The 144,179-nt window shown below is 39.7% G+C and overlaps 1 protein-coding gene across 2 annotated transcripts; it reads right to left on the reverse strand.

The window, feature by feature from the left end:
- On the reverse strand, positions 295-81,869 carry STK38L (serine/threonine kinase 38 like). 2 transcript variants are annotated; one of them, XM_018048378.1, is made up of 15 exons: positions 81,757-81,869; positions 76,197-76,272; positions 27,040-27,184; positions 22,834-22,885; positions 17,472-17,594; positions 17,155-17,238; positions 12,426-12,549; positions 10,716-10,870; positions 10,255-10,357; positions 10,008-10,069; positions 7,539-7,656; positions 6,955-7,078; positions 5,458-5,553; positions 3,223-3,314; positions 295-3,118 (listed from the first exon to the last, which is right to left on the reverse strand). In XM_018048378.1, the coding sequence occupies exons 3-15, from the start codon at positions 27,171-27,173 to the stop codon at positions 2,991-2,993; spliced, it is 1,395 nt and encodes a 464-aa protein (XP_017903867.1). In that variant the 5' UTR covers positions 27,174-27,184; positions 76,197-76,272; positions 81,757-81,869; the 3' UTR covers positions 295-2,990. The 2 variants fall into 2 exon arrangements, with proteins under 2 accessions (XP_017903867.1, XP_017903868.1); XM_018048379.1 differs by lacking the exon at positions 76,197-76,272 and having other exon boundaries at positions 2,786-3,118; positions 81,757-81,840.

Genomic DNA, 144,179 nt, shown 5'->3' on the forward strand with positions numbered 1-144,179 from the left:
ACTTAAAAATATTGTAAGATTTACAGATCTACACAAAGATAACAGGTGTTTTAAAAAACAGAAAACTATATTATCACAGAAATAAATGAAACCCTATCTTAACCCTAAGCAACCAGTTTTGAATATTCCATACTTGTTATCTTCCATTCAACTAATAGCTTATTAAATCAGATATATATTCCATTCAGTAAAGGTTGATAAGAAATTTCCTATTCTCAGATAGCATTATGCTTCAATAAATTTAAACATTTAAAGCCATGTTAATATGAAAAGCATAAAAGAAAAAAACATAACTTGCTTTAATACAAAGGTTTTTTAATAAAAAAAGTCAGTCTACATTAAATCAGGAAATCAACAAATCTGAATTATACAAGCTTTCTATATACTTAGAAAAACCAAAAACACACAGTTTATAACAAAACTCTTTAATTCAAAATAGTCTAATTTAAAGAAAATGTCATTATGCTCTGTTGATTAGATAGGGTTTTGTCACTTAAATTAAATGGTTCACCTGAAATATGGGAAGTATATAATAGAGAAAATTCAAGCTCAAGGGTACTTTGCAAGTTATCTAATTTGCTTTATGAATCAAATTCTTAGCTTCCAAAGGGCAGACACAGTCTTTAATTGCTTTTAGATAGGCACTTAAGAAATGCTTTTGATGAGGAGGAAACCCCAAAGATTATGAATCACTCAACTCCAGGGAAAAATGAGTATCTTAACAAGGTAAACTTTTCATAACTGCCCTTCTGCTGCCAAGAAACCATAACTATCCCCAAGTTCTTCCTATTAATAAGAATGAAGGAAACGGAACCTAAAATGCTCTATTCTTATTCAGTTAAAAGGTAAACTTAGTAATTCAGCTGCTTTGTATCAATCTCTCTCTCTCCCTTGAATTAATGAAATTTTTCAATACTAGAATAGTTACCATAGTGGAACCAGAGTATGTTGCAATTTCCTTGTATCTTACCCATTCACACTAGCAAAACATCCTTTTTAAAAAAAACAGTGGGGAAGGGGGGAATGAGAAAAATCTCATAAAACTAAATGTAAGTTAGAGAGCTTTTAAAATTAGAGGCAGTTGTAATTAGAAAAACCAGAGCTAGGCAAAAGGAGATAGCCCCCAAATTTTAATAGTTCTCTCTCCTAAATACTTGGTCACATGTTCCAGATAAGAAAAATGGAGATGAACTATTAGGTGAACGCATAATAAGTATCAAATAAATACTAGGAGGGAAACGGGAGGGAGGAAGGAAGGAAGGTGGAGGGACAGAAAGGAAAGAAAGGGAAGAAAGGGAAGGGGAGAACAGGGCAGGAAGAAAAAAAGAACAGAATGGCCTTACTGAAACACCATGGAGCTCCCTAGCAAGCAGGAACATTTATAAAAGCTTTTGTAGTTCTGCATAATGGTCCTATGCAATTCTTCCCCACTAGAAGAACATCTATACAAATAAATTATCGTTTTAGATTCTGATCACAGATCATTCGTAACAGTAATAACTGTTGTTATCTAAAAAAGAAATTCTACTAGTTAACAGTTAAGACAAACATTAGGCCATTCTTTGATAAATTAATACTCCTCCACTATTACTGATGAAGCCAAAACCTCAGAGAGTCATTTTTAAATGAAAATGTTGAGCTGGAAAAGACTATCACATTCTTGGGGGAATATCCAAAGAATCTGCTGCTGACATCACCTCCCCCATCCTCTAATCACAAGACCCCTGGCCTGCATTTATTTCCTTAATTTCGTTTACAGTAACCACAGTGATGGAGCTAAACATGAACAGTAGTGCCCTTGAATGAGCTAGCCTCCATCAAAGATCTGAAGACAGCATTCCCGCGGGACAGTAAAATCCCCCATAGTTGTGAACATCCACTCTGTTCAGGATCTTTGGTACATTTGGAGTATAAGAAAATAATGGCACAATAATACAAGTACTATCAAAGGAAAATTTTTCATCAAAACAAATAAAAGTTAACCAGCCATGATATGTAACAACTTTCTAGAAAACCAAAGTAAATAGCTCTTTGTTCTCTACAAGTTCATTTACATGATCAGAAGTTTGACGTTTAAAAAAATAGTTTAATAAAAATACACTAGTAGTTCTACAAGCAGCCTTCATGGTCATTTCTTCAATTCAACTCACCATAATCAAATTAAAATAATGCCATGTCCTCTTATTAAAAAAGAAGTCCTCTTGTCACAAGAAAAGCAACTTTACATTTTATATGATACAGTACATCTCCCTATGAGTATACAGAATACATGTATAAAGGTCATCAGTATTTCTGAATGCAAAGTAAATATATTAGTGGAGTGCTTGAGTGAAGCTGTTCAACTTCCTCCTTATTCAAAACTTGTTACTCCCTACTGTGGAGTTTGTGTAATAACATGATGGTAAACTTTATTTTTTAAATAACCCAGTGTATTTCCTTTTTAAAATGCCTTAAAACCATTCCAGAAATTGTCTTCATATATATTCTATAGATGTCCAAACCAATAGGGCAAGTGTTCTAATACCAGCTATGGAAGATGGCTTTTATTGATTATCTAGACCCATAAGGTGTGCAGTAAAACAGCCAATACTGCAGTGTTACCTACAGGTTAGCCTATGTTGCTTTAAATGATATGTGTTTCTCCTGAATTGATTAGAGGTGTTACAGTACAAAGCCACGGCACACACAGGCGGAATGGACCTTAATACGCGTGTAGGCAGTGCAGTTAGAAAGGGATGTACATTTCTTTTATTCCAGTACCTTCATATAATAAAGTTACCCAAAATAATATTAAAAAAAGAAAAAAGCCAGCTGGCACTGCCAACCAATTCCTGTAGTAGTCTTCGAAATCCTAATCCTGTAGAATTTCCTCTTGTAGTCAGAAGCACCACCGTCGTCAGGAGTATTACAGTGTATTGTTACCTACGCCAAGCAAGCCTGGTGATGCGGCTACCTGAGTTCTCTTGGTTGTGAGTCAACATGATCTTCGTTCATAATTTCCCAGCCTTCATGTAGGTGGGGATAGAGCCACGCTGAGTCAACCCTTCAAACCTTTTATAGGTATAATTGAGAAAAACCCAGTCTTTGGATTTGTAGTCCGGTTCCGTGGTGTTTGGCACTGGAAAGATAGAAAAATTAACCAAGACCAAAGGAATTTCATTAATGAAATATGTTATCACTTTCATAGACTTTTAAATGTGGTTAACTGTGAGACTGTCTTACCTGGTTGTAAAATATCAGATTCAGGAAAGTCATCGAAATTTGATGTATCGTCAATGCTTTTGATTTCTATAGGGATTGCTGCTGGCCTTTCCCTGTAAAATAGTATTGAGTAACCATGGTTAAGTTTTCTTAAATTCAGTTTTCCAAAGCTTAATTCTACTTGCAAATTCTGCATGCTGTTCTATAGATATTAGAAGAGCCAAGGAAATTTATTATGGATCTGAAATTTCTGAAGTTAAGTGGATTTCATAGCTGAGTAGAATTTTCTTATTAAAACATTATCATTTACTTGGAATTTTTATTTCTTTATACCAAGACTTTTTCATGCTGTTTCTTTTTTTAAAGAGGAAAAACAACAGTTAATGAAAGGGAAAGGAGAACAGAGAATTTTATTTAAAAAATTTAATCATTCTATAAAGTACCCTAAACATTGTTGGGATCAGAATCCAACCTAATTAATTTAGGAACAGAATTCTTCTAGTAGAAGATCTACCACTTCATAAGTCAAGTCATTTGGGAAAATAAGAGGCTCAAACGATGAAGGGACTACATGTTTGTGATGAAATCTGAACCCAATAACTTCTCAGTCATATAAATTTTAAGGGAACTGGGGGCATTAGGTTAAAAAAATAATAAGTCACGAAAATGTTTTTTTTTATCATGCTAAAACTAGTTTAGGAAATTCATCAGTTTTTATTGCTTCTATTTTTTCAGCAAGTACTTATTGATCTATTAGGTGATAAGTATACAAAATTGTGTATATATTTTAACCTATTTACACTTAATGTACTAATTTAATAAATTTATATTAGTTTAGTGTAAAAAAATATAAACTCTGGTGCCCTAATGACCTTAGACATTGTGACTCTTCCCGCATATAAAACCAGGAGACTGGACTGGTAGTCTGTAAGCGTTCTTTCAGCTGTGACAGGGGGAATCATGTGACAGTTCTGCTCAATGAGATGGCACATGGACAGTAAAATGCAGCGCAGCAGTTTACAGTCAGGACTCTGGAATCACACCGCCTGGGTTCAGTTCCAGCCAGATCACTTACTAGGTGAGGCACTAGTAAGGCAAATTACTTCTCTGTGACTTAGTTTTCTCATCTGTAAAATGGGGATAATAATAATACCAATTGTACAAGGCTTATTATGAGGATAAGATGAGCAATGTACATAAAGTACTTACAACAGTGCTGGACATACAGTTAACAGTCCCCCCAAATATACCTACTGCAGAATCAGGAAGAGTGTCTAGCACATTGTAGGGGCTCCCGTGAGGGGACACTTAGTTGTCTTAAGTGGAAAGGGGGGCTGGCGAGCCTAGGCGAGGCAGGACTGAGGGCAGGGAGGCCAGAGAGGTGAAGAGCATTTTCGTCAGAATGAAGAGCAAATGACAATGCCCTAGGGTGGGAGGAATGGGGCAGGAACCACACAAGATGCAGCTTCTACAGATGATGTAAGAACCATATCCCAAGATCCTGAAAAGCAGGGAAGGACCCTTAGAATCACTCTCTAAGTACAAAGAGAAGGAAGGAAATGGCACAATCAGATTTTTTTCTGAACTGTTGCTGTGTTGGGGAGAGACCAGAACTGCTGAAGACAGTATGGCCACAAAACGAATAAAGGCCAATGCTCACAACAAACAACTCTAAGCCGGTTCTTAGAAGTTACCTGCATTATTTAACTTCTCTCACAATGCGGGAGACCTGGGTTCGATCCCTGGGTTGGGAAGATATCCTGGAGAAGGGAAAGGTTACCCACTCCAGTATTCTGGCCTGGAGAATTCCATGGACTGTATAGTACATGGGTTTGCAAAGAGTTGGACACGACTGAGCAACTTTCACTTTCACAGTGTTTATAAGAGGGACTGTATGTTCTTCAAAACTAATAAAGGAGACATAGTATAGAATATGAGAGGACAAAAACAGTTATATAGTGTTAAATGTAATTACATCTTTGTTGTGCTTCATCATGTAACTTCGCATATCAAAATCTCAACAGGGGCACAGTAATGTGTTTGTTTCTTAAAGTGGATGTTACATAAAATGAGTCATTTATCTATAGCCACTACAGTCTTACTCATTTATACAATTCAGAAAACACTAACTTATCACAGGACCACAATGTTACCTCTAGTATTTAATCTATCAGAATCAGAGATAAATTAATCACCAAATCTAGTAGAAAGTTTTCACTCACACGGCCTTATCCCACTCTAAGCCTGTAAACATACCTGATGTGCCCCCAGTCGACACCTTCAAAAAAAGGATGACTTTTTATTTCTTCTACTCCACTATTCCCAATTCTATTTTCAGAATCAATACAAAACCTAGAAAATGGAAACAGAGAAATTATAATATGCAGACTACATCTCAAGTACTCTGCATTATTTCAAACACTTCATCTTTTTTTCTGTTTACTGACGTTAACTCTATTGTGAGAAATGTGAGGAAAAATAGAAATCATCTATAACTTCACTATTCAGATATAACGATTATAAACAGTTTGAGGCCACATTCTTCCAGTCTTTTACTATAATTTCAAAAATATGGTGTTGATAAGGAGTTTCCATTATTATTTTTTTTCCACTTAATATACTGAGAACATTTCCCAAAGTCATTTAACTATTTTTCTATACATTTTTTTCCTAAAGTTTACACATGGAAACACTACAATTTATTTAGCTAGTCCACCATTGCCAGACACTTAGATGATTTTCAATTTTTCATTACTAAAAACAGTATCAAGACAACATAATATACCCTAAATCTTTATACACATCTGATTATCTGTATATGCAAAATTCTTGGAAGTAGAATTGCTGGGTCAAAGGTCAAAGACAGTTTGAAGATTTTTTTTTTTAAATAGGTTGCTACCAACTGGCTGTTCCCACAGACTGTCCCAATTCATATTCCTTCTAGGAATCCACAATAGAACCTAAACACTTCATCTTAGTTGAGAAAAAGAATGGAATCTTTTGCTTAGAAAAGGTTTCATACATAGACTTCTTTTTTAATTGGGGGCTAATTACTTTACAATATTGTGGTGGCTTTTGCCATACATTCACATGAATTAGCCACGGGTGTACATGTGTTCCCTATCCTGAACCCCCCTCCCACCTCCCTCCACATCCCATCCCTCAGGGTCATCCCAGTGCACCAGCCCTGAGCACCCTGTCTCATGCATCGAACCTGGACTGGTGATCTGTTTCACATATGATAATATACGTGTTTCAATGCTATTCTCTCAAATCATCCCACCCTCACCTTCTCCCACTGAGTCCAAAAGTCTGTTCTTTACATCTGTGTTCTTTTATCTGTGTCTCGCATATAGGGTCATCATTACTATCTTTCTAAATTTCATATATATGCATTAATATACTGTTGTTGGTGTTTTTCTTACATAGATTTTGTGATATGAACTGCTACTAAGAATTTATTTTCCCTTTCTCTTTAGGGGATAAAGTCATTGTAATCCAACAGGAATGACCTCTGAAATAATATAAGACTTCTTCCCTCTTCTTAACTCTTTTTTTTTTTTCCCCTGAATATTACCTTTCAAGAATCTGCATTAAAAAAAACCAAAATGCCTTTTCTTTACCAAGTCCTTTGACTGTATAGATCAGTGATAATCTTTTTCTTCCCACAAAACTGAAATAAGCAATTTAATCTTTTAGGTCCCTGTGAGGCCTTAAGATACCATAACCTCTTTAAGAGATTTAACTACTAACCTAAGAATTAAGTCCTTGGCTTTCTCAGATATAGGCACCTCTGGAGGAAATACCAGAGTTTCTTTCCAGTTCATCACTTTCCTGTATGTTTCTTGAGGTGTTTCAGAGCAGAAAGGTGGATATCCTAAGTATCACAGGAAATAAGGTTTCATTAGCCTTTATGATCAAATTTGCTGCACCTAATACCTACATGTCACAAAAAAACAAAATAGCCCTGAGCACTCTACTTAACAATAAAAAAACACCACCATTCATCCATTTACAATAAAATGGCTTATAAAGTCCATTTACAATAAAATGGCTTATAAAGTAAACAAAATAAAGGATTTAAAGCATTGCCCCTCTTTCACCTACAAGGTCAAGCAGATACAATTTAGATACCTGGGAATTCTGGTTAAATGCCTCCTTCCTGACACAGGATCCCTAGAGAGCTCACTGATATTTTTCATTGTGTATTTAACATTGGGGGATGCCAGAAATCAGCTTAAAGAGTTCAGATATTTTAGCCCATAATATCTACAGTATGTTCAATAAGTGGTGCTCTGATTTACATGGAATGTACATAAATGAGTAATAAAACATACCTATTAGCATTTCATACATAATTACTCCCAAAGACCACCAGTCACACAATTTGTTGTAACCAGTCTGCATGAATACTTCTGGAGCAATGTAATCTGGTGTCCCAACTGTTGAATATGCCTGCAAAGGAACAGCTTGTCAAACCAGTGTCCTCTATATATATATATATTTTTTTTTTTTTTGAAAGATCTGAGTATGGCTCACTACTAGAAAAACTAAAATATACAGAAGCTAATTTTGAATCTAATATGTGTTTTGCATGTTTATTATGTATAAGGCTTAGTGAAAGGCATGGAGTCAGATAATATGTTAAGACATGATTTCTGTTCCTAAAGAGCTCAACTAAGTTATTTATGTATTCAGTCCTAAATCCATTCCAAAAAAGAATAAAAAGGATGTGTTCAGTCGGCCTGGCTTCTCCACTCTATACTTGCTCTCAGGCAAGTTATTCAGCCTTTTTGAGCTTCAACTTCTGCTTACATAAAACTGGACTAATAATTCCTGCCCTCACAGAGTAGGTATGAGGATGAAACAAGCAAAGGAATGTGTCTGTATACCACAGCGTCCCATATAAAGGTCAGTTATTTTCATTATAAACTCATTTCCAGGGTACTGCTTATCTATTAGAAAGCAATACAGTTTTTCATTCTTAGTTCATATAAAATCTTACAAAAACTTTCTTTAAGGCAGCAATTTTCTATTACAGGTAGTACTCTAGGGGCCATTTGAAAATGTGTAACAGCAGATTTTGACATTTCTATGATCTGGGGAAGGACATGATTGGCATTTAGCAGCAGGGGATATAAGCTCTAAAGGAATTTCCTGCCCCAAACACCAAGGTCCCGTCTGTTTCATCACTGGAAAATACTGATGTGAGTCATGATGATAGTCACAAGAATAGTAAAACCTGCACATGAGTAATGATTGTGAATACTCTGTAATTAGGGGGTACAAAATTTCCACCATAGTTTTAGGCAGTATTCATATTTCCCTTTAAAAGTAGGAAATACTGCAATTCTTTCCTCAATCATAAAATCTGATCTAAAAGTGACACACTTAAAAGCAGAAATAATATTCTGTCATTAATGCATAGCTCAAAACATTTAAAAAATATTTTTGAAAACTTTAAAACACCAAAGTGTTTTACAGGCACAAAAAGTTTACTTGGACTAATGAGAGAATGAGCTCAATGATGCAAAGGTCATTTTATTTGCTTTGAGAGGGTACCAGACTCTTGCCTTTCAGTCTGTTTACCTTCCTGAAGGACTGCTGAGTAAGTTTCCCTTCATCACTTGGCAGAATTTAACAAATATTTATAGATATCTGTCGATACGTACCAGGCATTGTATAAGAAGTTAGGAAATTAAAGTCAAAAGGCACATTCATAACCTTGACAATGTTCACAGGATAAAAGGAAAGAGGAAAAGGGACAAATGATTCTAATATTTGCTAAGTAATGGAAGAGAAAGCTTGTAGGGTTAAAAACAGACAGTGCTGTTGGGCATTAAAGGAGTCATTACGTTTATTTGCGGTAAAGTCTGCTTTTCAATTCTATTTTATTGTAACACTGTTAACACGACAACAAACTTTATGTTTACTTTATCTATAAAGTTCTTAGAAACAACAATAACCTTACTTATGCTGACTGATATTTGTTGTATCAGGACAGGTGGGGAAAATGGAAACATGAGTATCACTCAGCATTTACCTCAATTTATACTCATCTCCCAGGCGGTGCTAGAAGTAAAGAAACCCGCCTGCCAATGCAAGTAGACAGAAAAGACACAGGTTCGATCCCTGGGTTGGGAAGATCCCCTGGAGGAGGGCATGGCAACCCACTCCAGTACTGGAGAGTCCCATGGACAGAGCAGCCTGGCAGGCTACATACAGTCTACATGGTCGCAGAGCCAGACAAGACTGAAGTGACTTAGCACGCTCGCACAACTCATCTCGGTGAGTTTCATAAAAAGTGCTAGTATTGGTAAACAGACAAATACATAATCAGAGATATGCTTGATAAAATACTCTGAAGTGAAATCATAAAATATAAAAGTGGCATTTTCCGTTATAGGAATGGAAATGTTACAGAAAAATTAAGAAAACTATACGATCTCAGAGGGCTTTCCTGGTGGCTCAGAGGTTAAAGCGTCTGCCTGGAATGCGGGAGACCCAGGCTCAATCCCTGGGTTGGGAAGATCCCCTGGAGAAGGAAATGGCACCCCACTCCAGTACCCTTGCCTGGAGAATCCCATGGAGGGAGGAGCCTGGTGGGCTACTGTCCATGGGGTCGCAAAGAGTCGGACACGACTGAGCGACTTTACTTACTTACTTACTATACGATCTCAGAACAAGCTCTATCACTGCTAGGAAGTAAGAACTAATTATTGTGAAGCTCTAAATAATAAAACAAATACCAAATGAGATTTTAGGGCCAGGGCCCAAAATTCTTTCTTCCAAATGTGGCTACTTACCAGTTGTCTCCTATTCTTCTTCCACGTTTCTGCTTTCCTCTTTGAGTTCATGTTCTGGAATGCTAATTTCAATGAGACAGAATTTTAATTATGAGGGAGAAACTCTTACCAAAAAACAAATTCACATATATGCATTGAAAACACACCAGTTTAAGGGTTGAGGAGAAGGAGAAGCTTCAGTTCTCAACAGTCCTGGATTAAACCAGCTGGACTACTTTAACTCGAAAAAAAAAAAAATCCAACTTACAGAAGTCACTTGGTGGATTGTGGGTAAGATTTCTGTAGAATTCAGTCCTATGAGCCTTCTTTAATCCCGTGCACAAACCAAAATCAGATAATTTTACGTGACCCTAAGGAAAAAAAGGAAAAACTTCATAAAATCATTAGAGACAAAAGGCTTACTTAAAACTCTTCTTTTAAATGCAATCATAAAAATTCTTAGCTTAGAACTCCTACAGGTGAAATGCAAAATTATCAATATTTGATGTTGATTATTTTAAGAAGGAGAAAATGGAAAATGATAAAAAGACAGCTAATTTTCCCTTGATGTCATTTCACTTCAAGGGCTCTCCCCTACTGTACCAGTTTATGAAATAATGTAGGTTAGCAGTCATATAAATTGCAGTTGCCCATTTCCAATCACAAAATCACCTCTGTTACAGTATAAAACAATCAGTGACCTAGTAATTCACCAGTTTATTCACATGCCTTGGCATCTAACAAAAGGTTGTCTGGTTTAATATCCCGATGGATGAAACCCAACTGGTGGATCGCATCTATTGCCAGAACAGTCTCTGAAATGTAGAACTGTGTTTCCTCTTCTGTCAAAGTATCCTTCTTCATTAGCAATGTCATCATGTCACCTAAGTAAAGGAGAGTAAGTACCCTGTATTAGTAACGTCTCAAAAGGGGGAATGTTTTGTAAAAGATGTCTTTGTAATATATAACATAAGCCTCATTTCTGCATTTTATGATCCACCCAGAGTACTTCTAACCATCTCTAGGGACAAATAAAAAAAAGTCTCATTAAGGAGAAGTTTCATGACATGTAATGGTTTTAAGGTAGAAAATATGTGAAATCAAATCACAGCAGAACTGATCATGATATAGTATCTGTCATTCAACATCCAGAAATAAGTTGCTGAGGAAAAGATATCAAACCGGGAAAATGAATGCATGTAAGCAGATCTGGAAATGGGATATATCCTTTCAAATTCAAGTTTCAAAAGCACTCAGCACTCTTTGGGCCAACAAAGATAGGTCATTATTCCACCAAGAGGGTCACTTCCAGACATTCTTGTTCCCAGGAAATTTTGCTCTTTTACAAGGGACAAAGAAGAAACACTGGTAAATTTACAACTCAAAATTGACAACTGTTAATATTTTTCATGGTGCTTCAAGTCTTTAAAAAAAAAATACCATGCAAATTCTTCATCCTCTGTTTCCATTCCATTCCCCTTCCCCTTTTTGTTGAGTTGCCATTATCATGGATTTGCTTTGGTGTGTATTCTTCCAGCTTATTTTTGAAATGTTTTCAGATGTATACGTATTAATCTACGAATTTAGAGTCTTTTTATGGTTTTTAAAATTACATAAGTGATATCAACTGTACATATAATTCCACAGCTTGCTTTATCTCTCTTAATTTCTGAGATCTTACTGTTGAAACAAAGACAGCTCCTGACTTTTAACTACTGTAAAATATTTAATGACATAATTATGCCATGTTTTACTTATCCATTCTTCTACTGATGGACAGTTACCTTGCATCTAGGGTTTCACTCTTATGACACTGCTGCCATGAGGCCTCTTGTGCACACGTGGGGAAGAATCCCTCACTGTAGCACACACACCTTTTTAACTTTCCTGGCATCTCTGACCTGCTCTCCCCAAGAGTCAGAGATTCCTCTACACAGATGAGAGGCCAGGTTTCCCCCACAGCCTCATCAGACTATTAATGTTTCTACCAATCAGATGGTTGAGTGTGAAATGGAATCTCATTCTTGTTTTAACTTGCATTTCCCTGAATATGAGTAAAGCTGAACATTTTCCTACTTTTTATAGACCAACTAGAGTTCTGTTCCTTACACTGCCTATCATTCGCCCACTGGGTTGTCTGTCTTCTTTGGTGACTTGTTCTGAACTCTAGACTTGCAAAGATCTAAAAAATTATATACAGTAAACAGAATAATAATATTTAAAATGTGCCAGCTTTATCATTTCTTCAAAACAATCTGATTTGCGGTTCAAATTAGTATTATTGTGGGAGGAATGATTAGAAAATTATGACTGTGTAAAACCTCAGAGCCAGAGGTATAAAATATCCCTAGCTTACTGATTTATATAATCAATAAAATCATAGTTAGATATAAAGATGTGCTTGCGTTGGCCTGTCATTGCTACTATGTTTGCTTTTACCTCCAGGGAGAAATTCCATGATTAGATAAAGGTTCCTCTTGTCTTGAAAACTGTAAAACATCTTCACCACCCAGGCACCATCTGCTTCTACCAAAATATCTCTTTCTGCTCGGATATGGGCCACCTGGATGAATGTATTTTGAAAAAATAATTGTAAGACGTTACACATTTTTCAAGCTTACTTCTTAACAATTACCATATTCTCATTAAATATGAAGAAGTTCAGGAAACAGTTTATTTTAGCTGATATCTTTAGGTCTGAAGAGGTGGGATCACAAAGGGAAGCTGAGAGTTTTCAGATAGAAAAATGATTAGTCTAAGGATTTTCTAACCAGAATCTTCACCTAACCAAGGATCTTGGCTTCGTCAAATAAATTTAGGGTCCTGGTCTGACTTTTATTAAAAGTTAAATAGTTAGCAATGCCCTATGATTGGTATAACAAAGTCAGGGTGCTCAACAAACTATTTTTAATTGTTACCAGTCCAACAAAGGGCCTAACTTGGCCTTTAACTACTAGGTTGTTTTAAGAAGTTGAAACATTTATAATAATTTTATATTATTTTGTTATAATAAACCTTTGTAATATCCAAAAACATGATCTACAGCAAATTCTTATATAACTTTTTGGGATTTTGCTACTGACTTTTGTCAGACACATAATTACTACAGTTACTATTAAATGAACATTTTGGAGACTGAAAAACTTTATGAACTGAGTGATTTATGGGGTTGGTACAGTTAATTTTCAGATGTTTTCCCACTGATACATCTATACATTCTTTCTTCAAATTTAATTAACAACAGAATATTTGATTTTATGCTTTTGCTATTTTCATTGTGCACCATTATGAACTCTGGCCTAAAGCACATGAGGATACAGATTTTGTAAACCTTTTCTTGATAACAAAATATGATCTGCTTAAAATAACTGAGATTACTGTATCACAGTCTGATACAGTAAACGCTCTAAGATCAAAATCAAAGCACAAGAATAAACATTAAAAACCTGTTTTCTGGCATCAAAAAACTTAAAATTTCTTTGGACCTGTTTCATAGAATGAAAAATTATATTGAAATTCCTACCTACCACCTTTTACAAAAAGCATTTTGAGATGGTAAAGGAAAAACAAACTCTGGTGCTGCCTCTGGTGTTGTCAAGATAACGACATCATTAACTTGGCTTGATTAATCATTTTTAAGTACCTTAAAGCCAGATTACAGGCACGTTTTCAAAATGGACCTAGGTTTCTATAGTAGAGGAAGTGTCATGCACAGCAATCTGGAACCACAACAGTGGGGAGATATGTTAGTCGCTTCAGTCGTGTCCAACTCTTTGCAACCCCAAGGACGGTAGCCTGCCAGGCTCTTCTGTTCATGGAATTCTCCAGGCAAGAATACTGGAGTGGGTTGGCATTTCCTTCTCCAGGGGAGGGATCTTCCCAAGCCAGGGATTGAACCTGGGTTTCACGCATTGCGGGCTGATGCTTTACTCTCTGAGCCACCAGGAAAGTGGGGAGATAAGTTGCTATTTAATTTTGCAGAGTCGTTAGCATTCAAGTAAATGTGATAAAAACTTAAAATAATAATATATTAGAATTAAGTGGGAAAAACATTTTCTAAAATGAAATTCAGTGGTGACAAAAGCAGATTAATTTATATAGGGGAAAAAAACAACCCCAAACTGCAAAACAGACTTGATGTTGGACTACTGTGAAGATTCTTCTGCAAAAATTCTAGACCAGGGCTGTCCAACAGAAATAAATGCAAACCACGCATGTCACTTTAAGTTTTCTAGTAGCCACACAAAAGATAAAAAGAAATGGGTGGAATTATTTTTAACAATACAGTTTTTGTAACCCCTATATATCCAAATGTTATCATTTGAGCATGTAATCAACAGAAAAATTATTGAGCTACTTATTTATACTCTTTTTTTGAGGGAGGGGGGACACCAAGCCTTCAAAATTTGGTAGGGCATTTTCCTTTGCACAGCATATCTCGGTTCAGACTAGCTACACTCAAGTGCCCAGCAGCCACATGTGGCCAGTTACCTAAAGACTATGGGCTGGAACTCACTTCTGCCTTTAGTCTTTCCTCTAAAACTCAATCCAGGACTAATCCCATATGGCTTAGTTAGAAGTTTCCCGTTTATCTCCTAATCTTGGAGGCTCTACATCTTGACCCAGATGTTTATTTCCATTGTTATCTGTAATTCTCGAACACATCTCAATATCTGACCTCCCTTGCCTTCTAACCTTTTCCTTGTAGATCAGCCTGTGTTCAACAAAACCCCTGCCACCGCATCTCTGGACGTTCCTGTCACGTTCTCATCCTGAAAGCAGGCTGTCTGCAGAGAGTCCTGTCTTCCTGGAGAGTGAGTGGTCAGGAATGACCTGCTTTCCCCATCTTTTCTACATTAGAAAATGACACCATCAAGCATCCCATTCCCAGGTACAACTCTGGGAATTATCCTTGATTCGTCCCTCTTTTCTCACGATCCTTGCCCCTCCTCTCCCTCCCAATATAGAGTATGGCTCAGAAAATCCTGCTGGCTCTTCCATGAGATCATACACTTCATCTGCGACTTTTCTTCCACTTTACTGTCGTAACCCTGTCCTATTGTCCAGGGCTTCCCAGGTGGTGCTAGGGGTAAAGAACCTGCCTGCCAACGCAGTAGACATAAGAGACTCAGGTTCCATCCCTGGATTGGGAAGATCACTTGGAGGGAATGCAACCCACTCCCATATTCTTGCCTGGAGAATCCCATGGACAGAGGAACCTGGTGGGCCACAGTCCATAGGGTTACAGAGTCGGACACAACTGAAGCAACTGAGCGTGCACGCACTGTTGTGTAAGTCACAGTCACATCCTGGCTGCCACTGCTACACAGTCTCCCAAGTGTTCTCCCTGTGCCAACTCTTGTTTGTCCTGCCTGCAAGCCATCTTTGTCAAGCATCCAACAGACACATCAATTCTCGTTTAAGCAAAACAGTGTCTTCCCACTGCATCTGGAGTGGGACCCACACACCATTTCTCAACCATCAAAGCTCTGTGTGATCTGCTCCCCGCCTCCCTCTCCCACTTCATCTCCCACCACTCCTCCCCTCCTTGAATTCTAGCCACAGTGGCTTCTTTCCATCTCTAAACAGACCAAGATTCTTTTTGTTGCAGAGACTCTGGATCTTCGTTCTACCTGATCATAGGTCTCACTCTTTCTCGTCAATATTCTCTTTGCAGAGAACCTTCCCTCATCTAATTCTTTCTCCTAAAGCCAGGTCATCTGCATCACTTTACCCTTTTGTAAAATTTGTCTTCATAGTACTCAGCAGACAAGACTATTTCAAACAGCTGTCTCCTCATTTTCCCTACAACTGTCAGTGAACAAGATTCAGGTTTCGCCTGTTAATCACTGTATTCCCAGAATCTAGAATAGTATCTGACACATTGTAGGCACCTAATAAATACTTGTTGAATGAATGGAACAGAAATAAAGTGAAATAATGCAGTGAAAATTCAATTGGGCCGTATTTAAATGAAAAATCAGGATCGTACTGTTATGATAACAAAGTTAGTTTAGGTGGGACTAACAGTGCAGTTCAGCTTTAGGTCCAGGGAGGCACCATCTCCCTCTGCATCCTCACACTGTTGAGTCTTTCACTAGCACATATACTCACTCAGGGTTCTAACAATGTCTACTCAGGTGGATGCATAAATTAATGGAACAACAACAATCCATGTCTTCAGATTCTTGGTCACCCCAAAATTCCACCAAGTCACAGGAAAGAGGGAGAGAGCTCAGGAGTACAATTGGAGGGGTTACAGATCTTGAGTGTTAGAGTTAGTCGTTCAGTCGTCTCTGACTCTGTAACCCATGGATTGTAGCCCGCCAGGCTCCTCTGTCCATGGAATTCTCCAGGCAAGAATACAGGACTGGGTAGCCATTCCCTTCTCCAGGGGATCTTCCTAACTCAGGGATCAAACCTAGGTCTCCTGAATTGCAGGCACATCTTTTACCATCCAAGCCACAAGAGGGGCCCTTTACAGATTTTGAAATATGTGTAATAAAATCAGCAGATTCTTAGGAGACTGGTTTGCTTATTTGATAGATAACAGGGACTGAGGGTGCTGAGAACTGTCCTTTACTTTTACTGAAGTCAGAGAAGAAGGTATTTTGCTGTGAAATGAAGGTTTGTGTCCTCTCTGAAAATTCCTATGGTGATGCACTAAACCCCACTATGACTGGATTTGGAGACGGGGTCCTCTAAGGAGGTAGGTTTAGTGACGTCATAAGCAGGAGGGGTTAGTGTTCTTATAAGAAGAGACTCCAGGGAGTCACTCTCTGCCCTCTGCACATACCAAGGAAAGGCTATGTAGGCACTTGGTGAGAAGGCTGCTGTGTGCAAGCCAGGAACAGAGGTCTCACCAGAAGTGAAACCCCGCCTTGCTCCTGGACTTTCAGCCTCCAGAGCTATGAGAAAAGAAATTTCTGTTGTTTAAGTCACCCAGTCTGTGGTATTTTGTTATGACAGCTTGAACACACAAGCTAGATTATGAATTTGGAAGAAATTTTAACCAGAGAGAAACAATGAAACAGGCTACCAAAAAATCTATAATCAATTAAGCAGTAAGATGTGTAGCTTTCTCTTTCTTAAAATCCCAGTTTTAACACTTACTCTAACACCTCGCCAGTGGATGTTCCTTTGGTTACCTGTGCTAAAGAACTCTTACCTGCTCTTTTTCAAGCATATCAGCTTTTCTCAATATCTTCATTGCATAGATATGGCCTGTATCTTTCTTCTGGACCAGCCGCACCTTGAATGTAAAAATTATAGCACAAATTTCTGTCACTGCTATTTATTTAGGGGTGAAAGGTAGGCTCCTTTAAAGAAAGCAGTGCTGTAGTTTGCTGTTGCCGGTTATTTTAGAAATTCTATTAAAATTACAGTACTTTAATACACATTTTAACCCATTACACTACTTACATATGAAGCTACTATCTTAAGATACATATTTTCAATAACAGCGACTTTAAAAAAGAAGCACACCTCTCCGAACGCTCCTCTTCCTATAACTTTCAGAGACTCAAAGTCATCCAGGCCAAGTCTGGTCCGCTTGAGCCGTAAAAACTCTGTCTCCTTGCGAGCATGCTGTGATCGGCGTAACTTTTTCTATTAAAAAAGAACATTTTAGGAAGATGATTTTTAAAATCAGATTGTTTCAAAGGAAGCCTATAGTATTAAAAGAAGTGACATATTAAAATGAAGGTAACATATCTTAAATATTATATACTGGTGCTACAATTTATTTACCAAAGGTGAACATTCATTGAGCATCTAAAAAATAAAATAATTTTTAAAATCATTTAAAAATTTTTAACAATTGATAAATCTTTATTCTTGAGAAAGACTCTGTTAAATATTTCATCTTAACAAGTCCACATATTCTTTCATCTATATATTAACTTAATTCAAAAACAAAAATTAAACTTTAGGAAACGCTAGTAGCATTCTTTATTTTTCTTTTGGCCGCATCGTGCAGCATGCGGGATCTTAATTCCACAAACCAGGAATCAAACCCGTGCCCCCTGCATTGGAAAGCAGATTCTTAACTGCTGGACCACTGGGGAAGTCCCATAATTTCTGATATTCATTTTTTGCTGTTAACAAATCTACTAGGGAATTGTGTCAACTCCCTAATTTCCAAGGCTGCTCTCTAACAGCAGCTGAGACTTCAGACACTGAAATAACACAGCAGCAGTATTTCCATACAGACTTATTGATGGTAGAATTTATTCTTGGGCAGATTTTTTAAATAAAGTGCTTGAGACTTGGCATATAACTTCTTAAAAATATGAAACTGCAACAACAACAAAATAATTACACAAAGAATCCTTTAAAATATCCAAGTCAATAATTTCACAATTCATTATACAAAGATTATAAAAAATACTATTAAAGAAAAATTATGAACTACCTGAAGCTTACACTAGGAATGGGCATTTATTTAATTGTTCTAAACCTTGCTTTTCCTTCCCCTCATGAAACAAAATTCTGCTTTTTGACATAGAATTATGTCAAATTAGCTCAACCTAGTAGAGGTCACATAAGACTCTTGAGAGTCCCTTGGACAGCAAGGAGATCAAACTAATCAATCCTAAAGGACATCAACCCTGAATGTTCATTGGAAGGACAAATGCTGAAGCTGAAGCTCCAATACTTTGGCCACCTGATGTGAAGAGCTGACTCACTGGTAAAGACCCTGATGCTGGGAAAGATTGAGGGGAGGAGGAAAAGGGGACAGCACAGGATGAGATGGCTGGATGGCATCACCGACTTGGACATGAACCTGAGCAAACTCCAGGAGATAGTGAAGGACAGGGAAGACCTGGCGTGCTGTAGTCCATGGGGTTGCAAAGAGCTGGACACAACTTAGCAACAGAACAACAACATAGTAGAGGTCACACAGAATGGGTAACAAACAAAATCAGTGAAAAAATCAAGCCCCAGTTCATCTTCAACTGAACCCTATCAAACATGCAGAGAAAGAAACAAGTCAAAATGACTGAAACGGTTCAGCAGCACTGTTCCTAAATGTAGTTCAAGATATAACCACTGAATAAACCCTTCCTACCCCTGTGTGCAACTGTTTCCAAATTGGTAAAGTGAATTATTAATCAGAAATATGCAAGGATGCATCATCAACACAATGGAATTTTGATACTTCTAACAAAGTCTACAAAGATAAAATCAGGAAATTATGTCTTCAATCTAAACACCTTTAAAACAGCTAAATGAAGTCACACCAGTGGTGAAAATAGTGAAGACTTTCTTTGTTTAAAAATGCCTTTTGAATCAATAATGTTGAAAAATGAATTATTAGTAAAACAAAAGGATAGCTCAGAAGGAACTTGTTACAAATTCTGACTCTAATTTAAAAAGGCCACACGGTGGCACTATAACACCATTTTTCAAAGAAGCAAAAGCTCCTTTTAAAAATTACATGCATGATTAAATATAAGAATTCTGAAAGGCAGGCTGGATTTCTGGTTTTATGGGTTTAACAATGTACAATTGGATGAAGATTCAGAAACTTGTCTAAGCTGAATGGAAAAGACCACATCACAATTTCATAAATTATGCTCAAAGTCGACAGACAAGAGAGGCAGTCAAAGAACATAATGCTTATCACTATTTGACAGGTTGTGTAGTGTAGTAAGTAAACAACATTTATGTAGTCAGGAGACGGCTTTTAAATGGTGAAAGGGAGATCATAATGTATGGACTATACAATCCTATGAAGAAGGGAAATCACCTATGACACTGTCATAGTACTTGAAAAACAAAAAAACCTATCAAATATCAAATATCAAAGTCCACGTTGTAGTCCAAAGAGAGTTGAAACAAGTTCACATTTCTTAAAAAACTGATGAAAAAAGCATGCTGATATATCTGCTCACAACTTGTGTAAATCAAGTCATCTTGGAAAGCAAGTAACGTTGTAATCATATTTTTGGTAATCATATTCTTTCCTCTCGAAGACAACAGAAATCTACGGGCAGGCTTAACATTTCAAGGCTCTCTTGCAGCTTAAACTTGTGCAGTTTGGTTTTCCCTTACAGTAAAGAGTATTCCATGTTAGACAGTATTTAAAAGGAGATGAAACTAGAAATACACCATTTTTTTTTCTCCATTCCTCTTCAAATGGGCGTTCCTCAAACGCTCATTTTGCAGGGTGCTCAATTTTTGTAGAAGACAGTGTACACAGAAGTTTTAAGCTATGGAATACTTCAGGTAACAACTTCATCTCTTATAAATGCTTCTCATGGCCACATTATATACGGTTTAGTTTTCACAACTAACTTTCATAAACTATTTCACAAGTTAGTTTCTATTACAGAATGCATTAAGGATGAATTTATTTTTATAAAACAATTTTACTTTGAAAAGATCCACCCCACATAAAGATAGTTTCAGCACACTACATTCTTTCAGAGATTGTGTCCATTTGTGACCGTCTAGGGCTTAGAAAGGGGCCCAAGAAGGAGCATTTGTGGAATTCTAATATCTTCACTGAAAATTTTGGATGTTTTATACATGGCTATTTTAGGCCACTGAGAACTTTTAGGGGTAAAATCATCTCACATTTTCTGTGAGTTATTTAAAGAGAATTAAAGGGAACAGTTCTAGACGTACTTAGCACCTCCTGGTGTGGATGAGAGGCTATACTCAATGCTTACATGCATCTGATTTGGCCCCTAAGTTGTTTTTAAATCATTCTAATAACTTGCCAATATTTTAAAAAGGCAAATGATTTCATACAAGTCCAGATTTCCAGCTTCTCTTGAAAAGCAGAACTTGGCTTCACTGGGCCAACAGGATAGCCCTGAAACCAGGCCACCTCCATCCACCCCAGTGCCAGTCATGGGAAACTGGTATAATCAGGCTGGTGGTCTTGTTTTCTTTCAGCAAAGTGAAAAGTGGTATTCTTTATTAAAAGACAAACTGTGAGGCGAAAATCTTTAGAACAAGGCAAAAAAAAAAAAAAATCTATTTCTTCGTGGAAATAAAAAAAAGGTGAATTAAATATGCAAAATATATTAGATCAAAAGACTAAATGTCCCTAGGAAACCAATGTGACCAGCTTCTCTTGTTTATGATACTTGCTTGGCCTTTGGACATCTGCTTTCATATAGTTCTGCACATATTCATTACTTTGAATGCACCTCTTAACAATCATGTAAATTCTACCTAGTTCTTTAAGATTCAAATCAACTGTTAATTCTTCTGTGAAACGTTTTCTGATCCCCTGAACTAGGAAAAAAACCCTCCATATTTTCAAAGTTTGCCACATTCTACCATGTGTACCTATTTGTACATGTACACACAGGTAATCTCTCCTCTAATCTATAAACTCTTTAGGGAGAGATCCACTGTCCATTTGTTCATTTATTTACCAAATATTTATCCCAGCCCTCTGCCAGCCCGGATCATGTAATGCTGAATAGACGTCACGGAGTTTCTACCCTGGGAAGATGGTTTTAAGGCTGCCTCAGGGACAAGAATAGTGTACTATCCCAGTGGACGTGTTGTCTAGAAAGAGACAGAAACATCTTGAAGAATAGTGGAACTGAGGCAGGCAGAAGGAAGAGTTCCAAGCAGCAGAGATGCACAGAAGAAAGCCTACAGGCAGGAGTAAGGAAATGAAAATAATTCAGTCCCACTGGGCAGCCTGGCGATGGGGATAAGGTGAGAGAAAGGGAAGCAAAAGCCAAATTATAAAGGGACTTGTATATCCACTCACATTGAAGAGCTGGCCTTATCCTGAGAGAACATGGGAGCCAGTGAAGGGTATTAAACAGGAGTGACTTGGTCAGATCTGGTTTTTGACAGGTAACCCTGGCTGCAGTGTATAGGAAAACGGGGGTTGGGAACACGGCTGAGAACGCAAGACAGACTAGCTGGGGGCAGTGAGTCTTCAGGTGAAACACACGGTCATTTACACGACTGGGTTCCTGGCACCACACTAGTGAACCAGGAGGTTTTAAGAAACATGCAGGAAAATTTTAAAGAAGATTTGGCAATTAACTGATTCTTCTTGGAGCCCTCTTTTCTTATTCCTCAGACCTAGAATACTGTAGATACTGTTCTCTGAATATGTGTTATTAGAATTTAAAGAAAAAGCTTCCCCCTTTCAAAGATTTCCATCATAGCAACACAGTAAGAAGACCACATTCAAATATTAAACCCACACTATCTAAATTATAAGATCATGTGTGCATTCTAAGTCACTTCAGTCATGTCCAGCTCTTTGTGACCCCATGGACTGTAACCCATCAGGTTCCTCTACCCATGGGCTTCTCCAGGCAAGAATACTGGAGTGGGTTGCCATTCCCTTCTCCAGGGGATCTTCCTGATCCAGGTATCGAGCCCGTGTTCTCTTATGTCTCCTGCATTGGCAGGAGGAATCTTTACCACTAGCGCTAATACTTGAAAAAGCCACTGGGGTAGCTTTTGTACAGTTATTATAGTTTTCCCCTTTTTATTGAGAGATAATTGACATATAATATTGTGTAAGTTTAAGGTATACAATGTGGTAATTTTTCCCCCCACCTTTTGGCCATGCCATGTGATCCACAGGATCTTAGTTCCTCAAAGAGGGATCAAACCCAGATACCCAGCAGTGGAAGAATGGGGTCCTAATCACCAGGGAATTTCCTACAATGTGATGACTTGATACAAGTGAATATATAGTGTGAAATGTGGACCACAATAAAGTTAGTTAACACATCCATCATGTCACATAACTAAATGCTATTTTTTTTTTTTTTTGTAGTGAGAACATTTACTAAAAAGCGACTTTCAGGTATATAACAGAGGCATTAGTCATAGTAATTACAGCTTACATTACCTCTTCATCTGCTAATCCTTCTTCTTCCATAGCCACTTCTAATTTCTTCTGCCTTTTTAGAAGAAAAAATAATTTAAATTTAAATGTGTTCCTAAGTATTTCCATTTAAGAAATGTACATTTATTTTTTCAAGTTTATACTTCAGATTGCTATGCTAAAAAACAAATATTTCAAGTTGAATCAAAATAATCACTAAAAAGATTATAAATATTTCTTTTTCAAAATATAAGCCCAGTCCAGATTTAGCTGTCTTATACTAGCCGAATGAGTAATTTACTTCTAAAGCTGCCTAAATGAATTGTTAGCAAAGGTGACTCATGTTCTAACGTGGAAAACTCTGTTGTCTAATGTTCAAACCTCCAAAATCATTAACATTTATCAGTGCTTATACTAGATGTATAAAAAGGTAACTATAGTGACTAAAAGTAAAAATTTTTAAGGTGGATATTTCTAGGCTTCCCTGTGCTTGAACTTTGGTTTTAACACTTATTAGTTAAAGCTTGTCTACATCCTTCACTTCACCTCTAAACTTGATTTTCCTAATTAATCAAGGAAAGATGTTCAGTGCAATTAAGTATATTTGAGTCTACTATAATTCTTGGGAAATTGGAAAGTGATATATGTACATTAAAATAATAACCCATTAACTACTAGAATATTTGCATTGCTAGGTATAGCCAAGTTCAGTTCTTCAATATTTTTAAATGTACCCTTGAAGTTACTTAAGCTACAGAGGGAGTGGGGGGGGGGTGAGGGGATGTGTGGTGTTGATCAGTACAGATCAAATAACTGGTAACCAGACAGAAAGCTGGAGTATCCACTTTGCAACTCATTTCCAAGTGACTATTAGTATTGCTTTTTTTTTTCCCCTAATGATAAACCTGGGAGAGCTTTTCCTAATTAGTTTTGCAGCATACTAGAAAAAGACTAACTTTCAAAGATTTATCCATAAGGGTTGAGGATTGAAACCATGATGTTTATGACAATATACCCCAAGGGAAGCTCTTTCCTAAACCACTGTTAAGATCCTTTTTATTTCTTATGGAAAATTCATAACAAAACTATCTGAAGCCTGTTCATAAGTCAGCTGTTCATAAGAATATTCTCCACTTACTTCCTCAATTCTAGTAATAAGCACCTACCTTGGTGCTAATCACACTGATTTTTATCTTTTGTTTACACATGATTGCCCAAGGCCAACCCTTTGAATGGACTAAGTTCCTGATACTGGACTCTGTGTCTGCCATCATGCCCCTCTAGACACCAGAGCTGCTTGGTGAATGATCTGAGTTTTCTTCTCTGCAAGAAGAATCCAGAGAGTCAGAGGACCATTATCACCGGAGGGACTATCAATATACAAACAACTTTATTCTTCTGTCAAATCTCTATACTCGCCTTCTAAAGCCAACAACTCAGTAACTTATCCTTCCTTCTGGGAAGAGATGCAAAAACTTTCATCTGTTTCCATACCTAAATGAGAAGACCCACAGGTTTCTCTTGTCCCTTCTTCAAACACAGTTTCCTCCTGAAATGATCTTAAGGTTTGTACTGATTGGTACTTTTTTTGGCTTATGCATTTATTCAATTAATTAAGCCTAAAAAATCCATCACATGTTCCTTAAAGTACAAGCTTTTAGAAAACAGAAGCTATTTAATTTGACTTCCATGGCACTTACCATGTTTTTAAAAAAAAAACTAATTTTTATATCTATTTTCTTTTGTTTAAAACTTCCTGGTGGCTCAGATGGTAAAGCGTCTGCCTACAATGTGGAGGACCCGGGTTCAGTCCCTAGGTCAGGAAGATCTGGAGAAGGAACTGGCAACCCACTCCAGTATTCTTGTTTGGAAAATCCCATGGATGGAGGAGCCTGTGGGCTACAGTCCATGGGGTCGCAAAGAGTCAGACATGACTGAGTGACTTCACTTTCTTTCACTTTCTTCTTTTGTTTGGGAACAGAAGGCAAAACTGAGTTACTTTAAGGCTCCAGCAATAAAAGACAATAATGAACCTTTAAAATTCTCATGAATTTTAAGCCAGCATTGACTTCTTTCTCTCACATACCTTATCTGGGTAGCTACCATGTTTTCCCCATCTTTCTCACTGAAAAAGATGGTAACTTAAGCGATCATTGAAAAAATATAGGACTTTCCTTCCTTGGTTCTCTTTTACTTCATTCAGTCTCCCTTGATGATCTGATCACTTTCAGACTTCCATTATATTTACAATTACAGTAATTTCTTGTATGTTTTATTTCTAACTTATGGTGTGGTTTCTACTTGTACTTACTTTTAGGTATTTCAGTTTTTCTTTTTCCCTTGCTTTCTTATGAACTTATTTTTCCCCTAGCTCTTTTTTTCCTTCTATTAATTTGAAAGTTACAAACTAATTTTATTCTTTTAGTGGCCACCCTAGAAATTATAACAAGCATGCTTAATTTGTCAAAGCTTGAAATTAATCAATCTTTACTCCTCTCTATGTTGTATCCCTATCCTTAGGACACACTGATCTCTAAGAACAATTTAATTCCACTTCCCTCCACTTCCACTTCTACTGTAGAAAAATACTTTAGTTCTATTCTTTAAAATACCTAAGATAGTATCATTATTGTTGAAGTTTTCTTATACAGTCCATTTTGGCTGAGATTTATCTACATATTTACATTTAGATCCTCTGAGTGTGCTCACCTGCCTTCTGCCTAAGTTGAATCTTTTGGAATTTCTGCTGATGGTGAACTCAGTTTAACTCACCTCTGTTCCATTCCCTTTCCTTTTTTCCTCTAGGAATTTTGATCAAAGACACATTTACTATCCTCACTAGTCTCTACCTTTCTTAGCTCTCTTTTATACTTCCTTTCTCTAAGCTGACTTCTGAATAGTCACTTGAGTTTCACTTTCCAGTTCTGTACTCTCCCCAGCCATGTCTAATCTGTAGTTGCTGCTGCTGCTGCTAAGTCACTTCAGTCGTGTCCGACTCTGTGCGACCCCATAGATGGCAGCCCACCAGGCTCCCCCATCCCTGGGATTCTCCAGGAAAGAACACTGGAGTGGGTTGCCATTTCCTTCTCCAATGCATGAAAGTGAAAAGTGAAAGTGAAGTCGCTCAGTTGCAGACCCACCCAAAATTACATCCAAAACCAGATTCTTCCCCTGGAGTTCTATTTCACTAAGTTTCACCACTCTCTGTTTGCCCAGGTGTGGAATTCCAGAGCCAGCATTGACTTCTTTCTCTCATATTCCTTACCTGCGTAGCTGCCATGTTTCTCCCATCTTTCTCACTGCGTTCTTCCTTACTAGTGCTGTCATAACCCTAAGGCTAGCCTACTTTCCACTGGCTGGGACTACATCCTTTCCTGTTTCCAGTTTCTCCTCCCACAATCCATTCTGTACAACACAACTAAAGTGGTCTTCCAGAGAAGCACCTGTGATCATTTAGATCTTCTGTTCAAAATTTTTCAAAGCTCTTTACTACCATGAGACTAGCTTTGATCTGAAGTGTCCACGGCTCGCAGGAAATGGTAAAAATCTAGCTGGAGCTAACTTGGACAATGCCTGACCTGGTAAGGTCCTTTCTTCTGTCTCCAGTATCCTCCCTCCAGCTTGTTAGCCTCTGCCTTCTCCCTTTCATGCATACTGAACAGTACTCTTCCTTAGGAGCTCTGTTCAAATGCCACCAGCCTTGATGAAGCCTTCCCAGCTGCCTTTGTCAAAAACAACCTCTCCTTCCTTCACCCTTCTCAAGGGGCACACTTTTCACCCTTTCATATAATATTCATGTGCATTATCTTCCTTACTGTAAGTTTTCTGAAGGCAAAATAACGTCATTAAAAAAAAAAATTCTCTCATTCCCCCTGATATACACACAACACTACAAATGTTTCTGGATTAAAAGCAGTCATTCATTAATTAGCTCTCTAAAAGAAAGTTTTTTAAAAAAGAAAATATAAAGATATACCATAATCTCACGGTCAGAAACATTTTGTTTAAAACATCAATTAACAAGAGATATACATATATTGGTGCCAGGACAAGACACTATTCTGTGAAGGTAAAACAAATAACCAAGTACACAGTCATTATGGGAAACTTAAAAGCAGCATTCAAGGATCCACAATATTTATATTATTAACGGACAACATGTTTCCATCCCACTTGCAACATAATAGCTTATTTAACTACACAAAAAATTTTGACCAGCCTTTACTATACCTGGTTTCTCTCTCTTCATGCTGTAAAATCAGGTTGCTGTAAAAATTCTCCAATGTGAGCTTGGCGACAGTCACTCTTTCCCGGGTGTGGTTGCTCATAGGAAAGGTGGTTGTAGACCCTGCCGTCATTGCCATAGTAACAGAAACTAGAAAGACACAGAGACACAAATTATTTCATAGGAAAAGAAAACTTTCTATCTCTTTTAACAAACTCTAGAAATGGCCTGATTTCTACTAGGCAACAACACTGTACCCTAACAGTTAAGACACTGGAGTCTTTCACATTATAAGTAAAATAATATAATAAAGAAATACAGTATTTAGTAAATATAGCAAAGAAAGATAAAGATACACCATTCCCAAAGCAACAGAAATGAAGTCTGTGCTGGCAGATGTAAACCACACTAAAGAAGCACCAGTAGCAGTCCACACACACCATGAGCACATTCACATACATGCTCACCAGTCACTCAAAACAGGGTTCCATCAATTTTGTGGTTGTCTCACTGATTACTAAATAAAATTCACAAGATTTTGCTAATACTTATGACCCAATAAACACACATCTCCAAAAGAGTTAACAAAGTTTAGTTAAACAGAAAGAAGTAGTTTCTGCCATATAAATTGTATGAATCAAGTCATGTTATATCAAATATGCACACAAACATCTGTCAGAGCAATTCTTATGGGTATTATGTTTTAGGGAAAAACTACTTTTAGAAGCAAACCCCTTTGGCCACGTTGCACAGCATGTGGGATCTTAATCCCCTGACTTGTGCCCCCTGCACTGGAAGTGCAGGCTTAACCAAGGATGCCCCAGAAACAAGCCCCTCTGAATGGAGTCCATGGATGCCCTATTTCATCCTGAATCCTAAGTCATTCCAAATAGTGTTGGGACAGTCTAGTACACTACTCTAGACTGGTAGGTCCACTTCATTTTCTGATGAAACTCAAATGCCTGTAGGAACCAGGCAGGAAACAAAAACATATGAATCAAGTCAGGTGACAACAGGGAAGGTCTGTGGTCTTTCCTGGACAATGTTTGCTTACTTTAAAGTCATTCAGGTGCCAACTTTTAAAAACCATTGAGCCAGCCAAGCAAAGTACTGGTTTAAAGAAGATGATGTGATGACTTCCCTGGAGTTCCAGTGGTTAAGACTCCATGCTTCCACTGCAAGGGGCACAGATTTGGTCCCTGGTTGGGGAACTAAGATCCCACATGCTGTGTGGCGTGGCCAAAAACCAAACAACAACAACAACAAACCAAGAAGAAGAAGATAAGGTAGACAATTAGACAAGATAAGGAATGTTAAGACTGAACTCTGGTGGCTGCTATAGGTGGGCACTGACCCTAGAGACTTGCTCACCATAGTCCACATCTGGACCCCACCGCCCCCCCCAAAAAAACCCAAAACAAAAACCCTAGAATGGTTCCATACATTAAAGAAGCTTTTGCTAATCTAGATGGGAGATCATTACAGACCATACGAGAGAAGATCCAGATTGCCAGGGTAACTATCCAACGTTGCATTAATAGCTAAAAGTGTTCTCCCAAATCTGACACCTATCCCCAACACCAACCTCTCGTTAACTAACTACATCAAAACACAGAGCCCTAGATATAGACCTGAACTGAACTTCACTCCAAGGATCTCATTCTTCACGTGAAACAAGTCATACACGGGTTGAAAGTAAACAATTAGGCAAACTCTTAGTTCCGCTGTTGTCTTAGTGAGTTTATACCTCAATCTACTGCTTGAACCTCATTATGTCTAAAATTGCACTTATTATTCTAACATCATAAACTTGTTTCTCTGCTAGCTGCTCTAAATCTTTTTATAACAAGAAGCTGATCACATTACTTGTTTAAAATTGTTCATGGCATGTACAGCAAGTCAAATGAGCTCAGCAAGATAAATAAGGACAACTCATACACAGACTGCTGATATCTATCAGAAACTTTATGAGAGTTTATTCATAAATTCCCCCTTTTTGCCTGAGGCTTTAAGACCATGGCACTCCCAAGCATTTCTTCCTCACAACAGCCCGGTAAAGAAAGGAACTGAAACTTGGAAAAGTCAGCTGGTGAGCTTCGGAGTCCCACCCCACCTATCTCCAATCTGCCTTTCTGGGCTTATCTGCTGCCCTTCCGCACCACTCACTTGGCCTTTTCATGCCTCCAAGCCCCGGCATGACCTATTCCTGAACCAGTTCTGTCCTACGCTCTATCTGCAGGGCTACTGCTGATCCGTCACAGCCCAGTGTGACAGAAGCCTTATTGTGGTGACTTCTCTAAGGTTCCCTGCCAGGAGAGACATCAATTTACCAGAAGACACCAAATGGCATTATTTCAAGTGTGCTCTCTGCTGCGTGTAACAAATACCCCAGGTACAAGCACTGATCACGTCATCTGCCTATCCCACTAAACTCGGAGCACTTCTGGGCAAGAACTTGCCCTGATTCGTTCTTGAGCGTTCACCTTGATAGCACTGTATTGGACTCAGAGTAGGTATTACTCAATGAAATGAGTCCACTTATCAAATGGGGGATGGGGTGAAAGGAGAGTTGAAAAAATTAGCAAAACTTGCCTATAAAGGGTGGCAACTGTGGAAAAAGAAACTTACTGAACCTTGGAGTCAGATATTTGGAGATCTAATCCAGGTTCTGCTGCTAAACAATCACATGAAAGTGAAAGTGAAGTTGCTCAGTTGTGTCCAACTCTTTGTGACCCCATGGACTGTAGCCTATCAGGCTCCTCTGTCCATGGGATTTTCCCGGCAAGTATACTGGAGTGGGCTGCCATTTCCTTCTCCAGGGGATCTTCCCAACCCAGGGATTGAACCCAGGTCTCCTGCATTGCAGGCAGATGCTTTACCATCTGAGCCACCAGGATCCTATTCAAATCACCACAATGCTCTGAACTCAGGTCACTTTCTCCTCAGATCCAGGAATTACAGTACTTGCTCGGCTAGCTCACAGACCTAGTTTAAGGCCATCTGAGATAAGACAACACAGAAATTATACAAATGTAAGATATTATTTTAGGCACTTAGTTTACTTTAAATGTGCTTTAATAATAGTGAGCATTATTTTTGAAACAATAATAAAATGAGCTCAAGAATTATCCTGGCCAAATGCTTTCTGAGCACTAGGCTTGGAATGGTTTCCCAGGTGCCTCAGTGATAAATAATCCACTTTCCATGGAGGACAAGTAGATTCAATCCCTGGGTAGGAGAGATCCTCTGCAGGAGGAAATGGCAACCCACTCCAGTATTCCTGCCTGGAAAATGCTATGGACAGACCAGTCTGGCAGGCTGCAGTCCACAGGGTTGAAGAGTCGGACACGACTGAACACGATGACGAAGCTTGGAATGCTATCTAAGGCAATGCTGCCCCGTTATCTTTGGAGATCTCAGAAAACTGGGTTCATGGTCTATGTTTCAGGATCAGATGCAGAAAGGTCAAAGAAAGGAAAAGAGGAGATGGGATAGTACAGAGCAAACATCCCCAGTCATGTTTGCTAATTGGCACTTGGGGACTGGTAAGGAAGAGGGGAGCTGGGAGGTTGGCTAGAAGTGGAAGAAGTCAAATAAATTTAGGAAGTCTAGATTATACAAAGTTTTTTACTGTATGACTTACCATTACACTGTATCGTTAATGGAATAATATGTATCCTAAATCCTCAAAAAGGCAATAGGTTGACATTTGCGGCAGTATTCGAGGAAACCCCCTTTAGGCATATAAATTTTAAGTTTATAGACAGTTATTTTCAAACACTGGTTTAAAAAAGTGCCTGTTACTTTTTTTAATATTTGCTGGGGGGCAGGGGGAGGGGGACTTAGAAACTTCAACAAAGAAAAATATCTAGAAATTTTAAGAGTGCTTTCTGATTTGTCCAGAATACCTGTAGCTGACAAGAGAATTTTCAAATTGGTTTGCCTGTTGGCAGGAGGAAAAAAGGTCAAGACTCAACTATAGTTATCCAGGGTTTATACTTTCCTTTCAAAGAGTGAATGGTGAAAAAAACTAATAAATAAAACCTTTTATAATGACCCTTGAAAAAGCACAAAGAAACAACGCATCAGTAATGCTCCCAGGTGGCTCGGAGGTAAAAAGTCTGCCTGTCAGTGCAGGAGATACGGCAGATGTGGGTTTGATCCCTGGGTTGGGAAGATTTCCTGGAGGAGGAAATGGCAACCCACTCCAGTGTTCTTGCCTGGGATATCTCATGGACAGAAGAGGCTGGTGGAGCTACAGTCCATGGGGTCACAAAGAGGTGGACATGACTTAGTGACTAAACACCACAAATGCTTTTAGAATTCAGAAAGAAGGATATATGATGAACTCAGGGTGTGGCAGCTGACAGGCTGCCAAAGGGCCTCGCAAAACAGGCTGCTCTGCTCTGTCTGCCAAGGAGCAGGGTCTGGCCTTTAGCTGCCAGTGTTCCAGGGCAATCAGATTATGGAAGCTACCTAATCCTCACAAAGTTCAAAAGAGACTGATAAGCAGGACATAATGGCAGTTCACAGATTTACACAGTAAGAAACTGAGGAACAAGAAACAGATAACTTGCATGTTTTGGCAAACGCACTCTGTTTCTGTAGGCAAGTTAGATGTAAAGACTTGAGAAGGCTGGTGAGCACGGCATCAAAACAGAGAATTGTTTATTCAATTCGACTGTTTAATGGCACAAGGAGAAAGTGGAATCTTAAAAAAAAAAAAAAAAAGATTGACCACTATCTTGCCCAGGACACCTCTACCCATTCAAAGTGGCAGGAGGAGATGGCCAATATTAACCCCTATTGCTGACAGGGCTTTCCCAGATGATGCAAAATTAGGGGGCTAGGAGTGGGCAGAAATATTACTGAGCAAAATTTGGGGGGGAAATTTCTGTGAAACATAACGAAGTTGGGGTACTAAAAACAACTCCAAACCACAGAAAGTGTTTGCATTAGCAGTGCAGAAAAAATGTGAGATAGTTTGAGATAAAGATTTATGAACCTGAAGTCTTTATGAAAGAGGGGTAAACAAAAAGAAGAGAAGGATTCTTCCATAGAAAGATGAAATGAACTTATAACTCCAAAATCCAGAAGGGATATAAAGCGATGAAAAGAGACTTCCAAACACTATATAATTTAACCATGATCACCATGGTTTTTCCATTCAAATTATACATACATGCAAGTGTATGCCTTGTTTAAAAACCTAATCAGAGCAAAACCTATGTCTGTTCATCTCTGTAACAAAATTACAGCACCTGGCAAAGTGCTGAGCACACAGTCTGCATTCTATAAATGATGGTGAGTAACCAAACTCAAAATTAATGGATTTTAAATTGTATATGTCTCATATCTAACAATTTCCTTTGGATTAAAAACTACAGTAGCATTTGGTATTATATTAACCTTCAGAGAGACAAATACTACTTGAGAGAGTCAACTACAGAAAAACCCCGAACTCTCTCCCTTAGTCTGGATTAAATAATCTCTTTTAGAGATTGGCTTAAAAAACAAAATAAAACAAAAATTATTACTCTCTAACCAGAAACAAATAGTGAGTGAGTGAGTGAAGTCGCTCAGTCGTGTCCAACTCTTTGCGACCCCATGGACTGTAGCCTACCAGGCTTCTCTGTCCATGGGATTTTCCAGGCAAGTGTACTGGAGTGGGTTGCCACTTCCTTCTCCAGGAGATATTCCCAACCCAGGGATCGAACCCAGGTCTCCTGCATTGTAGACAGACGCTTTACCATCTGAGCCACCAGGGAAGTCCGAAACAAATAGACTTTATAATATTAAAATTAAGCAAAACTAAGAACAGAAGGGACCAAATTATTACAAAGAATGATCTGGATAACTGGCACTTGTTATACTGCAAATATATTCCTCTAATGGATTTCATACTGCTCTTTGTCTTTTATTTACTAAAGCCCTTTCTTCAGCCAGAAAAAGAACAGGATATAATTTGCAAGTCTAGAATTCCTGCACTGATAAAAACAACAGTAGGTGTCCTTGAATTTCCTGTTCATGTGTTTTGTCCAGACTCTCCTATTCATTAATGGAGAAGCTACCAATGGCAGTTCAGCATTCTTTCGTTTATCAAGCCTGAGGAAAGGAGATAACAAATCTGGCACTGGGGCCATCTATAAATAGATGTAGTGTCTCCAAGCATTCACCATCACACTTCTAGAATAGAAAAACAGAGCTGCTTTACCTGACCAGTACGATTTAACCAATGACTTCACCTTAACTTTCCCCAACTACATTTCAGAGGACAGAGCATCATTAATGCCTTGGAGAATAAACATTTTCCTAGATTCATCATTAGCTGCAACCTAGAATCCCAACAGGTCCTCAGGCTGGACACTGCCCTCTGGGTCCCCAACAGAGCAGCCACAGCTTCTTTCCTCTCTGAGGTACCATCTGAAGAACAAGATATTCACTGTCAGGTGAGAGTTCAAGTGCCAATACTAACCTTTATAGTCATATTATTCCCAACCAACATTTTCTGCAGATACACACAATGTGCCAGCACTGCCAAAGCACTGAGAATACGAAGACTGATAAACACAGTCCCTGCTCTTATGGAGTTCATAGTCCTAGGGTGACACAAGGAAAACTCAAGGAAAAGTATAGACTGAGGTTTAAGAGAGGAGATGCCTCAACTGACTCTCATTGGTGATGATCAAAGAGTCCACAAGTCAGATGGCCAGGGCAGAAGGGGAAGAGGCTGAAAGGGCTTGAAATCAACTGACACACTGAAGTGTAGAGAACGGCTTGAGTACATCTGGTGAAATAGCCAAAGATGAAGGTGCAAAGTCAGTCAGGAATCATAAAATACTTTTCTGGCCATGTTAAAAAATTATCCTGAGTATAAACGGGAGTTGCCTAAGGCCTTTAATTAAGTGAAAAGCAATAAAGAACAGTGCTTGAGCACTTACCCAAGTACCATGAACTCTTCCAAAAATGTTACTTGTTTTAATGTTTTTGATCCTGCTAACCTCCCCTACAATTCTATCTGATTGGGACTTCAGATAGATTATGCTAGCATAGGGAGGATGTAAGAAGGCTGAGTAGACTAGACTGGAGGAGTGTAAATCAGCCTGGAGGACTCAATAAAAGGTCAGGGGTAGCAAAACTGAGGGCCTACAAACATATTTTGTGTAACTTGTACTATGGTTCAGAAATCAGAAGATTTCACATAAAAATCCAGATTTCTGGCTCCTCTCGAAAAAATCCAATCTGTCAAGTTCGAGCCCACAATCCTGCCTGCAAATGGACGGCAAGGACAGAAGCAGTGGGTCCCTGAAAACCCCACTTCCTGCCAGAGTTCACCAACTTCCTTCCTCAGGCCCAGCCTCCTTCACTCCTTGTACTACCTACCTGCCTGCTTCCAGTAAGCATCTGAGATTACAATCCTTGGTTTAGGGCAGAATAATAAGGGCCCAATTTAACACAGTAGGAGAAGAGATTAAAAGAAGGGCTCAGATACTCAGCTGAAAATAATGAAATCTGTAATTCAATTTCCGATTTGGATGACTGGGTAAATCTTGATATCATTAATAAGAACAGGAAGTACATAAGAAATGCTAACTTGGTGGGGAAAGAAAATAAGCTCAAGGCTGATCCTGAGTTATTTCACCAGACACAGGATCCACGGCTCTAAAATGGATAGACACCAGGCCTGCCTTATAGAACTGATGTGAAGCTCCAATGATGGCAAAGCCCAGTGATGAAGGCCCACATTGCTAGGTCTGAATTTTGGCCCAGACACTTACTACGTACATCACTTCAGGCAAATTACTTAAACTTTCTGTGCTTCAGTTTACTGTTGACTAAAATAAAGATTATGGTGGCCAACTTATATAGTACCTGCTTATCATGTTAATGTAGGACTTACAAGAATCACAAAAGTTAATATTTGTAAAGGACTTAGAACAGTGCCTAGTAAAGAGAAACGTCATGTAAGTGTTTGATACCTCCATAATAAATGAGAAAATCTTTTAAATACATGTGGCTCATATTAAATACACAAAACAAAAATGATCAATTTTCTTCCCTTCTTTACCCAGTCCTCCTGCTCATTCCTCCTGTTTTGAGTAACTGTCCTGGTAAGTTAATTTGTAAATTTATTCTCTAGTGGATATTCTCTATGTCTTCTAGTCTTAAAACCTACTTGATTTGAAAGTTTAGAGTGCTTTTAGTGGTGAGAGAAAGGTATCAAAAAGTACTTATCAGTTTTCTAAACAGAAAGACTTGAAGAAAAAAAAAAAAAGACAATTTTTGGTAGAAGTCTCACTAGATGTTAGTGAAGATCTGGGAATGTGGCTATGACAGGAGGAAGTGTTCCAGAGAACTTCTCATCCCTCTCACAAGATGGAGTCATTCCCATGAGGCAAGAGACATTCAGTCTACCTAAAATCCATTTACTCTGCCTAGTGTCAAGAGCTTTTGCTTTTAATTAGTTAACGTGATGCTCTCCATCTGTGGAGAGAGAACTGGCTCTGTTTACTAGTCCAGCAGATCGAATTTATACACAGTTGTCCTTGCTTTCTGTGTGTCAGAAGCCTGGTGGTAATGGCGCAGCGGTGCTAAAGTCAACATTATCATTTTTATTTTTAAAACCGTTTATAAAAAGGTACCTTTTCCTGGTGACCAAAATACAGTTCAAAGGTTGAGCTCCCCAAAGCTTATTTGGCTATAGTAATACTGTTAACAGCAGACTACTTAAGAATGTTAATCCAAACTCCCTCTGTACATAGTTTTTCTTTTAACTTGAAATGAGAAGGGAAAGTGTTGTTTGAAGCAAATGTAATCCAAGAAGCTGAATTAAATAAACTAAGTTAAATTTGCCAAAGTAGTGGTAATTTTGTCTAAAACCTGGCCTGTTTACAGTTCTTACGGTTTAGGTAATGTAGTAACCCATTTTTCTCAAAAGTATTCAGAAAGAAGTCAACCACTCTTAAATACAGTTATATAATTCAATTATTCTATTGCTATAGCTCTGTCTGGTAATCCATCAGATCTTGCCTGCAAAGGATAGATGCTTACCTGAATCTACCAAGGTACAGTTAACTTAAAAAAATAAACTTCCTCATCTGAAATGCCAGACAACTCCAAATACTGATAATTTAGCACCACAATGGAGAAGAAAACAAGCTTAGAGAGTAGAGGTCACCCTAATTTTTTTTTAAATCAAGTTCTATTAATTGGTATAAGAACGTTCTCTAAGCCTGTTTGTTTTGTAAACAGACTGTTTTGTAAAAAAATAAGTTCATTTATATCATTTTTTAAAAAAGATTCCACATATAAGCAATTTCATATGGTATTTGTCTTTCTCTGGCTGACTTCACTTACAGACTTCTAGTTTCAAGATGAATAAGTCCTGGGGATATAATTCACAGCATGGAGACTAAGTTAACAATATTATACTGCTATTTGAAAGTTGAAAGTATCTGAAAGTACTGTATATTTGAAAGCTGCTAAGAGTAGACTTTGGGAGAAGGCGATGGCACCCCACTCCAGTGCTCATGCCTGGAAAATCCCATGGACGGAGGAGCCTGGTGGGCTGCAGTCCATGGGGTCGCTAAGAGTCGGGCACGACTGAGTGACTTCACTTTCACTTTTCACTTTCCTACATTGGAGAAGGAAATGGCAACCCACTCCAGTGTTCTTGCCTGGAGAATCCCAGGGACGGGGGAGCCTGGTGGGCTGCCGTCTATGGGGTCACAGAGAGTCGGATACGACTGAAGCGACTTAGCAGCAAGAGTAGACTTTAAAAGTTCTCACTAGACACACAAAAAATTTTAACTATATGAAGTGATGGATGTTAACTATTATGATAATCACTTCAGAATGTGATACATATATCAAATCATTACACTATACATCTTAAAGTTACACAAGAGAAGTTCTTGGATAGTGAGAGAGAGAGTGAGGCACGACAGTGATCTGGAGATTTGGGGCTCCCAGATTTAAGCTGTGGCTCTGAATTGAGACATGGAGGAGTAACATGAACGAAGACAATGAATGCATTCAAAGAACTAGCCCTCCTTTGGCCTTGTCAGTCATGCTTCTGTATACTTCTAATATCCAGCAACATGAGTTTTCTATGTTTTTTGCTTCTGTTATAAAGAGTATGGGTCAGTGAAAAGAAGACAAATTATTTTCTAAATAGAGTTCAACTGAAGGTTTAAAATTTACTCCTTAAGGGGTTAATTTTAAAGATAGACATTTAGAAATGGAAAAATAATCCTGTTTACAAAAGTAGCAAAGAGGAGGAGGAGAACAACATTCATAAAATACCTAGAATAACCTTGATCCAGAAAAAAAAGTGTTGGCTTTTTGATGAAGAAATCTCATCACAGATTGTGGAAAGAAGGGAAGAATTAGTCAATTAATGTGTTGGGACAATTGGCTATCTATTTGTGGAAAAAAAACAAGTCAGATGTTCATTTCATTCCAAAGGGCAAAATAAATTTCAAATGGTACAAACGGGTGAACATAAAGCTAAAGAGAAAAAAAGGAAAGGAAGGAAAAAGAAAGGGAAGGGAAAGAAAAACATGAGGAAGAACAGGAAATAAAAGGAAAAGGAAAAATTAAACTTCAAAAAAATTACAAGAAAATTAGATGACTACCTGATCATTTAAAGGAAAAGGACTGTCATAATAGGAAATCATCACAAGGAAAATAATCCTAGGTACAATTACAGAAAAATTTTGAATATCCATATATGTATCAAACAAGATTAAAAGATAGTACTTTTAAGGAAAACTGCAAAATAGCAGTATATATTAAACTTTTATGTTAAAAAAACCTTATGCCTATGTCAAAATAAATTAACTTCTTAAAATATATACAAAGTTCATAACACAAGTTTTATAACATTAAAGGTATAAAGAGACAATAAAGGCCCTAATAATAAATAGATAATACTGACTGACAAATACATAAGTAAAAGTAGCTAACAAACATGAAAAACATTAAATGTTAGCAATAAATCAAAGACATGGAAACTTTGAAACTTTAAAATAATGCAATATATTCCCTGCGTAAAAGTAGCCACAACCTGGGGGAAAATTTTCTTGTTTGGGCCCAGTCTATCATCAGATACCTTTCTACACATCATCTGTATCCACGTGGATGTTTTTATAGCTATATTGAGATATAATGGATATGTAAGATTGTGTAACAACGTTCATGCGTGTTGTCACAAATTTCCTTTTTTTTCCTGGGTGAATAACATTCTAGTAGGCTGTGTGTGTGTGTACACCATTTTCTTTATCATTTATCAATGGACAGTTGGACTGCTTCCATGTCTTGGCTACTGTAACATGAGGGTGCAGCAATCTCTTTGATAGTAACTGCATTTCCTTTCTATATTGCTGGACCATATGGTAGTTGTATTTTTAATTTTTTGAGGAACCTCTATATGTTTTCCATAGTAGCTGTACCAATTTACATTCCCACCAATAGTTTACAAGAGTTCCCATTTGTTCACAATCTCAGTAACACTTGTTCTCTCTTGCCTTTTTGATAATACCCTCTCCAACCAGTATAGAGTGATATCTCATTGCTGTTTTGATTTGCATTTCCCTAACGACTTGTAATGTTGAGCACCTTTTCATACACCTCTTAGCCATTTGAATATCTTCTCTTAAAAAATGTTTATTCAAATCCTTTGTCCATTTTTAAACTGGACTGTGAATTTGAGTTGTACAAGTTCCTTGTGTATTTTGGATATTAACCCCCTGGTCCTCGGCTTTTCTTTGTTGGGAGATTTTTGATCACTGATTCAGTCTCCTTGCTCATTATTGTTGGGCACAGATTTTCTATTTCTTCAGGATTCATTCTTGATAGGTTGTATATTTCTAGGAATTTATTTCTTCTAGCTTGTCTAACTTGAGACGTGTAATTGTTCACAGCAGTCTCTTATGATCCTTTGTATTTCTGTGGTATGAGAGGCAGTACCTCCCCTTTCGTTTATAATTTTATTTCAGCTCTCTTTTTTCTTCATTAGTTTAGCTAACGGTTTCTCTATTTTGTTTTTTCAAAGAATTAATTTTTAATTTTATCAATCTTTTCTATTGTTTTCCTATTCTCTAATTTACTCATTTCTATTCTGATCTTTATTATCTGCTTCCTTCTCTAACTTTGTGTTAGCTTGTTCTTTTTCTAGCTTCATGAGGTGGAAAGTTACGCTGTTAATTTGAGAGCTTCCCTTGTTCTTAATCTATGTTTTATATCTATCACTATCAACTTCCCTCTTAGATCCTTTTGCTGTATCCTGCAAGTTTTGGCATGCGTGTTTTCATTTTTTATTGTTTCATGTTTTTGAAATATCTTTATTTCTTTGACCCATTAGTTGTTCATGACTGTGTTATTTAAATTCAAATATTTGCAAGAGTTCCAGCTTTTGTCCTGTTATTTCCAGTTTCACACTGTTGTGGTCAGAAAAGATACTTGATAATTCTTACCTTCTTGAATTTGTTGAGACTTGTCTTTGGCCTAACACATGCTCTCTCCTAGAAAATGTTCTGTGTGCACTTAAGAAGAATGTGCGGTCTGCTGCAACTGGATGGAATGTTAGATCTGTTTGGTTTAATTCAAATGTGCTGTTTCCTTATTGATTCTGTCTGATTGATCTATCCATTATTGAGAGGGGTATTAAAGTCCTCACTATTACTGTATGGATGTTCACTTCCCCTTTTCCTTGTTAGTATTTGCTCTATATATTTCAATGCTCCGATGTTGGGGATATAATTAGTTACAATTGTTCTTCCTGATGAAATGACCCCTTTATCATTATATAAAAACCTTCTGGTCTCTTCTGATATTTTAAGCTTAGTCTATTTTGTCTGTTATAACTATAGCTCCCCTGCTTTCTTTTGGTAACTATATGCTTGAAATAAGTTTTTTCATCCCTTCACTCTTAGTCTGTGTATGTCCTTAAAGCTAAAATGTCTCCTATTCAGCGTATTATTGGATCTTGTTTTTTAATCCATTCAGCGACTCTACATCTTTTGATTAAAGAATTTAACCCAATTATGCTAAAAGTAATTACTGACGGGTAAAGACTTACCACTGCCATTGCACTGTTTTGTTTTGTAGATCCTTTGTTCTTTCCTTCCCCTCTTGCTATCTTGTTTTGCGAACAATGACTTTTTACAGCAGTGTGCTTCCACTCCTTTACCAGTCTTTTCTGTACCTACTACAGAAAGTTTTCCCTTTGTGATTACCATAAGGCTCACATAAAATATTCTATTTTAAACTGATGACAACTTAAGTTCAATAGCATATAGAGACTTTAGACATTTAATCCTCTGCCCCTCACGTTTCAGGTTACTGGTGTTACAATTTACGTATTTTTAATATTGTGTATCCAATTTTCATACATTTGTCTTTTAACTTTTAAACTACAGTTATGAATTATATACTACTACTACAATTTCAAAGAACCAGACTTTTGACTATACATTTACCATCACCAGTAAGCTTTATAAACATATTCATGTTTTTATGATGTTGGTTAGTATCTTTTAAATTGTTTGAATTGTAAGTTAGATCAAGGGGTGATAAAATCCCTCAGCTTTTGTTTTTCAGGATATCTTTTTCTCTCCTTGATTTGTGAGAAACAGCATTACTAGGTATACTATTCTTGGTTGACAGCTTTTTTCTTTCAGTATTTTGAATGTCATCCTCTCACTCTCCTGAACTGTGAAGTTTCTATTAAGAAATCAATTTACAGTCTTGTAAGGCCTCCCTTGCATGTAACAAGTCACTTTTCTCCACTGCTTTCATAATTTTCTCCTTTTCTTTGACTTTTGATAATGTAGTTATGTCTCTCAGTAGAACCCTTTTGATTTCAGTCTATTTGGGATCCTTGAATCTGAATGTCCTTTTTCTTTCCCTAAGCAATTACTGCTTTCCTTTCTCCTTCTGGGATTCCAAGTATTTGTATGTCTTAATAGTGTTCTATAAGTCTTTACTCTTTTTCCTTCTTTCTGCAGCTTTGACTAAATAAGTTCAATGACCTATATTCTAATTCACTCACTCACTTTTTTTTTTTCTTTTGTGGGGGCCAAGAGGTGGTACTTGGTCAAGTCTGTTGTTGAATCTTTCAATAGAATTCTCCAGTTCAGTCATTGGATTTTTCAGTTTTAAGATTTCTGTCTGGGTTGCTTGTTTGGTTGTTGATAGTATCTATTTCTTTGCTGAAATTTCCACTTTGTTCTTGCATTGTTTTCCTAGTATCATCTAGCTGCCTCTGTGTTCTTATAGGTCACTGAACTTCTTTAAGATAATTATTAGAAATTCTCTGTTAGATGGTTCACAGAGCTCCACTACTTCAGGATCAGTTACAGGAGGTTTATTAGCTTCTTTTGATGGTGTCAAGTTTACCTGACTCTTCCTTTTCCTTGACTCCTTGTATTGGTATCTGCATATTAAGGCAAATGGTCTCTTCCTTCAGTATTTATGATTTCACTAGTCAGCTCAGCTTGGAATATTGGACAGGCCTGCTGGTAGTGTCTGTTGGCAGGCAGGGCTTGCTATGGGGTTCTCTTGTTAGATAAGGATACTGCCCATATTCTGAGGTATGGGGGTGGGTGCTGTTTGCTGGGTTCTGTGGTTGGGTGCAACTGCTGGCTGAACTCCACATTCTAGCAGAGTGCTAGGAGGGCCTCCTAATCAGGTGGGGCTGCTAGCTGTATCCATGGTCAGGTGAGGCCACTAGCTGGAGTCTGCACTCACTTCTAGTGGGGTGAGGTGGCAGATTATGTTCCCTGGCAACATGGTGCTTGGGTTGGACTCATGAATGGGCAGGGCTATGGCTTGGGCTCTGCAATTGTTTCTGGCTGGGCGGGTCTTAGGTTGTTAGGAACCAGATGGTGTTCCTGGCTCATGTCAGGAACATCATCCTAACCAGATGGTATTCCTGGCTTGACTCCCTGTTGAGGTGGAGCCCTAGGCTGGGCTTTGCACTTAGGCAGGCCACTGACTGTGCTCAATTGTTGGACAAGGTCACTGGCAGGATCACTGGTTGCAAGAACTATATTCTGTAGTTGGATGAGTTAGAGGCTGTGCTTTTCAGATGATCAGAGTCACTATCCAGGTTCCCTTAATGGGTGGGATTGCAGGTTATGCTCTGCAATTGGGCAGGATCGATAGCTGGGCTCCATGCGTGGGCAAGGCCACAAGCTGTGTTTAACAATTAGACAGGGCCCTCGGCTGGGCTCTACTGAAGACTAGAGCAGTAGGGTGAATCCACAGATGGGCAGCACCATAGTCTGGGTTCCAAGGCTGCCTACGGTCACTGTTTAGGCTCCTCAAACAGTTTGCTGGCTTGGCTCCCTGACTAAGCAGGGCTGTAGGATAGGCTCTGTGGCTATACAGGGTCTCTGACCAGAACCTGGTCAAATAGGACCAGAGGCTACACTCAGCAGTTAGGCAGCACTGTGAGTGTGCTTCTTTGCCTGGGTAGGACTGTAGAATGGGCTCCATGGTCAGCCTGCTCATTGGCTAAAGACCCAAATCAGGCAAGCTACAAGCTCCCATGCCAGACAGGACTACCGAACTTGCCTCTGCAAATGGACAGAACCACTGGCTGCAGTCTCTGCTCAGGCACCACTGTAAGCAGGAATGTGGTCCCCCAAGATCTGAGCCCTGGTTGCTGTGAACCCATCCCCTTCTCTGTCTCTAGTGTCTCCCAGTGGTTGACTTCTACAGATTTCCCCAGTGATCCCTGTGAGGTGAGACCCGAGTGGGCTTCCCAGGAAGTGTCCCACAACACTGGAGGAGCTGGATGTCTAACTTGGGCTCTTTTTCCCACTGGAAAAAACAGACTCAGGGAGACCCTCTTGGTGTGGCACTGTGCTGGCCTAGGTTCCTTCTCAGTCTCTGCAGTTCCAAGGGATATGTCAGCTTGACCCCAGGGTTCTGGGATATTTTACAATGGTGTCTAGCCCATAGATAATTGATCCTGTTAGGGGGGCAGGACTGAAATTAGTAATGACCTATGTCACCATCTTGATGACTACATTCCCTCTGCTTATGTTCCCTGATAGGGATTAATTCTTTCTGGTAGGGAATGTAGAAATTTATATCAAGAATCTTAAAGGGTTTGTTTTGGGTTTTTGTTTTTTTTTTTTTAATCAAAAAAAAATTTAAATTTGACATAAATAATTTCACCTTCAGGAATTTATGCTAAGAAAACAATCAAAACTGCAGCAAAGATTCAAAAACATTTTTTAAAATCAAAGCATTATTTAAAATAGCAAATAAAGTAAATGTTTAAAAGTAAATGGAATGACTGATGGAATGATGATAGCATGAAATATCAGACATAAAACTGAAGAAAAATTTCCCCCCAAAACCTAACAATGTGAAAAATAAGATTAAGTAAATGGGATATGATGCTTTATATTCAGGTAAAATATGAACTCAACTATATGGTGGGAGGAAGAGGGTAAATCAGAGTGAAATATGATGTGAAATATGGATGATTTCAATTTTTTTCACTTTTTCAAATTTTCTAATTTTCCCATGAGAGGAAAACAATCCATCTTATGATAAGAAAAAAGTATTTAAGAGTATGTGAGGGGAAGGTAGGAACAGTAAAAGGAAATCAACTTGTATTTTTCAGCCCCCAGAGGTGGTTTTCCTGGTACCACTGTATGTGAATTTTTTCCCTAAGTACCAAATTCTTTTTTTGCCTCTTCATATTGTTCATGGGGTTCCTGTGGCAAGAATACTGGAATGGGTTGTCATTTCCTCTCCAGCAGGTCAAGAAACAACAGTTAGATCTGGACATGGAACAACAGAGTGGTTCAAAATTGGGAAAGGAGTATGTCAAGGCTGTATATTGCTACCCAACCTATTTAACTTCTATGTAGAGTACATCATGTGAAATGCCAGGCTGGATGAAGCATAAGTTAGACTCAAGATTGCCGGAAGAAACAACAACCACCTTAGATATGCAGATGACACCACTGGATGTGTGTTAGTCACTCAGTTGTGTCCAACTCTTTGGAACCCCATGGACTGTAGCCTACCAGTCTTCTCTGCCCACGGAATTCTCCAGGCAAGCATATTTGGAGTGGGTTGCCATTTCCTACTCCAGGGGATCTTCCCATCCCAGGGATTGAACTGGAGTCTCCTGCATTGTGGGCAGATTCTTTATCATCTGAGCCACTGTGGAAGATGCTGATACCACTTAATAGCAGAAAATGAAGAGAAACTAAGGAGCCTCTTGATGAGGTCGTGAAAGAGGAGAGTGAAAAACTGGTTTGAAATTCAACATTCAAAAAACTAAGATCATGGCGCCCAGTCTCATCACTTAAAGGGCAAATAGAAGGTGAAAAAGAGGAAGCAGTGAAAGACTATTTTCTTGGGCTCCAAAATCACTGCAGATGGTGACTACAGCCATGAAATTAAAAGACATTTGCTCCTTGGAAGGAAAGCTGACAATTCTAGACAGCATATTCAAAAGCAGAGGCATCACTTTGCTGACAAAGGTCAGCAAAGCTACGTTTTTTTCAGTAGTCATGTGCAGATGTGAGAGATGGACCATAACGAAGGCTGAGCACCAAAAAATTGATGCTTTTGAATTGTGCTGGAGGAGATTCTTGAGAGTCCCTTGGAATGCAAGGAGATCCAACCAGTTAATCCTAAAAAAATCAACCCTAAATATTCATTGGAAAGACTGATGCTGAAGCTGAAGCTCCAATACTTTAGCCACCTGATACAAAGAGCCAACTCACTGGAAAAGACTCTGAGGTAGGAAAGACTGAGGGCAGGAAGAGAAGGGGATGACAGAGGATGAGATGATTGAATGGCGTCACTGACTCAATGGACATTGAGTTTGAGCAAACTCTGGAAGACAGTGAAGGGCAGAGGAGCCTGGCATGCTGCTTTCTGTGTGGTTGCAAAGAGCTGGACACGAGTAAACAACAATAGTAACAACCAGATTCTTAGTTTGGGTTTAGCAGAGGATTACAAAGAACAGCAAAAAGACTCTGAGGTCACAGAATAAAACTAAAGGCAAACCAGAAGACTCATGGGAATTCCATAGTTTTTCAGTCATACTTCACACATCTTTGTAGGGAAATATTTTGGGGGTGGGGACTTATACTTGTGCATATTTACAAGGGCTAAAACTGCCCCTCACTTTTCAAATAGCTTTTCCACCTGTGATTCAAAAGGCCTGTACCAAAATCAAAAGCAAGGCAGCACAAATCTCAGCTCAATTAACTTCAAGCCTCATTTCACGTAAGGAAGCTAGCTACTCCTCCAAAAGCATAAGAGAAGAAATGAGCACTCTAGCTTTAAAGAAGAGCCTCACTCCTGTTTACTCCTTCTTTGCCTGCTTTAAAGGAGATAATAACGCCTGATTCATAACACCAGTACAACCAAAACTGTTTTGTGCTACAAGGTGAAGGTTTGGTGTGACAGAGAACAACCAATGAGTGGGCAAGGCAGGAAAATGGTGAGTGGTGAGAGGTGGTGTGACATGCTGGTAAAGGAAAGAGGAGGAGCTCTGGAAGTAGTCTAAGCACACAAGCAGCCCAGTTATAAAAAGCCTGGTCATCTCTGCACTCTCTTGCCTTTCACTTTCCTGAAAGTAAGCTGCTAAGAGAGGAGAAGAAAAAACAGATCAACATTCCCACACACAATAAAACCTGAAAACAGAAGTTTTAAGTGAGGCTGTAAAATACAAATTTCCTAAATAATGACTTTAATTAAAAATATAAACGATTTTACTTTTCCCATTCATTCAGAATATTTAAAGCTTCTGTGTCACTAAAAAGCTTCAGGGGAGACTTATGTAGATTCCTCCATTGTATCAGTTTCTTTTATATGTTTTAATTTTAAAATTACTGTGTTGCTTTTTCTTTGTTGTTCTTCTTAAATGAAAAGCACTCACTCAAAGAGATCAGACTAACTTAACAAAATAAGGGCCAGAGCAGAAGTCATTTTTGAGGGCTAAGATTAGACTAAAATTAAAACATGGTATCACCAAGCTTATGATTTTAAGATTTAAGTAGCTTTGAGCTACTGTTAGTTATTTTGGGCGATTTAAACTCTTCCAAGATATCTTTTGACCATTACAAGGGACCAGTGGAAACTGCTCCCAGCTAGAAACAGACATACCATGTGACGCATCAGACTCAGATATTCTGCTGAACACAGAGATTACCTCACTTCTGCAATCATGAGAAAAAACCGGAGGTACCCACCTCGTTAAGACACCAGAGAACAGAAAACTTTAAGACAGAAAAAAATGTTTTTAGTACTAGTAACCTTTATAATTAATACCTGAAAAACTTACTATCTATCAAACAGGGCCAGACCACTGTGCTGAGCTGTGATCTTCAGGACACAATTCTGGTTTATTTGGAAAACAAATATAGGAGGAAGACTGTGCCTAAAACAGAATAAAAGCGAACAACACAGTTTCTGTCACTGGGGATATCCTGTAATTCAAGTTAGTACACTGGCAAACCCTTCCATAAATCAGCCTATGAGTTCATTTCTGTTCAACACTTTTCTTGATGCCATTAAAGGTCTCAGGTCACAATTTTAGTTCACCACTCAGGCAAGACTGTCAGAATCATAGAACTTGAAGACAGAAACTCCGTTATCGAGTTTATCTCCCACATTTTGCAGACATGAGGCCCACAGTCACATCTGGGGGAGACGTATGGACTAGGTTATCAACTTTCAGGGGAGCTCCCAGTCCATCTGGAGAGTCCGCAGTGTGGTGGCTGCTCTATGCAGCCTCTATGTAGCTCTGTGTAACCCCCCAGTGGAGCTGCCCTTCAGAACACTGAACGCCAGGGCAGCCCCGGACCACAATGGCCCCTACCAGCTCTGTCCCTGGAGTCCATGTCTGACACTAAGTCACTGCTTTCTATCCTAGGATTATGGATCTGTGGATCAAATAACTGCCTGCTTTTCAGATGACCAAAGAATGACATTTTAACCCCAAACTTTCTGGAAACCAAAGTATTGTGACTAAAGGCTTCTTGAAGGCTATTAGTACCTCATTACAGAAGTTAGTCAACCACTAAGCAATACAGGGCTTCCCAGGGGTGTGAGTTGCAAAGAACCCACTGGCCAATGCCGGAGACATAAAGAGACGAGGGTTTGATCCCCAGGTTGGGAAGATTCCCTGGAGAGGGGCATGGCAACCCACTCCAGTATTCTTTCCTGGAGGATCCCCCCATGGACAGAGGAGCCTGATGGGTTACAGTCCACGGAGTCGCAGTCTGGACACACACACACACAAGCGATATAGATTTAGTTTGGGGCTCTACCTCTATCTGTAATTATTTCCTTATAAAATTATGCTCCAAAGTGAGTTTCTCAAAACCATATATACTGTAATGGGGTCTTGTATGCTCCTTGTCCAAGATAATTTAGCATGATGGCAAACCTAAGTGCACAAATATTCAGGTGTCTGGAATTTGCATAGGTATCCTATAACAGATGAAATAATGTTTCTAAAATATAAAAATGAACTTTTTTTGAAGATAGAAATATCTTTTTTTCTATTTATGAAAGAAATATCTGACATGTGAAAAATGTGAAAATATCCAAAAGTATATAGTGTCAATCAAAAGTGACCTCATCACTCTAAAATCCAGTTTTCACTGTAGGTAAGTCAGACTGCCTGCATTAAATTCTGGTTCTGCTGCTTAAGAACTGGAAGACCTCTCAGGGTGTTGGTATCCTTATCTATAAACAGAGACCATGAAAGCATGTGAGAATTATAACAAGTGTTGATTAAGTACTTTACAAAGTATAGGAATTATTCCAAGTACTTAAAACATGTTAACCAATTTTAATAAAGTAGTTGATTGATATGAGTTAAAGCACTTAGAATAGTGCCTGAGATCTAGTTAAGGGCTCATTAAATGCTAACTGTTGTTATGGCCTTCCAAAACTTTAATGTCCATATAAACACACACACACACAAACACACACACAGTTTCAACAAAATGCATTTATATAAAGTGTTCTGTAACTTGCTTTTTCCCTAACTTGCAGACATCCTTCAGTGTTAATTCCAACCGATCCACTTTATCCTTTTTAAGCGACAAATAGTAATAATATTTACTAACATATAATAACACATTATACTAACATGTAATGAATTGTTTTGTACTAGACACCGTGCTTTGTGTATCATCTCACTTAACCCTCTGCTGCTGCTTAGTCGCTCAGTCCTGTCAGACTCTTTGGGACTGCATGGACTGTAGCCCACCAGGCTCCTCTGTCCATGGGATTTCTTGCCACCAGGCAAGAATACTAGAGCGGGTTGTCCTTTCCTTCTCTAGGGGATCTTCCCAACTCAGGGATCAAACCTGCATCTCCTGCTTGGCAGATGGATTCTTTACCACTGAGCCACCTGCAAAGCCCCTACTTAATCCTCACAAGACCCCTAAAATGAATGTGCCTTTATTAGAGAAGAGGGCGGTGAGACGTCGCTTGATTAAGTAACGTGTCCAAGAACATGGTGGAACCAGGATTTGAACTTGGTTCCTCTGTGACTGAGGGTCCAAGCACACTTCATTCTCTATAGTGCCATACTTTTTAACCAGTGTCCACTAAACCAATGTTCAAATGGTCTCCATTGATGGATGAGGAGGGGATTTTTCACAATACTACAATGAATATATTAGATCATAGATTGTGCATGCTTTCTCCTATTTCCTTATTATGTTCTTCCAGACATGCAACTGCTGTCAAATCATGCACATTTAAAATTTTGATACATACAGCAAGGTTGCTTTCCAGAGATATAAAAACAATTGATCAACCACAGTTACATGAGAGAGCCAAAACTAGTCACTGTCCATCTTTTTAATCTTGGCCAGCCCAATAGGACATCTTAGTTTTGCTTATGCATTTCTTTGACTACAGTGAGCTCCCAGGTAGCTCAGTGGTAAAGAATCTGCCGACAATTCAGGAGACGCAAGTTCAGTCTCTGGATTGGAAAGATCCCCTGGAGAAGGAACTGGCAACCTACTCCAGTATTGTGCCTGGAAAATCCCATGGACAGAAGAGCCTGGCTGTCTACAGTCCATGGGGTCACAGAGTCAGACATGACTGAGTTACACACATACAATGAGTTAACCAATTTTCATGTATTTTAAGTAATTATTTCTTCTTTTGTAAGCTGCCTGATTTACGTTCTTTGCCCAGCTTAAATCATATCATAATGCCCATATTGAAACAATTTCCATTTATACAATTTAAGAAAATTTAGTCCATGCAGGAACTGCAGTTATTACAACAGCAGCAAGGCACTTTCCTATAAATCAACAGTATCAAATCAAAAGTGTCACAAAGCTCAAAAGCTGAAAATATATACAGAAATATAACTTTCCAAACTAAGTAAAACTTTCTGTGATTCAGATGTGACATTAAGACCTGTTGTGTAGACCCTATTTATTTGGACCAGCATATATAAATTTTTAATAATGCCAAATTATTCTTCAGCAGAAACTTCCCAACTTAGATAACAATTCTCTAGAAGGCAACTAATCATGTCCTTCTCATTATCATGATCATCACTGTCAGCATCACAGCCAACCTGACATGTCAGATAGTACTGTGTGCCTCCTCTCAGGTAACCTCACAACAACCAGGGACAGGAGATACTACTTCTGCATTTTCCTGAGAAACTGAGGCTCAGAGAGATGAAGTCATTTGCCAGAGGCCTCTTAACTAGCAAGTAGCAGGGTTGGGGTTTCAACCCTGTCTAACTCCAGAGCTATTATTCTATTGTTCCAACATCATGTCTATCTTTTATGACCAGACTCAAGTGATTAAACGAAGCTAAAACCAAAAACAAATCTGTAACTTCCAAAAGGCAACTCCAGAGAAGGGCTGGCCTTTTCTTACATGATCACCTTACTTACTCTTGACAAATCTTAAATTGCTGTATAATCCCTAGTTTTAAAGAAACTTCAAAGGATCGACTCTCTCATCCTTCTGTCAGGAACAAGGCTGTGCTAACCTTCCTCCACTGTGCTAACCTGACCTCTGGTCCACACAGCTATAGAAGCTGTTTAAAAAGTTTCATAATCTTGCTGGGAATTTTTGGTGTCCTCATTTACTTGTCTAAATAGGGAAAAAGTATCAGAATGTTTTGCTATATGAGCAGGAGGATTAACCAACATTGAGAGGCTTCCAGAATCCTGGCAAAGATACCATCATGTGGGTGGAAGTCCGTCCAGGTTTAACCTGTGTCTAGAGGGGGTCACAGCAGCCCTGAAATAACCTGAGAATAGAAAGGTCTCCTGGTGGTGACAAAGGAGCCCTTCTTATCTGCTTGGCAGTCTCATAATCAGAGGATTCTTACATCCAACCTAAATCTTTCCCACTGAAATTCAAGCCTATTTCCTTTTCTCATATTTGCCATAAAAAGAAAGAAATTCGCTACAGCAATTAACTTGCTCAAATTCTCACAGCAAATTTTTAAAAAGTAGCTGGAACCAGTACTGATTTTCTTTGATTCTCTTCATTGCATAATCAAAAGTTTTCAGTCCTTTTTTGCTAAGGGAAGAATTGCTTCTCGCAAGAAAACTGTGAAACTGGTTTGAAAATAAAGTTGCTTTATTTATAACTCTTCATGACTGGTATTTAACTGAGACAAAAGCCCTTCAGCAGTGCTTTTAAAGGTCTTTATCAACAAAAATAAAACCATAGGTAACTTTCTCAAACCTTTCTGTGTCAGGTACAGTACTAAACATTTAACATTTTTTCATCTTCACTACAATTTTATGAAGTAGATGCTTCTCACATTTACAAATAAGGAAACTGAGGCTTAGTTAAGTCTCCATCCCAAAGCCACAGAGCTAGTAAATGGAACCGATTCTGCCTTATAACTGAGCCTAAGCTTATAACCCACTCTACTACATTGTCTCCCATCTGACCTTTATTTTTAACTGGGTAAATAAGCCTCTGTTTATAGAGCACTTTGTTTCTAAGAGTTCCAAGTTCTTTATAATAAATTTTATGCTCCTCATCTCTTTCCAACACAAAATTTGTGCAAATACGACAACCACAAGGTTTCACGGAACTAAAGAGAAGCAACTTAAAAATGCAGCAAACACCTTAAAAATCTAAGGAAAATAAATTATGTTCACCAAGATTTAGAGTCTGAGTTTGAGCAACTATAGAACTTCTGCACGAGACAACCATCTGGTAACAATCCGTTTTGAAACTCTACTCTGTTCCATCAATCTACTTATTTATTTATTCTCATAACTAAACCAAGCTATTTTCAGAGCTTGTAAAATATATTTTGACATCTTGTTGGAAAGACTCCTCTTTCTTTCGTTTTCCTCCCAAATTTTTATACACTCTTTTATCTGAATTTTAAATTCTGTTCTTAAAGTTCAATTAAAAACACTGTTGGGATTTTGACTAGGTATCAGTTTTTTGAAAAGGGGGAGGAAAGGGCATGGCGGTTTAAGCACACCCAGCCTCAGCCACTGGTGGTTCAGCTGGTAAAGAATCCACCTGCAATGTAGGAGACCTAGGTTCGATCCCTGGTGTTGGGAAGATCCCCTGGAGATGGGAACGGATGCCCACTCCAGTATTCTGGCCTGGAAAATTCCATGGACTGTATAGTCCATGGGGTCACAAAGAGTCAGACATGACTGAGTGACTTTCACTTTCAACCTCAGCCTCAGGATTAAAATTACCAATTTGATTTTGGTTCCTTTGCCAAGGTATTTCTATCACCTGGGAAACAAATATCCAAACTGAAGGTTAAGGTTTTTAAAATTCTTTTAAATATATATATACATATATTTGACTGTACTGTGTTTTAATTCCAGCATGTGGGATCTAGTTCCTCGACCAGGATTGAACCCGGACTCCCTGAACTGGGAGTTCTGAGTTTTAGCCACTGGACCACTAGAGAAGTCCCTAAAGATCCCTTTTTAAAAGTGGCATCCAAACTTAGAGTGTCTCTAATTGATTACAGGGAAAAGAAAATCAATATTCAGTAAACCTACCAGGTGGTGGCTGAAAGGCTGGCTTTCAGGAAGACCAAAGGCAGAGAGATAGAAGACACCGGCTAACAGTTTCACTGGTTTAGGTAACTGATCATTACTTGGCCAATTATGATCAAATAATTGGCATCATAAGCACCCCTTATACACCTGACACTCTGCTAGTAAGAAGAGACCTAAATAGTAAGAGAGGTGACCTGAGCACTTAAAATCTGGTGATCTGTTGAAAAAAGCAATACAAACCCACAAAAACCATCAGTGCATGTGACAAATATGCCCAGGTGAGCCTATGTGATGTAAGCAGGGCTTCAAACAGGGAAAGATCAGTGCGGGCTGCAGCACCCAATAAAAACTAATAAGTTGGCTAAACTCAGCTCCAGCTTACCTGAATGCGGTAATCAAAATTTAATGACAGCTTTTTAGGAGCCCAGGTTAAGAAAAACAGTGATGAGCTCACCTTGGTTTATAAATCACGACTCAGCCAAACTCCCAGCATCCTGATAAAAGGGCAGAGAGCCCATAAGCACGCCATCTCTCACTGTTCCCGAAGCAGCTACTCCAGATGACACATAGAAACTGTGGTGGGCACAGGATTAACCCAGTGGGAAATCCCCAAACACTCTGCAGTGTGAGGGCTATTCAATACCAGAACCTGATCCTACTCCCCTACACTCAACCTGAAAAGTCCCTGTTCCAGAGGACTCACATCCACAGAAACTCCACCCAGTTTCCTCACATCATGGAAAGTCACTAGTTTACTCAGAAGACCTAGTACGAGGGCTCCTTGACTTGTGGAAAGAGGTAGTTCTTTCCAAAAGCACTGAGTCAAAATTTTTTACCAGCACTAGATTTGTTCAAAGTAAAAAGAAAGGAATAAAAGAATATTTTTTTTTAGTTGAATAAACAGGATGAGCACTGTATCTCCTCCCAAGGAACAAGAAAACAATGCTAAACATAGCTGGGAAAACTGGTTGGGGGCAATGGGGGTGGAACGCTTAAAAAAATTTTAATCTTATGCGAACTCTACAGATATTAATTTTAAAATATTATTAGATAATGCAAAGCAAGACATCTCAGTGAATTTTTTAACCAACCTGATATGTCAACAAGCATTACTTATGGTATTTTCTTTGAAAGTGCATAGAAAACTTACTTGTGAGTTAGTTTTAAGACCTGTGCATGGATGCTAAGTCATTTCAGTCGTGTCCGACTCTTTGCAACTCTATGGACTGTAGCCTGCCAGGCTCCTTTGTCCATTGGATCCTCCAGGCAAGAATACTGGAGTGAGTAGCCATTCCCTTCTCCAAGGGGTCTTCCCAACTCTTACATCTCCTACAACGGCAGCCACCTGGCCATTGCCTAGCCATTACCTAGCCATTACCTAGCCATTACCACTAGCGCCAGCTAGGAAGCCCTGGGAAGTTTTAAGGCAGCTTCACTAAAATGAGGAAGTTAAGACCATTTATTCATCTAAAGTTCCTTCTCAATCTCATGACACTGTTTATACTTTTTAAACGTAAGTTTTAGTACTTTAAGCATATGAAGAGTATTAATACAAAAGCCTCAGAACTCCATTTCTAATAAGATACACTGTAAATCATAAAACATTGCCTCATACCCTGTAGCTTTTAAGTGAAACTTGGATAATTCAGTGGGTTGTACATTTTTAGAAGTGATATAAACACTCTGTATAGTTCCCTACATACTTCAGGAGTTGTGAAGATCTAGTGGGAGAGATAACATTGCTTTCTAAAGGGCAAAACACTATTCACTGTGCGGTTATACATACACTAGACAATAAAACTTCTACATCTGGGATGACTATGTCTGGGGAGAGAAGGAAGGGAAGGACCACAAAGGCATTTCAGACTCTATCTGTAATGTTTTGTTATCTCAATAAAAACTCAGGCAAACAGAGCAAAATGTTAAGATTTGTGCATCAGGTACATGAATGTTCTTTCCATTTTTCTCTCTAACTTTGTAATAATCCATAATTAAAAGGAAGCTTCTAATATAATCTTGAGAAAATAAAAATAACAAAGATTCCAAGAACTTTTAAAGGTTTCCTGTGGATAAACTTTTTTAAAGCTATTTAACCTTATACATAGAGTATCTTCCTTTCTCTAACAACTATTTTCCTTACTAATATGGTCACCTATTCTTTTCTCCCTTACACCTCCATCTAACTGAATCTAAATAAAACAGCACAACTTTCTCCAGGGCATACAGATAAACGAAGCTCAGGGATACAGGCTCAGTGGACTTGATGGTCTTGGAACAGCTGGGAGGGGGATGAAGACTACCCCTCCAGTGGGAGAGGCTGCCAGTTTTCTGGAGCCAAGCCTTCAGTAAGGCGTCATTATTTTATCTGAAGTATAATGACTTCCCAGAATAGCAAGAGATCTATATTCAAAAGATTAAAAACATATCCCATATATACTGAAATATTCCCAGATGAAATACTGTAACATTATCAAGAATTGTCTGTAAAATAATACAAAAAGAATGAGTATGGTTACAGATGAAATAAGATGCCATGATTTGGTAAAATCTGGTGATGGTACATGGGAATATATTATACCCTCCTCTGTATTTTTGTATATATTAAAATTTTCTCATAATTAAGCTTTCAAAAAATATACCCAAACTAAGTTGTTTACTTATTATCACATTAGGGCTTCCCATGTGGCTCAATCATAAAGAATCCACTTGCCAATGCAGAAGAAATGGGCTCAATCCCCGGGTCAGGAAGATCCCCTGGAGAAGGAAATGGCAAACCACTCTACTATTCTTGCCTGGGAAATCCCGTGGACAGAGGAACCTGGTGGGCTACAGTCCATGAGGTCACAAAAGAGTCGGACAGGATTTAGCCACTGAAACAACAATTATCACATTAAAAGCCTTTCCCATTTTCATCTGCTAGGCCTGTCCATGCCAGGGTTAATCCTCATGCCATCACTCCTCAGTGTGCGCCGTGGCCTTAGCTACTCAGTCTCTTTGGTTCTGAGTTCATCCGTCTGAAAAAGTGAAAGGATTGGATGAGATGGTTCTTAACTTCCCTATTGGCTATACCATGATTACTGGATTTATAAACTGACTTAGTTATTGAATAATACATTTAAGAACTGCACATGTTATTAGTAATACACTATGGTCACATAGGAGCATCCTTAATCCCTCATTTATTTATTTATTTGACAAACATTTAGGGTATGTGCACTATGTGCCTGGCAGTATTATATGTGGGTAGAATACAAAATTAAACGATGCAAAATCTCTGCCTTCAAGATCCAGTCTCACAGTGGAAAACATGTCTAAACAAATGACAACATTACAATGTATGATGACATCGCAGTGATGGAGGTGAAAATACTAGAAGGCTGGGGCTTCCTTGGTGGCCCAGTGGTTAAGTATCCACCTTGCAATGCAAGGGACACAGGTTCAATTCCTGGTCTGGGAAGAAGATCCCGCATGCCTCAGAGCAGCTAAGCCCATGTACCACAACTACTGAGCCTGTGTGCCACAACTAACGAGGCCCAGTAACTAGAGCTGAGCTCTGCAACAAAGAGAAGCCAGTGCAATGAGAAGCCCAAGCACCATAACTAGAAGTAGTCCCCACTCGTCGCAACTAGAGAGAGCCTATGTGCAGCAATGGAGACCCAGCACAGCCAAAAATAAATAGTCTTTTAAAAAAAATACTATAAGGCCTTCACGATGTGAGAAAGCATGGAATTATAAATAAATTCACATGCAAAGGGAGAGAGAAACTAAGGTGCAGTAGATGAGATTGGAAAGAAAGCAGGGACCAGATTGAGAAGAACCCTGTAAGCCACACCAAGGAATTTGGAGAGTTTCTTGAAAAGCGATAAGAAAAGCATTTTAAAGATTTCTAAACCAGAAATGTTGTGGTCCAATTTACATTTTAGATGATCTGCTGGAACAGGAGTACAGATTTGGTGGTAGCTGGTGGTGTTTATAGAACAGAGGAGGGTAAAAAGGACGGAAATTAAATCTAGTATTTAAGAGAAAACTAAAATGATCCAGTCCATGGGGTCACAGTCAGACATCACTGCACAACTGAACTGAACTGAAAATGGTCGAGCAGGAGATGCACGAGGCCTTGAATTGAGGTAGATGGAGATTCCTGAGATTCTGCTCTAGCAGCACCCTGAGGTTCAGAACAGGGAACAGAAAGCATACTCAGTTACATGAGAAAGTAGTTGTTGATGTACAGTAAAGGCAATCGGTTCCTTCTCCAAAGTATAAATGAAGCAAAGATCTTAGAAATGCAGATTTTAGGTACTCTGCTATAAGTCTGCTTCTTTCTTCCAAGATAATACAGAAATTATAGCATGAGACATTATCTATTCACCATTATTGAGGGGCCAGGTTCAAGCACAGTGCCACACATGTTGTTGTCATTGTTTAATTGCTAAGTCATTCTGACTCTTTTGTGACCCATGGACTATAGCTGCCAGGCTCCTCTGTCCACGGGATTTCCCAGGCAAGAATACTGGAGTGGGTTGCCATTTCCTTCTCCAGGGGATCTTTCTGACCCAGGAATTGAACCCATGTCTCCTGTACTAGCAGGTGGATTCTTTACCACTGAGCACACCAGGGAAGCCCCACATACAGCAGGTGCTTAACAAATGTGGGTTATGTGTTGGATATGATGAGTTTTCATAAGCTAATGAAACAGTGCCACGTGGTACAGGTGATTAACTCCCTGCTCACTGGCCATATTAGCAATGACTTGATCAAGAGCACCAGTAAGGAGAGATGAAAATTATTGTCCTGGTAATTTTATGCCCCTCTGAGACCCTCCCCATAACCCCTTATCCCCTTCAGATTTTTAGACCATATCAGCAATAATCCCCACACAAGGGAATGAATGGATAGGTCAGTTATTATTTGAGTCAGACTACACCCAACACGTAGACTATTACAGAAGATACTTTTTTCCTTATACATTACATTGTATCTTCTATCTGAGCTCCCAAGGGGGCACTTCTGAGAGTAGAATTAGGAGCGCTCAGTCAGTCCTAGGTGCTGCAAACCACATGGAATTCTGTTTCAATTTTTATAAAACAAAAGCAGTATTTTTCCCTCAGAAACCATTATCTTTATTTGAATAAAGATGATAAAAAATAAAGCACAGGAAGGGAGGTCATCTAAACAAGATCTTGCTATTAATGACTATTGTCTAAAATTAGAAAATTCTGCCCATCTGTTAAGTATTTACTTTCTTATACTTTTTAAGATTTTCTCAGCAGTAAGCCTATGCTACTAAACATCAAAACTTCAAAATCTGATCATCCAATTTCAAACTCATAACTTTATAAAATGTTAATATCACTTCAGACATTACTGACAATAACAACAATATATAATTAATAGTAACGAACTGAGCATTAATCATGAGTCAGGTAACAAGCTTAACACTTTATATACAATGTCTCATTTGATTTTGATCCTCACATTAACCCTAAGGAGTAGTAGTACATAAAGTTACTACCACTTTGCAGTAGGGAAAAACGGGGTCCAGAGACATGTACCTTATCTGATATGATATATCCAAAACAAGCCTGCTAGACTCACTAGCCCAGAAATCTTCACCACTCTGCAGTACTCTCTCTCCCAAACCCATTTAAGGATAAAAAAAAAAAAAACCCGGAGGCTCACAAAGTTGACAAGACTTGTTGAAGGGCACATATTTAGAAATGCAGCCAGCATTAGGCTCATGGTTCAGGGCCTCTACCACTCTACCTCTAATACTGGATCTGTTCCATGAAACAAATCATAATCACCCCACAGGAATCAACAAAGTATAAAACCCCCACCCTGTTTAAAAAAAAAAAAAATCAAACAAAACAGGCTTTGTCAACATAGCATAAAGGTCATGACGTTCTTTAAAAACAATTTAAAAAAAAGCTAGTAGGGTTTCTTTTTGACACATCAAGGGCATTTTAAACTCAAATCATAAAAGGAGCTAATTTAGAAAATAATGCTTCTCAGATGTCTAACTGTGCCTTTATTTTTGCTTTCCCAATATTTATTTACATGTTTCTTTTACAGTTCATATTTAATTGTCAAAGTTTTCAGTACTTCTCAGGGACTTGGGAAAAGGTTAATGAGCAACTTTCTGTTCCCAACCCACAAAGAAAACAATGTATACAATTAATCCTCATAGATTCTATTGCCAAGTAGCAAGCAAGTGCAATATCTCTCTGATGTATGGGGTGGGGGCGGGGGGACAGGACGGGTGAAAGAGGGCAGAGAGAAACATTAAAAAAAAACCCCACACTTCAGGGGCTCATTTCTTCCAAGTGACTTATACCTCATAGTTGACAAGATGATCCCACCCTTGAATACAAGGAAGTTGCACCCAGTCTCACAAAGCACAGATTCAATCACCCCAAACAGAAGTCTGGACTTCCCTCCAAGACAAATATGGAATTCAATCTGTGTGATGCTTTGAATGCAGCTAATTAACTTGCAATCCTTCATTATGACCAAATAAGGGAGGGAAAAGAGCTACCTTCCTGGTCCTTCCTTGAGGGGGAAGCAAAAGGAAAAGGCATAATATTTAAATCCCACAGCAAAGTTTGAAAACTTTTCCACTAAGATACACACCCTAGCTGAGTCATCATCATAACACCCTACAGTGGCTCACCTCAGTACTAATTACCTTTGTTATAGATGGTCATTCCAACTCTGCTAATTCACTCAAAATAGAATGGATAAGAAGCTATAATTTGTTTCACTCTTTTCACTTATTTAACTCTATAATTTTTAGAGCAAATGCACTGGCCTTAATTTATGTAAGTACTTAATCTATAGCTGAACGAATCAAGAAGCCACAGCTGAGTGAAAATTATATCTGAAAATAGCCACTAACCAAAGCAGTAAAGGACCCTGATGCTGGGAAAGATTGAAGGCAGGAGAAGGGGACAACAGGGGACAGGATGGTTGGATGGCATCACCGATTCAATAGACATGAGTTTGAGCAAATTCCAAGAGTTGGTGAAGGACAGGGAAGTCTGGCATGCTGCAATCCCTGGGGTTGCAAAGAGTCGGATATGACTGAGGGACAGAACAACAACAAAGCAGCAATAGCAACAAAGAAGATTACTTCATGAACCAAGGAGAATGTTTCAAATTCCAAATAAAGATTATGAGGGGCGAAATTTTCCTAACCTAAAGTTAATGAGTGGACACTTTTCAAATATGTTTACCTATTTTCCCGAATAGTTGTATAAGATTCCCCTATTAAATCTTTTAGGAGGACTCCAACCAAGCTCTAATCAGTGAGAGCTCTCTGTGGTATTTCTTAAGCCTTTCCCCCATTTTTCCCTTTCCAAATAGTTGACAATGGCATATGGGGGGGTGGGGGTGGCGCGGTGAATTAAAGGCTATGGAGCTCTTGAAATCTTTCACAGGCCACAGTCCACTCACAAAGATCCAAAGTGTTTTGATGTGAGCCTGACACACCAGACAACTCCAGTTCCAAGCTCTCCTCCTATTTTGATTCCATCCATCATGCTGAAAATGTGCTTTCCATTCTTTCACCACTACATTAAAAAACAATACAGAGTTTTAGGTAAATTCTTTTAAAACTAAATGAGGTAACACTTCAGACACCAAGTCAGTAACTACCTTAGGAATCTACTTCTGAGACTGGAACTAGACTCACTGAGTTTGAATCTGATCCTACTCCTGCTAGCTTTGGGACCTTAGAGAAGTTAATTCACCTGTCTGAGTCTTTAGTTTTCTCACTGATTAAAGAAATTTTTGTCGGTTACTACATGTGATGCCTTTAGGATAGTACCCGACACTTAAGTGGTCAATCTGGAGAAACTGTTATTATCATTATCATTGCTGTCCATCATCACTGTTGTTAACTTGATAATCTGTTAACATACCCCTTTTACCATCCTTCTAGTATGTGGAAGAATCTATCAGGAGATAATCAGATTTCTGAACTACTGTTAAGCTGAAGAAAATAATCCACTAACAGCTTGGTCGGCAAGTTACATATTTCAAAGAACTTAAGTCTGTGATTTAACATCGTAAGGACTCAACCACTCAACTATAATAATAGTTTAGGATTCACTTAAATCTCTTATGGGCAACTGTTACAGATTTCAGGCAGGCCCTAAGTTATGAGCGTTTAATTTTGAAATAATGAAGCCAAAGATATTTTGTCTTCAAAATCATTACAATACATCTGAAGAGATAGTTGCATCTTTAACTAGGCTACCACATAGAGAATTAAACTACAGTAATTTGAACAGGAAACAAAATAGGTTAATTTTTCCTGGGGTTAGGAAAAAAGAGCAGCAGCAACAAAAACGATACTCAAGATTGAAAAGTTATAGGTTATGAAATGAAACACTTGCCCCATGAATTTGCCATGGTGACCTTATATAAAACTTAATTTATACATATTAAAATACTAGATTAAAAAACATATAGCATCACAGAATGAAAAATAAGCTACAAACTAGCATAAGACATTTGAAACATAAAAATAAAGAACTAAATACAATGGTAATATAGTAGTAATAGTTATTCTTATACAGTTCTTACTAAGTATCAGGCGCTATTCTAAACTATATACATGTATCTTAAATACATAAAGAATTACTATGAATCAATAAGAAAAACACAAACAACAAAATTTTTAAAAGAGCAAAAATCCCAAATAGGAGTTTCACAGAAAATAAAAATGGCCCATACACATAAAAGATGCTCAACTACAATTCTAATCAAGGAAATGAATATTAAAGGCCTGATGAGGTATCAGTTCACACACTAGATTCACAAACACTAAAAAGGCTGTCAGCATCTAGTTCTACTGAGGAAGCAGAACAATGAGAATTCTTATCCACTGCTGGTAAAGGTCTAAACTGGTGTAACTGCTGTGGAGAACAGTTGGATATTACTAAGCAAAAATGAATAGCCAATGACTAAGCAATCCTACTCCTAGGTATAAATGGAAGAGATACCCCTGCACAAGGGCAATACCTAACAACATCCAGTGGACACTGTTACTACAGATAAAAAAAAGTATGAAACAAATAGAATAGAATAGAAGATTCTATTATATGGTCTAATATATTCTATTATATTCTATAGACCATATATTCTATTATACGATCTAATATAAGATCATCAATAGAAGTGAATAAAAAAAAATTCTGGTACATTCATCTAACTGAAAACTACACCACAGTGAAAATGAACAAGGTACCACCACCTGGGTGAATCTCAGAAACATAAACTGGAAAAAAAGGAAATGAGTAAAAGAAGATTATGCACTGTATGTTTCCATTTATATAAAGTTCAAAAAAACAAGCAAACCTAAAAAATAATACTGACTCAATGGGATCTATTCGGAGGTGATGAAACTGTAAGTAAAAGCCAGGAAGTGCTAGCTGTTCAGTCACTAAATCGTGTCTGACTCCTCGGTTTACCATAAAATTAAAGACAGCTCAGAGGAGGAAGGGCATTCAGGAAGCTTCTGAAATACTGGTAAAGTTTTAGTTTTTAAACTCCCTGGAAGATACTTTGTAATCAGTTTCATTATTTTTCCTTATTTTGTACAGATATATTTTATATTCTAACATGTAACACACTTCAAAATCTTAAAAAAACAATTTAACATGTATTCCTTTTAGATGAGTCCTAGGCAAGTCTACATAATGAATCCATCATTGAAACAACGTATACATGGCAGACTAGAAAAGTAACAATTTTAAAATAAAGAAAACTTTAAAATCTGCAGCAGAAACAAAAAGCCTAAACTTTAAAATGGAACCAAACTGAATTCACAATCAGAGAAACAACACAGTAATAACTCAAAGCATCAGTTATTCAAGTGTGTTCTATAAACCATTTTTTTCTTAGATGTCTAAGGGAAAATGGGTACCATTTGAGGATTAATGGGTTAAACAGATAAATCTCCTAAGGAAGCAATAGAATTTCCTTAACTTGACTCTAGAATCTTTTAACATGGTGAATTACATAGTGATCTTTTAGGATTCATATTTCCTATAATGCAAACTGGGAAACATTTTATGACACAGAGGTCATACCAGAGAGCATATCCCCAAGCCAGGTGAGAGCAGACAATACTCTGGTAAAAGGTATTCAGATACCTAAGTCTTCAGTGGCTGATCTGTCCAACCCAAACCATGGGCAGTTGGGATCAAAACCCATAACCAAATACAACCCTTTAGTAACTAAGGGAACAGTCATTTCAAGTGTCACATGAACATGGTGACAGCTTTATGTGATTCCCTTGGGGGCAAAACAACATAAGCATAAGGTGCAACAGAAAAGATCTGGATGGAATATAAAAAATAAATCTATTTCTACAGCTTTTAGCAGGTCTTATTTGGTTTAGGTAGAGTTCAATGGAAGCCTCCAGTAGAAAAATATGTTTCAAATCATACCTCTTAGTTAAAAGGTTTTTACACTAGGCTTCCCCTAATACAATTAGAAAGTTTCTAGTTTTCTACTAAAGTTTTCCCTAAGTAAAACAAATCTGTGAACTGGGTCAGCCAGTTCTTCAAAATGTGGTTTTATTACCATAGGAAAATAAGGTGATAATGCTCTTCAAAAGAAAACACATCCAGAGCAGGGGGCACAATCTCTGTCGGGGAACTAAGATCCCACATGCTGTGCTGTGTACCCCCTCAAAAATGATGAAGATTGACAAATATGACAGTGATAGAAGGAAGAACACCTGTCGTGTGGACATCCGTGGTCAGTCATTTCATTACAACCAGATTCCTACTGACGGCCAAATCACAGTAAGAAGACTCCAAAGTACACACAGAATCAGAATTAAGGAAGTAAGAGGAATTGAGAATTTAATGGTCTTCTTTCATCCTGGCAATACCTGTTTTTTCTTTAATTAAGCAATTCCTATGTCTAGGCATTCTTCCAAGTCCTAGGGATACGGAGGTCTTCGCTTTCAGAGAGCTCATATTTAAGTAACAGCTGAAGAATATATATTTCATCAAAGTTTACTATAATATTATTGACGGAGTAAAAAATTTCAAAGCAATCTAAGTGTTCAACAATAAAGCTGTTCATTAAATAATTATAAATCTAAATGATGGGGAAAATATAGTTTTTAAAGAATAGTGCTTTTAAGCAGTAATTCAAGACATGGAAAAATGATTATGGTGCAACAATAAATGAAAAAAGCAGGCTGTGAAAGTGTATGTAGTGTATGATCACACATACATATGTGTATCACATGTATACTTACATATATGTATACATTTCCTACCCTTCTAGATGCATAAGAGAAAGCCAGAAAGTCACCAGTAATTATCTATTTTTCCTCTGCTATCTTTTCAAAGGTAACTGAAAACTTGATACCTTTTCAAACTTTCTAATTTCCTGAAATATCACTACATGTCTTTTATCACCAAGGCAGGGATTACTTTCAAAGTGATTTCAATCGACATAAATACCAGAATCTCTTCAGATTCATCTTTAAGAAGCCATCCATGAATGCCTGTTCTTGGCTCTGTCTCTGAACTTTCAGGGAGAGAAGTCACCCTTCCTTATGCCTGTAAGCCATACTTCACAAGGACGAGTAACACACCTTCTTATTTCCTCATTCCTACTTCTTGCTTCTTCCTTTCAACTTAAACATCTTACAAAAAAGTTACACTTAATTACCTTGGAAGTAAATGTATAACTCTTCCCCCATAGCCAGTCTGCTAACAACCCCATTTCTAACCATGGCACTAACCTTTCTCCCAATCAGAATCTTGGAAAGCAGCCTTCATTCACCTCTCCCTTTCCCATTTCAGGTTCATTAATAAAATCTGCTCAAATCTCTCCCCAGCTCATCTTACTCCTCACCCATACTTCTGCCACTGGGTAGTCCAGGCCCTGACCGCACTGTCAGTAACATGACGGTGTGTGTGTGCATGCTGGTTGCTCTGACCCCATAGACTGCAGCCCACTAGGCTCCTCTGTCCAAGGGATTCTCCAGGCAAGAATACTAGAGTGCGTTGCCGTGCCCTCCTCCAGGGGATCCTCCCGATCCAGAGATCAAACCCGTGTCTCTTCCATCTCCTGCACTGGCAAGTGGGTCCTTTGCCACTAGCGCCACCTGGGAAGCCCTACGTGACGGTACCAGCATTCAAGCGGGTCTTCCCGAGGCCATCTCACCCTTCTCTAAATCACGGCTCTGTATACAGAATTTAGATGATGTCACTTGGAGGCTCAAAAACTTCGACGCTGTCTCCTTTTTTCCATTCCAATCTTAACTTCTTTGCCTGGCTTTTATTAAACCCCATAATTTGGCTCCACCCTAACTACTTAACTCTATTTTCCATTATTTGCCGGTCTCACCCCTCATCAACTAAGAGACATGCCATAATCAATCTTACCACCAAGCTCTGGAAAATCTAAACATAAAAAAGGCCCTTCCTTTCGTCTTTACTTTTATTTTGAAAGCCTAATGGATTTCCCCTCTTCTACAAAGCTTTTCTTGATTTCTCCAACCTCATTTATGTCTCACTTTTCTGAACCTGTCTCAAGTGTGTATGTGTGTGTGCACAAGTGCTTCATCTATTCATTCACTGATGGACACTAAGGTCATTTCCCTATCTTGGCTAGTGTAAATAATGCTGCTATGAACATGGAGGCACAGATATCTTTCCCGGTTAGTGTTTTTGTTTCCCCTGAACATACTGTCAGAAGTTACTATGTAATTTTGACTTACTGATCAAGTGGACTTCAAACTTAAAGTGGAAAAAGAGACAGAAAAAGTTCAGATATTACTGCAACAATGAAAGCACCTGGTCAGGCTCTCCTTAAAAAATGACAATAGTGAGAATGGTCTAGCAAGTTATTTATTGCAGAAGAAGAAATAGGAAAGGTGTGAGCAACAATGCAGCCTTAGATCCCTGCAAACTTATGTCCGGAATATGGGATTAAATAAAGAAAGAAAATTGGCATTATAAAAATAAGCTAAAAATAAGTTATAATACCACTAAAGCATCAGTGAGATTTGAAGGGATGGGACTTAGAAACATAAAGAACTGCTGGTCTGGATTATGTGAGAGGTTGAAGCTGACACAGAAAGAAACCAAGCTGTAATGGGGACTTCAACATTTGGGATATTTGCTAGAGCTCTCCTACAGCTAAAACTCAAGGAACCTGATAATGCCTTGCTTAATCTTCATCTCTCACATAGGGAAAGAAACATTCTGGATAAAATACAACTACTGGGAATAAATCAGCTGACTGAAGAGCAACGGTTAACTGGAAAACCTGAGAGAGACTCTCAAGTTGGCTACAATTGCTGGGGACAGGAATGTGGGACGTGCTTAGGGAACAGAAATTACAAAAACTTCAGAGGAAAGAAAAGGAAACCCTGTTGAGACTCTAAAAGGGAAGATGCATCATATGTTTTTAGGAAGTTCTCAAGAACAGAATTCTAGCTAAACAATACTTGATTAATTAATCCCCCAAGTATTTACTGAGCATCTACTATGGCCAGGTAATGGGACTTTCCCAGTAGCAAAGTGATAAAGAATCTGCCTGCAAGGCAGAAGCTGCAGGAGATGAGAGTTCAATCCCTGGGTCAGGAAGATCGCCTGGAGGGGAGCATGGCAACCCACTCCAGTTTTCCTGTCTGGAGAATCCCATGGACAGAGGAGCCTCATGGGCTACAGTTTATAGGGTCGCAGAGTCAGACACAACCAAGCATGTAGGCACAAGGAAAATACAAAGGAAGTAGAAAACATGATTACTGCCCTGGAGATAGTGAACATTTCAAACTTGGTTGAAAGAAAATTTGGGCTTCCCTAGTGGCTCAGACAGAGAAGGCCATGGCAACCCACTCCAGTACTCTTGCCTGGAGAATCCCAGGGACGGGGGAGCCTGGTGGGCTGCCCTCTATGGGGTCGCACAGAGTCGGACACGACTGAAGCGACTTAGCAGCAGCAGCAGTAGCTCAGACAGTAAAGAACCTGCCTGCAACGCGGGAGACCTGGGTTCAGCATCTGGGTTGGGAAGATCCTCTGGAGGAAGGCATGGCAACCTACTTCAGTATTCTTGCCTGGAGAATTCCCGCGGACAGAGGAGTGTGGCAGGCTATGGTCCAGGGGGTTGCAAAGAGTCAGACATGATTGAAAGTAAATTATAAACTGAAAATGAATTTAAAAGAATAACTAGGAAGATGTTTCATATCCACACAGGACTTGATAAAATAACGGGTTTAAACTTCTGGGTTTTAGAGTAAATAATTCTTAAAGCTACATCACTAGAATAATCTAGGAAAGAAGGCTGAGACAAAGTGAGAGAACTAAAAAAAGAAGAAAAGTGAGAAAGACATGTGGAAAGAGACAGAATCAAACAGCATGCCCCAATTCATTCTAGTCACATAGAAAAAAGTACAACTTAAATGATTTGGTATGAAAAAAAAAAAAAAGGAATTCTGGTTATAATGTGCAACACAGAAGAGGAGAAGAGTCTGAAAGGACTAGCTGCACACAGAGCTCTCCAGCGAGCTGAGGTTTTAAAAGACACAGATAAAAGACAACACATAACATGGACGCCTGGAAAAGCAGCTCAGGGTGACATCAGGAAGCAAAAAGCCCACAGTGAGCTGAGCTTAAGAAAACCATCAAGGGCTACCAAACGGGCTTTTGAATTTATGTCCAGGAGAGAAAATTTGCAAAAGGCCTGGGTACACTGGTTAAAGTGAATGGTGTAGTTAACACATGACAGGGAAAAGAGAATGACCTCTACTTTTATGTTGCTTTTTGAAATTTTTACACTTGAATACCACCTTACAGTTTACATGTTTCTATTTTACAACGTCCCTGAGAAGCAGGGCCAGCCCCTACTTTAAAAACTCTGTCCAGTGTGCATCCCCCACTTGAACTCGGCCTCCTTCCTTGGTCTCCTCCTCAGGATGAGGGCCGGAAGTGGAGTCTGTGGGGTGAGGGAACCAAAGCCCAAGACGGCAGGGGCCACAAAAGAGCTGCCCCCAGTGCCTTGCAGGTCTTCTGACTCAGCCAGCTGATAAGGTCACACACCAGGAATTTGCCTCTGAACTGTGCTGAGGACAACTACTCTTTGATGGATTATGGAGACCTGAGAGCTCTGCTGAAAGACAGAATATAAGCCTCCCAATCCTCCAAAATGAGGAAAGAGCATGAACATTATAAAATACTAACATGAACATTACAAAAGAGCATGGATATGACGAAACACTAATATTAGTAATAACGTTATGCTTATCACCCAGCTTGAAGAATATTCGAAAAAAGATCATAAAGCAGATGGTTTCTGAACAAAGATGGGTGGTCACTAAAAATCCACATGGATTCAGGAGGAACAAGTCTTACCCAGTAACTCTACTTCTTTTCTTGACAAACAATCTATGCGACTCTTTGAAAGGTATTTAACAAGCTTCACTCTCCAAGTCTTTCTAGAGGGGTAAGGGAGAAAGATGATGAAACATGGGCTGAGATGTGTTTATAAAGCAACAAAACTCAGAATGCTCATAGGCAAGTTCTATACAACACTTATGGGGCTTCAACAGTTATACTAACAATGAACCAGATAAAGCTTTTAATGACACTCTTACCAAAACGTGAGGATGAATAACCAAGAGCAGGACAGCAGAGTCAGAATCCAAATTAATTTTTACAGAAGGTAAAGTGAAGAGGAACTAAAAAGCCTCTTGATGAAAGTGAAAGAGGAGAGTGAAAAAGTTGGCTTAAAGATCAACATGCAAAAAATGAAGATCATGGCATCTGGTCCCATCACTTCATGGGAAATAGATGGGGAAACAGTGGAAACAGTGTCAGACTTTATTTTCTTGGGCTCCAAAATCACTGCAGATGGTGACTGCAGCCATGAAATTAAAAGATGCTTACTCCTTGGAAGAAAAGTTATGATCAACCTAGATAGCATATTCAAAAGCAAAGATGTTACTTTGCCAACTAAGGTCCGTCTAGTCAAGGCTATGGTTTTTCCAGTAGTCATGTATGGATGTGAGAGTTGGACTGTGAAGAAGGCTGAGTGCCGAAGAATTGATGCATTTGAACTGTAGTGCTGGAGAAGACTCTTGAGAGTCCCTTGGACTGCAAGGAGATCCAACCAGTCCATTCTAAAGGAGATCAGCCCTGGGATTTCTTTGGAAGGAAAGCTGAAGCTCCAGTACTTTGGCCACCTCATGCGAAGAGTTGACTCATTGGAAAAAGACTCTGATGCTGGGAGGGATTGGGGGCAGGAGGAGAAGGGGACGACAGAGGATGAGATGGCTAGACAGCATCACTGACTCGATGGACGTGAGTCTGAGTGAACTCCAGGAGTTGGTGATGGACAGGGAGGCCTGGCGTGCTCCAATTCATGGGGTCGCAAAGAGTCAGACATGACTGAGCGACTGAACTGAACTTTAACAAATGAAATTTAATAGAAAGACGGTAAAAATGGTATTTGGATTCAAAAACAAATGCTAAGTATAAATTGTGATAAACTATTATATACATAAGGAACAACTAAAGATTTTGCTGAATAAAGCTTGACACAAATTAAAAGTATGGAAAAGCTGTCCTCAAAATTTACATGATCTCAATCTTAGGCTGTTAATAGACATAGATTAGAAACAAGCAAGATGAATGCCATACACTAGTCTGTATCATCGGAGAAGGCAATGGCACCCCACTCCAGTACTCTTGCCTGGACAATCCCATGGACGGAGGAGTCTGGTAGGCTGCAGTCCATGGGGTTGCTGAGGGTTGGACACGACTGAGTGACTTCACTTTCACTTTTCACTTTCATGCATTGGAGAAGGAAACGGCAACCCACTCCAGTGTTCTTGCCTGGAGAGTCCCAGGGACTGGGGAGCCTGGTGGGCTGCCATCTGTGGGGTCGCACGGAGTCGGACACAATTGATGCGACTTAGCAGCAGCAGCAGCAGCAGCAGGCTGTATCATTGGGTTCTGACCTGGAGAAGTTTTCAATAGTTGGCAATGTGCTATAGTAAGTACAAAAGGACAAAGTAAAATGTCCTCACAATTTGAAAATTAAGTCACCCTCTGGGAGTAATAACAGCATGAACCAAAAGAATTAGAAATGACTATCAACATAAGTAATTCCAAGAAAAGGTATAATTGAAAATATTTGAGAACACTCAAACCCAATCAAAAGTGAGCAGGGTGTACTTTCTGGGAGGCTGGATTATAACAGAATGTGAATTAAGAAAGCTGAAACATTGTCAATTGTGTTTCTGTCTGGCTAAAGGAAAGGCTATATTAACAGAAGGTGCTCAGTCACTCAGTCATGTCCAACTCTTTGTGGCCCCATGGACTGTAGCCCATCAGGCTCCTCTGCCCATGCAATTTTCCAGGCAAGAATTCTGGAGTAGGGAGCAATTTCCTACTTCAGGGGATCTTCCTGACCCAGGGCTCAAACCTGCATGTCTTGTGTCTCCTGTACTGACGGGTGGATTCCTTACCACTAGCACCACCTGGTGAGCCTGTTAAGAGAAGAATGTTACATTAATCTGTTGGGGATGGGGACAGGAGCTTAACAAGCAAGATTTTGCCTGTATTCCCCAACACTGTCTGAGACAGAGATGGCTAACTATGTCCAGAGCACTGCTGGTAGGTGTATCCTTATTAAAAAGAGGCTCCATCATCTCCTGGCTCAGTGACACTCCTCATTAAGATGACCTATCTTGATTAGAATTAACCACTTCCCATGTAGACTGTCCTACTGGAGTGACAGTGCACTGACCAAATTATGACGTTTCCGTTCTACTCACAGTGATATTAATAAATTCATTAGTTGACGTCTTGTTTCTCTGTCAGTCTCCTGGTCACTTGCTAAATATAAGTAGATTCCATAATCCCAAATATTTCTGGACACACACATACACACAAATTCACATTTATGGAACTGGAAAAGCAAAGTCTATACATTAAGTTGTGTCATTCTATATCCAGATACCACAAACCTGTGAAGTCCTGTTTCTCTGTATGAAAACTATATTTTATCTTTATTTAAGAGAGGAAACTAACAAAATATAACACATGTGGAAGAGAGTAGTCAGGAAAGTAAAAAGTCTGAAATCCCTGATATTTGAACAAATTAAATGAACATGCTTATCTTGAGACAGAGATGATTGAGATAGCTGTCCTCAGTCGTCACTCTTGCAGTTGTTTAGTGGTTAAGTCGTGTCTGACTCTTTGCGATCCCATGGACTGTAGCCTGCCAGGCTCCTGTCCACGGGATTTCCCAGGAAAGCATACTGGAATGGGTTGCCATTTCCTTCATCATTCTTTCAGTGATATAAAATTATCTCTAACTCTGTGATGAGAAACAGTTGAAATCTGAGTAATGAAGAGTTTTTCAATTTATACTGTCCCATGCCTGGCACAGGCATGGTTCAGTAAGTCTGGACACATGGGAAATGTTCACAATGTTAGCTATGATTGTGTTGTATTACAAGATATTGTGGGAATGCAAAGGAGGGGTACCTAACTCTGAACAAGAGATGAGAGATCAAGGAAGGCATCCTCAAAAGTAGAGATACCTAAGCAGGGTATGAAAGAAAGCACAGGAGTTAACCAGAAGAGTGTGGGAGAAGGAATTCCAGAAAGAAGCATGTAAGATGCAAGGTCAGAGAAAGCTGCAGAGGTGAGTAGAGGGGGTAATGAAAGAGAAGGCTAGAAAAGCAAAAGGGCACCACTTCTTGAAGGGACTCAGGTCACAGGCCATGGTAAGGAATCTGGTGGAGATGATGGAGAATCATTAGAAACTGTAACTGATGGGAGTTACACAATCAGATTTATGTTTGAGGAGAACCCTTTTGCCAACCACACATAAAATGGATTGGAAGAGCACAAGGCTGGTAGCAGAAAAAGACGGTTATTTCAATAATTTGGAGTCCACATGAAGATACTGACATTGTAGAAAGAGCCAAGATGGGGACTTCCCCGGTGGTCTAGGGGCTCAGACTCCATGTTTCCAGTTAGTTCCAGGGGCCCAAGTTCGATCCCTGAAAGGGAACTAGATTCCACATGCTGCAACTAAGAGTTTATGTGAGTGATAAACAAGAGGAAAGTCAAGGATGATTTCCAGCTTTACGGCTGGGACAACCAAAGAGAATAATGCCATGCACTGGAGGAGGTAAGAAGCCTGAGACAGATTCCGGGAAAGGAGAAGATAACATTGAGTCTTGCGGAAAAACACCCAGGTGGTGATGTCTACAAAAGAGATAAACCATGGAGTCTCAACCTCAGAAAAGGGGTCTAGTTTGAAAGTCATCATCACAGAGTAGTCACTGAAGGAAGCATCAGAGCCTATGAGATCATCCAGTCCCCAGAGTGTGAGAAGTAAGCAGAGAGATGGGGACAGAAGGCTGGAAAACACCAACCACTTAAAACAATGAAAGTCAGTGATTTCATGATCTGTTAAGTTTCTTTTCTTTGCAAGGAACTGAAATATTTAGGCAAAGATTAAACACCCACTTACCAAGGATTAGGGGGAATTCACAGCACAGAAATGGACTATCTGACCTCTATAGGATCTTTCAACTCTGAAAATGAGTCAAATACTTTAATTCAATCTAGTATTTCTCACAATCTGAGGAAACTTTTAATTACCACTACAGAAAAACTAAAATCATACTTTTTTTCCCATACTTATTTTAATTCTTTGGCCACGTTTGTCCAGGATGAAAAAACACTTTGAGGAACTAAAGTTTCTTGTTTGATAACGTCTCCGTAAAGGGAAGGAGTCCCTGACTGACCAAGACAGGCGAGCACAGGCTCTTACCTGATTTCCTGTTCTACGTCCCCCTCTATGGGTCCTGTCGTATGGTTGGTATCAGGATGTAGTTTTACCCAAACACATGTGCCTACTTATTCTTCCTTTCCCTTTCTGTCACCCTGTGCCTGACTGGGGCTAGACTTAACCTATGGTTTTAAGTCTTAAAGGTTTTCTGAAACATAGCTATAATTTCCACTGATATTTAAAGTGTATTGGCTTTTGTTTCCCTTTCCGCTCAATTCTAAAAACACAGAGACACAGGTATATAAACACATTTAAAAAAAATTAAATCCAGAAATGTTTGATTAAAACAAACGGTCATTTTTGGCACAACAATATACCCAGGGTATTTTTAGAGAGGACTAAAATTTCACCTTAAAAGATAACACTGGTTCTACCCAGAGACACTTGGAACAGGTGTCAGAGATATTTGACCTCTTTCAACCATATGCACCCTTCTCCTTCCCCCAGTCAACACCGGTCCTGCCCCCCTGCAAGCCTTCTCTTTCTCCTCGTGCCCTTGTCTTTCGCTTTCTTCCTGGCAGTGCCCATAAACTTTTATTACCACTAATGGCAGTAAAGCTAACACAGCTGCCACCCCCTCAACCCCCCACCTAGAAATACAATGGGTATAAATCTAACTGGAGCCTACAATGAACTTTTTGGTTGTCCTTAGAAAAGAATTTAACAATATTCTGTGTCAGTGACCCAATCCACAGGACAGGAAAACAAATGGCTCCAGGAAAGAAACTTTTGTGGAAACAAACCACAAGTGCTTTTTAGCTCTAGCAGTCTAATGGGGAGGCTCAGAACCATGACTTGCAGATGCAGGTTTCTAAATGAGCAAAACAGAGAGAAACAGGACAAACTAGAGGTAATGGCTGACACCATTTGAAGTTTAGAATCCTACTAAGTAATTACAACACCATAAGCATTAGAGTAGAGAAGATGGGGGAAAAAAAAATCAAGGCTAGATCCAGAATAAAAGGACTTCAGCACTAGATATTACAATTCTGGGAAAGTTCTAGGGGCACCATAAAACTTTATGGGAAAGGTAAATAATTATGTTCCTCTCAAGTCAGGTGCTCTTGAAGCTGTGTTCTGATGCTGCACTCTCATACAACAAGCTTACTTGCTCCAGGCATTCATCAAAGGAAAGAGTTTTAGGATTTTTCTCCTCTCTGGCTAATGGTATCATTATCTTTTCTGTTTAATTTCACAAAATGAAAGCAAGAGACAATGTATCCCTGGCAGATGATTTGGGTAACACAGCAGAGGTGCTTCTATGAGGCTATAAGAGGCAACAGAAACATTTCCTTACAAAAGTTCAGAGTGCTGAAGCTAAAGAAACTAAATATGGAAAAACATAGCAAATAAAAAGTTATTTTACCAGGACAAGTTCATTTATCTTACCTAGCCTCTTGTCCCAACGCAAAGTAATCCCCAAACAGTCTCTCACCTTCTATGCTATTATGTCTTCCTCCTGCCTGTTGGCCAGAAAAACTCCTACTCAGCCTTCAGGTCTAAGCTCCAACACCACCACCTCTCTGGAAACCTTTGATTCTCCCAAACAGGTGCTCCTTTTCCTTTCTTCCCGAGTGCTCCTTCATTACAGCAGCTATATGCTATTGCAACTATCTCTAAACCTTGAGGAAGCTCAGCAGTTGCCTGCCTGCTTTCTGAGGGCACAATTCGTCTTTCCATCACTGCATCTCCTAGAACAGGGCACAGATCTCACATGTAATCACAGAGGCAAAGAACTCCCTATGTCTCAACATGAAGGGCCAACACTCACCCATCCAAGTCTCTCCTTTCCAATCCCACCAGGTTTCTTTATTTTTTTTAATATAAATTTATTTATTCCCACCAGGTTTAGAATTTCACTATCAATCCTTTTGGAGAAGGAAACGGCAACTCACTCCAGTATTCTTGCCTGGAAAATGCCATGGACAGAGGAGCCCAGTGGGTGGGCTACAATCTGTGGGGTCATGAACGAGTCAGACACAACTGAGCATGAGTGCAATCTCTTAGATTATTTAAACCAGCCTCTTCCTCAGTCTTTCCATTTCCAGCCCATCTTCCCTTGAATCCGTCCCATATATACTACTGTGTCTGTAATCTTACTTAAGTAGAACTTTAATTAAATGTACCAGGTTGAACAGTTGATGATGCAGAGAATGAAAAGCTGAAAAACACCTGTTCTCTAAGCTGAAAGGGCTAAAATCCAAAAGGGCAGAGAAAGAAGTAAATAATTAACACAAAACTCATCAGGTGTTATAGAGACATTTCAAACTCATGCTAATCCCTCCCCTGACATGTCTTTCACTCATAAATGGACAATTTCTATTTCACTTTATACAGGAAGCCATCCTAATCTCTCCAGCCAGACGCATTATTTTCTCCCTCTGTTTCCCAGTACCCTGTTACTTGCTTATCACTTTCTGCTTGATTTACACTTATTTGTACTCATACATTAGGTCTCTTACTGGATTGAACCTTCCTAAATAGAAGGGCAATCCCTTTCACTTGTCTCTATTTTGCCATGGTACCTAATAAAAGTGTCCAGAATATAGTTGATAAATGTTGAACTGTGATGATTAAGCTCATGAAAATATTACGAGTCTGTGATTCCTTGAGGATTTGCCAATATTAAGAATATCAGTGGGTCAAATAATACACACAATTCAAGACTGAAATTTTTTTCACTCTTGCCACCAAAATAGAAAGTCTATTCTGTTTGGCAAAGTAATAGTGGACATAAGGAGAACATCCTCAACCAGATTTGAAAGATGTGTCCAAATGCAATGGATCACTACTGTAAAAACACAACAAAAGGCAACTCCCCAGTCTCTAAAGTCAGCCCCTGCTTACACATACAGACTCATCATGAAGGGCAAACATGTTATGGCGTTTCCATAATGGGGGCAAGTCAATGGATAAGTGCTCAGCTAAGTAAAAATGTCCACAGCTGGGCAAACACCAAATTTAATAAAGCAAGATACAGGTACAAGATAGTATTTCAAAAATGGATCATTCAATAAACTCTCTGATCACTCAAATTCCATAGGTGAATACTTGCAGCTTGTCCATCCTTTAAAGCTTATAATCGGTTTCCTAAAACAAAGCTACTGGAAGACTCCTCACCAAGCCCTCCTTCTTTAATTTCACTTTTGAAACAGTATCTATCCTCCCTCCACCCATTCCTTCATCATAATTAGTTAAATCCAACAGCTGTGTGCAGGATGAGGCAGATAGAAACTTAACTCTCACTCACCTGAACTGTAAGAACTGAGGACTTAAAACAGTCTATGACTCAAAATGCAGAACTAAAATTCCAATTTCTCAATTTTGACCAAGAAAGTCCAAAACTGTAAGACCCTTTAGGAAAATGCTGTGCTACAATGATATACATCTGCTCCCAACTGGCGTAAAATCAGAACATTTGATCACATCATTTATTTCAGCATTAAAATTGCTGAGGCCCAAAACCATCTCATCAACTAACTTTGCAGAAGCCTTAGCAAACTACCTTTGGCAGCTTTTAATCTAAAGACACAAATTTAAGTTTGCTTTGAGGATTAACCAAGAAAATGTCTAAAAATGCTTTATAAGACTCTAAAGCACAATACAAACTAAGGTGTTACTAGTATTCTTCTTATAGTTAGCTCTCGCCAAGAGCAGGTCCCCCTTTATAGGAAATCTGAGCAGAGCTGAAGTTATTTCTGTACACTTTTACCAAAGGAATTTATGTTCTATATCAAAAATGTAAATAACTCCTAAAAAAAGAAGGGAGGAGAGGAAAGGAAACAAAATTCAAGTGAGACTAGAAGGAGGAGGTAAATTAAACAGCACAGGAGAAGTTTTTTGTAATAAAATAAAGCAATATAAGAGAAAGCAACCCTGGATCTCAGAGATCAGTTTCTAGCCCTGCCACTGAACTATCAACTCAGCTACTCCTGTGGCCCTGGTCCCTTCACCCCACTAGGCTCCAGTTTCCTTGTCTGTAACTAGAGATAACAGCTCAGACAGTTGCTGTGGGATTAAATGAGATAATATTTATATAAAGTACTCAGTACTATATCTGGTACATAGTAAGTATTAAGCAAATAAATGATTACTGTTGTTGGTAAAATTATTACTAGACCTGTACCCTGATTGGTGACATTCAGGAAGAAAAAGGAGCCAAGAACATGTCAGCAGGGAAGATGAAATATAGAGGGCTAAGTCTATATTCCACTGCTGGGCAACAACATTTGGGAAACATGGATTACCACAAAGCATTTTTCCTATTAAATACACAAATTACTTACTGTGCTTCCAGGACTGCTGAAGAATCTAGAGAAGTGTAGCCAAAATCTCCAAGTCATAAAAGCTGAAGAGCAATGACTGTATAGAAGGAGAACAGGACAAAAAAAAGTGCTTAATGATGTGCAACTTTCAATTTTCCAAATATTCATAGATAGAATGAAAGTGAGGCTCCATAGCAAAGCTACCACAACTCTGCTGACCCAAAATAGATGGTATCAGCATCATGTAGAATCATTCCAGTTTCTGCCATCTTGTTTTTTATTCTGGGGAAGTGGCTGTATCTGTGATTGATTTTGAGATGGGGTGGGCGTGTGTGTGTGTGTGTGTGTGTGTGCGCATGCGCATGCGTGCGCTCAGTAGCTCAGTCATGTCCAACTCTATGCAACCCCATGGACTGTAGCCCATCAGCCTTCTCTGTCTATAGGATTTTTCCAGGGAGGAATACTGAAGTGGGTTGCCATTTCCTCCTCCAGGGAATCTTCCTGACCCAGGGGTCGAACTCGCATCTCTTTCATCTCCTGCATTGGCAAGTAGACTCTTTACCAGTAGGGTCACCTGGGAAATCATTATTAACGCCATCATATTTGATAACTGCAAAAACAGTAAAAGTGTCCTAAAATTAGGAAGAAGAGGAATCGAATCCCCTCCTGAAGCAGATGAAGAGAGAGCAAATAATTGTAAAAGGTGAAAAACAATGGACACTGCCTTTGCATATGAGCTCAGCATCTTAAAACACTCTAACATGTGAAAAGTCTGCACCCATGGATGTTAAGACCCATGACACCAATCAGAGATTTGATGTGAAAGTAAGTGTAAGTCTTAGACACTCAGCTGCATCTGTTTGCGACCCCATGGACTGTAACCCACCAGACTCCTCTTCTGTCCATGGAATTCTCCAGGCAAGAATACTGGAATGGGTAGCCATTCCTTTCTCCAACTCAGGAATCAAACCCAGGTCTCCCGCACTGCAGGCAGATTCTTTACCACTGAGCAATATGGGAAGCCCTATGGAACCAATAAGAATCAGCAAAAGACCAGGAAAACAGGAAATGTTCCATATGGGTGGCCAGAGAATCAACACCCACTTGGGTTGTCAACCTGTCTAGGGTTAATTCAGGGGAAGGCAAAGAGCTTGTTTAAGAATTTAAAAGCTGAACACGGTACAAATACTACTGTCATAAGCCACAGACAAATTGCCAAAGTTCGAGGCCTTTCTGAATTTACACAACATGAACATGAACGGTCAACTCACTATCTGACCTGTAACTACTAAGGAGGTGAAGGTATGTCTGGTTTCCCTTTGAGTTTGCCCAACTCACACTCCTCCTTACTGAGAATAACCTTTCAAAATAAAACCTGTACTTAAAGGAATGTGTAATTTTTCTTTTTAATAACAAAGCAGAGTAGACTTAAAAGCATCTCCCTGAAATTATGGGCTGAAGATCCCCCAAATTTTGTCAATCAGGTGGTGATAAATGGAAATAATATGCCATCACTACTAATTCAGGCTGTGTGGAAAAACATTTTTTTAAAATCTGTTTTGCAATTTGTGTCTTACTGTAATAATATAAATACATTGGGCTCTAAATCCTGGATTTTGTTCTGCCACTTTTTCCCATTAGGTTGTAAGCTTGTCAAGGTTTCCTACAATCTACCACACTCACAGAAGGAGAGGATACTTATATTCATTCATAAAAACTGTGCCACTAGAGCTCTACTTAATACTACAAGAACAGCTGATAAGGGCTCTGACAAAGGTCTGCATCTTGCTGGGAGGAAAGGACAGCTAAGTATCCATATGGTTAGTACGGTCTAACGATAATTTTTTTTCCCTTATCTTTAAATCCAATTTAAAGCTACTTCAATACCTAACCAACAAGTGCAAACCACTCCTGAAACTTCATAAATAAAATCAGTTGGACCATTCATTCAATAAAGACGCATTTACCAAGTAGGCTTGTACTGGGCCCAGTGCAATTCTAGAGTACCTTTTATTTCACAACCCCAAAGAGCTTTCAAAGTTGCCCTAACATAAAAGTATCAGCGACTGAACTTCTCTCATTTTATACATGTACAACAATATTCAAAACACTGATTCAAGTGTTCAACACTATTCAAATTCACTGATTATAAATTTAACTGTTGTGAAAATAAAAAATAAAAAGGGCTGCTGAGACTGACATTCAGTAATTAACTAAATTCCAACTTCCCAATTCAATCCAAAAAATACCCAGTGCCAAGTGGTTTTAAAAAATTACAAGCCAAAATATACAATGATTCAAACATTCCACAAGGCAAAGGAATTAACATAGTTACAACTTCTCTCTTGTAAACCCTTGCGGGTACTGCTACTAGGTAATGAATCAAATCTCTCAAAACCCCACTCAAGGATTACACTTAATATGCACCAAGAGCAATTTCTAAAACTGGAGTCAGTATCTAACATGCCAAAAATAACGTATTTACCTGGGCATTTTGGAGCTCTTTCTAGAAAACAGATCCCTAAATTTAGGTGTCAGAAGAACGCATTTTCCCAAACCAACATCATCAAAAGTGGGAGAAAAATCAAGGAGACTGGTTAAGCACAGGGATACAAGTCAGAATTCTTGGGTGGGAACCCCTGCTTTACCATTTTCTAGATACCTCAATTACTCTGTCTGCAAAATGGGAATAAAAACACCCAGTCCACAGTTGCTGGAAGGATTAAATCGAGGTAGATTAGCATGGTAACAGCTTAGGAGCAAGCAGCATTATATAAAGTGTTTGCTTATGATGATTATCATATGACTAGATCATCTCAATCATCTACACAAATGCCTTTCCCTGATGAAAGCCTTCTTTAATTGGTCTAGTAAAATTTAACCCCTTCCTCCTTGGCTTCCCCACAAAATGGATTGTGTATTATAGTTATTTGGGAATATCTTCTTCCCATCAGGCTGAAGAAAAAGACCACAGTTCATCTGAGTGCACAGGGCAGCAAATACTACTCATTGTTGCCCTTCAGTTTCCTCTCTCTAAAGGTTCTGAACAATAATACTGTGTCAATCAATTATAAAACATTTACCTGGAGAAAGGAGCTTTATGTAATTAGCACACATCAGTACCGGACATACCTAGGTCAACACTCTCTTAAAGACTTAAACAAAAATTTGGGAGGTGGGGAAGAAGGATTCACTTAATATCTTTTAACTACTGACCAAGGTTATCTTTTTAAATTAATTCTTAAAATTTCTTATGCTTTAAAAGCTCTCTCATTATTTCATTCAAAAAGTCTATGGTGTTTTTAATATAAAAATACAGTAGCATAATTTCCACATATGTCAAGTCAACCTAACCAAAACTTACCCATCTGCTAATTTTAACATAATCTTGGGGTTGCTAGATGACAATATGCTTGCCTGATTCACCCTCCATTGTTTATGTAAAATAAAATCATTTTCACATTACATTGAGATGCAAAACTTTCTGGCTTTGATTTGTGCCCTTTTCCATCTCTCAAAAAAGTGCCACACACATGCAAAAGAGCCTCCAACTGATCCCAGATCACTGGGAAAACACTATCTAAAGTGTTATCCAACTTTGCTAACATGATGCTGCAGCCCTAACTTTGAGAGGACAGAACTTTCCTGAGAACAAATGGCTGAATTGAGGCTGCTGCTTTATTATCCCTTTCTACAAACTATGATTCTTCCTTTGTTTTCATAGCGTGTTACCTTTAGAAATTAATTTTTAGGCATAAAAACTGTGGAGGACACCTTATTTGCACAAATATTTCTGGTCTCCACTCTATGATTTATTTAAAATGAAACTCAAAAACAAAAGGCTAAAGAAGAATTGCACTCATTTAATGTGGTTTTTCTAAGTCTAATTTTTTTTTCATTCCCAGGGGCAGGGGCTTCCAAAGGATTACAAAGACAACACCCAATTTGTTTCTCACTCTAAACATATCCCGAGTAAACGGGGAATGTTATTAGCCATCTTAACAAGGAGAACACCATAAACGCTAAGCCAGATTAAACAAACAAAAAAAAAATTTTTTTTTATCCATTGTACTTCCTCTGAGATCAGAATCTTTTACAGAAAGGTACTTTGACGATTCTATGCAATGAACAAATGTCATCATAATTTAACATCCTATTTTGGACGAATTTCTCTCCCCTCACATAGCCACAAGAATGGTCAGTTCACATACAATACCTCTCAGCTACTGGATAGACAGTATAATAAACTTAATTGTTTTACATATCCTGAGGCATACAAAGAAAAACCAAACACAAAGAGGCTTCCAGTACCTTACATACATTTATGACCGAGACAAAGAACTTTCAAAAACCTGCCTTCAGTAAGCAAAACTGGGCTTAAACAACAATAAACCCTGCCTTAAAGTAAAGAGACCTGGCAAGTATTAAGGCCTAATCCCGTCCCCCACTCACAGCCCCTGAAAGACCAAGTCTCACTCCCAGCTTACAGCTAGGAGGCATAACTGAAACACTTAAAGCTGTTTCCTCAGATTCTAGTAGTATTAAAGCTAATACTCAGGTCACCTTTTCCAAGCAGTTGGCTTCTATCAAAACTTATCTCAAGTTGCGTGAAATAGACAGGAGCGGTGGCTCTGCATTTTATCAAGTGAGGAACACCAGCATCATACTTTCTGGACCAGCCACTACTCCCTGCACCACCAGCTCTCCCCGCCCCCCTCCCCATTTCTTTTTAAGTCTTTCCTCCAAATCCACAATTCGAAAAGCGGTCTCATAAAACAAAAGTAGTATCAGTAAACGGGAGGCCACCGATTTTGAAAATAAAGTTAGTTCTTTTGCTCTCTACCTGGCAACTTTTAAGGGTGAAATGTTTCCTTCCTCCATCGGACACAACCTTCCCTATTTTTACCCATACCAAACAACCACTCGTTCGTCCCCTCGTAGTAAAGGTGAAAAAAAGGGAGTGGGAGAAAATGATGGTGAAAAGAAGGGTCTAGAATTCCACCGGTACGGTCCGATTTTGAGAGACCGGCTTTAAACACTCCTTGGCTTCTGGGAGCAGGACGGCTTTTAACTGTGTCTATTTGAGAAATGTTTAGGAATCTGACGCATCAGTTTTTAGGAATGGTACACAAACAGCCCCCACAATCTAAGAGCCATGCCCAGAATCCTTCCCCTCGCTGGCATCGGCTGGAGGGCACGGGACAGGAGAGCAGGGGATACAGGGGAAGGTCCTCACGACATTTGTTATTGTTTATGAAGCCCAAGCAGGGACAGAGAGCCCGGGGCTCCGGGACCGCGGAGGGGAGAGGCCAAAGGAGCCTGGAAGGACAAAGACTCCTCCCCGGGCCACAGGCCACCTCTCCGGACACCCGGGGCCACTATCACCCCAAGGAACAAGAGGGCCAAGGCCGTCACCGGCGCTTCACCGGAGATATTTCCAGCCTCGAAATCAGCCCGGCTTTCCCTGGACACCCTAAGACACATAAGATCTTCTTCTGATCCTGCTCTCAGAGTTGGGGCCGGAGAGGCAAGCCGTACCCCTCGCCTCCTCCGCGAAGAAGCGCCGCATCAGCGCACTCACCTGCCTCCGGTCGCGCCCGCGGCCGGCTCAGCCTCCGCACGGACCGCAGCCGGCCCGGCGACCGTCTGCTCCCTCTGCCCGCTCCGCCCTCGCCCCGCCCCCGGGAGGTGGGACCCGCCGCCGCGGCGCCGGAATCTCGGGGCGGCCTCCCTGAACTCTCGCGAGCCCTTCCTCCTCCGCTTCTAGGAGGCTCGGCCGGTCCCCGACGTCATACGCACTACAGCCGGAAGTAGCCTTCTGTCGTCAACGCAGGCACCCCGCCAGACACACGCCCCACCCACCTGCGCCCGGTAAATTCCTGACTGGCCCTGAAAGAGTTGTTCCAAGAGTGACCGCCTTCCTTCCTCATCAGCCTCACCTCATCTCCCTCTTCTCTGCTGAAAGCTAGTTCAGGCCACTCTTGAGGGACCCAGGGTGTTGCCACATTGGTCACGTGTCCTACAGGTCGCCAGAGTTTTTCTTGATGCTTCACAATGCAAAGTGAGTGTTAAAGATAAAAGGGAGCTTAGAGATCATTTCTATTATTTTTTTGGAACCTTTTGCAGAGGAGGAAAATGTGGTCAACAAAAATGGATTGGCTGGTCATGTTGCCTAACTAGTTAGTAACTCAGTGTTCTTTGACTCTTTTCCTTTTCCATCATGACTCGATTGTAGAGACTTGAGAGAAATTCACATTTGGAAAAGCTACAAAAAACCAACCAAACAAACAAACAAACCAGAACTGCAGCATTCATGAAAAATTTGCTTGCATCATCTTGGAAAATCTAAAATAACTGATGGTACTGGGCTGCTGCTTGTTTATGATCAGAGAACTATGAGGAAAATCACCTGTACTATGACTAGGAAAGGATGGCTTTGGGAAGGTGATGCATTTGAGTTCTTATTGAGCAAATCAAAAAAGAAAACTGTCCCCAATTATCATTAACAAATTATCTTCTATCTGAATATTGGAGATTTTATAAAATAAGATTTACTTTAGACTGTTAAGACAATATACAAAGCTAGCGCTGTGCTTGCAGAAAATGTAATTCAGAGATGACAACCATTATCTTTAGTTTTGCCCAGAGCAGGTGACACATAGGAAAGACTTAGGAAAGAATCTTAACATCACTTCTCTCTCTTTTTTACACTCTCTTCTCTCTCATACATAGCTTGATTGTTGGAAAAAGCACTACGTGATCTGGTAATTAGTGTGGTCTTGGAGAAATCAGTTCCTTCTATATCATGGTGATTTTGAGGCTCAAATGACAGTTGCCATATGCAAGCATTAGAAGTTTAATTGTGATCAAACACGCTTGACAGAAGGCTGTACACCTCTCTCCCTCCACCACACACATATTAATTCAGGTGAGTAGGACTGAGAACATATTCAAAAGCAGAGACATTACTTTGCTGACTAAGGTCCGTCTAGTCAAGGCTATGGTTTTTCCTGTGGTCACGTATGGATGTGAGAGTTGGACTGTGAAGAAGACTGAGTGCCAAAGAATTGATGCTTTTGAACTGTGGTGCTGGAGAAGACTCTTGAGAGTCCCTTGGACTGCAAGGAGATCCAACCAGTCCATTCTGAAGGAGATCGGCCCTGGGATTTCTTTGGAAGGAATAATGCTAAAGCTGAAACTCCAGTACTTTGGCCACCTCATGCGAAGAGTTGACTCACTGGAAAAGACTCTGATGCTGGGAGGGATTGGGGCAGGAAGAGAAGGGGACGACAGAGGATGAGATGGCTGGATGGCATCACTGACTCAATGGACGTGAGTTTGAGTGAGCTCCAGGAGTTGGTGATGGACAGGGAGGCCTGGCTGCAATTCAGAGGGTCACAAAGAGTCGAACACGACTGAGCAACTGAACTGAACTGAGGACTGAGAACAGTTTATGGGGTATTCTCTAGCAAACTTATGTTTTCAAATGTGCCATGCTATTTTCATGGCACTAAGAGATATGAACTAGTCTAGGGTATCAGACTAAGATAACATGAGGCAGGCTAGTTTCTAAACTGAAGGCATTCCTAACAAATTCCCCTAGGTGTTGAAGGTGCCTGACCTGAATCAAATTAGAGCCAAGTGGCCTTTTGGAAGTTTGGTGAAATCTATGGACTCTTTTTCAGAATAGTGTTTTTAAATGCATAAATAAGCTACCTAGGATATAAAGGAAATTGATTACTTTAATGTAAAGTTATTAAAATACTAAAACTGAGTTTTCTATATAGTTCTGATGTAGGCAGCTTCTAAGATGACTCTTAATAATCCTCACCTTCTGGTATTCCTATCTTGCACAACTCCCTTAAGTGTGGACTGGACCTAGTGACTTGGTTTTGCAAAGGAGAATACAGCAAAAATGATGAGCTGTCACCTCCACGATTGGGTTACAAAGAACTCTGGCTTCCATCTTGTTCATCCTCTCTTGCTCCATTTCTTACTCACTCTGATGAAAACAGCTGTCATGCTTTGCCCTGTCTTGTGAAGAGGAACTCACAGTAAACACAGAGCAAAGTCTCCAGTCAACAGACACTTAGGAATTGGGGCACCCAGTCCAACAGCCTGTGAGGGACTGAATCCTGCCCACAACCACATAGAAGCAGACTCTATCCCAGTGGAACTTCAAGATAACTGCAGCCTGGTAAAGGACTCTTAGCCAACATACACAGCAAAGTCTTGCAAGATTCCTATCCCACAGACACTGTGAAATAATATGTATTCATTTTTTAAGCCATTAATTTGGGCCAGGGGTAATTTATTACACAGCCATAGATAAAAATAGTTGTATATTTGCTTCTTTATTAATGCATCAAATAACAAGATCAATACCTACAGTAATTTTGTGGTAGTGATATACATAAACAATGTTTTGAGATATTTGTACCAACTTAATGAGGTAGAAAATATGCATGATTTCTATTGGGAACAAAGTCAAAGATTTCTAGTATTACTATGATTTGCTGAGTATAATCATAATGGAAGAAATGATCATTTTCAATTAAGGATTAGTGGAAAAATACATTGATGCATATGTATTATTAATGCCTATGTTTATATATATATGTATATAAGATTTGTATATTTATTTTTCATTAAAGTTCACAGACCCAGATTGAGAACTGTTGGCCTAAATAACAGATATTTTGGCAGGACTTTCCAAAACTCTTCTTATCAACTCTCATTATCAATCATAATTAAAGTTCAAGTAATACAGGTAACAGATACACACCATGGTCATTGCTAACTTTAGTAACCTATAGTTGAATATGAATTTTTATCCCCTATCTTTCACTTATTCCTTCTTCTTTAAATTACACCAAATGTGGATAGACAAACTAAAACTGTAGCCCACAGAGAAAAATCAGTGAAAACCTTTTTGGCACCCAGAACTCATCTGATCTTTGTTTTCAGTGTGTGAAATTTAGTATTACTTTTACTCTCCTAGACCTACCATGTAGTAAATAACCAAAGAATGCCAAATGACAGTAGTAAACAGAAACAGAAGGAAGCTATTAGTAAAACCCTTCCACATAGAAAACATAGAAAGAGAAAAGTTGTTTTCCTGTATACGCAGCTTTGCATCTGTGGGATATGGTCAAAGTAGTATTTAAATGTACTGCTTTAAATGCATTGAACAGAAAACACAAAAATGTACAAACAAGTGAACCAACCTGAGTTGAAAACAAAATAAATTCAACAAAAGTAGAAAAATGTTAAGATTACAGCAGAATCCCTTCCAGATGTCCTGGCCCTTATGTGTACCAAGTATTATAGATCAAATACATAATTGCTCCCATATATAACTCCATTTTTTCAAATAGATGTAATTTATTAAGATTAACAAATTCAAATGCAATTCTAAAATATAAAGGCAGAAATTAATGTAACACAAAACAAAAATGTTTGAAGTTGACCAATAAGGTAATTCTTTAAAAAGTCAAAGAAATAAGGAAATAGGGAAAATCTTTGGCAAAACTAATCCAGTGGGAGAAGAGGACAACAGAGGATGAGATAGCTGAATAGCATCACCAACTCAATGGACATGAGTTTAAGCAAGCTCCGGGAGTTGGTGATAAACAGGAAAGCCTGGCATGCTGCAGTCCATGGGGCTGCAAAGAGCTGGATACGACTGAGTGAACGGAACTGAATCCAAGGGAGACACAGCTAGAAAGGATGATAATAGAGATATAACTGCTGATATGGAGCATTTTTTAGCATTAAAAATGATGATGAAAAAGAGAGGATTTTCCTGGTGGTCCAGTGGCTAAGAGTCCACCTGCCAATGCAGGGGTTTGACTCCTGGTCTGGGAAGATTCCACATGCTGCAGGGCATCTAAGCTCTACAACTACTGAAGCCCTCAAGCCTATAGCTTGTGCTCCGCTACCAGAGAAACCACCATGATGAGAAGCCTACAGACAACGAGAGAGTAGCCCTTGCTCGTTGCAACTAGAGAAAGCCCACTTGCAATTTCAAGGACCTAGTGTAGCGAAAAAGCCCACTCACAGCTCCAAGAGCCCAGTGCAGCCAAAAGACAAATAAATAATACATTAAAAAAAAAAAGAGAGAGAGAGTGAGAGGCTATCAAGACAAACTGGCTCAACACTTCCTTCTGTATGAGTATGAACAATGTTAATTCCTGATTAGATTTATGGATAGACAAAGAAAAGTAGTTCATATTTATTGAGGTTTTTTCCTGTGTGCCAAGCATTATGCCCTCTGATTGTACTGTAATCTTTATAATAAGTTGGTGAGTTAGGTATTATCACCAATTTATAGATGATGAAACTGAGGCTCAAAGAGCTCTAATAACTTACCTAAGGTTACTCAGTAGCAAGTAGCAAAGCCAGCAACCCAAATTCCTAATAGTGGATCAAAGAAGCACTACTAAGCAAAAGTAAAAGCATGGAATTTGGAGACAGAGAGACTAGTTTGAAGTACTTACCTGTTTACAACATGTTCAATGACTATTAACTGTGAGTACTGCATGCATGCTAAGTCGCTTCAGTCATATCTGACTCTGTGCGACACTATGGACTCTAGCCCACCAGGCTTCTGAGTCCATAGGATTCTCCAGGCAAGAATACTGGAATGGATTGCCTTGCCCTTCTCCAGGGGTCTTCTTGACCCAAGGAGCAAATTTGTGACAATCAGGTCTCCTGCATTGGCAGGCAGATTCTTTACCACTAGTTCCACCTGGGAAGCCCACTAGTATGATGATAATCCCCATCCTTTAAGTGGAATTAAGACCACAACTGCCTACATGCAGATATATGGACAGAAATATGTCTCAGCATTATGCATTCATAATTGTGAAAAATTGGAACTAATCTAAATATCTAAAGATAGGGATTAGTGTAATAAATTATGGTGGATCTGTACAATGTAATAGCATATATTTGTTTAAAATTGTATGTAGATAAATGGTTAATGACGTAGAAAGATGTTCAGAATATATTGTTAGGTTTGGGAGTTCTAAAGCATGTTACCAACAGTCTAACAGCTTTTACATAAAAATTATTTGAAAAACAATATATGTATATATTCATAATATGAGCTTCCCATGTGGTGCTAGTGATAAAGAACCCACCTGCTAATGCAGGAGACATTAAGACATGCGGGTTTGATCCCTGGGTCGGGAAGATCCTCTGGAGTAGAAAATGGCAACCCGCTCCAGTATTCTGGCTGGGAAAATTCCATGGACAGAGGAGCCTGTCGGATTACAGTCTGTGAGGCTGCAAAGAGTTGGACACAGCTGAGTGAGCACATACACATAAACACATACATTCATAATATACACATTCCATATACATATATATATATATATATAAGTTTTTAAAGACTGAAAGAAAAACAGTAAAACAAAAGCTTTAAGTGTTGTGATTATGAAAAAAAAGATTATGATATATAGTGTTATGCCAATTAATTTTTTTTTTAAGGAGAGAGAGAATAGGTGCTTCTCAGTCTGCTTGGAAGAGTATCCTGACAGGAAGACATTAAGTTTTCTGTTTTGGAAAAGATAGAAAGTAGACAGGATTTACCAAAAAAAAAAAGTGAATGAACCTTTCCAGTTTGACATGAAGAGTGCTTGACCCCTGGCTTCTTTTCTCATAGCCAAGGTTTTCAAAGGGGCTCTTGCCCAGACAATCTAAATGCAATTCAGGTTTGTCTGTTTGAAAATAAAGTCTCTTTTCTACAAGCTTCAGGGGACTTTCATTGAACCATTTAGTCAAACACATGACAATCCATTCAGAACTCTCACCAGACTGCCTTCTGAAAAATACTTTATAAACCTGGAAACAATGACTTCTAATTGATTTATACTTTAATTTTTAGCTGGCTTGACTAAATTGCAAACTATTTATCACCTAGGGTTTAAAGCATTCCAAGTTTAGGCTATTTCTCTCCCAAAGTTAAACGCACCTATGTAAAAAAAAAAAAAAAAAAAGGCATAAAGGGAAGGTAAAAATATACTACATCTTACTGAAGTGGTAAAGAATCTACCTGCCAATGCAGGAGATGGTGGATGCATAGATTCGATCCCTGGGTCTGAAAGATCCCCTGGATTATAAAATGGCAACCTGCTCCAGTATTCTTACCTGAAAAATTCCGTGGACAGAAGAGCCTGGCAGGCTACAGTCCATGGGATCATGAGGAGTTGGACATGACTGAACACTCACATAATGAAACCCATCTCTTTGCATTTTATTTATTACTCCTCTAACAGAAAAATCAGACTGGATTTGTATTCCAAAAACCAGGTTCTCTTACTACTGTGTGACCTTGCACAGATCAAAAATGTCCTTTTTCCTCATTTGTAAGATGGGAGAATAGCAATAGGGTATTTGCAGCAAAATGTTTTTTGATAAAATTACTTTGTGAACCATAAAACACCATTGCCATAATGGAAAAAATACTGAAGATAGATCTCAGTTTAGTAATAGCTACCTTTTAGGATTAAATGAAATTAAGTGAGATAATATAAACATCTATTATAGAACTCAGAACATATTCACTCTCAGTTCGAGGTAGCTGTCTTTTTTATCCTTGCTAATACTAATAATTAACAAAAATGCATGTTTCAGAATGAAACTCTCTTACTTTTGTCAACTTCAAATCAAATGAATTCTCTGCATCTACAAAAGACTTTTGGTGATATTTACATCCATGAAGAGAGAGGAAGTCCTTGTCAGAGCTTTCTTGCTTTGATTTGTGTCTCCTGTCTATTAACTTTTACAGATTTCTGATACTAATAGAGATACAGTGGATTTTCCATCTGTGAAATAGGAAACAGTGCATACATAAGATGAGACAAAGTGATGCTGTGGTAACAATCAGAGAATTTTAGTGGCTTAAAATGGTGAAGATTTGCACCTGGACAGCCTCCTCTTTTCTAGAAGTCTATTTATATTGTCATTTTATAACACTCTAGCCCCCATCTGGGGACAGACGGTCCTTGGCCCGCGGGGTGGCTCCAGGGACAGAACCACCGCTTGAAGAATCAGGTTCCTGGCCCCTCAGCGCAGCCCCGCCCTCCCCTCCGTCAAGTTAGTTTTACAATTAAAACATTTTCTTGTAAAAAAAAAATGGTGAAGATTTATTTATTACTAGTGTTTCATGCCCATTTCAGACCAGCAATAAGGCTTTCTCATCAGGATTACTCAGGGTTCCAAACCAATGCAGCAGCTATCATCTTGAACATTGCTAATTTTTATGCCAGAAGGAAAAGACAAGATGGAAGTGTCTCAAGTAGAGACTTCTGCTTACAACCCATTGATTGACCAGAAGTAGTTGGATGGCCCCAATGCAAATAAAAGAAAGCCAAGAGGTACAATCTCCTCATATTCTAGGAAGGAGACATCTCTGACACTCCACCTTTCTAGTGCGGTGAGCATGGGTTCTATACCTGGGTGGGGAAATAAGATCCTTCATGTCACATCAGTTCAGTCACTCAGTCATGTCCAACTCTTTGCAACCCCATGGACTGCAGCATGCCAGGCTTCTCTGCCCATCACCAACTCCCAGACATTACTCAAACTCATGTCCATTGAGTTGGTGATGCCATCCAACCATCTCATCCTCTGTCATCCCCTTCTCCTGCCTTCATTCGTTCTCAGCATCAGGATCTTTTCCAATGAGTCAGTTCTTTGCATCAGGTGGCCAAAGTATTGGAGTTTCAGCTTCAACATTAGTCCTTCCAATGAATATTCAGGACTGATTTCCTTTGGGATTTGCTGCTTTGATCTTGCAGTCCAAGGGACTCTCAAGAGTCTTCTCCAGTACCACAGCTCAAAAGCATCAATTCTTTGTCACTCAGCTTTCTTTATAGTCTAACTCTCATATCCATACTTGATTACTGGAAAAACCATAGCTTTGATTAGATGGGCCTTTGTTGGCAAAGTAATGTCTCTGCCTTTTAATATGCTGTCTGCTGCTTCTGCTGCTGCTAAGTTGCTTCAGTCATGTCTGACTGTGCGACCCCATAGATGGCAGCCCACCAGGCTTCCCCATCCCTGGGATTCTCAGGCAAGAACACTGGAGTGGGTTGCCATTTCCTTCTCCAATGCATGGAAGTGAAAAGTGAAAGTGAAGGCCCTCAGTCGTGTCCTACTCTTCGCAACCCCCTCGACTGTAGCCCACCAGGCTCCTCCATGCATGGGATTTTCCAGGCAAGAGTACTGGAGTGGGGTGCCATGATCATATCTTTTCTTCCAAGGAGCAAGTGTGTTTTAATATCATGGCTGCAGTCACTATCTGCAGTGATTTTGGAGCCCCCCAAAATACAGTCTGTCACTATTTCATTGTCTCCCCATCTATTTGCCATGAAGTAATGGAACCCAATGCCATGATCTTAGTTTTCTGAATGTTGAGATTTAAGCCAAATTTTTCACTCTCCTCTTTCACTTTCATCAAGAGGCTCTTTAGTTCTTTGCTTTCTGCCATAAGGCTGGTGTCATCCCTTATGTCACATAGTGTGGCCCAAAAAATGTTCTAAAAAAAAGAAGATATCCCAGGAAGGAGAAAAAAACAAGAATGTTTGTCAGCAGTATTAACATTAATGACCTACATACTGTATATGTGAAAAACACTGTTCAAATACTAGGTGTTGCTTGAGTCCCTTTCTCCATGTCTTAAAGAAACACTGATAGTTAAGCTCTTTACAAAAGAAAAATGCAAGATACTATATAATATTTTGTAATAATATATATTTGATGCAATTTTAATTTTTAAAACATCAAATTAGAACAGAAAAAATAACTTCTCCTTGGTCTCTTCAGTCTTTTGTGACATTCATTCACATTAGAAATCTACTCACATTGTATAATACCCTATTTTTAAAAAATTTTTATTTTTAAAACTAAAAAGTAGAGTTTTTTTCCTTCAATCTCATTGCCTTTCCCATTCTTAATTTTAGGACTGAATCCTAAAATTTTTATTTTCTCAAGTAAGAGAAAGAATATCCCTCCAAAGACTGTTTTTCATGACAATAGTGGAATTCAACTTATTTTAAAAATCATGCTTAATGTAGGCAGTCTAATGAAAATTAAAATAATTTGAATACATTCTGGGAAGTTAATGTAGTCACTTGGTTGTAGAGTGTCTATTCATGTTCTGTGAATCTAGTACTTAAAATTATTATACCTTTATAAAGCAATCACTTTCCAGTTTTAAAAAGAATTTTAATGGTATCACTCTGGTTTTTAAATAAATATTTATTTATTTTAAATATTATTATTTTAAAAATATTATTTAAATATTTATTTTAAATAAATAGATAACCTTTTTGGTTTTTAGATCTGCCCCAAAGTTCCTATACTTTATTTGGGTCTTCCTTTATAATTTATTAGCCCATTAAATATGAGTATCTGTTTTTTAAAGTTGATTTTTTTATAAGTGATTATGACTCCTTCAAAATCTATTCGAATTGTAAAGAGGAACTCTTTGGAGATAATATCAGATCTCAGAAAAATCTGTAAACTAAGAAGGTTTAGAGGAGATTTTTTTTAACACCTCCCATCTGTTGGTCTTTCCTTCTCTTGCGATGCATACATGCTCAGTTGCTCAGTTGTGTCTGACTCTTTACAGTCCCCGTAGACTGTAACCCTCCAGGATCCTCTGTCCATGGGATTCTCTAGGCAAAAGTACTAGAGTGGGTTGCCGTGCCCTCCTCCAGGGGATCTTCACGACCCAGGGATCGACCCCACATCAACTGCATTAGCAGGCAGATTCTTTACCACTGAGCCACCTCGGAAGCCCAAACCTCAGTTTACTCATCCATAATATGGAAAATAGGAAGTTCACATTATCAGAGGATAATTGTTACCAGGAGAAAAAAAGTAAATATCAGAGGGAGGGACAGTATTGTATAGTAACCATGGAAGAAAATTTATGTTATATATATTTTACCAAAATAAAAAATAATTGGAAAAAAATTCAGTTACAGTTGTAGCCATGAAATAGTTAGACTGAACCGAGACTGAATCACATTAGGGATTTTTTTTAACATTTTATTTTTCTGACATTGTGTGATATTATGGATTGACATCCTCAATTTACATTTAACATCACAATCATATAGAGGGTTCCTCTTAAAAAATTAAGTTTTCTGAGATCTTTTGATGTTCATATTTTTTCTATTTTAAACCGTTGTTTTCAATAGTTTCCACTTTGTGAAAACAGTTAAAACACTTGAACTTCCTCCTCAGTTATCTCTTCCCATTAGACAGTGTCAACTGTAGGGCAAATTCTTAGAAATGGGTCAAAGAGAATGCACATTTTATATTTCCCACACTGATTGCAAAAACTATCATCCCGAGGTTGCACTAATTTCCACTGTTACCAGCACACAGCACAAGAAAACTTCCATTTCCCCTTATGCTGTTCACACCAGGACTTGTCCAGATTTTCAGTTTTGCCACAGAAAGAGAGACTCACAGACATAGAAAACAAACTTATTGTGATTACCAAAGGGGATACAGGAGGAAAGGAGAAATAAATTAAGAGTTTGGGGTTAACATATACATACTGTTATATATAAAATAAATGACAGGAGTTTCCCTGGTGGCCCAGTGGTTAAGAATTCACCTGTCTGAAAGAAATCAAAGAGGACACTAATAAATGGAGAAATATCCTGTGTTCATGGATCAGAAGAATCAAAATAGTAAAAATGAGTATACTACCAAAGCAATCTACAGACTCTATGCAATCCATATCAAGCTACCAATGGTATCTTTTACAGAGCTAGAACAAATAATTTCACAATTTGTATGGAAATACAAAAAACCTGGAATAGCCAAAGCAATCTTGAGAAAGAAGAATGGAACTGGAAGAATCAATCTGCCTGACTTCAGGATCTACTAGAAAGCCACAGTAAACAAGACAGTATGGTACTGGCACAAAGACAGAAATATAGATAAATGGAACAAAATAGAAAGCCCAGAGATAAATCCACACACCTATGGACACCTTGTCTTTGACAAAGGAGGCAAGAATATAAAATGGAGAAAAGACAAGTGGTGCTGGGAAAACTGGTCAACCACCTGTAAAAGAATGAAACTAGAACACTTTCTAACACCATACACACACACACACACACACAAAAAAAAAACTCAAAATGGATTAAAGATCTAAAAGTAAGACCAGAAACTATGAAACTCCTAAAGGAGAACATAGGCAAAACACTCTCCGACATAAATTACAGCAGAATCCTCTATGACCCACCTCCCAGAATATTGGAAATAAAAGCAAAAATAAACAAATGGGACCTAATTAAAATTAAAAGCTTCTACACAACAAAGGAAACTATAAGAAAAGTGAAAAGACAGCCTTCAAAATGGGATAAAATAATAGCAAATGAAGCAACTGACAAAGAATTAATCTCAAAAATATACAAGCAACTCCTGGAGCCCAATTCCAGAAAAATAAATGACCCAATCCAAAAATGGGCCAAAGAACTAAACAGACATTTCTCCAAAGAAGACATACAGATGGCTAACAAACACATGAAAAGATGCTCAACATCACTCATTATCAGAGAAATGCAAGTCAAAACCACAATGAGGTACCATTTCCTGCCAGTCAGAATGGCTACTATCCAAAAGTCTACAAGCAATAAATGCTGGAGAGGGTGTGGAGAAAAGGGAACCCTCTTACACTGTTGGTGGGAATGCAAACTAGTAGAGCCACTATGGAGAACAGTGTGGAGATTCCTTAAAAAACTGGAAATAGAACTGCCATATGACCCAGCAATCCCACTGCTGGGCATACACACTGAAGAAACCAGAATTGAAAGAGACACATGTACCCCAATGTTCATCGCAGCACTGTTTACAATAGCCAGGGCATGGAAGCCACCTAGATGTCCATCAGCAGACAAATGGATAAGAAAGCCGTGGTACATATACACAATGGAGTATTACTCAGCCATTAAAAAGAATACATTTGAATCAATTCTAATGAGGTGGATGAAACTGGAGCCTATTATACAGAGTGAAGTAAGCCAGAAAGAAAAACACCAATACAGTATACTAATGCATATATATGGAATTTAGAAAGATGGTAATGATAACCCTGTATGCGAGACAGCAAAAGAGACACAGATGTATAGAACAGTCTTTTGGACTCTGAGGGAGAGGGCGGGGGTGGGATGATTTGGGAGAATGGCATTGAAACATGTATAATATCATATGTGAAATGAGTCGCCAGTCCCAGGCACAATGCATTATACAGGATGCTCAGGGTGGGTGTACTGGGATGACCCAGAAGGATGGTATGGGGAGGGAGGTGGGAGGGCGGTTCAGGATGGGGAACACGTGTGCACCCATGGTGGATTCATGTTGATGTATGGCAAAACCAATACAAGACTGTAAAGTAATTAGCCACCAATTAAAATAAATAAATTTATATTAAAAAAAAAAGAATTCACCTTTCAAGCAGGGGACACAGGTTCAGTCCCTAGTGGGAGATGATCCCACATACCCAGGGGCAACTAAGCTTGTGCACCATACATACTGAACCCTGGAGCCACAATTACTGAAGTCCATGCACCCTAGAGCTTGTGCTCTGCAATGAAGAGAAGCCACTGCAATGAGAAACCCAAGCACCAAAACTAGAGAGTAGCCTCTGCTCACCACAACTAAAGAAAGACTGTGCACATCAATGAAGACCTAGCACCGCCAAAAATAAATAAATAAATAAAATAAGCAACAAGGACACACTGTATATATAGCACAAGGAACTACATTCAATATCTTATAATAACCTATCATGGAAAAGAATCTGAAAAAAAATATATATATATAGCTGAATCACTTTGCTGTACACCTGAAACTAATGCAACATTGTAAATGAACCGTACTTCAATTTTAAAAATGGTTTTAAAAAAAAGAAAGCAAGAGAGAGTAAGACTTTGGTATAGTATTAGAAATAAAGCCCAGTGTTAAGTGGAAGGTTTGTGTGGAGACTCATTTTGTAATAGGTCCATTTGTTAGTAGTTATTTTCATGTTTGGAGACTCGTTTGAACAATCTCATAAGAATAGGGAATGAATACTTGGATAAGGAGGATTCCCCACATCCCACCCCCTCCCCTTCCACCCCACTCCATCTGATACAATCTCCTCATAGACACTCAGTCTGAGTGCCTCTTCTTCCTGTGGAGCTAAGGTTGGGAACAAGACATTGTAAGGAAGAAAGTCACAAAACCTGTGGCTTGTTTGATCATAGAGGATTCAAGTATAGTCTGGGGTCATGTTGTTTGTTCCTGGGTTGATGATTTCTCTTTGCCTAATAGTTTCATAAATCTGAAAGCAAGGGATTGTAGGAAAGAAGTTATTGGACCTGTCTCTCACTCTGCTACACTCTCTAACACCCCTGTGAGTCAGGTTGATTTCAGAGGGTTGGATTCGTGTATTTTATGCTGATTTGGGTTCCAGGAGGACATAACCCAAATAGGACTTTCAAAAACATGATCTTTTTTTTTCCGATTAGGCCACACAGGGCCTTGCAGATAAGGTTAAGGAGATTTATCTACCCTTAATAGCAACTGGAAGTTATTACAGGGTTTTAGGCAGATGAATGATGTGTCAAATTTACATTTAAAAATACTCTGTTTCTCTCGTATGGAGAATTGGTCTTATAAGTATTAAGTTGAATATGGTAAGTTGCCATGGTAAGCAGGAATAAATGTCTGATCTACTTGTGAGTGTGTCCAACCAGGGCTGAATAGTACAAATATGATCAGATATGATAAATCAAATAAATGAACATCAGATGTATCACCTTAGTCATCAAGTACATTTCTGATTTAGTTTCTCATTTAGATTTTCTTATGAATTGGGGGTATGCCAGTTAGCCAGAAGAAAAATTTGGTTTGCTAGGCAATTACTTTTCTCATTATAAATTGCTACTTGTTCTTTTCAGAGCTGTATTACTATTGCTCTGTATTAGTTTCTCTGAGTTTGATCACCTCTGACAAAGTTAAATTTCTAGCTTGCAAAGCTGAGGACCAAGCTCTAAGGACAAAGCCTCTTGTTGACATCTTAGCAGTGGTTCTCTGAGTAAAATTATTTTAAGAGAATTAATACACAGACCATTTTAATAATTTTGAAGTGTTTTAAATGAGCCTGTTTTAATTTTTGAAATGATTATTAAAAGACTCACTCACCTATTTAAAATGGCCTAATTGTGGGTCAGGTTTCCTAGGGAAAAGACTCTAAAACTCTCAGGTTAGTATGCAGGAGACTTATTGAAGAGTGATCTCTGGCACAATTCAGGTAAGTGAGAGAAAGTAGCAAGATTAGGCAGAGGAAGAAGTGGAACTCGGATGCAGATGCAACAGAAGCCTCAGTCTATCCCCCAGGGAACTCTGGAGTTGAGATGACTTTTCCAAGTTGTCCAGTTGAGACAAGGGGACAGGATTTTGCACCCCGATCTCAACCAGCTGTTGAATGTGGGAGAGGCAGCCACTTGGCTCAGGGAATAGCTGAAGAAGGATGCGTCTGTGGGCGCCAGTGTTTCAGGCAGATATGGAGTTGGATGGTGCCCCACAGCATCCACTACCAGCCCACTGAAGTGGTTCCAGGCTTCATCCTTGGTCCTAGGCTTGTTTATTGCATGTACCAATAAAGTCAGTCAGTCGGTTCAGTCACTCGGTCATGTCTGACTCTTTGTGACTCCATGGACTGCAGCACACCAGGCTTCCCTGTCCATCACCAACTCCCGGAGCTTACTTAAACTCATGTGCATTGAGTCGGTGATGCCATCCAACCACCTCATCCTCTGTTGTCCCCTTCTCCCGGCTTCAATCTTTCCCAGCATCAGGGTCATTTCCAATGAGTCAGTTCTTCACATCAGGTGGCCAAAGCACTGGAGTTTCAGCTTCAGCATCAGTCCTTCTAATGAATATTCAGGACTGATTTTCTTTAGGATTGACTGGTTTGATCTCCTTGCAGTCCAAGGGACTCTCAAGATTCCACAGTTCGAAAGCATCAATTCTTCAGCACTCAGCTTTCTTTATCCATAACATGACCACAGGAAAAACCATAGCTTTGACTAGATGGACCTTTGTTGATAAAGTAATGTCTCTGCTTTTTAATATGCTGTCTAGATTAGTCATATCTTTTCTTCCAAGGAGTGAGCATCCTTTAATTTCATGGCTGCAGTCACCCTCTGTAGTGATTTCGGAGACCCAAGAATGAAGTCTGTCACTGTTTCCATTGTTTCCCCAACTATTTGCCATGAAGTGATGGAACCAGATGCCATGATCTTAGTTTTCTGAATGTTGAGCTTTAGGCCAACTTTTTCACTCTCCTCTTTCACTTTCATCAAGAGGCTCTTTAGTTTTTCTTCACTTTCTGCCAATCCTGTGGTGTCATCTGCATATCTGAGGTTATTGATATTTCTCCCGGCAATCTTGATTCCAGCTTGTGCTTCTTTCAGCCCAGCATTTCTCATGATGTACTCTGCATATAAGTTAAATAAGCAGGGTGACAATATACAGCCTTGACGTACTCCTTTTCCTATTTGGAGCCAGTCTGTTGTTCCATGTCCAGTTCTAACTGTTGCTTCTTGACCTGATACAGATTTCTCAGGAGGCAGGTAGGGTGGTCTGATATTTCCATCTCTTTAAGAATTTTTCACAATTTGTTGTGATCCACACAGTCAAAGGCTTTGGCACAGTCAATAAAACAGAAGTAGATGTTTTTCTGGAACTCTCTTGCTGTTTCAATGATTCAACAGATGTTGGCAATTTGATCTCCGGTTCCTCTGCCTTTTCTAAAACCAGCTTGAACATCTGAAAGGTCATGGTTCACATACTGTTGAAGCCAGGCTTGGAGAATTTTGAGCATTACTTTAGTAGTGTGTGAGATGAGTGCAATTGTACAGTACTTTGAACATTCTTTGGCATTTCCTTTCTTTGGGATTGGAATGAAAACTGACCTTTTCCAATCCTGTGGCCACTGCTGAGTTTTCCAAGTTTGCTGGCATATTGAGTGCAGCACTTTCATAGCATCATCTGTTAGGATTTGAAATAGCTCAACTGGAATTCCATCACTTCCACTAGCTTTGCTCGTAGTGATGCTTCCTAAGGCCCACTTGACTTCGCATTCCAGGATGTCTGGCTCTAGGTGAGTGATCACACCATCGTGGTTATCTAGGTCATGAAGATCTTTTCTGTATAGTTCTTCTGTGTATTCTTGCCACCTCTTCTTAATACCTTCTGCTTCTGTTAGGTCCAAACCATTTCTGACCTTTATTGAGCCCATCTTTGCACAAAATTTTCCCTTGGCATCTCTAATTTTCTTGAAGAGATCTCTAGTCTTTCGCATTCTATTGTTTTCCTCTATTTCTTTGCATTGATCACTGAGGAAGGCTTTCTTATTTCTCCTTGCTATTCTTTGAAACACTGCATTCAGATGAGCATATCTTTCCTTTTCTCCTTTGCCTTTCACTTCTCTTCTTTTCTCGGCTCTTTGTAAGGCCTCCTCAGACAACCATTTCGCCTTTTTGCATTTCTTTTTCTTGGGGATGGTCTTGATCACTCTTTTCTGTACAATGTCATGAACCTGCATTCATAGTTCTTCAGGCACTCTATCAGTTCTAATCCCTTGAATCTATTTGTCACTGACCTGCCAACACAGGAGACATAAGAGACCTGGGTTCTGTCTCTGGTTCATGAAGATCCCCTGGAGAAGAGCATGGCTACCCACTCCAGCATTTTTGCCTGGGGAATCCCATGGACAGAGGAGCCTGGCTGGCTATAGTTCATGGGGTCAGAAAGAATCGGATATGACTGAAGGGACTCAACAGCCGCAGCATCATGATATACTGAGGTCACATTACTCTTATCTTACCCTGTGGTGGTGGTGCTTTAGTCGTTAAGTCGTATCCGACACTTGCTACCCCATGGACTGTTGGCCACCAGGCTCCTCTGTCCATGGGATTCTCCAGGCAAGAATGTTGGAGTGGGTTGCCATTTCCTTCTCCATGGGATCTTCTGACCCAGGAATCGAACCCAGGTCTCCTGCACTGCAGACAGATTCTTTATTGATGAGCTAAAAGGTGCTTTCCCTTAAATTCATCATGAAGAACATTAGACCAACAGAAGTCAGAGATACTATGCAAAATAACTGGCCTATACTCTTCAAAATATAAACTTCATGGAAAAAAAAGGTGGACTGAGAAATTGTTTCAGATTTTAAAAACTAGAGAGACAACACAGCTAAATGCAACATTTAATCCCCAATTAGATCCTTGACCAGAATTTTATTATTATTTGCTTTAGAGTATATTTTGGTGACAGTTGATGAAAATATGATTAAGATCTATAATTTAGATAAAGTTAATGTGAATTTTCTGATTTTGATGATCATTCTATGGTTATGTAAGAGAATATCCTGTTCCTAAGAAATACACACAGGACTATTTAACTATAAAATGGTGAAACATTCCATTTGAACAATGCCATTTATTATTATCTCAAATATTCCCAGTTTTGCCCTGGGAAAAACTACTGTATCTGTCAATGGAGAACCTGACATTTTTAATGCATGCTAAGTCACTTGGGTCGTGCCCAAGACTGAGCGACCCTTTGGACTGTAACCCGCCAGGCTCCTCTGTCCACGGATTCTCCAGGCAAGAATACTGGAGTGGGTTGCCATGCCCTTTCTGGGGGAACTTCCTGACATTTTCAGTAACTAAAACTAATTACAAATCACAGAAATATATTTACCTAGAATGCATATAAGAAGAAAAAACCCTGCTTCCTAAAAGGCCTCTTTTTTATAGTTGTTTTATTTATTTATTTTTTTGACAAGAGCCAGGTGGCTTGTGCAACTACCTCCTTCCTGAGTATGTCTATTGTTCCTGAGGTCCAAAGGCCCCATTTCATTTGCCTTCCCTCTTTGATATTTTTAAAAGGACAATTTGTTGCAAACTAGTTCCATATTATGTAAATATTGTTAGTGGAACCTCCGCAGGAATTTCAGTATCTAAATAATGGTAAAGTAGTCCCTTGAAGTTCAAACAGTAAGGTGTTTTGAGTCCTGCTGAGCCCTTCTAAATACAATAAGAATAATATTGTTACAAACTTTACAGTTATTTAGTGCTTTCATCAAAAGATCCTAAAGCAATTTACATGTATTAATTAAGCAATTGAACACTCCTGTGAGCATGCTGCGTATTATTCTCCTCACTTCAAAGATGATTCAACTAAAGAAAAATTAAATGGTGATAAATAGATCATGGAATTCTCCAGGCAGGAATACTGGGGTGGGTAGCCATTCCCTTCTCCAGGGGATCTTATGGACCCAGGGATCAAACCCATGTCTCTTACATCTCTTGTATTGGCAGGCAGGATCTTTACCACTAGTACCACCTGGGAAACCCCAGTAAATAGATAGGTGTATATTCATGTCTGATTCTTTGCAACCCCATGGACTGGAGCCTGCCAGGCTCCTCTGTCCATGGAATTTTCCAGACAAGAATACTGGAGTGGGTAGCTATTCCCCTCTTCAGGGATCTTCATGACCCAGGGATCAAACCCAGGTCTCCTGCATTGCAGGCAGATTCTTTACTGTGCGAGCCATTAGGGAAGCTCCATATACATACTGGATTGGCCAAAAAAGTCCTTAGGGTTTTTAATGTCAGGTAATATGGAAAAACTCAAACAAACTTTGGCCAACCCAATACATATGCATATAGTAGCAGTAGTGTTAGTTGCTCGGTCATGTCTGACTCTTTGCAACCCATGGACTGTAGCTCACCAGGCTCCTTGGTCCATGGAATTCTCCAGGCAAGAATAATAGAGTGGGTTGTCATTTCCTCCTCCAGGGACATATGCACATAAATGTATATATTTAAGTACTTTGGTAGGATATAAAATTAATGGAAGACAATTGTTTACCATGTAAAACTAATGCCTTTTATTTACTTATTTTTATACCTCTAATGTCTATCTATCTATCTATGTGATAACTAACTCATCACAGTTTGCCAGGCATTTCCTTGGTTCCAGCGCTGAAAATCTTGTGTCCTAGGAACAGCCTCAGTATTGGGCAAAGCAGAACCATTGGTTACTCTAAGTAGAACCTTTGCTTTTTTTCAAGGTAAATGAATGAAAATTGACTTTAAAAGTCAAGGATCCAGCTAGTTAATAAAGTGTGGACTGGCCTTGTGGTCCTGTGAATTTAAATTTTCACTCTGTTCTGTTAAAGAAGTGAAAATTGGGTCAGCTTACATGGGCTTTTACATTCTCCACCAAACATTTTAAATTCAAAATTTTTTGAGGAACTGGCTATATAAATAAATAGTGGTACAAAACAGAATTGCAGTTTGCATCTAGCCTCTTGTGAGTCCAATCTTAAATTTCATAGCACTGAGAAATGGAAGTTATTTAAGTTTAAAGGGGCTTGAAGCTTCATAATAAGAAGGTATACTAGGAAAAATATAAAGTAAAAAATGCACCAACAGAACCCTCAGAGATAAGAAACAACAGAGTTTGACAAAACAGAAGCAAGAAGTATGTTAATTTTTAAGGAAGAGTTATGTGAATTACTTAAAGGTAATCTGATTGCTCTACACAATAGCAACCAGGGACTTCCCTGGTGGCACAATGGGTAGGAATCAGCCTGCCAGTGCAGGGGACACAGGTTTGCTTCCCAATCCGAGGAGATTCCACATGCCTTGGAGCAGCTAAGGCCATGTGCCACAACTACTGAGCACATACTCTGGAGCCTGTGAGCTTCAGCTACTGACCCTCTGTGCTGCAGCTACTGAAGCTCATACACTAGAGGCTGTGCTCCAAAGTAGGAGAGACTGCCACATGAGAAGACTGCACATTGCGACTAGAGGGTAGCCCCTGCTCACCACGACTAGAGAAAGCCCGCATGCAGCAACCAAACACTCAGCACAGCTGAAGATAAATAAATAAATGAAATTTCTAAAAAAAGAAATATGTTAATGAATGGCTTCCTACAGTAACGTTGGATTTTGACCCTAGCATCATCATTATCATTAACATTATCATCATCATCATCATCCCACTGTTTGTTGTTCAGTCACTCACTCGTGTCCGACTCTTTGGGACCCCATGGACTGCAATATGCCAGGCTTCCCTGTCCTTCACCATCTTCCAGAGTTTGCTCAAACTCATGTTCATTGAGTCAATGATGCCATCCAACCATCTCATCCTCTGTCGTCCCCTTCTCCTGCCTTCAATCTTTCTCAGCATCAGGGTCTTTTCCAGTGAGTCAGCTCCTTGCATCAGGTGGCCAAATTATTAGAGCTTCAGCTTCAGCTCAGTATTTCCAATGAATATTCAGATTGCTTTCCTTTAGGATTGACTTCTTTGATCTCCTTGCTGTCCAAGGGATTCTTCTCTAACACCACAGGTTGAAAGCATCAGTTCTTCAGTGCTCAGCTTTCTTTATGGTCCAACTTTCACATCCATACATGACTATTGGAAAAACCACAGCTTTGACTATATAGACCTTTGTCAGCAAAGTAATGTCTGCTTTTTAATATGCTGTCTAGGTTTGTCATACGTTTTCTTCCAAGGAGCTAGTGTCTTTTAATTTCATGGCTGCAGCCACCATCATCAGTGATTTTGGAGCCCAAGAAAATAAAATCCGTCACTGTTTACATTGTTTTCCCATCTATTTGCCATGAAGTGATAGGACTGGATGCCATGATCTTAGTTTTTTGAATGTTGAGTTTCAAGCCAGTTTTTTTACTCTGTTCTTTCACCTTCATCAAGAGGCTCTTTAGTTCCACTTTGCTTTCTGCCATAAGGGTGATGTCATCTGCATAACTGAGGTTATTGATATTTCTCCTGGCAATCTTGATTCCAACTTGTGCTTCATCCAGCCTGGCATTTTGCATTGATGTACTCTGCATAGAAGTTAAATAAGCAAGGTAACAATATACAGCCTTGATATACTCCTTTCCCAATTTTGAACTAGTCCATTGTTCCATCTCACTATAAATTAGTACTATATAGACTTTGAAATTGTTCATATTTTATACATAAAGACAAGATTAAAAAGTGACTGAAATGAATGAAACCATTATTGTGTATTGCCTCATGTATGGCTATTGTGTATAGCAATCAGATTACCTTTAAGTAATTCACACAACTCTTCCTTAAAAATGAAAACTAAACAAAACGAAAAGGAAGCACACTCAGAAGAAATCACTCCCTTCTTTACACTTTGTATCTTGTGCACATTTTACCATAGCACTTGCAATATCCCAAAGACGTACAGTGATTGTTGATATATAATAAATGTTCAATAAATATTCTTTGAGGAAAAGACTTGGAGAAAGAAAAGCATCCAAGCAAGGGTAGAATAGTCTACTGAAAACTAGTTGTTCTAAACACACAAGAGCTCCCTAGACAATGGGTAAGACATTTGTTCTTAATTGAGAGGAAGGGTATGAAGACAAGGGGATGTGAGATTATGCCTTCCGTCATTAAGAAGATTGAACTTAGATTAGGGAGCTATGACTAAAAGTTTAAAAATGACTTGTGTTCAGTATGTATGTATGTGTGTGTGCTCAGTCGTGTCCTACTCTTTGCAACCTGATGGACTGTAGCCCACCGGGTTCCTCTGTCCATGGGATTTCCCAGGTAAGAATACTGGAGTGGGTTGCCATTTCCTTCTTGACGGGATCTTCCTGACCTGAGGATCAAATCCCTGTATCCTGAATTGGCAGGCAGATTCTTTACCACTGTGCTCCCTGGGAAGTCCCTTGTGTTCGGTACAGTAGTACAAAACTCCAAGTAAGTAAAAGTCAAATGAATGGTAAGGACAGTATACTCAGAAAGACTGCAAGATCATTGTGACCTAGATTAGAGTAGGTGAGGTCTTCACTTAGATTCACCTTCTCCAGGAACCCTGGCCTGATGACCTAAGACTGGGTTGGATATTTCTCTCAAGGTCTTGCTCTCATAGTATGGAGGTTTTGAAATTGCCTTTTCTTCTCTGTTTCTGCCACTAGGCAAAATGTCTTTGAAGGTAGAAACTCTATTTCATTCACCATCACATCTCCAATAGCCTTTATTATGCTTGGCAAATAAAAGGCCAAAAAGAAATGGTTTTTGAAAGACTGAGTACATGAATGAATAAAAAAATCTTTTGACTGAATATTAAAGCTTTTGGAAAAAGTATAGGATTTGACATACAGAAAAAAGGAAAACAATGTGGGCAAACGTGGAGAAACAGAAATGATGTGTTGACAAAACAGTGACTGGACTAGAAGTTCCAGGAAGGAGAATTTAGAATACAAAACTTGAAAAGTAGGTTGGGTTTGAACATCAGAGTAAGAATTTTTATAATTTTACTTATTCATGGCTGTGCTAGGTCTTCATCGCTGCACGAGCTTCTCTCTAGTTACAGTGAGCTGGGGTTACTCTCTAGCTGCAATATGTGGGCTTCTCATTGCAGAGGCTTCTCTTCTTGGAGAGCACTCGCTGTAACTGCTCAGGCTTCAGTAGTTGCAGCTCATGGGCTCCAGAGCGCAAGCAGGCTCAATAGTTGTGGCACATGGGCTAAGTTGCTCCATGGTATGTGGGATCTTCCCGAGATCAGGAATCGAACCTGCATCTCCTACATTGGCAAGTGGATTCTTTACCACTTAGCCACCAGGGAAGACCCCAGAGTAAGGATTTTTCACTTGATGTTCTAAGCAACAGGAAGGCAATTCCTGAAATTCTTCAGGAAGCTCAGTGGCAAGGGATGGGATGGTTTAGTTGAATGAGGGGAGGGAAGATTCAGAGGTCAATTAAAAGACAAATCCCAGTCAGATGCACAGCTCAACTTTCTGTTGTCTCATTCTTACATATGAAGAGATAACCAAGCATTTGATGAAAGCTACAGCATTAAAGAAAAAGATAAAGACAAATAAATAGAAAAAGTGGCCTGGCAAAAACAGCTAATGCAGGGAGTAGGATAGAACTTTTAAAACAAAAATGCAAATAAAATAAAATTGAAGTGTCATATTCCTAAAACATGAATGAGATGCCACAGAGAAGAAAAAGTCAGAGAACAAACCTCATTCTTGGGAAGCGAAAATACAACTGCCAAAAACATTTAAAAATTTGGAAGATAAAACAGGGAGATTTGGCAATATGGAATAAAAAATACATAAAGGTAAAAAGCAAGAGAGAAAGTTAAGAAATAAGAGATCATTCCAAGAAGCCCCAACTGACTAAAAAGCACTTTGGAAAAAAGAACAACACAATTGAAAAGCTAAATAGAGAAACACTGTCTTCACATTGCAAAAGCCTATTGATTGCAGAACAGGCTGAATAGGGAAAATAAAGAGAAAGTAAAAACTCAGATACATCACTGGGGGTATGTAAAGATAAAATCCTAAAAGCTTCTAGAAAGAAATTTCACACACACACACACACACACACACACACACACACACACACACGCACAATCTTTGTCATCAAAGATTGACTTTGATGACAACCTTTGTCATCAAAGCCATGAAAGGTAAGCATGCCTCAGACTTCTCATCAGTAGTAGTGCTGTCAAAATTCTAAGAGAAAATGAGTTTCCACCTAGAATTCTATGTCCAGCCTAACTACCAATTATGTGGAAGGCCAAATAGAAGACTTTTCAAATATGTAAGAATTTGGAAATTTTACTTCCAATGCATCTTTTCTTAGGAAGTATTTGAGTACAGCAAAATTGAAATAGAGATCCGTAAGGCTAATCAAGGAGAATGACGAAGGGAAGTACCATCATGGCATTTATTTAGCAGAAACTAAATAAAGAGAAACTCCTTCAATTATCCAGTAAATACTTATTGTGCTAGGCACTCTTCTAGGTGCTAGGAATTCACTGTTGCTTCACAAAGTCATCGTAATGCTTCCATTCTGACATGGGAGACAAAAGAAGTGAACAAATATGTATATAAGCTGACTGTTGGAAGTGATCGATGCTATGATGAATTATAAAGCAGGGAAAGGAGAGGTATGCTGGATCAGTCATGGTAGGAAAGGGAAGCTTCTCTTGTGGGGTGGCACTTGAGGGGAGTCTTGAAAGAAATGAGGAACTGGGTCTAGGAAAAGCTGGGGAAGACTTTTCAGGAAGAAGAAACAGGAAGTGCAAGAATCCAGAGGCAGAAATGAGCTTTGTGTCTTTGAAGAGTGGGAAGAAGGCAACAGTAAGTAGCTAGAATGGTGGGCGTGATGCAATATGTGGAAGGGGATGATGGGAGAGAGATAAGCAGGGGCCAGTTCACAAGAGCCTTCTCTGTCTTGTTAACTGTGCCCATAAGTCATTGAAGGGTTTTAAATGGAGGAATACAGGAAAAGGAGAATTCCATGTGCTTAATGGTGTGATTGAAATAATGGAAAACATAAAGGATTAAGACAGAGAATGAAAGGGGGAAAAAAGGAAGGTAATTTGAAACTATAGGGGGAAACAGTGATAGAAAGAAATAAGTAGAATTATCACACATTATGTGCCTCTCCATGAAAGATATTTAACTCAATACAAAAATAAAAATAATTTTCATTGACTTTCAATTTTTAGGATGGATTGGGGGAAGCATGTAACAGGGGAAGCAGAATAGCACAGTAGTTATAAGCGTGCTATTCTAAAAGCAGGCTGCCTGAATTTGAATCCCAGCTTTGCCATTTATTAGCTGTATGACCTTTGGAAAATTATTTAACCTCTGTTCTTCAGTTTCCTTACCTAGAAAACGGGGATTATAAAAGTACCTACCTCATACGGCTGTAAGGAGAAAATGAGTTGATACTGTAATGTGGATAGAATAATATTTGTGTATAGTTGCCATTACATTAGTGTTTTGTGGGATTTTCTCAGTGGTCCAGTGGCTAAGACTCCATGCTCCCAATGCAGGAGGCCAGGTCAGGAAACTAGATTGCACATGCTGCAACTAAGACCATGTATACCCAAATAAATAACTATTTTCTTAAATTATAACTGTGGTATGATTAGAGGGTAGTAGAAAAGTGTTCCACCTGAATTTCGCTCCTACATGTATGAAATTCCAATATCAGAAATTTTGTCCAAGGCTCTACAATTTTTTAGAGGCCTCTGTGAAATAAAAATTCTGTTGAGAGGAATAGCATCTTAAACTCTCATTTGCTGCAAGCGTGTTTGAATTAATCAAACCCTTTCCAACCTCAGTCCTTGTCTGAGCACAAAGGCAGCATGGTGGGCAGTCGAGATGGGGAGAAGGGTCTGTTTGCCAGGAGAATAAACAGCTTCAGAAAGAAAGGTGGGAGGATCATTCAAAAGGCCACTGATGTGGACAACTCCAAGACAAACAACCTCCCCATGTGGCCAAGAGCCGGACTTCAACCAATGGAGTCCTGGCTCCTGTCTCTCCACCGCCAGTCCTGGCTGTGTAACATTGACATGTTTAAACCAAGATAGACTCCAGCATGAGTTCCAGGTTTGGCACAGGCTTCCGGTTATTTATTAATGACTGGAAAACCATGTTATTTCTGAGTCTGCCATGGAGTCAAAACCAGGGACCACTTTCTTCACATTTATTTTTGTCCAACGCTGACTGGCCCCTGTAGTGGATTTGATCCCAAAGGGTAGTCCCTGAACCAGCTCAGCCTCGAGGGTTTGGGAGGGGCTGTTTATTCAGGCAGGAAATGGTTCCCAGAAATTCCACCCGCCTTTGGGAGTGGTTGCCTTGGGAGGCCTTTCCGTCCCCTCAGACTGGGGCCTCTGGCTGGCCAAACTCCCCTACTATTTCCACAAAAACAGTGTCTGCATTTGAGTGGAAAGAAAATGTGGACAAGTTAGGACTTGCCCCTTTTCAAGACGAGAATTTCGGATCCATAAGCAATCTGCTTTGGGAGTTGATAAAACCTGAAATATGGCTATTTACAGGTAACTTTTTTAGGTTTTCAGATTTTATTTGGAGCAAAATGTGATACAGGAGGAAACTGTGCCGGCTTAAACCATTGCCATCTGTATCTGCATTTAAAGTTTAGAAATCATAAAATTTTAAAGCTGGAAGAGACTTAACATCACCTAGTCCCCCTCCCTTCTTTATGTGTATGACAAAGCTAAAATATCAAGTAACTGAGAGTGACTGACATTAAACTCAGGTGTGTTGACTTCCAGGCTAGGACTTCGATTCATCAGACACTATCTGCAACCTGGAGGGGATTGTAAATATACTTTATGAGTTTTGGTAAAAACACTATATTTTCTTTGTCGGATACCATTATCTACCAAAACGTAAAAATAAATTCAAATGTTGTAAAATTTTTAATAGTTCTTAAATCGCTTAAAAATTTTAAAGACTACAAAAAATTGACACTACCTACAACTCACAGATGCCTGTAACCTGTGGCATGTCCTCTGAGAAACTCTACAAATTAGCTCACTTTAGGAGATGGTAAAGTCCTCTGAGGGGGAAGTAATTAATGGGGGAAAAAAATTAGATATTTCTTTTGCAGTCCCTCTCCTACCCAGTTGGCCCAGCTTAGATGTCTAGGTATTTGTGAAGGAAAAAGAAGCTGAGAAGCTGAGGGTTGGTAACAGCCAGGCAGGTCTAGCCCAGCATGTCCCCTATACTGTGAGCCCAAGGGTTCTGGATTGAAAGCACGAGGGAGCCAGAGACAGAAAGCAAGGATGGGAGAGAACAAGAAAATTTGGAAGCAGACACATAGGACTGTGCTCAGCTCTCAGACTTCATGTGGTCTTTCTATGGCTTAGGCTGTAAAAGTATATCCACCCTGAAATATGGAAACACTAATATGCAATCAGATTGATAAAATGAGCAAATGTAGAAAAACAAAGTGAGTGCTTAAGAGGGTGGAGGTAGGGATGGAGTAGGGAATACAGAATGCCAGGGAAGAAAGCAAACTTTCCTTGGGAAGGCAGTGTCAGTGAAAAATAACCTCTGCTACTCAACACTTTATCCCTGTCTCGCTGACTCATTGCTTAGACTCTTTAAAAAAGGAACCTTATTTTTCAGAGGACTTTTAAGTTCACAGCAAAACTGAGTGGAGGTACAAAGAGTTCCTCTCCTGAGCACAATCCCTCACCCCCCATCACTTTCAAGATCCAGCACCAGAGTGGTACATTTGTTACAATCGATGAACTTACATTGACAGGGCATTATCACCCAAGTCTATAATTTATACTAGAGTTCACTCCCAGTGTTTTAAATTCTTTGGGTTTTAAAAAGCGATGAATGTAATCCACCATTACAGTATCATACAAAATAGTTTCATTGCCCTAAAATTCATCTGTACTCTATTCATCTGTCCCTCCCCTGGAACACACTGATCTTTTCATATGTTCACACGTTATACTGTAGAAATCATACAGTTTGTAGCCTTCTCAGATTGCCTTCTTAGTAGTAGACATTCGAGGTTTCTCCACGTCTTTTTTGGCTTAATAGATCATTTTCTTTTAGTGATAGAAAACATTTCATTGGATATACCACAGTTTATTTATCCATTCACTTACTAAAGAATATCTTGATTTCTTCCTCTCCTAATGATGTATGATATTGAGCGCTCTTTTATATGCTTACTTGCTATCTATACATCTTCTTTGTTGAGGTGTTTATTTAAGTCTTTGACCAATTTTTTATTCATATTATTTTTTAATGTTGAGTTCTTTGTATATTTTGTACAAGACCTTTCTCAGATATGTCTTTTGCAAATATTTTCTCGCATCTTGTGTCTTCTCATTCTCTTGATAGTGTCTTTCACAGTGCAGAGGTTTTTAATTTTAGTAAAGTTTCTAGTTTTTAATTTAATTTAAAATTAAATTTTTTAATTTTTAGTTTTTTAGTTTTTTTTTAATTTAACTTTTGTTTTTAATTTTAGCTCAGTAGTGTCCAACTCTTTGTGACCCTATGGATGGCAACCTGCCAGGCTCCTCAATCCATGGGATTCTCCAGGCAAGAATACTGGAGTGGGTTGCTATTTCCTTCTCCAGGGGATCTTCCCAACCCAGGGATCAAAACTGTATCTCCCATGTCTCCTACACTTCAGGATGATTCTTTTCTGCTGAGCCATCAGGGAAACCCCTGATTGAAGTATAGCTTATCAATTATTTCTTTCATGGATAATGCCTTTGGCGTTGTATTTAAAAAGTCATGTCCACACCCAAGGTTATCTTGATTTCCTCTGACATTATCTTCTAGGAGTTTTACAGTTTTGTATTTTACAATTATCTATGAGCTACTTTATAAGTTAATTTTTGTGAAGGAAGTAAGGTCTGTGTCTGGATTCATTTTTTACATCTGAATGTTCAGTTGTTCCAGTACCATCCCTTGAGAAAACTATCTTTCTTCCATTGTATTATCTTTGTTTCTTTGTCAAAGTTACTTGCTTTTATTTTTTATTGAGATTGCCTTGAATTAAATTGAGAAGAACTGACATCATGACCAGATTTGGTCCTCCTATCTGTGAATGTGGAATATCTCTTCATTTATTTATTTTGATTTTATTTCATCAGAGTTTTGTAGTCTTCCTCAGATAGATATTGTATATGTTTTGTTCAATGTATACCCAAGTATTTCTTTAGGGAAATATTAATGGAAATAGTACCGTATTTCAATTTTTACTTGTTCATTGCTGGTATAAGAAATTGACTGACTTTTGTATATTAACCTTATATCCAACCAACTTGCTATAATAGCTTATTAGTTCCAGAAGGTTTTTTTGTCTGTTCTTTCAGTTTTTGTACACGGACAGCTTATGCTCTTTTAAGTTTTGTTACACCTGGGTTTTGTTTCAGTTACTTCAAAGCAGTGAAGCAGCAGAGTTGGGGGAAGGGGTTTGTGAGCAGAGACAGTTTTCCCTCTGATTCCCCAGACTGAACTGAACAGAGCTGCAAGATCAGGTTTGTGTTTGGGTCAAAGCGCTTGGAAGGATAGTGAAGGAATGAGATAGTGAGTGAATGAGGTAATTACTTCAGCAGTTTTTCAGATCTTTTGTCTGATTTTTGGCTATTGTTTCTCCTAAGTTCTTTCTTTGCCTAAACAGCCATGGGTGGCTGGAGATGCCACCTTGTTCTTAGGACCTTGTACAATGCTTCTAAAATTTCTAACATGAAGCTGTCTTGTCCTCAAGTTTGCTCTTTTGCAACCCTGCCTACCCAGCTGGTCTCCAGAGAGACATCTCCTTAATGGAGCAATCTCAGAACTTAAAAAAAAAAAAGAGATAACTTTGCTGCTTTATCCCATTCCCCTCTCCCAACCTCCTGGAAGTCCTGGGCCAACTCAGGTGGCCCCTACAAGCAAATATTTACAGACGTTTGTTCAACATTGATTTGGTCTAGATATGGGTAAATTTTTTCGATCAACAAAAAAATGCATTTAGAAACATATTTGCTGCTAATTCACTTCCACTAGCTGAAGAACAGGAAATGTTCTAAAAAATGTTTAACAGTCACTTCCCATTTTTCTGAAGCGCTCTTCTCTCTTGTGTTTTGTTTTGTTTGTAGTTTTATGAACTAGAAAACATTTTGAGAGACATGAAAGGGTGATTAAAACAAACCACTCACTCTCAAATAGCCCTAGGTCATACATTAACTGATACAGGAATTTCAGCTAACCACTAGTGCACATGTTCACCTCAAAAATATCCAAATTAGATTGGCTGCTACTACTAAAGAGTGCTGTTTTCATTTCCTTTTGAGGGGAGTGTCCACCTCAGTAAGACTGCAACCAAGTTTCATTTCCTTAGCTATATAAGGAGTTGATAGAAAAACCAGAGTTAGAGTACATTACTTTTCAGTTAATTCCAGTGAAATATTGAAGTTGATTTGTTTTTGCCAATGTTATTTTAACATTCTTTGACTATCACCCCTCCCCCGCCCACCTCTTTTCACAGCTGCCCACTGGCCTGCCTTTTTAATCCGGCTCTGAAACTTTGTGACCTAGTCCAGTCACATAATTTCTTTCTAAAATAATCTTCCTTGACTCACTGACTTGAAGCTGACAATTTACTCCCGAATAATATAACTCCTTTCTCAGAACTGCCTCCCTTAAGATTTCTCCTCATCTTTGCTTCTGAGGATGGAAAGAAAGTAAACATGTTAGAGTTTCACTGTGTAATTGGCTAAGAAATACATGGACCTGACAGCAAGGACTTTTCCTCAGTCTGATGTAATATAACCTTGCTTGATCTGTATTCATCACAGTACCCACTTTTAGTGTGAATTAGTGTGATGGTTTGACTAGGATACTCTCCTTTGGTCAGGAGGTGATGGAGGCATGAAAAGAAGAGACACAATTGATTTATATAGTAGTTCTACCTAGACTGCTTTACAGTGATATCAACTGTACTTCAATTCAGAATCCCATATTTTACAAGTATATTTGGCAATACTGTTCTGGGAGATAACTTGGAAATATGCATTGATCTATTAGAATACCTACATTAACCAAAAGCCTTGGTTGCCTAAGGACAAAAAGTGAAATGTGCAAGTATTAGTTGCTCAGGCATGTCTGACTCTTTGTGATCGCATGGACTGTAGCCCTCCAGGCTCCTCCACCCAAGGAATTCTCCAGGCAAGAATATTGGAGTCGATAGCCTTCCCTTCTCCAGGGGATCTTCCCAATTCAGGGGCTGAACCTAGGTCTCCCGCATTGCAGGCAGATTCTTTACCATCTGAGCCACCAGGGAAGCAAACCAGCTCCAATAGTTTAAAGCAAAAAGGAGAAGTTATTAGGTCAAGTAACTGAAAAAGGCTATGGTTTTTCCAGTAGTCATGTATGGATGTGAGAATTGGACTGTGAAGAAAGCTGAGTGCTAAAGAACTGATGCTTTTGAACTGTGGTGTTGGAGAAGACTCTTGAGCATCCCTTGCACTGCAAGGAGATCAGTCCATTCTGAAGATCAGCCCTGGGTGTTCTTTGGAAGGACTGATGCTAAAGCTGAAACTCCAGTACTCTGGCCACCTCATGCGAAGAGTTGACTCATTGGAAAAGACCCGGATGCTGGGAGGGATTGGGGGCAGGAGGAGAAGGGGACGACCGAGGATGAGATGGCTGGATGGCATCACTCACTCGATGAACGTGAGTTTGAGTGAACTCCGGGAGTTGGTGATGGACAGGGAGGCCTGGCGTGCTGCAATTCATGGGGTCACAAAGGGTTGGACACGATCGAGCAACTGAACTGAACTGAAAAAGTCTAGAGGAGCACCTTGCTTCTGGAACCAGGAAGTTGAATGTTGTCGTCAGGAATCTCCCTTCTCTCTCCACCTTTCAGCTATGCTTTCTTCTATGTTGGCATCATTGTTGCAAAGATATCTTTTGTCAGTTCCAGTCTTAAATAGTATGTGGTACCCATAATATCAGAAGAAAAGAGATGTTTTTATCCAAGTATCGTTAGCAGATGTAGAAAAATTCTCCCTTGTTGACCCAGCTTAGATCATATACCACTCCTGGACTAGTCACTTTAACTGGAGTGGTAGGAAACAGGATACTGATTAAGCCTAGCCATGTGACAAAACATTCTACCAGGTGATTGAGAAGCAATTCCTGAAAGGCAGTGTATGAGGTCAGTTCTGTCATGAAAAAGGGACAGAATTCTAGGCGGGCAGAAATAAGAGATATCTATATCCAAGGTTCTTAATCTTCTATTTATTTACTTTTAGGAAATAATCAGGAATGTGAGAGAGTTTCAAGGTTATTCATGACAGGATTATTTAAAATAATGCAAAACTAGAAAGAATTGAAATATTCAATAATGAGGGATTAGTTGAATAAATTATGGTACGATGTATTCAAAGGAACACTACACAGCCTTTGAAAAATGTGCTGTCGAAGAAAACGATATGAAAAAAGTGTTCATGGCATGTTAAGCATGACAATTATGTGCAGTGTCCCAATGTATACACATTTCTACGTATGTGCACATTTTATCTAAAAAAAAAATGTCACATAAATGTTTTGAAAGATTGAAGGAATAGATGATGTTGATTACCTCTTGGTGAAATTAGGAGTAATTTTAAGCATTCTGATATTTTCTTTATTTTCTACAATAAATATGTATTTTTTAAAGTTAAAAACATTACTGAAAAACTTTTAATTCTTCACTACCAATTAAAAACTGATCATGCTATTTCTCTCTGGGAAAGAAGGAGCTGAAATAGAGATCCTAATTACTGGTAAATAGCAAACTCTACAGCAAGGAAACTAATTAGGAGAATAAATTATTCACCAGTTTTCTAAGATTAGCTAAGACCCAAATGTATTCTCCATTATGTCACATTTCCATATTTTGATGCTTTATTTGTATGCATACTACTGAGTCTTTCAGAATTAATCAACCGGCCAGATCCATACTCAAAGCACCAGGCCAGATATCTACACAAAGAGACACTCACGGTTCCTTTCTAAATTTTACTCTTGAATGTATTTGGAGAAAGTGAAATGTATTTCCTGCGGTTAGAGACCAAGACTTTTTCTTGATTGTATTAAAAACGTTCTGATTGGAGGAAATGACTTCGGCAAAACAGACAGCAATAAGCATCCTAAGTGAACAAACCTTAGCTCCTGAATTGCTTATTCACTTGTTTCAGTTTTTCCTGGGGAACTCCCTTTTTGAATGAGACTTGGGATCATCCTGAGAGCTTCTGAGTTATCTGACCCAGGAGAGAGGATCAAATAATTGGTCCCTCCCCAGTTTACAAATAGCATATCAATGAGCCAAATCTTTACAAGCCCACAGGGAAAACTTTAATTATGCCAGTGACTTTTTAAAAAGCGCAAAATTAGGAGGAAGGATGAAAGCAACACTCACATTCACTGATTTCTGCCATTACTCGTGTACATCATTTCACCTGGAAACTAGCCCCATTTCTTTTTGAATTACCAAACCAGTGGCAGAAGCCCCCTTGTGGCTCAGACGGTAAAGAGTCTGCCTGCAATGCAGGAGACCCAGGTTCGATCCCTGAGTTGGGAAGATCCCCTGGAGAAGGAAATGGCAACCCACTCCAGTAATCTTGCCTGGAAAATCCCATGGATGGAGGATGTAGAGTCCATGGGGTTGCAAAGAGTTGGACATGACTGATCAACTTCACTTTAACTTTCAAACCAGTGGCAGCTTGATGTCATGCGAAGATGGCTTATAGGGTGCTCAATAATGCAGATGATGTTTCTGTTTCTTGTCACCCTTGCGCCATAAGACACAACTACTCGTAGAAGTTTTTTCAACAGAGTCCCCTTTATCTGGCAAAATTGTTCTTGTCACTGGAGAAGAAAACTTAACAAAGTTTATGCAATAAAACAAGGCCTATCCAGGGGTCCCCAAACTCTGGCATCTAATGCTTGATGATCTGAGGTGGAGCTGACATAAAAATAATAGAAATAAAGTATACAATAAATGTGTAATGAGCTTGAATCATCCCCAACCATCCTCCCACCCAACCTCCGGCCCGTGGAAAAATTGTCTCCCATGAAACTGATTCCTGGTGCCCAAGAAGCTGGGCAATATCCTTTCTTCTTCCTTATTAACAAAACTTCAAATTTCTTTGGGAGGACAACATGTTCAGCTAAAAACCTCCATTTCCCAGGCTGTCACACATGGGGATGTACCACTCAAATCCCCTTGTTTCCAGAAAGGATTTGCTACCCATGTCAAAGTTGTGAGTTACCTCCTGACAACATTCAAGCTGAGATCCTGCTCTCCCCCTGCTCTCCTCAGGGCTCTCCTCAGCCCCCAGCCAATGTCTACACGATGAGAATACAGAGCCTAGCTATTTCCACCCAACACCGGATTCCCCTAGTGGGCAACTCTTGCTGTCCCTGAGCTGGCAGACACTGTCAGATTTGCATCAGGGCATGCCGACTCCCCCTGCCTAACTGGGCTTCCTGCTTCTTTCACAGGTGTTATTCCCCATTAAACCATTCTCACTCCTCACTGTCTCAGCACCTATCCCTGAAGAACAAAACTGGCCACACCCAGCTTCCTTTGTGGTTTTGGGCAGCCACGTGACACAGTTCTGATCAGTGAGATCTAAGTGGAAGTTGATAGGTGGGAGTCTAGAAAACCACTGTAATCAGAAGCAGTTTCAACTGGCACACACCTTTTGCTCTTTGCTGTTGTCTTCTTTTTAGCCTGGGACACAGATGTGTTTTAAACTGTGGAGCAGCCATCTTGTGACCAGGTAACAAGCGCTAGGTCTAAAACCCCATACTAAAAATGGCAGAGTAGAAACCCAAAAAGAGCTGGGGTCCTAGAAGGCAGTGTGAAGGGATCATACCAGTCTTGCGTACCTCTAGGTTTCTTATTTTGTGAAACAAATAACTTCCTTGCTTGTTTAAGACTTGGTATACAGGCTTTACAGTGGACTGCAAATCTATGACTTGCACATCTATGTTGCCCTGGGAAATGAAGGGTTTTAGCTAGACATGTTGCCCTCCCAAAGAAATTTGGAGTTCTACTAATAACAAAAAGGCCATCGTGCAGGCCATTGTTGTATCAGCTATACTTTGTTAAGTTTCCTTCACAAGTGACAAGAACTGTTTTGCCAGATTCCAAGGACATAGGAAAATGCTCTTGATATTAAGCATGTTAAGCAATACCAGTAGGTTACAGAGCATGTGCAGAGCATGGTCCTCATCACCTGGTGTGAGTATACATACATGCACACATGTAGATATCTGTTATATACACATTTTAGCATGTACACATGCAGATATCTATTATCGGCACATTTTACACGCATAGACATTTCATCTATATAAAGCTAAAATATGTGCTTAAGAAGAGGAGCGGCATAGTGATATCCAGCCAAATGAGCTGAGTCAGCCTCGTTCAGTGAGGGGACTGGGAATGACATCACTTTACCTTCCCCTTCTCCTTTAATTGCTTAACTCGTGAGGAACTAAACCATCAGCATGTGAAATATTTTGTGTGCAGACAGAAAGCAAATGTTTATCAGTTGTATAATACCCATATTGATTTACCCAGGAAAATGTAAAGCCAAACACTGCATGTAATTTAAGCCAAGCATCTCTTTTCCTAGTAGAGTATGAGAATTCCAAATGTCTACCTTTTCATCATTTGGGAATTCTTAGTGACAAGAAAAGACACCCAATCTTTAAATTTTTGAATGAGGAAAATCAGGCAGCCACCCATGCATGGGGGAGTGGAAAGGATTTTGAATTAGAAATTGGAAAATCTGAATTGCAGGCCTAAGTACTGAATCACTTCATCTGCAAAGATGGTAATATGGCCTACCTTAACCTTTTTCACAGGGTGCTGTGAAAATCAAATGAGATGATTGTTGTTGTTCAGGTACTCATTCATGTCCGACCCTTTGCAACCCCATAGACTGCAGCATGCCAGGCTTCCCTGTCCTTCACCATCTCCTAGAGTTTACTCAAACTCATGTCCATTGGGTTGGTGATGCCATCCAACCATCTCACCCTCTATTGTCCTAAACCAATAATAATAACTAAGGCTTTCTGTATGCCAGGCACTGTTTACATACTTTTATATATTTTAACTCATTCAATCCTTGCACCAGCCCAATGATATTATGTGATGTGACTATGGGACCCAGAATGCCCAGGGGGCCATTCACCCAATTTATGGGTGGACACAAGTGTGTATTTATTATGAAACAAATAGGCTTCAGCATAAGGATGAATTTTATAATAAGACATTCCTGATCTTTAATGCAAAATGACAAACCTAGACAGTGTATTGGGGCTTCACAGGTGGCACTAAAGGTAAAGAATCCACCTTCCAATGCAGGAGACATAAGAGACCTGGGTTCAGTCCCTGCGTTGGGAAGATTCCCCAGAGGAGGAAATGGCAACCCATTTCAGTATTCTTGCCTGAAGAATCCCATGAACAGAGGAGCCTGGTGGGCTACAGTCCATCTGGTTGCAAAGAGTCAGATACGACTGAAGCGACATAGCGCACATGCAGACAGTGTATTAAAAATCAGTGACGTGACTTTGCTGACAAAGGTCCATATGGTCAAAGCTATGGTTTTTCCAGTAGTCATGTACAGATGAAAGAAGTGAACCATAAAAAAGGTTAAGTGCTGAAGAATGAACGCTTTTAAATTGTGATGCTGGAGAAGGCTCTATAGAGTCCCTTGGATAGCAAGGAGATCAAACCAGTCAATCCTAGAGGGAATCAACCCTGACTATTCATTGGAATGACTGATGCTGTAGCTTCGATACATTGGTCACCTGATGCAAAAAGCCAATTCATTGGAAAAGACCCTGATGTTGGGGAAGATTGAAGGCAGAAGGAGAAGAGGGCAGCAGAGGATGAGATAGTTAGATACCATCACTGACTCAATGGGCATGAATTTCCACAAACTCTGGGAGATAGTGGAGGACAGAGGAGCCTGATGTGCTGTAGTTCATGGGGTCATAAAGAGCTGGACACGACTGAACAACAACACATGCTTCACTGGTATTTCACATTTCAGAAAATGTTTAATTATGATTGAATTGAACATTGAGACACTTGTAGATTTTTGTGCTTCTAATTATTTCTAAGAAAAGGAGACACAGGTAAGGAAAACTGCTGAGGATGGAGGGATTTCTTTCACCTTTTCCTCACTTCTTTGCCTTCTCTCAGAAAAGAGGGAAACTCACACGCTTCTTTCCTCTCTCACTTCACTCCTTTTTTTGTCTCTCCTCATAAGAGAGACTGAGATGCTTGGTCAGAGTTGGGAACACTTGTTGGACCAGTTTAACTGGTGGCTAGACCTGTTTTCAAGGCTAAACTGGTGTGCCTGGGGTTTTCAAGGTCAGAGCTCATGACTGTCTTGTCATTTCATTCACTTCTGAGCCCAGATCTGGCCTTACTTCCTGTCAGAGTGACAAGCACATGTGGGCAGGGAGCCTACCTTTTAAAAAGGAACTTGCGATCTTTGCTTTTTGCCCATTTGGCTAAGCAACACAAGGGCTGTTCTGAAGGCCCCATCTGTGTTCATCCCAGCCACGTGCCTCAATATGCAGGTACCAAGTCTACTTACTAACCTGTGTGCAAAGGAGGAAACTCCAGCACAGCCTCAGCCAGACTCAATATTCAGTCTCTAACTCTCCAGTGTATCACACCCTTGCCTTTAGGGGAAGGGACTATTGAGAGTCCCTTGGCCAGCAAAGAGATCATAACAGTCAATTGTAAAGGAAATCACTCCTGAATATTCATTGGAAGGACTGATGCTGAAGCTTTAGCTCCAACCCTTTGGCCACCTGATGTGAAGAACTGACTCATTGGAAAAGACCTTGATGCTGGGAGAGATTGAAGGCAGGAGGAGAAGGGGATGACAGAGGATGAGATGGCTGGATAGCATCACCAGCTTGATGGACATGACTTTGAGCAAGCTTCAGGAGTTGATGATGGACAGGGAAGACTGTTGTGCTGCAGTCCATAGGGTCACAAAGAATTGGACGTGACTGAACGGCTGAACATGACTGAACGGCTGAACATGACTGAACGGCTGAACATGACTGAACGGCTGAACATCTGGTCCCATCACTCCATGGGAAACAGATGGGGAAAGAGTGGAAACAGTGTCAGACTTTATTTTTTTGGGCTCCAAAATCACTGCAGATGGTGATTGCAGCCATGAAGCTAAAAGATGCTTACTCCTTGGAAGAAAAGTTATGACCAACCTAGATAGTATATTCAAAAGAAGAGACATTACTTTGCCGACTAAGGTCCGTCTAGTCAAGGCTATGGTTTTTCCTGTGGTCATGTGTGGATGTGAGAGTTGGACTATGAAGAAGGCTGAGCGCTGAAGAATTGATGCTTTTGAACTGTGGTGTTGGAGAAGACTCTTGAGAGTCCCTTGGACTGCAAGGAGATCCAACCAGTCCATTCTGAAGGAGATAACCCTGGGATTTCTTTGGAAGGAATGATGCTAAAGCTGAAGCTCCAGTACTTTGGCCACCTCATGCAAAGAGCTGACTCATTGGAAAAGACTCTGATGCTGGGAGGGATTGGGGGCAGGAGGAGAAGGGGACGACCGAGGATGAGATGGCTGGATGGCATCACTGACTCGATGGACGTGACTCTGAGTGAACTCCGGGAGTTGGTGATGGACAGAGAGGCCTGGCGTGCTGCAATTCATGGGGTCGCAAAGAGTCGGACATGACTGAGCGACTGAACTGAACTGAACTGAACAGCTGAACAGAACTGAACTGATGTAAGCTAAGATGTAAAAGACATTGAGAATACTGGCTGGCATATCATAAGCCCTAGTTATTTTATGATATACCAGGCAGCGTTCACTGACTTGTGCAGCTGAGACCAACTCATCCGTTCTCTCCCCAGAGGCCAGGCCTCGTCTCAGGGAAGGACAACAGAAGTCAGCATGTCTGTCACGGTAGTTCTGAGTGAAAATTGATCTCACTTCATGATCATATCCCTCAAGGAGGAAGTCTTTGCCTTCAGCCCCATTTTCCACAAGAATTAAATTTCCTTGCTCTGAATTCCAGCTCTTTTGACCAGGTCTTTTGTGCTTGTCTCTAGACCTCTCTGATGCCAGTCATCTATCCATATGGGTCTTTGCTAATTATCTCTGCTGTTCCCTCCTTCCACACTGCTTGAATAGAGATGATTTCTTAGACAATGGTTCTGACCTTTTACTAATAGAACATGACCGTAAAATGTTTGGGCTAGTATTGAGTTCAATTACATAAAATAGAAAACTAAAATAAAGAGTGTACATCAGTAAAAAATTTGTTTTTTCTCATGTAAAATAAATCCAGGCTCTAGAGTTGCTCTGTGACATCATGTGTTTACCAGTCTCCTTTCTCATTCTGTAATACTGTCCATGGGCTTCTCCTGGTGGCTCAGTGGTAAAGAATCCTTCTGCAGTGCAGGAGATACAGGTTCAATCCGTAGGTTGGGAAGATCCCCTGGAGAAGGAAATGACAACCCTCTCCAGTATTCTTGCCTGGAGAATTCCAGGGACAGAGGAGCTTGCCAGGCTACAATCCATGGGGTGTCAAAAGAGTTGGACACGATTTAGCAACTAAACACACGCACACACGCACAATCCTGTCCATAGTGGTCAGTTTCACCCTCATGTGGCCTACTGACTACCCGACAGTAGCTGCACAAGAGAGTTCCAGGCAGGGAGAAGGAGGAAGAGAAAAGGAGAAGTGTGTGCCTGCTAGGTAAGTCAGTTCCCATTTAAGAACTTCTGTAGATGCTTCACCCAAGGGCTTCTGACATCTCACTGACCACCCCGATCTGCAAGGGAGGTTGGTAAATATGCTTCTCAAGATTGCCAGATAAAGTAGTTCCTGAGACATTCTTATATTAAGAAATTATTCATTGCTTAACTGAAATACAAAATTAACTGACAGTCTTATGTTTTTAATTTGTTAGGCTTGCAAACGTAATATTTTTATTTGACAGGACACGCTGTCATACCCAACAAGATCGAATTGGAAATAGAGCAGTCAACTAGCAGTCCCTGCCTTGTTGAGCCTTCTGTTTACTTCTGTAGCTTCATCCTTCCTATTTTAATCCAGATTTCCACTCTCTGCAGGCAATGCTAAGTCACTTCAGTCTTGTCCGACTCTGTGTGACCCTGTGGACCATAGCCCACCAGGCTCCTCTGTCCACGGGACTTTCCAGGCAAGAATACTAGAGTGGGTTGGCATGCCCTTCTCCAGGTTCCTCTCCCTATCCCTAGAGTTATTAACCAATTTTAGTTTTACTAGGGTTCCTCATCTACTACAATTCAAATATCAATATAATAATATCTAATATCAATATTATAATAAAATTTTATTTGAAGTTTTCCTTGAGAGGTGAATAGAGGGAGAGACATCTAGCTCAACTGGATGTCAAAGATAACCAAATGCTAATATAATTTGTCATATTAATTTAATAGCCTAAATATTTAGGTCCATGTCCCTAAATAAAATGACTTCTGTCTCACAGCTTTTATAGTACCTAACTCTGGTTTTTAATCATTAATTTGAAGGTAACAAGTATAGGAACAAAAAATGGTGATGTAATTATGTTAAAAGGAAGGCAGAAGGAAAATTGAGAAAGTGTGGAGAAGTGAGCTGTTTCATCATTCATTGTAACAGATTGTCAGCACACCATGTTTCACACTGATAAATTATAAATAGTTAAATATACATGTATTTTTAAAGGTTCCTTTGGATTTTTCTGGAGTAAAGCAGGAAGTTATTGTCTCTTTTTGCTGTACTTCTCCTTTTAATCTTTTTTTTATTACTGGAGTATAATTAGTTTATAATGTTGTATTAGTTTCTGCTGTGCAATGACGTGAAACAGCTATATGTATATATATGCGCCCTTTCTCTTGGCTCTCCCTCCCACCTTCCCCTCATCTCACTCCTCTAGGTCATCACAGCGCACTGAGCTGAGCTCCCTGTGCGTAAAGTAGCTTCTCGCTACCTACCTATTTTACACATGGTAGAGTATTCAAGCGCTACTCGCTCAGTTTGTCCTCCCCTCCCCTCCCCCACCCCACGTCCAAATGTCCATTCTCTTCATCTGTGTCTCTTCCTGCCCTGCAAGTTGGCTCATCTGTACTATTTTTCTAGATTTCATATGTATATGTGTTAATATACAATATGTTTTTCCTTTTCTTATTTACTTCACTCCATATGACAGACTCTAGGTACATCCGTTGCCTTACCATATAAATCATAATTATTTCACTGAAAATTAAAATGTAGAGGTGAGCTCTGACTATGTATGGAATGTTATCTTCCTAGAATAAACAACATGGTGTAGCAAGAGAACTGTTAGAATTAATCAACAATAGAAGGCAATGGCACCCCACTCCAGTACTCTTGCCTGGAGAATCCCATGGGTGGAGGAGCCTGGTAGGCTATAGTCCATGGGGTTGCTGAGGGTCGGACACGACTGAGCGACTTCACTTTCACTTTTCACTTTCATGCATTGGAGAAGGAAATGGCAACCCACTCCAGTGTTCTTGCCTGGAGAATCCCAGGGACGGGGGAGCCTGGTGGGCTGCCGTCTATGGGGTCACACAGAGTCGGACACGACTGAAGTGACTTAGCAGCAGCAGCAGTGACCAACAGGGTGGGCCCCGGTAAATGAACCAGGTGGAAGGTGTGCTTGGTGTCCATCAACCACCACATTTTTCTTTTTACAGACTTCCTTCTTTTCTGTTCACCTGAAACCTAACATTTCCGTTCTTCAAAACCCTCTCATCTGCAAGGGTCAGAAATTCACCGACTTCATTTTAAATGACCAAGAAGCTTAAAAAATTCCTTTCTTCATGGGTTATTGTTAATGTCCAGTCACTAAGTCATATCTGACTCTTTGTGACCCCATGAAGCACAGCACACCAGGCTTCCCTGTCCCTGGGATTCTCCAGGTAAGAACACTGGAGTGAGTTGCCATTTCCTGTCTCTCAGAGTTTGCTCAAACTCATGTCCATCAAGTCGGTGATGCCATCCAACCATCTCATCCTCTGTTGTCCCCTTCTCCTGCCTTCAATCTTTCCCAGCATCAGGGTCTTTTCCAATGATTTGGCTCTTCACATCAAGTGGCCAAAGTATTGGAGCTTCAGCTTCAGCATCAGTCCTTCCAATGAATATTCAAGGTTGATTTCCTTTAGGATTGACTGATTTGATCTTGCTATCCAAGGGACTCTCAAGAGTCTTCTCCAGCACCACAATTAATTCTTCATAGGTATTTCGATTAAAAAGATAGGAAGTTTTAAGGTAAAAGAACAAAACTGGCCAGAACTCTGTGTCTCAGCTGTTAGAGAAAAGCTCTCTGGGGTAGCAGTTTTCCCTAAGACTCCTGATGTCAGGAGGAGGAAGTGGTGAGACAAGGTTTGCCTGTTGGTAAGGCCGTCACGCTAGGAATCTTTCATTTGCTCTAGAACTTTGAGTGATATGATTATTATATGGAATTAGATCATTTCTCCAACTTATGTTTACAGTTAAAAAAAACAAAAACAGTCTTGGGCAGAGTAGATAAACCTCTAATTCAGAGCCCTATTTAAAATCAAGCCACTATAACACAAATGTAGGTTTAATAAGGGCTGCTTTGAAATAGATCACTATGTAATAACTATAAGGTATATTATCCCCACTACTTCTAATAGAATTGCTTTAACTTAAACATGTTACTACAGTATAGGCAGGATGTAATGTGATTTGGGGGTTTCCATGGTGGCTCAGATTGTAAAAGAATCTGCCTGCAAAGCAGACCTGGGTTCAATCCCTGGATCAGGAAGATCCCCTGGAGAAGGGAATGGCAACCCACTCCAGTATTCTTGCTTGGAGAATTCCATGGACAGAGGAGCCTGGCAGACTACAGTCCATGGGGTCACAAAGAGTCAGACAGGACTGAGTGACTAATACTTTAACTTTCAATGTGATTTTTAAACTTCTTTATATTGGTAGAATGGAAAGAATATTTTATTCCTTTTTAGTTATGCAGATTTAAAAATAGAAGTAACTTTCCATTGTTTTTGCCCATTCTAAAATAATACACATTCATTGTAAAAATTAAACAATGCAAAAGTATACATAATATACTGCGGCAGATTGTATTTTCCAAAGGAGGCTTCACCAGTCATAGTGCATCCAACACACTTTTCTTATAATGAGATGCTGACACTTTTCCATCAAGAACAAAGTCTTGAACTCATAGAAGCAGAGAACAGATTGGAGGGTTTTGCCAGGGGCGGAAGTTAGGGGTGGGGGAAATGGTAAATGTGGTCAAAAGATACAAACTTCTGGTTTGTAAGATGAATAAGTTCTTGGGCTATAATGTACAGAATGAGGACTACAGTTCATAATGCTGTGTTGTATATTTTAAAATTGCTAAGAGAGATTTTAGAAGCTCTTGCCACACACAGAAAACAATTGTAGCTATTTGTTAACTTATCCCATTGCAGTAATCATCTTGCAATGTATACACATATAAAATCACATCACATACCTTTAAACTAATACAATGCTACCTGTCAGTTATATCTCATTAGCTGGCGACAAAGAGAATAGGGTCAGATTCCTCACCTTGGACCTGATCAGTGCCTGTGTGCTCAGTTGGGTCCGACTCTGCGACCCTGTGGACTGTAGCTCACCAAGCTCCTCTGTCCATGGAATTCTCCAGGCAAGAATTCTGGAGTGGGTTGCCATTTCCCCCTCCAGGGATCTTCCCAACCCAGGAATCGAACCCATGTCTCCTGCATCTCCTTTGCTGCAGGCAGGTTCTTTACAGCTGAGCTACTGGGGAAGCCCCGTGGACCTGGCCAGACCTTTGCAACTGCCTTCGACTAGTAGAAAGGTGGGAGCAACTTCCAAGGCTAGGTCATCAAAGGCAGTGTGGCTTCTGCCTGCTTCTTGCTCTTTCAGCCCGTATCTTTGGAGGCCTGAAAAGTCATGTAAGAAGTCCAAAAAGGTAGTTGGACTACCACTCTGAAGAAACCACATGGAAAAACCACAAGGGGATAGATGGGTGAATGAACAAGCCTTTGGGTTGACCCCACCCCCTGATCATAATCTGAGTATAATAGAACCACCCTACTGAGCAACTTCAAAAATCCAGATCCACATAAACAATGGGAGTTGATAAATAAATACTGTTGCTTCAAGCCACACGTTTTAGGGTGAATTGTGAGGCAGTGCTAGATAAACAGAACAGCTTCATTTCTCATCCAAGATGTAACTGCAATTACTAGTTGAGTTATATCCATAAAGACATTTTGTTAAATTTTTAACAAACTTAAAAAAAATACTAATAAGCTCATAGTATGTATATTATTACATAACCTTTCTCTCCACTTAAAAATATATCAGTGTGGAAGGGTTCCCTTTTCTCCACATCCTTGCCAAGATTTGTCATTTGTAGACTTTTTGATTATAGTCATTCTGATAGGTGTGAGGTAATAGCTCATTGTGGTTTTGATTTGCATTTCTCTGATGATTAGCAATGTACATATGTATATATATCAGTTGTATTTGACTTTTTGCAACTCCATGGATTGTAGCCTGCTAGGCTTCTCTGTCCACGGAATTCTCCAAGCAAGAATACTGGAATGGGTTGCCATTCCCTTTTCCAGGGGATCTTCCCGACACAGGAATGGAATCTGGGTCTCCTGCATTACAGGCAGATTCTTTACTATCTGAGCCACATTTATCTCTCTATATGTATTATTATATAACCTTTTTATCCACTTACTATATCTTTGTCCATCAGCATTTGGATCAACATCATCCTTTTTTTCTAGCCAAGCCAAGCAGCATGTGGGATCTTAGTTCCCCAACCAGGGAAAGAACCCATTTCCCCTGCATTAGGGGCTTGGAGGCTTAACCACTGGATCACCAGGGAAGTCCCATGTCGTCCTTTAATGTCCACATAATACTCCACTGTGGCTTCCCTGGTGGCTCAGACGGTAAAGCGTCTGCCTGCAATGCGGGAGACCCGGGTTTGATTCCTGGATCGGGAAGATCCCCTGGAGAAGGAAATGGCAATCCACTCCAGCACTCTTGCCTGGAAAATCCCGTGGACGGAAGAGCCTGATAGGCTACAGTCCATGGGGTCGCAAAGAGTCGGACACGACTGAGCGACTTCAATTTCACTTTCACTTTCACTCCACTGTATGGATGTCCCATAATTTATTTCCCAACCCCTTAGTGACATATATATGCATATATTTCCAGTATTTTTTAAATACATATTTATGTATTTCATAATAAAACTATAATCATATTATCATACTATTTGGTAAACTGTTTTTACATTCAACACGTTGTAGTTCTCATAATATTCATTTTAATGCTGGAATAATATGTCATTTGAACGTACCAAATTTATTTAAATGAGTCTCTTGCTGGACATTTATATTGTTTTTGATTTTTAAAATGCTAAGTTAAACATCATCACATGTGAATTTGTATGTGTTTGTCCCATTATTTATCCTAAATGTTTAAAAATAAAAAAGCTAAACCAAAAGGTATGAACATTTTAAAACTTTATACAAACTGCAAAATCCATATGAAAAACATTGTTCTAATTCATTCTCCCAACAATGGGAAATGAGAAAGTATATTTCTCTATAATCTGTTAACTCTGATAATTTAAGAATAATTTACCGAGTTGTAAGTTGGTTTATAATATTATGTCAGTTTCAGGTGATTCACAACACAGTGATCCAACCTTTTAACAGATTATACTCCATTTAAAGTTATTATAAAATATGGTCTCTGTTCCCTGTACTGTACGATGTATCTTTGTAGCTTATTTATTTCCTACATAGTAGTTTGTACCTCTTAACCTCCATCTCTATCTTGTCCCCCTGCTTCCTTTTTCCCCTGAGAAGCACTAGTTTGTTCCCTTTATCTGTGAGTCTGTTTTGTTATATTCATTCATTTGTTTTAGTTTTAGGTTCCATGTATCAGTGAAATTATACAGTACTTTTCTTTCTCTGACTTCCCTGGTGGCTCAGAAGGTAAAGTGTCTGCCTACAATGGGGGAGACCTGGATACAATCCCTGTGTCGGGAAGATCTCCTGGAGAAGGAAATGGCACCCCACTCCAGTATTCTTGCCTGGAAAATCCCATGGGTAGAGGAGCCTGGTGAGCTACAGTCCATGGGGTTGCAAAGAGTCGGACGGGACTGAGCGATTTCACGTTCACTTTTCTTTCTCTGACTTATTTCACTGAACATAATATTAATATCCTCCAGGTCCATTTAGGTTGTTACATTTAACAAAATTTCCTTTTTTTTAAATCTCTGAGTAGTATTCCATGGTATATATACCACATCTTCTTTATCCATTCATCTGTTGATCGACACTGAGCTTGCTTCCATATCTTGGCCATTGTAAATAGTGCTCTATGAACCCTGAGGTCCATGAATGTTTTAAAATTAGTGTTTTTGTTTTCTTTAGATATATACCCAGGTGTGAAATTGCCAGATATTTGGTAGTTTCATTTTTAGTTTTTTGAGGAACACCTATACTGTTTTCCACAATGGCTGCCACCAATACTCACATTTCCACAGCAGTATATGAGTGTTTCCTTTTCTCCACATTCTTGCCAATATTTGTTATTTTTATACTTTTTGAGGACTGTCATTCCTGGCAGGTGTGAGATGATATCTCATCATGGTTTTGATTTGCATTTCTCTAATGATTAGCAGTGTTGAGCCTCTTTTCATGTGCCTGTTGACCATCTGTATGTCTTCTTTGGGAAAATATCTATTCAGGATTCTGCTCATTTTTAAATTGGGTGTGTTTTTGTTTTTATATGAGTTGTTTATATATTTTGGATATTAATCTATTATTGATCGTATCATTTGCAAATGTTTTCTCCCATTCAATAGGTTGTCTTTCATTTTGTCAATGGTTTCCTTTGCTGGACAAAAGCTTTTAAGTTTGGTTAGGTCCTACTTCTCACTCTGTTCATCCATTCATCTCACAAGTTGTTTGACCATCTTTAGGATCATGACCCTGAACTCATTCTCCTGTAGATTGCCAGTCTCCACTTCAATTAGTTCTTCCAGGGTTTTCTCGTTCTTTCATTTAGAACATGTTCTTCCTGTTGCTTCATTTTGCCTAATTTGCTGTTTTTATTTCTCCGTATGTGGTAGGTTGGTTATGTTTCCTGACCTTTAAAAGATGCCTTTTGCGGGAGATATCATATTCATCCCAACAGCACACTCCCCTCTGGTCACCAGGACTGTATGTTCTAGGAGTGTCTCTTATGTGGGTTGCAGGGGTTCTTCTCTTGGGGCAGATTGGCTATGTGGGTAGTCTGGTAGGCGTGTCTGGCCCTCTGATTGGTTGCCAGGCCCTGCCTTGTGCCAAGGCTGCTGGCTATTGATTGGCAAGGCCAGGTCACAAGGTGGCTGGCTCCAGGAACCCTGGGAGCTCCCAGGGCTAGTACTGCTCACTTGTGGGCAGAGTCAGGTTCTGGGCTGGGTGATTGCAGGGTCAGGTTTCTGAATGTAGTGTCAGTCAGCCAGCCTACTGGTGAGTGGAGCTGGATCCTGGGGACCAAGGTCTCTCAGAGCTGGTATTGGCCTGTAGGTGGATATGACTAAACTGGGGGTAGTGGCAGGGGTGGGGATGAGTTGAGAAGACAGTGGCAGGGGGGTGTTGTGGCATTAGTGCAGGCTGACTGGTGGGCAGAGATAGGGCCCAGGGGCTCTGGTGGCAGGTCCCTGGATGTCCTGAAGCTGATGTTGGCCAGTAATGGGTGGGATTGGATCCCCAGGTTGCTGGCAGAAGGTCCCAGAGTGTCTCAGAGGGGGTGTTGACCTGCTGATGGGCAGGCTGCAGGGCCGAAGTGGTCCTGAGACTGGTGTCTGCCCATTGATGGGTGGGGTCATGGCCCAGGGCCTCCCAAATCTGGTGCCTGCCAACTGGTGGGTGCAATCAGGTCCTGGGTTAGAGACCCACTGGCAGAGAGAGCTGAGTCTTGGAGGGGGAGTATCAAGCTGCTGGTGGGTGATGCCAAAGCCCTGGGTGTTCTGGGACCATTGCTGGGTCACTGGTGGGTGCAGCTGGGTCCTAGGATCTCTGGATGCAGGGCCCTGGGGGTTTTGGAACTGGTGTTGGCCTACTAGTGGGTGCGGTCAGTTCCCGACACAGCTGGCTGCAGGGCTATGGTGGCCCTGGGCTGGAGCCTGGACGTTCATGGGTAGAGCTGGTCCCAGGGTCTCTGGCTGTAGGGTACAGGGCTCCCAGAGCTGGTGTTGACTCAGATCACTTTAAAAGGTTTTAATCTTTGCTGGTCTCAGTGGTTAAATTATTTCACTTTTGTTTTAATTTATATGTGTTCAATTATTTTACATTATAAGATACAGCTGACCTTAGTTTGGGTGTGTACTATCTTTGGAGAAGATTACTGGAGTTAAAAACTTCAGCACCACAGAGAATCCTCTCTAGAGAATTCAGAACTCTCCTGCCTCCTGGGCCATCCTACGGACTATGGCCTTGCACAGTGATGATTGGATTGTTCATGTCGTATCCTTTTGCTTTAGCATTTTGGGGATTTCAAGAATATTATTTTTTAATGCCTTTTAAATATCATGCATCTTCTAAAAAGAGCCAAGCCTGATTATAAAACACTCAATGTATTATATTAATTATAAGAACATATTTATACTTTTAAAAAATATTTTAATTTGGCCTTAAAATTTTGCATTTTCATATCTCTAGAAAATTGACCTCTTACCAGTTTGAATGTTTGTGTCACTGGAGAGGTTATTTTCAAATTTTTCCTCTTTAACATTCCTATTGGGTCTGTTGATTCTTGTTATCACTCTATCTAAAGCTTACACTGGATTTGAACATGTCATCAATTTGGAAATTGGTCTTTTTTGGTTTGCAGGGAGTTGTTTTTTGTTTTGGTCTCTAAGCATTGAAAAATCCTAGAAAATGTTACTGTTTCAGATTTATAATATATGTAAGATCATAACTGTTATCTGTATGATTTACAGTTTAAAATGCCTTCATGTATATAAAATCTCATTGTAACATTGAGATACTAACAACTCTGGGAGTGGGAATTATCATCCATGTTGTTCAGAAAGGAATGGACATCTGTGAGGGGCAATGATTTATTTGTCCAATAAACTACAGAACTGCAAAAAAAAAAAAAAAGAAAGAAAAGAATCCAGCTGCCAATTCAACAGACATGGGTTCGATCCCTAGTCTGGGAAGATCCCACATACCATGGGGCAGCTAAGCCCATGCACGATAACTCCAGAGCCTGCACACCCTGAAGTCCATGCTCCACAACTAAAGAAGCCGTTGCAATGAGAAGCCCACACACAGCAACTAGAGAAAACCCTCGCACAGCAATGAAGACCCAGAGCAGCCAAAAACAGATAAATACATACATTAATTTCTTTTTAATAAAATGACATTATTAGGTAGTTGTGACAGAAATCTTACAGCCTGCAAAGATGAAAATACTTATTATCTGGCCCTTTACTAAAAAAAGCTTGTTAATCCTTGTCTATTTTTAGTAAGAAAAGAGATGTGCCCTTTGGACGTAATCCATTAAACCTCTCACCTCATAAAATCTGCAAGCATTAGAACTGTGAAAAGGAATATTCGTCATAAAATAGAATCTCAGTTCAGGAAGTGTCAGGTGTCAGCTAAGGACCTTGTAGGAAATTCATGTACAACTTAAATGTCTAGGAAGTGTCTAGTTATCATTGAAAAATAATGACCTGACATTTGAGATTTGTAGATAATTTTATCTGAACTTGAATAATGGGAGTCTGCCATTTGTGTCCAGCTCAGCTGGAATTAGTCTTTCCTCCCTTAGTGCTCCAGGATATTTCATTCTCTCTGTTACAACATCTATTTCAATTGGCCTTGCATTAATTTATTTTCATGAGTATACTTCCAGACTAGGGTTATATACACCATGTGTTAAGGAACTCTTTTGTTCAACCCTGGAGTCTCCATGAAGTTTTCTCAAAGCAAATATTGATAAATGGTGGTTGAATGAATATCACTAATGCAAATGTGAAAAATAGGTTTATGATACACTGATCTTTTGAAACCATGGGCAAATGCTCAGCAGAGATTCTTCATACTATGCTTCACACATACACATTTTCAATCCAGTTTATTCTGCTTATGTCTGTTTCACTTGTTCATATATGTGTACAGAAAGGAAGTCATCTCAAGAATGCCTCCTAACAATAGCACTCTGTTGTTAAAAAAATTAAAAAAGACCAAGACAAAACAATTCTCTTGAAAAAGTAAATGCCTTGTCTGGGGTTAAGCAATTTTCTCAGGAAACTGACATTATTGTTAACCAGAACACCCTTCTGGACTTCATTTCCTTAACTCTTCACTGTTAAGCTTCATCATATAATGAATCTTACTTAGCAGTCCAAGTGACAGTTGATCCAGTAGGCCTCCAGTTTTCATCTATGCGAAGTCATAGTTGTAGTCCAGACCCAGTGGAGTCTAAATGAAGCAACCTTAAGGTACTTTATTTGCCTTTGGATAAGTAAAGCTCTTGGTTGCAAGATAATAGAAACACAGCTTGAATTTGCCTGAGAGAGGGAGTGGTGTGCTGCGTGCTAAGTCACTTCAGTTGTGTCTGACTCTTTGTGACCCCATAGACTGACTGTAGCCTGCCAGGCTCCTCTGTCCATGGGATTCTTTAGGCAAGAATACTGGAGTGGGTTACCATTTCCTTCTCCAAAGAGAGGGGGTAGGGAGGTGAGGACAGCTGTCTCACAAAATCCAAGAAGGAGGTAAATAACCTAATGAGGGGGAAATTGGGATGCAGCAAAGCCTCTGGAACCATGGGAACCAGGGACTGGAAAGCTGCCAGAATTCTCTCCTTTGCCATTTGGAATCTCTGCTTCGCTCCACATGCCACCCTCAGTCTCAGTGTAAATCAATCTTCTCTATCAAGAAGAAACCTAACCTTACACAGCTCCTTTCTCTCTCTCTTTCAAATCTCACAGCTTTATTCCTAAAGAGGCACAGTGTCTCAATTTTAATTAGAAAAATCTCAGGGAAAACCTCTGAGCCCAGGTTGGATCAAAGCTAACAGGAGATGTGTTGTACAAAAATGACACTCTTATCCTAGATGAGGGGTCAAAGAGGGAGACAGGATGGAGACAAGACTGCACCTTTCCTAGGAGAAGGGGGCTAGAAAGGTATTGGGTTAACAACTCTGTCCATGTTCTTTGCTATGTTTGAAGGCATGGATTATCCTATTTACAAACAAATCTCTAAGATTCTGGAAAGACAAAAATGGCTAAGAAAGAGCCACCCACTGGATGCTCAGAGAAGAGACTTCCAGCATAGTGACTTCAGTGAAAGGCAAGGAGAGGTGACATGTTTATTTGAAGCACAATTCCCTGATAACTCAGTTGGTAAAGAATCTGCCTGCAGTGCAGGAGACCCTGGTTCGAGCCCTGGGTCAGGAAGATCCCCTGGAGAAGGAATTGGCTACCCACTATAGTATTCTTGGGCTTCCCTTGTGGCTCAGCTGGTAAAGAATCTGCCTGCAATTGGGGAGACCTGGGTTCTATCCCTGGGTTGGGAAGATGCCCTGGAGAAGGGAAAGACTACCCACTCCAGTATTCTGGCCTGAAGAATTCAAGGGACTGTATAGTCTATGGGGTCGCAAAGAGTCAGACGCAATTGAACGACTTTCACTTTCAGTGACAGTGAAAGGCTGTCATCAAAGGACATCAAGGAAAATGGACAAGAAAGGACTTCCCTGGTGGTCTAGTGTTAAGACTCCACTGTAGGGGATGCAGATTCGATCCCTGGTTGGGGAACGAAGATCCCGCATGCCCGGTGACATGGCCAAACAAAAAGAGAGAGAAACTGACAAGAAGCACCTAACATATGTAGCACCTGACATGGAGCCTACCGGGAAGGTCTGGTCTGTGTTCCTCATACGAAAGACTATAACTTTGCAGTGCCTTATGTTTTCTGCAAGCACTGCCCAGGACTGCCACCAACCCATGAGTGCTTTTGTGCAAATTAGAAAGGCATGCCTTCCTTGAGCTGACCCAACACCTGGCCACCTCCTTAGCACCCTGCCAGGATTCTTGTGTCGAGTGTTGGATTTCAGCCTCCTTATACCGCTCAGCCTGGATCCCACCAGCCCAGGGTCCCACCTGCACAAGCATCTCTGACAGTCCAGGCCACCCAGAAGGAAGTGAGGCAGGCAGGCTATCCCTTCTCCAAAAGCAAGAATTCCAGCATCAGTAAAAGTAAGGCTCAGTGGTAGCTTTGGCTTGGTGATGGAAGACAGTAGAAGGAATGGCAACAATGGCTAAATTGGAAGGCCTCTAGGAATGGACAGCCCACCCCCAGGTACCAGAGCCATAGGGACATCTCTGGTGGTGGAGAGGCCAGCCACAAACTCCACGGACTGAGTGACAGCGGAAGCAACATCAGCTTCTCAGGCTGTTGGGCTGATTCAAGGAGGAGCAGTGATGACGGTCTGTGCACACTTGTCTCTCCCACTTACAAACAGGGATTTTTTTTTTAAACAGGAATTAATCAATTAGCTAATGAAGAATTTATGTAGCAAAATGCCTTGATAGAGATGAAACATTTTTATCTCCTTCAAAAACCATATGATATCACTTCTTTGTGGAGTCTAAAATACAACACAAGTGAACTTATCTACAAAACAAAAACAGACTCACAGCCATGAAGAACAGACTGGTGGTTGCTAAGAGGAAGGGGGTGGGGAGAGATGGATTGAGAGTTTGGGGTTAGCAGATGCAACCTAGTATACATAAGATGGATAAACTACAGGGTCTTACTGCCTAGAACAGGGAACTATATTCAATATCCTGTGATAAACCTAATGGAAAAGAACATGAAAAAGAATATATATATATATATATGTATGTGTGTGTGTGTGTATCTGAACATATGAATCACTTTGATGTATACCCAAAACTAACACAACATTGTAAATCAACTATACTTTGATAAAATGAATTTTAAAACTTTTTTGTCTCCTTTGATTTTACCTTTGAAACATCAAAAATAACTCCCCTTTGAAGGGCATGGTTGTGTAAGGATTTAGGGAAGCTATACTTAGAAAAGGTAATGCAGGATTTAGGAATGCCATTTTTATAAGGTTGTATTCAAAGTTTTAGGGTAGTTTGTCTTCAAAGAGAAGCCACACTCTCATCCTTCTCAAAGAGTGAGGAGTCAGTCCATTTAAGGTGCAAAAGAAAGGCACTGGCCCCCAGGAGCAGAAACAGGAGAAGGAAAAATGATCAAGGTTAAGGTCTGGGGGTGAGGGACACCAGAATTTGGGTGTGCTGCCTTCTGATAGCAGCTGGAGATCAGCTTCCACCCTGGAGGTCCTGAGCACCACGAGCCTGGGCGATCAGGGTACAGTTCTGCCACAAATGGACATCAGGCCAGTGCCTGGAGCAATGGCAATAATAGCAGAGCCATCATCCCGGCAATGCAGTCCAGGGAATCAGTACCCAGGCAGCCTGCCACTACGCTGTTAGAGTCCCGTTTATTTTTGTCCTTCGAAGGAGCCGCCCATGAATGTTCCAGTCACAGCATGAGTCAGTCTTGTTCCCCAAGAGCTGCTGCAGTGCTGCCTCCATTCCACCCTCTCCCCCACTTCCTGGATTCCATCTGAGAGCCGCTCACCAGGGCTGTGTATGAATTAGGTGCGGGCTGGCTCTCCAACTCTGACGCTTGCACAGAGCCACAAGGGGTGGGGAAGTGGGAAAGAACTGGACACTCTTCACATGCGTCTATGACAAAAAGTAGCATTCAAACCACTGAAGGAAAGAACGGATCATTTAAAAGTTTTGGGTAAATTGACTAGCAATTAGGGGGAAAATATTAGCTCATTACTTCACTCTATCTAACTAAATACGGACTTCTATTTTATACTCGAGGATAGTTGATTAACAATGTTGTGTTGGTTTCAGGTGTACAACAACGTGATTCAGTTACAAATTTATATGTATCTGTTCTTTTTCCTGGAGAAGGAAATGGCAACCCACTCCAGTATTCTTGCCTGGAAAATCCTATGGGCAGAGGAGCCTGACAGGTACAGTCCATGGGGTAGCAAAGAGTTGGACACGACTGAGTGACTTCATTTTCCAGTTAGGTGTTACAGAATATTGAACAGAGTCCCCTGCGTTATATAGTAGGTCCTTGTTGGTTATCCATTTTAAATATAGCAGTGTGTACATGTCAATCCCAAACTTCCTAACTATTCCTTAATGTAAACATTTTAGACATAAAAACTATTTAAAAATAGGAAGAATGATGACAAGTAAACAATGTTAAGTATAAACAGTTGGAAACTTCGGTGCGGCAAAATTTTAAAATCACATATAAGTTTCAAACATAAGTGACAAACTGAGGAAAATAAAAATGCGAGGCAAAGGGTTACTACGCATAATATTAACAGAGCTCATACAATGCATGAAAAATTAAAACTTCAATAGAAAAAATGGGCAAAAGTCACAAACAGATAAGTAAAACACATTGGTCAAAAATATATGAAAAAATGTTCAACTTTGCTAATACTCAGAGGCAAATTGAAACAATAACAAGATAATTTTCACCTGTCAGATTAGCAAAGATTTTTAATTGCCTAAACTCACACACTGACAAGGTTGGAAGACATGTATACTTCATGCTTTTTCTATTGGAGTATAAAATGGCACAGCTTTCCCTGAGGGAAATCTGATAAGAAGTATCAAAACATTAGACATACATTCTCTTTGGTGCAGTAATTCTGCATGTAGGACTTTAATCCAAAGAGATTATTACACATCTTTGAAAAGATGTATTCAGACTTTATCAATTTGAAAAATAAGAAATAACTTTAATGTTTCTTAGTAGGGGCTTCCCTGGTGGCTCAGACAGTAAAGAATCCGCCTGCAGAGCAAGAGACCTTCCTTGGGTTGGGAAGATGACCCCCCTGGAGGAGGGCATGGCAATCCACTCCAGTATACTTGCCTGGAGAATCCCATGGACAGAGGAGCCTGGCAGGCTACAGTCCATGGGGTCACAAAGAGTGGGACACGAGTGAGCGACCAAGCACAGCACAGCGCAGTAGGGGCTAGTTGAGTAATTGTGGTATATGCATTTATGGACTGCTTTACAGCCCTTGAAAAGAATGATATGGACTTCCCCCGGTGGGCCAATGGTTTAGAATCCACCTGCCAATGCCGGGGACATGGGGTTGATCCTTGGTCCAGGAAGATCCCTCATGCCGCAGGGCAACTAAGCCTGGGCATCACAACTAGAGAGTAGCCTCCATTTGCTGCAACTAGAGATGGCTCAAGCACACTAATGAAGACCCAGGGCAGCCAAAAATAAATAAATAAGAATGATGTATATCTATATCAACACAGAAAGATGACTTCAATGATTGAATCTTTAAGGACCATGCCATTCAGTCATATCAACTATTATCCTTCCTATCAGCAGAGTTTTTGATAAATTACCTCTTATTAAATTGGCACTTGGTTCACAGCTTTGCAAATGACTATCACCCAAGGAGACTTAAATATCTGCATGAACAACCCATACCCTTTCCAGTCTCAGGAATTCTTCAATTTCTCATTTACAATAAAATACAATAGATGTTACTGTGTCATCACCTGGTTTCTTGGCCACAGTCTGCACAAATTGCCTCATCTCTAAAATTACTTAATCAGGCTACTTCTCTCTGACCACATCCTCTTATCCTCTCAACTAGCCTGCTCAAGTTTCATGATACATTTGTTTTTATTTTGCTTCAGATCTTCTAGTCCACCCCTCTATTCATTGAAGACTTAATGATCAACAATTTCAAGCATTCTCTTGCCAATATTTTAAATTCCTTCACCTCATCATTCACTCTGCACCTGCTGCAAAATCGCCTACCCTCTGTGATTAAATTATCTGTCCTTGTTGTTTTTTTTTCATACCCTGGCTACCAAGCAACCCTAGAGTATCACCTCCTGAAAGACAGGTACCACTATTCACTATTTTTCACTAATTTCAACTGGGCCCTTGCTTGAGTTCTGTTCCCACAAAGGTAGAGCCTGAATCGCAGATCTGGATGCAAATGGTTTAAGATATTCCTAAGTAGAGGAATGAAAAAGGGAGAGAGAAGAGGAGAGAAAGAGGGAGAGAGGGGTAGGAATAAGGAGAGAGAAGCAGGGTGGGAGGAGAGGGACCACTGTAGGGCATGTTAAGAGCAGATTCCTACTGTGGCAACTGAAGCTCAATTCTACCTGCACCTCAGAGAGACCATATAGAGCCATCCTTTCTTCTCTGCCATTGGTGGAGGTCTGCTCTCAGGGGCATTAACTCCCTCTCATTCCAGGCTACCTGTGCACAGGTCACACAAGCTCCTAGCCAGAGGATGCCCCCAGGCAGTTGTGTTTGCAGTAGAAAACCATCAGCATGTTTGCAGAACTGTGAGCGCCAAGGGATGTCAGTGGGCCACCCCTGCAGCCTCAGTGTGGCCTAGCATCTTACCCTGTTACCCTAGCCACCTTCAAATCCCTCCCTACAACCATTCCAAAATTGCTTATCACTTCAAACCTCTGCAATTGATTTTGCCTCCTAATTCACAGAGAAACATGGACATCCTCAAAAAGGAATTCATCGAATTTCTGCCAACAATTCTACCATTGTGTCTACATCCACACCCATCATTTCTCTTTCTTCCTCTTCAGTAAAAGAGGAATCCCTCACCCATCAGAGGCCAACACCTGCCTCTCTTTGACTCTCCTTTCCACCTTCTATGGTGACTCTCCTCAACTGATTGCCTTTTCTCTCTCTTGAATCTTCAACCTCTAGCTTGCCTCTTCTCTTTAACCTTAAACAAACAACCTTCCCTAGAATTCACTTCCCCATTCCACCTATGGTCCTGTCTCTCCTCCTCTTCACATGAGATTTATTGAAAGAGCATCTTGACCTCCAGTTTCTCTCCTCCTGTTCCTTCCTTTCTGTTCCATAGTAAGGGCACTACCAGGGTCACAAATAGCCTCCTTGTGGCAAAAGTCAGAGGATTCCGGTCCTTGTCTCTCTTGCCATTTCAGCAGCATTTGACTCTGCAGATTAGTTTCTCCCTGGGCTTCTAAGACATCTAATTCATTGGGTTTTGCTCCTTTCTCCCCGGTCACATTCCTTCAGTGTCTTTACCCATCTTCTAAAAGATGCTATTCTCAGCTCTCCAGCACTCTACCAGTGCTCTCATCCACTGCCACACCTCCAATCACCATGCTAAGGGGGATGACTCGTAGATCTACAGAAAACATCAGACTTCTCTGCTGAACTCCAGACCTAAATTTGCATTTACTTAACGCACACACTTGGAGAAGGCAATGGCACCCCACTCCAGTACTCTTGCCTGGAAAATCCCATGCATGGAGGAGCCTGGTAGGCTGCAGTCCATGGGGTCACTGAGGGTCAGACATGTCTGAGTGACTTCACTTTTACTTTTTGCTTTCATGCCTTGGAGAAGGAAATGGCAACCCACTCCAATGTTATTGCCTGGAGAATCCCAGGGACAGGGGAGCCTGGTGGGCTGCCGTCTATGGGGTCGCACAGAGTCGGACATGACTGAAGTGACTTAGCAGCAGCAGCAGCAGCAACGTACACACTCAAATCCGTCACTTTGGCCAACTTATTAAACTTCCCTTAGCCTACATTCTTGGGTGTAAAATGAACATGAGATACCTATCTCTTGTGACCTTCAAAAATTTTTTAAATTTTGAAGTAACTATAGATTCATAGGAAGTTGCAAAGACAATATGGGGATGTCCCGGGTGCCCTCAATGTCCCCCAGTTTCCCTCAATGGTTACATTTTACATAACAATTCAGTTCAGTTCAGTTCAGTCCCTCTGTCGTGTCCGACTCTTTGCGATCCCATGCATCGCAGCACGCCAGGCCTCCCTGTCCATCACCAACTCCCGGAGTTCACTCAAACTCATGTCCATTGAGTCCGTGATGCCATCCAGCCATCTTATCCTCTGTCGTCCCCTTCTCCTCTTGCCCCCAATCCCTGTCAGCATCAGAGTCTTTTCCAATGAGTCAACTCTTCACATGAGGTGGCCAAAGTACTGGAGTTTCAGCTTTAGCATCATTCCTTCCAAAGAACAGCCAGAACTGATCTTCAGAATGGACTGGTTGGATCTCCTTGCAGTCCACGGAACTCTCAAGTGTCTTCTCCAACACCACAGTTCAAAAGCATCAATTCTTTGGCACTCAGTTTTCTTCACAGTCCAACTCTCACATCCATACATGACCACTGGAAAAACCATAGCCTTGACTAGACGGACCTTTGTTGGCAAAGTAATGTCTCTGCTTTTGAATATGCTACCTAGGTTGGTCATAACTTTCCTTCCAAGGAGCAAGCGTCTTTTAATTTCATGGCTGCAGTCACCATCTGCAGTGATTTTGGAGCCCCAAAAAATAAAGTCTGACACTGTTTCCACTCTTTCCCCATCTAGTGCAACATTAAAAACAGGAAACTGACATGGGAATAATGTGTGCAGTTCTATACCATTTTATCACCAGTGTGGGTTTGTGGAACCACCATTGCGATCATGATACAAAACTATTCCATCACCAAAAAGAGCTCCCTCATTTGCATCTCTGTGTTTCTTTTTAAAAGTCTCATCAGATACTTGCGAGAATGGACATATACGTTATTTGGGTTTGTGTTCTCAGAGTCTCACACATGGTGCCCTGCTCTCAGAAAGTACTGCTAAATGTTTGTGAAAGCAAGGATGGAAGAATGGAAAAGGCATCTGATCCATGGAGGCCAGGGAGAGCTGCCTGGGATCCAGGGCAGACTATGACAATGCTTAGCTCCAAGCCAGTGACCAGGGACCTGAGGACAGAGCCCTCTTCCTTGTGAATAAGAAATCTCCTTTATCTCCTGGTGAATAACATGTTAGCAGATGCAGCAAGAATCAGAATGGTGAGGCTCGTGCATGCGTGCATGCTAAGTCGCTTTAGTTGTGTTGGACTCTTTACAACCCTATTGGACCATAGCTCTCCAGGCTCCTCTGTCCATGGGATTCTCCAGGCAAGAATACTGGAGTGGGTTGCCATGCCCTCCTCCAGGGAATCTTCTTGGCCCAGAGATTGAACCCACATCTCTTATGTCTCCTCCATTGGCAGTTGGGTTTTATACCACTAATGCCACCTGGGAAACCCTGGTGAGGCTCACCTCACATTAATTCTGACAGTTAACCATACTTCCGTCTGTCTGTAGCAGAGGCTTCCCTGGTGGCTCAGATAGTAAAGAATCTGCCTCCTATGTGGGAGACCCCAGTTTGATCCCTGGGTCAGGAAGATCCCCTGGAGAAGGAGATGGCATCCCCACTCCAATATTCTTGCCTGGGAATTCCCATGGACAGAGGAGTCTGATGGGCTACAGCCCATGGGGTCTCAAAGAGTTGGACACGACTGTGACTGACACTACACTGTCTGTAGCAGAGAGGAAGGACTTTCTCTATTCAGTCCCTTTTGTGGGAATCTCTGACATCACACCACATGGCCAGTTACTGTCTTCATTCTACCTGGTGTCTGCCCTGCTCTCACATCACCAGCACTTCCTGTGCATACTAGAAGAATCAGGGAGACCACCTTGACTTCAGCTTGTCTGCTACTAGGCTAGCATGTGGGGCAACATTTTCCTCAAGGCTCGGCACTTTTGTTCAGTCCTAGGACATGATCTTAAAATTTTGCTTACTAGTAATTGCTCTGGATATATAAGTAATATTTTTGTTGCCCAGTAATTATGATAGTCAGTAGGAGAACTCTAAAACTGGGAAGAGACGAAAAGCACAGACAAAAATAGCTAGACAAACTGCATAGACAATTACGCATACATTCATGGCTAACCTCACCCCACATTAAACGTGCATATATTTGTTTATTATCATATCATTATTCCTATTAGAAGGAAAAATAAGGAAATATTTATCCAACATGTTCATAAGATTTTAATCAGAGCAAAAGTCAATTTGGGTTCCCTTAAATAGTGTGGTTAAATCCTCCAAAATGAGAAACACTAGCTTGGAATCTCTTTGTCAGCAGTGAGCAATTTGTGTTGTCTAGTCTGCAAGTCTCAAAGGGCAGTTATTTGATTTCCAAGGCTTAAACTGATTTATCAGTGGTAATTTATAAACTTGGTGCAACAATTTGTTAGCTGATGTTATGCTTCCAGCAGGGTGGTTTGGAAACAATCCATATGGGAATTTATTTTCTTTTTTTTTTGGCCTGGCTGCGAGGCATAGGGGATCTTAGTTCCCTGACCAGGGATCAAACCGGTGCCCTGTGAAATGGAAGCCTGGAGTTTTAACCAATGGACCAGCAGGGAAGTCCTAGAAATTTATTTATAATGGAGGAAATGAGAGGCAATCCATGGGTCTCTTAAATGGTGGTGGGGGGGGGGGGTGTTAGGAAGTACAGTGTGTCTTGTACATTAAGTGAAAGACCCATTGGTGTCTGTCAGGGTGTGTTTGATGTTAAAGACTGATGTTTGCAGAAAGCACACACACAGGATGGATGCGGTTAGAAAGACAGGGACCTTGTTTTACTTACTGGCATTTTCTCAGTGCTCAGGATGCTGCTTGGTGGTTGGTGGACTCAGAAGATTTTGACTGAATGAATAGTCAACACTTATACCACGTGCAAGAGAGAAAGAACAAATCAATAGGTGTTCGATTATCAACCAACCCAAGGCATTCTGGGTAGTAACGTCACAACACAAGACTTAGCCATGCAGCCTGTTGGGTCACAGCAAAAAGAGAGAGGATTGAGAGAGAAACAAGGAGTCAGAAGAATAAGGTCAGAGGAGACAACCAAAACAGCTCTGGAAAACTTCCGTGGTTCAGGGCCAGCTTTGGTTGGGTTTGGGCAAGTCAGTCCAGTCTGGAGGGTAGGACATGACAGCGTGAGTCCCAGTAATAGGCTAGAATCAAAGTCAGGTGGATGGAGAACAGTCCGATCCTAGCAGAACCTGAGTCACTTTGCTATAGGGCAAAAATTGGCACAAGGTTGTTAATCAAATAAATAAACATATAAAGCAAAAAATAAAAACAAAAAACCCACAAATTTAAAATAAACTAACAAGGCAGCCAGGCTACATTTCCCCTTTTTTACTAAGCAGCCCCAGATTTTCTGTTGCAATTACATACTTTGCTCTCTGAAGAATATATTTTCACCCCAGTGTTTTCTGCTACTTTACAGATAAGTATGAGCTTCAGGGAGAGGAAGGATGAGGAGTAGAAAGAGGAAACAGAGAAAGGAACAGGAGAAATTAAGACATCCCTGTACCACTTGTGCCAGGGCTGGATCAGGATTGCTGATGCCCCACCTCCCAGTTACTGCCCAGTATCCTGCCCACTCCTGGCTTCCTGTCTGCTACAATGCCACAACTGCAACAAACCACAGCTGCTGGAGAGCCAGCCTAGGACAGAGGAAGCCTTGCCCCCTGCATCCCAACACAGCAGCCACCTTTGTTCTGAGTGCCTGGCTTCCCGCTCCACACACACTGAAGTTCCGCTCTCCTGCGGTTACTTGACCTTTCAGGGCTTTTTCCTTTGCAGCTTGAGCATCTCAATCAATGAGAAAGAGCTGGAAGGTCATCCAGTCTAGAATGCCTCTGAAGCCAAAGCTAATAAATAGCTGAAAAAATGGGTCAATGGTGAGAAAGAAAGACTCTGTGTGTGTCTATGTGTGATTTTAGACTAACAGGAAAATCATTGCAAATAGAATTCCAGCAGGACAAATTCGTACCCAACAGGAAATTGTAAATGGTTCTAAGAAATAGCTAAGAACATAAACTGTTTGCAGAAAAAAAAAACTGAGGGATGACATCATCGCCTCTAAAAGGAATCAGTGTCTTAAAAATTAAATAAATAAACTGACCCATGAGGGGAAGGGATAACCAGAGCATATCTGGATTCTTTGCCCTGTATTTTTACAGCAAGATTTAAAAAAAAAGATTTCAAGCATGATTCTTAGAGAGTGAATCAGGGAGACCATCTTGATAAAACTGGGAAGAGAGGAAAAACATAGAAGAAAATAGCTAGACAAACTGTATAGACAATTACACATACATTCATGGCTAAACACACCCCACATAGAACGTGCTTGTGTGTGTTTATCATCAAATTACTATTCCTATTAAAAGGAGAAAGAAGAAAATATTTATCCAACATGATCCAAGTTATTATAAGATTTTAATCAGAGCAAAAGTCAGTTTCTGTCTACACCCACACCCATCACTTCTCTTTTCTCCTCTTCCGTAAAAGAGGAATCTCTCATCCATCAAAGGCCAATACCTCTTCCTCTCTTTGACCCTCCCTTCCATCTTCTTGGTAACTCTCTTCGATTAATTGCTTTTTCTCTCTCTTGAATCTTCAACTTGTCTCTTTCATCTGCCTGCAGCACAAGAGACCTGGGTTTGATCCTTAGGTTGGGAAGATCCCCACAAACAAATCAAGTGACTTGGAAC

Source organism: Capra hircus, chromosome 5 (genome assembly GCF_001704415.2).
Source record: "Capra hircus breed San Clemente chromosome 5, ASM170441v1, whole genome shotgun sequence".
Classification (NCBI taxonomy): Eukaryota; Metazoa; Chordata; class Mammalia; order Artiodactyla; family Bovidae; genus Capra; species Capra hircus.

Bases quoted from the DNA above. Each gene is read 5' to 3' on its own strand.
- STK38L (XM_018048378.1), bottom strand. From the start codon at position 27,173: ATGGCAATGACGGCAGGGTCTACAACCACCTTTCCTATGAGCAACCAC. The intron at 17,595-22,833 runs GTAATGTAAGCT...CTTTTTTAATAG, and splicing joins AAGGATTAGCAGATGAAGAG to AAAAAGTTACGCCGATCACA. The intron at 3,315-5,457 runs GTATGTTTACAG...ACTATTTTACAG, and splicing joins GTCGACTGGGGGCACATCAG to GGAAAGGCCAGCAGCAATCC.